This window comes from Gavia stellata, chromosome 18 (genome assembly GCF_030936135.1).
Source record: "Gavia stellata isolate bGavSte3 chromosome 18, bGavSte3.hap2, whole genome shotgun sequence".
Lineage (NCBI taxonomy): Eukaryota > Metazoa > Chordata > Aves > Gaviiformes > Gaviidae > Gavia > Gavia stellata.
The window spans coordinates 8,951,417-9,069,311 of NC_082611.1; the positions used below are offsets into that span (position 1 = coordinate 8,951,417).

The window sequence follows — 117,895 nt, forward strand, 5'->3', positions numbered from 1 at the left end:
ACATGTATAAAATAAAGAGAGGATTAAATGTTTCTGAAATTTTGTCAAAAAAACTTTATTTTATAAAAATCACAGGATCCATTTAAAAGTGTAACTGAAAAGATTTTGGTAAGAATTAATCAGAAATTAACTAACTTCAACTTGATTAGTCAGAAATTAACTTCAACTGTCAACACTTCAAATGAGTTTGCCAATGTAACACTACTAAGCAGAGTTTCATTCAGTAGGTGCGTGCTTAGATTTGTCTAGTGAACTGAACACTACTACATCCATATGCTATTGTTTTTCTTACCACAATGACATTTTGTATGAAGTACTAACAATATGGTACCTTCAAAATAATTTTCCCATTTAAAACCAGAAAACTGTATCTACCTACCACCAACTAGAGACATTGAGAAAGCCAGTGAGGACGTATGGAGCTTTTTCCATATCCAGCAACACTTTATTGAACAGCATTTTAATCTTTTTCTTCTTTAGCTTTACACAGACTTTTACGGGGGTAGTTAATTACTCTTGGCTCTTCCTGTGGTAGCTGTCATATTTGTCTTGATATTGGTCAGCTAGACACCATCTAAATTTTTCTATTCATCTCCCTGCCATCCAGAGGGATGTCCACCAGGCTCTTACAGATTAACTTCAGAGATCTGCCATTTTATCAGTATGGCAGAATTAAGCCACCATCTTTCAGTAAGCTTAAGAAAATACAGTTCCCTTGAATTCCAGGTGCTAGGTTGGGATTCCTTTTCCCAATCTGCCATATCCGTTCTTCAAAGGAGTTAACAATGACCAGTATATCCCAGAAATTACTTTATTTAGTAATTAAGGATAAAGCCCATGAAAGGCAAACAACTGAACTAGAAAACATTCTGTGTAGGCTCAGCATTAAGGCTGAATATGATCTGTGTTATAGTCTATATAGACTGAAGAATGTGACTTTATTGAAATGGCTCAAACTCTGTTTGGTCTAATAGTCCATTTAATGCAATTTTGCTTTTTCACATTTAAAACGTACTAACTCTTTTGTGGTACAGTTCAGCAGAAGATTTACTGACCAACTGTTAGATAGTTAGCGTACCGCTGTCATATGACTATTCTGGATTGAAAAAGGAGTCCACGTCAGGATCTGCATGACTGCAATGCAAAGTGGAACCAGACAGATCAGATAGAACATGGCATCATGAAGACCTAAAAACAAACTGGTGAAGAAGATGAAAACACGGCTTTCAAGATGAAGAAGATTAACTTTCATGGTCAATTTGTAACAGATTATTTTTAAAGCATTCACATTATATACACATATACAGCATAAACACATTACTGTGTACAATCAATTCTAAATAAACGAAATATAAATATCTCAGCTATCAAATATACTTCAATTATATTTTCTAATTCTACATACAAATATGTATTTTATGTTGTTTGCTCCTTTCATAATAGCTGGTAGGAAATTAGATAACTGGCACACAAAGAGTTAATACACTGTAGGCAACCTAAGAAATCCTGTTCACTACTTTAGTACACATCTTTATTATGTAATATAGAAATCAATTCAAGCAATATAATCCAATTATAGAACAGGAGCATCTGAAAAGGTTTAGTAAGTCTGAAAAATCTGGAAGAGAAAGAAAAGCAGAAGATGGAAGCAAACATTTTAATATGAAATTATTTTATTTAAGTTAAAATCTGTGCTACTAGCTATCCACATAGTGTGGTGTTACAGTTGCTGAGTGCTAGATGGAAGTCATGATTCATGCACAAAATTCAGGTATGGTGTAAAGAGCTGTTTGAAATATCAAGCCTTATTTCATTTTGTTTTAAGATCAATAATTACAAGGAAATATAAACCATACAAAGAATACATGTGAAATTAACACTCATTTATTCTCATGGATGCATGGTACTTTCTCACCTAAATCTTCTCTAAGGAATAAGAGATAAAAACAGCAGCAAATATGGATCATAAAAGAAAATATAGGCATTAAATTAGTTACCTTTTATGAACAATATGGTTTCTGACAGCTCAAAGCATACACTTAGGCATTCATCTAGTAGCTAGAACCATTATCTACTGGCATTCTGTTAATTATTGGATTCTAATTACTTAAATATCAGGAAAGTCAACTCAAGCTGAGAAACAGCCCCTAAATGAACTTTCTCTCCATGAGGCAGTTTATGTTATTTTCTGTTTTTTTTTCCTTAGCATTCAGGGATGAGATAGGAGACTCACAGAACAGCTATGGACATGATCCCAAAACCCCGAAATCTGTGAAAAAAACCTCTCATTAACTTGAGCAGGCTTTTGAATAAAACCTAAGAGTTTCTCTGAAACATAAAAGAATCAACTCATGTCTCACTGCATTTAACAGAAGAAATGCTTGCAACCTGCAACATAGCCCGGATTTATTCCTTAGTACATACACAGACTCATACAACGATCATAACTCATCTCAAGTCAGGTACATGCTAATGCTACATAAGAAAACAAAAAACCACAGGCTTACAAGTGAATTACTTAATCACTTGGGCAATTGCATTTAAGACTGGAAGTGTTCACTAGCAGGTCACTGGTCCATAGCCAATGTTTACTGGCAGTGACAATAATTTACCATTTGGACATTGTTTACTGGACTGTATTCAATTGCTTTTTCAGTCCACCTACAAGTAAACAAGGGCCCACATCATGCACACCACCTTCACAACTGCCAATAGTTAACTGTATGAGCAGTGTCAGCAGGGAGGCCACAGAGAAATTACTTACCTATCTAAAGATGAAAACAGGACTAAGACACAGTTAACAGGATGTTGGGGCTTGTACTTTGCCTGTTCTGCACACTAAAGACGATTGCAGTTTTCAGTACTAAAATTATTCCATATTTATACATGGACTTCAGGAAGGACAAAGAAAGAAAGAACATCTGCCAAATCATTCACACTGGTGCAATCCCGATTTGCTTTCATTGAAACAATATTGGATTAAGAAAATAACATTACCTATTGTACTGTAAAACCTTAAGTTACTGCAGGAATTATGAAAAGTATCTATAGTATACAGAACAAGGAATGGGGAAATATTTCATTAAGGCACAGGGATAAATCAAGAGCAGAGCTCATATTTCATCATAATAACAGCTGAACCAGTAACTTCAGAAATTTCCATGTCTACATTTCTTGCACACTCAAGAATAAAACATACAAACTTTCACTAAACAGCCCTAATATCACTCTCAATGGAATGTGATGTAGTCCAGTAATTCAGTATGAAATCATCAACAGTTTAAAGCGCCTCCAATAAATAATGAAGAGTTGCTGTCAAATAACTTCATTCTGAAGAACGAATTTGAAAAGCATACTTTTAAGAGAAGTTAGCTGTAGTTGCAGGGGCTCTCCAGAAGAGGGAGTTTTTAGGCTAGGTATCTTTTCCATAGCGGGAAAAAACCCCCAAGCTAAAACCAACCCAACCCAACCCAACCAAAACAAAGCAAACCCCATGACATATGAGGCAGGTAATGCTTTGTTGTGATGACAGACCAAAAGGAAAAAAAAACCCCAAACCATGACCACTCCATTCTGCAAGCTATTGCTCAAATTTTAAGGATATTAAAAAATACTTCTTAAGCTACCTTCCACTACCAAATGCTGAACTGATATGTAGTGACAACATTCCTTAAGAATGTGGTATAATGTGTATATTAATGTATACAGAATCACGTATAACACATATGGAATTGTGTACAATATATAGGCCAACCTCGTATGTGAAAAAGCTTACACCAAAAAGCAAAAAGACTTCTGGAAGAGATACACTATTCATAGCAGAAGTCATACTTCAGAGTTACGATACCAGAGGCAAAACCAAGAGATACTGGATAGCTCCTAAGGAAAAAGACATCACTGTGACTAAGAAGGTATTACCATTGAGGCAGTAGTAAATACTGGTACTGGTAAGTAGGAAGTCGATGATGTTAATGGTCAGTTCAAAGGCTTCACTACGGAGGAACAGAAAGACAGTCTAGGTCTTTGGAATGCCTGGTTTAATATAGTACTGGGATCACTGTTCAGCGATAAGCATTTTCTTATTTCTGATTAGTCTTAACCATCCACCTGGAAGTGTTATGATACCTCACAGATGAAAGAAAAAGGGGACTGAATTTTCCTTTCTTCTAGACTTTCACTCTCTGTATAACATCTCTTCACTATCTTACCAGCTTGGGTGCCCTGCAGAATACAACTGTAACAGAAACCACCAAGACGATGATGAACTATTGTCTCAAAAGGTCTTCTGGGATAAGAATTTCACTCATAACATGCCAGTTGTCCTAATAAGCTGCTCAGGAATGTGGTCTTTACTGAGGCAGAGAACATACCTGTGTGAATTGCTCAACAGCATGATGGCAACAAAAGACAGGCAAAGCTTAAAAACTGGCAACTTATAGTTGGTTGATACTCTTAACGGTGTTTTAGTACTCTCATGAAGCAATAATGAAATATCCTCATCATGGAGGATGTCAAGTAGTCAATAAGATCACATAGATGAAGAACAAAAATGTCATCACAGGAATGATGAGGAGGTGTACTTGAGGTAGTGTCATCTTACAGAATTTTTGCTGGAGGCATAAGAATTAGAAGATAATTTGTTCCAGCAGATAGCTTTTGATAGACAGTTTTTTTTTTTTTTTAATATAGTGTAAGATGAGCACCAAAGACAGAATATTTATGACGCCCACTTCTGAAGGCAGTATGCTATTAATAAAATGCTATCAAATGTATAAGATAAATGAAGTAGGGGAGAAAAAGACACACCATTCCCCTGTAAGCTACGAACTTTTTTTTTTAAATATATGCAAGTTGAAGTCATCCAGAAAGTTTGTGAGCTCAGGCATTCCATGTGGTCTTGAGTAACCAATATATCAAGAAAGGAAGAATGAGGAAACGAAATGACAATATTACACAAAAATCAGTGTGAACAAGAAAAGCTTCTTCCCATAATTTTCAGCTGTAAACTCATTGCTGGAAAATGTGTTTTACTACAGCAAAAGCCTGGAAAGTTGCTGAGAATACAAAAACCAATGTTCAAACTTTTGATGCTGGAGGGAAAGATAAGGGAGACATCTGGACATTACTGAAGAAGGAGACCACTGATGGTGTGCTAATACTTTTCTCCATTCACTCCACAGAACATTAACATACAAAACACACAAAAAAACCCCAAAACTAAACAGAGATAATAAGATACATCTTATTCTTTTGCTTTGTATGAGGATCTGTGAAATTACTGTAGAAGAAAACTAATGCAACAGAGAGTATCTGTATATAAAAAACTGCCTGTCTATAACTGTAACATAGCCATATTATCACTATCATTAAATATGGGAACTTTGTTCACAGAATCAGAATCACAGAATGGTTGAGGTAGGAAGGGACCTCTGGAGGTCATCTGCTCCAAAACCCTGCTGAAGCAGGGCCACATTGAGCCAGCTGCCCAGGACTGTGTCTAGATGGCTTTCAAATATTTCTAAGGATGGAGAGTCCACAACCTCCCTGAGCAACCTGTTCCACTGCTCAGTCGCCCTCACAGTAAAAAAGTGTTTCCTGATGTTCAGAGGGAACCCTCCTGTGTTTTAGTTTATGCCCATAGCCTCTGGTCCTGTCACTGGGCACCACTGGAAAGAGCCTGAATCCATTCTCTTTGCACCCTTCCTTAAGGTATTTATATACATTAAGATCCCCTGAGCCTTCTCTTTGCCAGGCTGAACAGTCCGAATTCTCTCAGCCTTTCCTCATAGAAGAGATGCTCCAGTCCCTTAATAACCTTTCTGGTCCTTTGTTGGGTTCTCTCCAGTATGTCCACGTTTCTCTTCTACTAAGGAGCCCAGAAATGGACACAGGTTTGGCCTCACCAGTACTGAGCAGAGGGGAAGGATCACCTCCTTTGATCTGCTGCCAATACTTTGTCTAATGCAGCCCAAGATACCATTCACCTTCTTTGCCGCAAGAGCACATTGCTGGCTCATGTTCAGTTTGGTGTCCACCAGGACCCCAGGTCTTTTTCTGCCAAGCTGCCTTCCAGCTGGGTGGCCCCCAGCATATACTGGTGCATGGGGCTCTTCCTCCTCAGGTGCAGGACTTTGCACTTCTCCTTGTTGAATTTCACGAAGTTCCTGTCAGCCCATTTCTCCAGCCTGTCAAGATCCATCTGGATGGCAGCATGACCCTCTGATGCATCAGCCACAACTCCCAGTTTTGTGTCATCACCAAACTTCCTGAGGGTACATCCTGCCCCATCATTCAGCTCAGTCAATGGCCTGAGTACATTGCCATGGGCAAACTGACTCCCTAGAAACAATCTTGAGTAGTCTGGTCTTTGTGGACTGTATGTCCACACTGTAGTCCATTTGCAAAGTGAAGGACACATTCACACAAATATATATAAAGAAAACACATGCAGACTGCTTCATATTTAAGAAATTATTTTTTAAGGGATAGGCAAGAGAAACACAGAGTATATTTCAGGTGCTCTTTGATTAACTGATCTCAGCTTTGTACCTTTATGCTGTTCCTTGCCCTAGTGAAATAAATCAAATTTCAGCACGACTCAAGTGAAAATACAGGGTTTAGAGATTGAGCATTCAAAGTATTTCAACTCTATATACAAGAAATTTATTGTTGCTATAGTCCAGAGGCTACTTACTGGGGGAAAAAAGATTTATAGCTACTGTGATTTAAAATCCATCCACAAAGGGATAATTTCTCTGACTGAAAGGGATCAGAACTGCAGTTTTTATGTTTCAAATATGAATTTCTCTGAATCATCAAGATTAATATATTCAGCCATCTCATATCCACATCCAGTTCAACCTACTGCTCTTCTGCAAAAATCACTCATCTGATTTGACATTATAATAAGGTTTACATCCTCTTCACATCATCTCAGTGGCTGGCTATCTACAGAATGCATTAAAATAAAATTAACTGTTCTCACACATAGCCTCAAACTTAAGCCTTCTTTGCTTGTGTCAAGATGCTTTTCTGAAGACCTGTTGTCCTTTTATGTCATGCTTTTCCTCGTGCATTTTTTAGAAAATTCCTCAAATACAAAACATTCTCCAAGCCTTAGGTGACACATAACCAGTCCTTTCTCCTTCAAGAGCTATCTCCAGAAAAGTTCATATACAATTGTCTTCTATGTATTTTTTAAGGTTTCTACTCAAAGTTTAGGAGAGCTATGTAGTTCTCAGGATATTCATGTTGTTCTCTCAAAAAAATCCTAATCAGGACTGCTTTTTGCTTTTTAGTCTTGACTTCAGTTATTCTTTATGTTGCCACTTCCTCTTGTTGGTCATAAATAAACAGCCTATGACCCTTTCAGTGTACTGACTCCCTGTTAATTTGTTTTTATAAAAGCCCATGCATTTCCAATGTGCTAACTAGCAACCACAGCTTTATGCTGTGTATTAAGGTCTCCAGGGACTGCAATGAAATCATTAGCATTAGAATGGTAAGTAGTATTGAAGCCGAAATTATACTCCTACTTGAGGCAAATTCCCTCCCTCCAGTGATTGTACTGCTTTCTGTCAAACAAAAATGTATCTTAAATGCAACCCTATGACAATTATATTTTTAAGGAAGTAGGTTTACGAGGTAAACAAAACACAGAAGCCAGGACAACATGTATCTTAATAAGAGGTATTAGGTGATCTCAAACACTTTTTTTTCCTTTTTTGCAACAGAACAGGAGATGGTCAACTACTGAAATGTATCCTTTGTTTTTCAAAATTAGGTAGATATCCTCATGTGTATTAATAAACGATTTATTCTTAAAAAAAATAAATCTATAAAACATTTATATGTCTATACAGATAAAAAACAACTGGAAAGTATTTTTAAAGTGCTCATATTTTTGAAGTGCAGTTGATGCAAACTAATTGCAGATTAATTTGCTTTTTAGATGACAGGATTATTTCATGTTAATTTCTATGATTTAAAGTATCCCTTTTGAACTCACCTTGGATCAGGTTGAGCAACTTCATTATTCAGGTTCTCATATCCAAATTGATTTAGTATTGTAACCACAAGCATTGGAGCCAAAGATTGGGCAGGCTTGGTAAATAAAGCATTGGTACCAAAAACCATAGAGGAAAGTGGTGATCTAAAATATTTAGGGAAAAAAACGAATGAATGCACAACAAAAACTTATTAGTATATTAATTACAATAGTGATTTTAAAAATCCTGTTAATATGCAAATGATACCTATAATGATACTTAGCTTTGTAATTCACACATTATAGCAAACAGATCAGCTATCATAATGAAATTTAATTTTCTTTGGAAATGAAAGGTAATAAACCTTTGAGGTATATATACAGCTTGGCCCCAATTCTGAGATGACTTGCACTCAAGTTCAACTTCGTGCACATTCAGTAATTACTGAAGTTAAGTTAGACTGAGCAGTGCATGGAGAATTAATTACAACTTAAGACTTTACATGCATGAGGCCAGAAAAGGAGGCATTTTTTTTTCTTCATGAAAGCAATAGCTCTCACCTTTGAGGGGCAAGTCCTTTAATACAGTGACCAGGACTGAATCTGCACTTAAATAAACATTGATGGAACCAAGAGGAAGTTACCTGCACTTTGATAAAAATCCAAAAGACCCATGAGTTGTAATATGCTATGTCACAACAGGTTTTATCAATTTTTATTTCAGAGAGATAACAGCAACCAGTTAGACTTTGAAATTTGCACTTTAAGTAGCACAGGCAAAGCTTTCTAAATGCTTTTGCCATGTTAGAAAGGCTTTATTCAGAAAATTCGGTAAGTGACAATAGATGTATATGGTTACAAAACAATTCAGCTGAAGCTAACAAAAATAAACACATAAAAAACTGAAGGACTTGACTAATTAAAACTAGAAATGACATAATTATTTAAATTACTCTGCCGAAGTAACTGCAGGAAACTTCGTTCAAGTTCTTATCTTTACTTATGCTAAATTGCTCTGACAAAAAGCACTTCTGTCTCAAAGATCCAAGATCACTTACTGTCTTTACTTTGACATAATCTAACTTACGAAAGAGTAACATGGCAAACAGATAGCATATTTAAAGAAAAACAGTTACGATTGACATACCTCCGCTTGTGCTTTATTAAATCGGCATCAACAATATCTGCCAAAGGCAAATTGAACAAACTAAATGAAGCTTGTACAATTACCCTAAAGAAAGACAAAATATTTAAGATGTTCATAGTTCTTATATACGCTTTCATAATGAAATCATAACTGACATTCTAACATATACACCCCAACACTGACATTTCCACAAACACACAAAGCTGAGACATTCTTTAAAACATAGCGATTTATCTGTTTAAACAGCATCTGTGAAAGCATTATTAGATCTGTTCTTAATTGAGAATTAGAAATTGATATGCAAACCTAAAAGGTGGGGTTTTTTTGCTTTTTTTCTTGGACACTGGTGCAAAAGGTCATAAATACTTGCTTAAGATTATCAGTAAATGTCATTTAAAATCACATAGAAAAAAGAAACACATTAGAAGAAAGAGAAACTGAAAATTTCCTCTTGAAATCTGAAAAGCACATCAGCATTACTAGAAAGACTACATGGAAGACAAACTTGAAAGTGGGAGAATTAGAATAGTAAAAAGATTTTATATGCATTCCTATATATGTATTTACATTATATATATATGCATTTAAACACACACACACACACAAAGCCGACTCTTAACAAACTGCTAAGTGAAACCATAAACTCAAATATTACGATTTCTGTCGTATTAAATTTTGGGTGTGACTAGCTTTTACTTACAAGAGGCTTTGAACAAATAGCACTTTAAATATACAGTCTTTAGGTACCTTAGAATTTTTTCCTGGGGAAATCAAAATATATCTTCATCATTTAAAGTATGCAGGTAATGAAATTCAATTTATTGTTCACACAATTCAGTGTTACAGTAGCCCGTGACTGAAATACTGAAAATAAGAATGAAAACGGGGAAAAAAAAGAAGATGAAGAAAAGGATTGTAGGAAAAAACATATAGAAAGAAAGCAATGAAACAGAAAATGAAGACATAAAAATGAACTACTGTAAGAATATTCTGATACAAACAGGTCTTATTTTTAAATAAAGTTTTCCATGTATCATAAGATACTTCTTTTGTGAAAATACTACTTCTTGGCATCATACTTACCCAGTACCAGTGAAAATGTGAGTCAGTATTGGTTACCTAGCAGATACCTGACTTACGGATATTTGTTTTGCAGTGCAACACACAAGTGTTCATGCAATACAAAATGATGTCTGAGCTTTCCAAGCGAACAGTTTCTGAAGCGTTCCTCCACTGAGATCTTCTGTGTCTATGTAGATGAGAAGAGGTTCTTCCCTTGAATCCCATGTTAAAGTTGCAAAGTTTGTGACTGCAAACCTTAATTACTGTTCATTTTTAAGGCTTTTTTGGGTTTTTTTAAGCAGAAACTAAAAACTGAAGCAGAATAAAATGAAAGCTGAAAAAAGTTGTAAGTGGAGTTTCAACCTCTCTGACAAGTGAAACAGAACAGAAAGAAAATCGTAAAAGCAGTGGCAAAATCTTCATGCTATTAAAAGGAAGTGTCCACTCTGTTAGAATTATTTAAGCTGTATCTATGAATAGGAAAGTGTATTTACTTACATGTTTGTTGTGAGATAAAATGCCAACAGATAATAGTGTTCTGGCCCTAGAACAAACATGACAGCAGCAGCTACTCCTTCAAAGTAAAAGGAAAACAAGATGATTCTGTAATAACCAAACTTCTTCAACGAAGCATGACTGAGAAGAACAAGGCACTGAAAAGAGAATATATACACATATATGATGAAAAGATATAGTACAATATCTCAGCATTAGGAGAGCTATAAAGCACAGAGCAGACAGAAGTTATTACTACCCATTAAAGAAAAAAAACAACCATCCCAACTCTTTCTAAAAAGTTCGATCCAAACAAAAAAATAGGAATTGAACAAAGAGAACTATCTACTGGCTCATTCTGTGCTACCTCTACCAGGTAAAAATGGTCTCCTTTCACTCAAAACTAGCCAGCTGAGAAATACTACATCCTGAGGAAAATACTGTTTCCCACATTGCCTATTATCTAACGCTCATGATCTTTATGTTTGATATCCCTTAAAGAATTAACTTTGCAGTATGTTACCTGTAAACCAAGCATCTTGCCATTTGAATTTTAACTGCTGGTCAAAAATATTTTCAATAATTGTTTTTTCATTCATATTACTATTTTCACTGACGTTTATTAACATTTATTATTAAATTAAGCACGATTTTCAAGTTGATAAAGCAAGCTCACCAAGACAGCTGATCTAAGCAAGTCAGAGACTTTACTAGCAAGTAGAGAAAGGCAGATGCCAGTAGACAACATGTATGGCTGCATTTTAATTCTGCCAGTCTTAGCAAACAGTAATCCACGCGAGAAGCTAGTGACAGGCAAACTCACAAAAATCACAGAATCACAGAATCAGTACGGTTGGAAAAGACCTGTAAGATCATCGAGTCCAACCTGGGGGGGGGGGGGGGGGGGGGGGGGAAACACAACACAACCACAAAACCCACGCCACACAACAACAATAACAAGCCACAACCCACCCAACACCACACAGCACCATGTCCATCAAGCTACATCCCACAATGCCACATCCACACGCTCCTTGAATACCTCCAGGGAGGGTGACTCTACCACCTCCCTGGGCAGCCAGGGTACAGTATGAGCAAAGTGTAAGCTCGTCTACATTGTTTCTCACTTTCCACTTTAAATAGGACATTTTATAATGTATTATGTTCTTTTTGTTATATAAGCCTATGTCACCATCTACATGTATGTGGTCCTCACTGCTGTCACAAAAAATACTCACAAACTCTATAAAGATACACATTTTGTCCTTCCTTCTGTGTTACAGAGATGAACAGTATAATATTCAGATGAAGAACAGGAAAGAAGTCTCCTTGTACATTTGTTCCCACATTTAAATGTTTTAACATAACAGATAAAACCAGGCCACTACAGTCAGACAAAGATTATTGTGGCAAATTCTATTTTAAAGAAGCTCAAGTTTTCTACTTAAACCAGTGATCACAGGGGTAAAACAAATCTGGAAAGTTGGTATAAGAAAAAAATCTGGCTGTAAGAAACTTAAACATACTCCTCCCCCTGGCTGTTTTCAGGCATTTTGTAGAAAAGTGCTTACACTAGAAATAGTAAGGGATTATGTAATGCCTGTTATTGTAAAAAACATGACCTTGTCTCCCTATAATTGAGAAATAACTGTCTCAGGAAGTACTTATGATTTAGAAAATTCCTTATTACCTGCATGTTTCTAAGGCTGCATATTTCTAAGAAAAATACTAACTTAATGTTGCAAATTTAAATTTGTTTGCCTATGTTTCAGCAACAAGGTTTCCCTTGTAGGCAGGTTTTATTCTTCACACCCACTACTAAAAGGAACCTAAGACAGAAGCTGAATTCTGGTTTAGTACAGGCCACTGAAGCACAGTTCATAAGAAGGGGCTTTATTTTACATGGGTTGGGTGCTTTTCCAGTAAGTGAAGTTCAGGACATTGCCACCAGAGAATTCTCTTATTATATCTTGAGCTCAGAGGGACAAAACCTGAGAAAAATAAGGTCACAGCAAACTCTCTATGGTTCAGTGACCTTCTAGACAAAGAGTCTCTGGGGAGCAGAGAGAGATGCATTTTCTGAAAGATTGTTCGTTTCACACTGTCACATTGATTTTATCAACAGTAGTGATTACTATATATTGAGTGTAAAATTATTTAAGCTTTCCTAACTTCTGCAGTTTCTGATTTATTTCCAAAGTTCATCAGCTAACAGTTTGAGTTACAGAAAAAAACCCCAAACTATTAAACCTGTGGTAAGGATAAAAGTTGAAATTATAGATATTTAGGAGTTATGGAACAGAGAAGGTATGTTTAGGATTTGTATGTTATATATGCAAAAAGCCAAAATGGTAGCTGAAATTGAGCTGTGAATTCCAGTTGCACTTTCATGTATCTTCTTTTAGATTTTACTTACTGAAAACATTACAACTTAATGAACATAACAGCCTGATTTTTAGAAATTCTGAACATCATCAGCACCTATGATGAAAGTCAGGATACTAAGTTTTTGAGCAATCCGACAAATAAACACAGTGAAAGTTTTAAAAGAACCAGTGAAAGAAGTTAGAAGGGAATGAACAGGAGAATTTTTTTATTCACTGCAGACAAGTATGTTTACATTCTGTGGGACATATTTTTGCTGATTTTCTTGTTCTCACACATTACTCATTTGGGTTCTCTTTCTCTTTTCTTTCCCAGTTCATTACTCCTCCCCTCATCCCTGATGGGGGTCTTGAAAGTATCTCCCCAGTAAATGTAGCTGACCAAGACAGCAAACAACAAAATAAATGGGAATGTATTATTCTCCAAAAGCAGCTATTTAGAGTTTTGTTTGGTTCCCATGACTGAGATACCACATATTTCAACAATGCTTTTAATACCTAATAATTTTTCTGGTCTTTTGTGTAGTTTATCTCAGAAACTTCCTGAATTAGAGATTATTCTTTCATCATGTATTACAAATCAAAACCAAAGAGAAAAGAATTCAGAATTCTGTAGATTTTGCTTTTAGAAACTTTTTATCTTGACCATGTTTTTCATTCCTTTATACTTAGGTATGATAAACCTTGTAGGATACAAAACATTCACTCCTTGCATAGTTGCATCTCACATTCTTGTAAACAGATACTCTACCAGCCTGCCTGCTTGTCCTTTCTCCCTACTCTTACATTGGTTAGCCTGTACATAGCGGTACTTTCTTCTTTCAGAGCACTGGTGAGCTAGATTTGTTTCTCAGTATGGCCAATGGCTTATGCCGGATACAGCATTTTTTCAACAAACAGTGTAAATAGATACCTTAAACTAATGTAAACTAGTAAAACACCATGTTTTCATAAATGAAATAAAAAAGTGTCACTGCCTACCTGAGGACAAATAAAGCCTGCTCCATACATGATACTTCTTATTGAGGAAGAAAGGACATCCTTAGGAATAAGATTATCCGCAAAGATCATCATAAAATTGTTGCAGAAGGCTAGGTGGAAGACTTGGAAGAAGTTCATTGTTACAAAAAATAAAAAGTTTTTCTCTGTCATAATCTGTTTGGTCAATGAAATTACAGAGGACCAGGAGAGAGCTCCATCGCTGTTCTCCAGATTAGCATTCTCCGTACAAACTTCTCTCTGCTCATATTGACTAGTACTATATTTGCCTGTGTAACACATACAAGCTGTTGCTAATGCTGCAACCAAAACAGCAAAAGCCTGAAAATAGGCAAAATTTTCCATATTATCTGATATAAGACCACAAAAGAGAATGCTCGTTGATCCAATTAATGTTGCTACTTGGTTGTATTTAATAAGCTGAAGCCTACTTTCATGTCTTGTTGAAATTTCTGCAAAGAGTGCACACTGTGCTAGAAGCACAAATGTAAGCAAACCATCAAAAGCACATAACGCAACAATGAGGTGAAGACCACTCAGCCAGTCACCTTCTTCATAATGTTTCCAAGGAAACCAAGGAAGCAAAAAGGCTAACGCATATAAAGGAGCTCCATATAAAATTGAAAACTGGCGTCTTGAGCAGCATGCAAATTTGGAGTTATCTTGAATATACCCAAAAAGAGGATCATTAATGGCATTCCATATCATAAATACAACCTGCGACAAACAAGTAAGAAACACAACAGAATTTACCGTTAGTGTGATTTTTCTGCAGAGGTTACACAAACACTGAAGTAATACACACCATATTTATTTAAAATAAATCTCTATTCAAAGAATAAAGAAAGATGAAAGCATCTCAGGTCAAAACAGACTCCAGACCAGATTCTTAAAGGTATTTAGAGGTTTATAGTAATTTTGAAAACAAGATGAATAAGTAGGCAGGTGCCCAACTACACGTGAAATAAAGCCCTGTCTGTTAGACTTCACTCCTTCAAAAGCTTATATATCTGGGCTTTCATCTTGCAAAGCCCAGATATTACTCTCACAGCAAGTAATTCAAAACATGAGCTGGCCCATTACTTTCAGGAGACCATTTATGACAAGAGCTGCTCACGTGGATAATGACTTGCAGAATAAAGGCAGTATTTAAGTACTTAAACAGTCCATAGGAAAGCACTAATGTCAAACATATCTATGGAGCTGAGGTGCAAGATTAGTTTAGAACATTACTTCAAGCTATCAAAGATAAAAATCTTTCCAGCAATTGAAGTCTGGAGATTTTTAGTCTAAAGACTGTAAATTATAGGCTTTATGTATACTTTCAATTGCTTATGGACTAACTAAATTTAAAATGAATATACTGTATAACTATTTGCAATGCATCAAAAATTAATTCGTAAGTAAAAAAATTTACTTTGTTGTGATAACACAGACATGTAGCACAACACGGTAACCAAAATATTCCATTGTACAATACCTGCGCTTGATGAAATGCAACTTCTGAAATTTTGTATTGGTTTAGGAAAAGCTTAACGTAGTAGAAATTAAAGATACTGTTCATCATTCCAGCACCTAACGTAGTCATGGAATATGCCAGTGCATTAGGATGAATTCCCCAAACAAACTTCATCTTCCACAAGTACAATTCTCTTCTTCCTCAAGTTACAAAAAAGAATTACAACAGTTGGTAGAATAATTTTCCAAATTAAAATTACATGGGAGATTTGCTTGTTTCAGAGGTGTAGAAACTTAGAGGAAAGTTTCTCCATTCTTACTTCCTTTTTTTTTAAATGAGAAACACATTTTACTGAGTTATAAGACACTGAGCCCAAAACTGAAGTCAGTGACATTTCTATGTTTAATCAGTGCTTAAAAATCAATGGAAGAAGTAGACAAAAATTTAAAAGAATCCCTTCCTAACTGGTGCACAGACTCAATATAAAAGTCTGCTATTGCAAACACTAATCTTGGTGTAGAGTTCAAAGTAATTGCATATATTTTAGATATTTCTTGCTAGCTATGTAGTTTTAAAATTATGGACTGTAAAGGAACGAAGTGACTCAATTCATATCGTTACGTATTCCATTGCTATAAATCAAATGCAGCATGCGCTTCAATGAATATTTCTTTCAAAACAAATACCAAGTTTTGTCCTTGTATTTTTAAATGTTAATTGTTAACAAGCCATGGAAGCAATACTTTCATGTAATAAACTAATGATATGAATAGAAAACATAAAACAATCAAAACACCTTTTAATAGTTTAAACATTTTCATGGCCTAGAAGACTGCACGTAAATAAAATCTAGCAAGTAACACATGTGCAGCATTTTAAGTATGTCCAAGTTAACAGACATTCAGCCCAAGAATATAGAATTCTTTATCAAACAGATCTTCAGCCAACAATTTTTTAAGATGCTGACTTCTTCCTTCTATCTAGCAATTAACTGAAGTATGTTTGGTATAAACTATTCCATGAAAACAGCTAGCTCCAGGGAACCTCTACCTTTTAAAGCAGAGTAATGACTGCCTTTATGGTTCCTTGACCAGATTTGATTCTATATGCCCAATACAAAAATACTTCTCTTAGGTGCCTGTTTTTAACTAAGACTTTATTAATCTTTACATCTATTTGAAGGAAGCTGTCTGCCATTAATTTGGAGATACTTCAGGTTCAAATTTCAGCCTTACTACACCCACTAACTCCAGAGCTTTAAAATCTGCCTTTTGTCAACAGTCCACACTTTGCTCCTCTGCATATTAACAATTTCATCCTAAATGCAATTTTCAAATATCCCTCAAAATAGTCAGCTTGAATATCTGCTTGTTCAGCTTGATAAGCAGGTCTATAAGCAGCTCCCTGAACTCCTCATAAAAATGGCCATGAAAGAAACAGGAAATGAAAACCAAGGCTGTTTCCAACCTTCCTGTGGTTTACAAAGTGGCTGAAGACAGGCTGCTGCGAGGGAAGATGGTAACTTCCTAATCGCCAGGCGAGGGCCAGGCAAAAGCTGCAGATCAGGTAGGAGCTGGAGAAGGGTCTATTCTGGCTAAGGCAGAGGATGGAACAACAGTTTTTCCATGCCCCAACACAGAAAATGAACTCTTGAAGAGCTAGTAAAATGTGGATGCCTTTTTGCATATATATTTAAGATGCTGTAATATGAAGAAAGATGCAAAGAGTAGGTAACTTCACAGGTAAGAAAAAAAGTCAAGCTGACAAACAACTTGGTTCAAGTTTTTTTTCTAAAGCCAATTTATTTGTAAGAATATGACTGAATTTTGAGATAATTGAGGATGATTGTGATGTATATTTTCAAGTTTATTTTTCACAGAGCTACAGCTGTAGAGGGACTTCCTTTTCAGGTGATGAAAGTTTGCATTTTTGTAACAAGTTTGGTTTCACAAACTTCTACTGAGAAACTTAAAATGAAGAATATAAGGTTATTGAAAAGATGCCCATTTGAAACATTTATTTTTAATAGTAAGTTTGATATTACTGTGAAAGTCATTGCAATAAGTATGTTATTAACAAGTGTCACTTTTTTTTAAAGAAGTGCATGTTCAAGCCTTCACAAATATACTTAATGAAGTGATTTATGTAGTAGGTATTAGGGCTTTTGGAAAGCTAGACACTTCATCTCTATTTCTCGCTGGAGCCCTCTGCATGGGTCTTCAAATGGAGAATTGGGAGACTCTCCTTTACCTCAAATTCCATGAGCACCAATGTGCTTCACACTAGCATTTCCAGCAGTCATTTCTCAAATCATATGTGACTCAGTTCCTTCCTACACACAAATAAAAAGGTCCCCTCAGCTTCACAAAATTTGAGAGTAAGAAAGAAGAAATTTGAAATTTCTTCAACAGCAACCTTCTAACAATGCACAAACAGGCCTCTAGTGCCATGACTAATTATAATACGCAGGATCTGACACAACTCTTTACACTAATTGGTACATCTGTACCTTGTTTATGAAATAGGTTCAATTAGAAGTTGAGGTACCACACTTCCTTTCCCAGATGTCCTCTTTAATTGTACTACAATGAAATCATGCATGAGTATCCCCTCCCTCTTCTTAATCGTCAGCCTTTATATTGAATAGGTTAACGCACAGGTGTTGACATTTTGTGACTCACAGAAGGCAAATCAGTTTCAGAAATTTCTAGTGGTTACAACTGTCTTAATACAGAGGAGCCAGAAGAACAGACTGTTTAAACCAGTGAGACACAGTACGACGTTACTTGCGTCTCTCCCAGAGCTGGATGACAGTCACCAAGAGAAACTAGAGCATGGGTCTAAAGAAGAAAAGTGGATTTTGACTGAAGCACGCTAGCTGACATCACGCTCTGCTGTACTGGGTCCCAAGCTGCAGTGTAATGCTCAGTCCTGACAAACTGGTTGGACACAAGTATTTTCCTCATCTTTCTTCCATGACTTGAACCACATTAAGACAGAACTAAGAACAAACGCTTTCCTAGTCCCCAGGGGTAATACTGAGGGGAAATGCTGCTGAAGCAGAGGGGAAATGCAAACAGAAAGCACTTGGAGTAGGAGGGCAAGTGAAACTCGTTGAGTGCCGCCACTCTTTCAAGGCCGCGATGCTATGGCTGCCCAAGCGCTGTAAAGCTGTGACTCCTGGAAGGCAGCGGGGCTGGAAACTTGCAGGACTGCAAGTTTGGAGGTGCTCGTCTGTTAAAACTGGGCAAATCAAGCTACTTTTTCCTCAGCAGATCCCCAGATACGGGACACGGCTCCCTCTTCCTTGTAAGGAGAAGCGAGAGCGCGCGGTGTCCGCCCGACCGACGTGCGAGGCGCGGGGATGGAGACGGCCGCCGCCAGACGTGACAGCAGCTGCCACGGCTGCACGCTCCGGCGGGGCCACGCTCTCCCCTCCCCTTCCGCACGCCGGCGCCAAGGCTGCCCCGGGAGGCGGCGGGAACGCGGCCCACACCTGGGCGCGACGCGGGTGAGGGGACGCGGCTGAGAGGAGCCGCGGTTCGGGGGCCGAGCTCCTCCTCACGGGCTCTTCCCTCAGCGCACCCCGGGAGCTCCCAACACGGGGCGACTAGGAGCCACGGATTTCCCTACGCCTAGTCACCGCTGCCCCACCCTGCGCTTGTGCCAGCTCTGCTCCGCCGCAGACCCACCGGAATACCCCCAGCAACCGCTCCCCGCCATTAACCCTTCAAAGCCCCAGCAACCACCACCCCCTTCCACGGGCACTAACCCACCTCCTCTGACTAGAGGCTGCGCAGCTGGCTGCTGGGGCGGGGTTGCCCGGGCCAACCTTCTCGTCGTTCTGATTGGTGGCTTGACATGAATACCCTTCGTGATTGGTTGAGGCTCCTTTCGATCTGTCCGGCGGACGGCTTCCCATTGGCTCCCCGCAGGGGAGGTGAGGGTGTTGTGTTTGAATCGCGGGGAGACGGTGGGCGGGTGGCTGTAGCTTGCCACGTTGCTGCCGGCAGCTTCGCGCAGCCCGACCAGAAGGGGGAGAGGTTCGGCAAAGTCCGGAAACGCTCGGCAATGGCCGGAGGCGGCTTTTAAGGAGCGGAGCGGTTGCCGGCTTGCCCTGCCCCGCCGTCGCTCGGCGTGAGGGGACTCGTTCGCCTGAGCGCTGCCGCCTCGTCCTCCCGCCGCGCCGTGAGGGGAAGGGGCGCGATGCTGGCCGACAGCCTGGTGGAGGAGTTCGAGATCCGTGAGGATGAGCCCTGGTACGACCAGCAGGACCTGCAGCAAGGTGAGCCGGGGCGGGGGAGAGGGAGCGGCCGCGGACGGCGGGGAGCTGCCGCCGCGGGGGGCGTGTGAGGGAAGGGGCTGTGGCGAGGAGGGCGTGTGAGGGAAGGGGCCGTGGGGAGCTGCCGCGGGGGGCGTGTGAGGGCAGGGGCTGCGGCGAGGAGGGTGTGTGAGGGAAGGGGCCGCGGGGGGCGGCAAGGAGGGCGTGGGCGGGCGCGGGGCACCGCCACAACGGCGGTGCGGAGCCCGGAGACGCCGGGCGCTCGGGTGGGGCGGCGGGAAGGGCGTGAGGGGGCCGAAGCCGCCGGCGAGGGTCGCGGGGCGGTGGTGGCGGGAGCAGGGCTTGTGCCGCCCCGCGACTGTCGCAGCCGGGAGCCCGGGCTCGCCTCACGGCCGTGCTTCCCACCGCCTTGGGCGCGTAGGCAGAGGGATCGCTGTTATCGATAAAGATTGCAGCTGTCTTTGTTTGACGGAAGGGGTTGCTGCAGCCGAGTTGAATTGTGCCTGGGTCCCTCTTCGCCCGGGAAAGAGGGAGGGAAGCGGCTCTCCGAAAAGTTGTACCTTGACGCGACGTCAAGTAGCTATTCAGGGTAGGCACGGGAAATAGCGGGCGCAGGAAGCATCGGGGTGGGCTGCTGTGTTGCACCCTGTTAAGCCTTTTTGTGAGGGCTTCCAGTCGATGAAGTTGTAAATGTAGCTGTGCTCGATTAGTTACAGGTCCATTACTATAAACTTTCTAAGTTTTCTTCTTAAAACATACGAATAACTCCACTATGCATTAGAATTATGCATATCTAGCTCCTGTATGTCATTCTGTCAATAGGTCTTAAAAAACCGCATGTAAGGGGTAAATGCTAGTCTCATTCCACAGGTGAGGAAGGAGTCACAGAAATACACTAAGTATAATCGCACTAAAAATCTTCTACAGACATGATATGGAAAGAATGTGCAATTTCTTTAAGAGCTTAGTGGTATTTACAACTGGTATTTACTTAGTTCTACTTTTTGTTATTAATCCTGAGTTCATTTTAAAAGGCCAGCTCAAGGCTGTAAAGTGGCTTCCTGAAAACCTGCTCCAGCCTTATGCTTTTAGCTTTTACATTGAAGTACGTTAATTCTTGGGATTGGTAGGTACTACTGTACTATAGACCATAAAGAAAGATACTTTTGAAAGCTCTTCCTTGCTAAGCAGTTTTCACACAGAGATCAGGCATCTGACAGCAGAAACTTTTTTTGAGACAGGAATAGGTCTCTCTAATTCTATGCTTTGACTATAAAATAGCTAACTCTTTGAAAGCTGTATTTAGGTACTCTTTGCTCAAAATAGATGTTTTCATGGCTCTAGGATATAAACCAATCAATTTAAATAAGATCCTGAAGCTGTAGTTTGCTGTCAAAGGGAAGGGAGTTGAAAATTTGAAGACATGATTTAGCAATGTTTTTACTGTATCAGTGTTTATGGGGTAGAAGACCTGCAAAGGGACTTCATATTGTGTAGCAATTGACTTCTTACCTTACTGATGTTTCTTTAATTTCATTTTTTAATGAAAACGAGTGAAATAATCACCATTTGGCTCTCTGCTGTGAGCTTTTAAGAAACAGTATTCCATTCTAGAGTTGAGGGTTGGTTAATGCTCTCTCAACATTTGAACAATCTTTTTCTGGGGATTATCTCTTTACAAGCCTAAACGGAAGTGACTAATAGCCTTGCTAAAAGGGAAAGGAGGAAAATAAACTGATGGGCAAGCTGAAATGCAAATAAGAAATTCCTTACAGGAGTGTTTTTTAAATGCTCTGTTATACTTTATTCCTGAAGTCTGAAAGATACTCTTCCTTCTCCTATGACTAAGCAATACCAATGTATGTAAACAGAGTTGTAAGATCGCTTATCAAAGTCTCTTTAAACTTTTCACAACCCAAACAATCAGCGCACATTTAAAAACTGAGGAGTAGGTTTATGGGAGAACCTAGGTTGTAAAACATTAGGAAGCACCCTGAAAGAAGCTTGTAGTCCTTGCCAGCCAGTCTTTGAAACTTGAAATTAGGGTAGGGTTTTGGAAAAACTTTGACAGCGTTTATATGCACCAAAAGCTTTTGCCTTGACAATGGAGGTGGGCTCTTCTAGCATGATGTTCATGAAAACAGAATGCTCATGGAATTCTTTTAAGGATGGGAACAGCCATGCTTCCTTCTGCAACATCCATGTGCTGCAGTACGCTGACCTTTGAAAAAGAATTCTTCTATATGACTGCTCTTTTTACATCTTGCTGTTACTCACTTTAACAGAACAGAGGGCAATCTGAATATGGAGTAAGAAACATGAAGCCAAGTGAAAAAGTTAAGGGTTTAATTTTACAGTTAAGTAAACTTCAACCAGGCTTTCTTCTATGTCTTGCACCTCTAATGCCTTTTGCTGTTGAAAAGAACAGGCTTATTTTAGATCGAGAATTCTCTGAATCATTTTGATAGGTGGGTTATAAAAAAGTAGAAGAGAAGGATTTGGTACTGTTTTTTTTCCTCAATTATAGTAACACTGTCAGAAGAGATTCTGGAGAAGTGCTGGTAAATAAGGGCTGTTTAACATCACAGAAGACCCATCATTGAAGTCTTGTTTTGGTTTAAGAGATTTCTGATGGAGCTGTTTAACACCAGTACAATTGATCAGATTTACTAAAATGAAGATCTTAAGATCTGCACGTATACAGTTTGCATTATTAAAAAAACTCTCTGCTTACATCTTCATGGCGAAAAGGAAAAATGTGTCTGCGGCAGAACTTAGCTGTTACTTCACATAAATTTACAATAGAAAATGCAGTGTGCTTCTAGTATTGTAGAGTAACTCTCTAACAGAAGGAAAAGTTAATTTACATTTCTCTATCTGGAGAACACAGGTATGTGGTGCATCTCACTCTTAAAGTTTGCTCTTCATAGGGCTTATAGGTACTTAAAACAATGTAGAAAAATGGATGCAAAGCAAATTCGTAATTTTAGAAGAGGTCAAATTGTTTCAGTTCTTGCTTTCTCTAGGGGTAGAAGTTAGGGTTTTATTGCATGTTCCTGAGCTCTTCCACTTGTCTTTTCCCCCTGAGAAACAAATCGCCTTAATTATAAAATAGCATGCTTCTTCCATAGTAACTCCTTTGTGCTTCCGCCATTCTAATGAACAGAATGAGTGTGTAACTGTAATGACATGAATTCTATTATTCACATTGAATTCAAAGTACTGTGTGGTATGTGCTACTTGATTTAGTAGATGAGGGGGCATTTAAGAATGAAACTATCAACTCCTAGATGTACTTAAACATCAGAACAAACTTTCACTTTGGGAAAGGAAATGGCAGCAAGTAATTCCATTATGCATTACATCTTTAACATAATCCTAAATCCTCTCTAAAGCTCTTACTCTATTAAAATAAAAGAATGGTCTATTTAGTCTTTGCCTTGAATGATGCCAGTATTGCTGACTAGCTTTAAAGATTGTGGCTCCTAGTAAAGATTTGTGTAGTATGAGAACTTGTGAATCGGGACTCCCTTTTATATGGGATGATAGATTCACTGGATTTGAAGACTACAGTGTTCTGTAATGTGATGGAACAAACAGCTTGGTGTTTGACTGGGAGTTATTCTGTCCATGGGTAAACAATGTACAGTCTCTATTTAAAAATGGGAAAAACCCAACTAGGACGCCTTAAAGTTTCCTTATCCAAATACTTTAAATCCCAGCTCTAGAGTAAGCTGCGTTTCTTAATAAGTGGTGTTACAATGAAAAGCCATGTGAGGATAAGCTCCTAAGTATAGATCAGTATGCCGTGTGGCTCCTAGTCAAACATCTTTTGAAACTGTGAAGAACTCCTATGCAGTGTGGTTTTTTTTGTTTTTTTCAAGTAATTTTTGTGGCATTTATTCTAAGAATCTGACCTTAAGGTAGGAAACAATGCACTGCAGCTGTAAAGAATGTGTAAAGAATACCACAGCTGTTGTTTTGCCAGAATTGGACATCTACAGCTTAAATGCTCCTACTCACTTGTCCTTGTGAGGCTGAGTTTGGTCTTTGGCTTATGTATGTAGATGGAGTAATCATTTTGGACAGGCTGCCAAACTGAAGGTTAGCACAAAACAATCTTGGAACAGTGTTCTATCTGTTACAATGACTAGCTGATAAGATTATTGGGAAAGGGCAGGAAAGAGGTAAGATAACATGTTAAAACAAGGGCATCTTAATTAAATGAAAACGGAATGTGTTTTCTTGACTAGCTACAACTACTGATGATGCAATACGTGTCTCTTGTATATTAAGTCTTCTTGAAGTAAATCTTAAGTTTTTCTTGACTTTTCTTGTCTCTTTCCCATTAGTGATGCTAGTTCTATGTGAAAACTAACAATATTGTATTGCACGCATGCAGGAGATAACCTGGTCGTGGCCCAGGTGATGGGAAGGAGGTGGAAACTCAGAGATTTTTAGAAATTTGTTGGATTCTTAACATGTAATTGCAATTTTAGCAATAACACCAAGATCGATTTCTTTGTCGCATTGTTAGCTTTTAAATTACATGTGTCTTTAAACATAATATAGAATATCTAGCACTACTGATGCTGTTGACCAAATATCAAGCTTCCCTCTAGAAAGGAACTGAGTGTTCAGATGACTTATTTCTTAATTTGAAACAACTACAGTCACTGCACCCTGGAGGTGATTGAAGATGACTGAAGTGAAATTGAGATTAAGTGCCTGAGAACAAATGACACTTAAAATGATGTTTTGGAGCACATAAAGCAATTCTTGTCTCCTAGGTTTATGAGCTTGAAAAGCAGTGTAGCTACATTTCTTTATCAGTTTTATGTCTTTTGATATTATTGTTTCACCATAAAAAGCACTTGAAACTTTCATTTAGCACTTCGATCCTGTATGACCTGAGCTCGTTGGTGAAGGGGTAATGGGGAAGAACAGCGAAGTAAATAAGAGTGCAGTCAGGTTTGCCCTGGGTCTAGCATGATGAAGATTTACAGGGTCTTTTATGCTTATTCTTCTAAAAGATGAGTGCTGTAAACATGGTGAAGTGTAGCTTACAGACACCTTGGGTAGAGATGCTGGTGCAGTACTAGGCAGATGGTGGGAAGTGAAGAGAAAATGGCTGGATGTGTCTGACCTGTGGCTGAAGGACCAAAAGAGGAACTAAGGAAGCTTCATGAAACAAGAGTATCTTCTAGGTTTCAGGACTGACTTAAACTTGCATTGTAGACGGTATATGAATGTTTTACTTAAGTATAAGCTAACTTTCTTTTTGGGTACTGGAAATAACTTAGAGCAGTTACAACAGCAATAAAAACCACCTGAAGTATTTGATTAAAATGCTTTAAAATTAGATTATTATTATTGGCTGTATAACTTAAGTGCAAACATGATTTCTTTGTTTAGATCTTCACCTTGCTGCTGAGCTTGGGAAGACACTACTGGACCGTAACACTGAACTGGAAGAATCTTTACAGCAGATGTATGCAACAAATCAAGAGCAACTGCAGGAGATAGAGGTAAACATTTAAGGGATCCATGTGTTAAAGCATCTAGACCTGCAACATAATAGCACATAAGTTGAGTTGTGAATTTCTTGACATCTGAGGGACACTTTGGAGAAAAATACCAAACAATCTTTAACCACTTCTGCTAGTTTGAGAATCTGAGAACCTGTATACGCTTGATCATAGTTAGAACTATTTGTCTGATTACTGGAAGCTTTGTGCCATTAAACTTCACATTGGATTTGGCTTGTTTAACGACAAATGACTGGTACTTTTATTTTTGTACTAAAAAGTTACTTCAGTTATTTTATTGCTAAACTTTGCTGATCTGGCCAGGTAAAATAACATGAAATTGTATGACAAATTAATAATTTAAATTATTATATGAAAATGTTAGTTGTTACGGCACTGAAATTTAAATGCTGATAAGTGCAGGAGAGATACTTAAGTAAAATCTGAGGATATGTATTTCCACTAAACTGAGCTGTGGTAAAGGGAGATAAAGTCTACTTCAATTTAAAAAAAAACACCAACAAACATCCAACCAGCAAAGCCAAACACTTAAATAGTATTTAAATACAGGACATAGTGGATATATTATTCTGTATTTTTTTTTGGGGGGGGGGGGGGGGGAGGAAGGTGGGGTGTGAATCATAACCAGCCTTTCAAAAGCACTCATCTTTGTGTTACTTGGTGGAAAAACCTGGCTGGTTTTGGCAATTTTTTTTTTCTTTTTAATATTGCTTGTGTTCTTGCAGACCCAGCATTTGTCAGCATAATGAATCTTTTTCAGCTATTAGAAGGCAATGCGTGGTCACTATTAATTAAATTATTAAATATTCAGTACTTTGCTGACTGACAATGTATTGGAAACTTAGTCAGCACTTCAGTTTGGTTCTGGTACGAATCACAGGGAACAGGCTGTGACTGATATACGCTAGATGTTTACGCAATCTGAGTTCCTTTGTGCAAGCAGTACATACCCAGTTATGGATGGTGTATGGATTTTGTACAGCTGTAACTTAAGACTTCAAACATTTATCATTGTAGTGGTAACAGGTAACTTAAAGAATCCTAGGCTTAATACTTACAGATATATAGGTGTCTTTATAGTAGTCATGTTAACACAAATGCAGTATTTTTATTAGGTCATGCACACTTTCTGGGTGCAGGTTTTTTTTTTTAAAGATACCTCTGTTTTATACATCATACCAGCTCTTTCTTTTATTATTTGCTAAATGTCATCTTTTATTCTATTCATTCTGTGATACAATGGTTAGAATGGCTGATATTTCTATTAGTGCCACAGCATTACAAAAAATGTATTTATTTATGCAGAGACTTAAAACTCATTGCCATGAATGATCTTTATAAGAAAATTAATTCTTAAGATCTAGAAAGGACAAACACTTCAAGGTGCTGTACAAATACTGTTTTACTAAGGTTCAATGCCTGTGTGAACAACCATGTTTAAGGAAGTGTTTAACCCAGATACAACACACCTTTTGAAATAACACAGCATAACTTTGTGATAGATAACTAACCTGGCTCATTGAGTGTAGCTACTTAATAAGCAGCTCTATTTCAACTCTATCTTGAAATATGGAAAATACATTATTGCTAAGCCGCATTCGTTTACAGAAATAGGCTAGTGCCATTAAGGACGTAGTATCTTCTTGGTTTAAGCCAGTTTATTTGATTAAGACTTTTTTGGTGGGTTAGTGTTTATTGACTACATGAGAGAGCTTCAGCACCAGGAAGTGGTCACAAGTGTCCTTCCAGCAGTGATCTATAGTTGGTGTGTGGCAGGGTTAAGTACTTGTATCTTCAGACAACCTCAGACAGTGACAGACTAATTTATTCTCTCAATATCTGGCTTTGCTTAGCTAATAAAAAAAACAAATCAAGACTTGTGCAATACTGCTTTTTGAAGGCTTTATCTGATAGCTATTTCTTCTCTTTCCTCCTCTCCCCCAACATGGGTAGGAGTGTATATTGGGTTGTCCTATTAGCTCCCTCCAAGAGGAGAGGGGAGAGGTGGGAGAACAGTTTTTGTGATGCTTCTGACATACAAGTAGTGCCTGCACCTTTATTTGCCCAACTTGCTGTGTTGAGTCAAAGAACCTGTAGACTGTATTCATATCTGCCTGTATTCATAACAACATGCTGTCTTCTCTGTTTCACCACCTGTCTTAATCTTCTGTCTTTTCCCAGTGCAGTTTAAAATTGTATTAGCAACTCAAAACATTTGTTTCTCCAAAGAAGTCTCTCTTGCATGTGGATTTCCGGTAGAAAAGGGAAAATCAAATGAACCCCTTCTTCAAATACCCAGAGAGAACCTCAAGATGGAAGAGCTGAATGTATTAGCTTACTGGCACAAGGGATTGTTACAGGAATTCACTGAAAAAAATGGCAATAAAGTTAGCATGTGCAAGGTGCAGTACTTTTTAGCTGGTAAAAGCAGCTCAGTCAGTTATTTTCATACCTGTATTTCTGTCTTTTGTGGGAATGCAGGATACCCCACTGCACAGGACACACGTGCAAGTGGCATATCCAGTCTCTATGCTTGGTATTTTTTTCTCCTAATTTTCAAGTGCTTGTCTCTGTAGCCTAAAGGTGATCTTTCAGCTGTTCCTGTAGCTACTCTGCTGCAGTTTTGATTAACTTCTTCAGTGCAGTATATCTGTGTAAATCTTTAGGGTTTTTTTCCCTATTAATTCACATCTTATGGCTTGCGAAGTCTAGAACTGGCTAAGAAGTCATTCTGAAATACAGTACTACCTTGTCTGCACTGAAAGGGAAGGGTCAAAGGCTTTGGGATGCTTAAGATTACATCTAACGTATTAAACGCTAACACATAAGCGTTTTACAGCCTGGGATCATTATATCTGACCTCTGTGCTGACACGTGTGCCACTAACTAATCATTGTAGATGTAATAAACACTGGATTGAAGGGGCAACTTTATTCCTGTCTGAATCTGTTCTCAGCACTCTGACTTCAGAAACACTGACACTCTCCTTTTATCATGTGGTAGAATGCAAGAAATCTCAACTGCTGCTTCACGTTAGGTGCTCAGTTGCAGGGGAGGTGGAATAAATGTGAACTTGTAAAGTATTGATTACCACATCTATACTTTGTTTTGGTGGCCTGGTTATACCAGGCCAACTTGACACCAGCACTGAAGATATGGGAGACGCAAGGTGGAGAAAATGGTGCTTCACCTCTTCTATTCATCTAAAACTTCTGCGAAAGGCCATTGTACTAAGTGGTAACATCTAATTCTGGCACCAAAGCCTTTGTTTCTGTGCTTAGCTACACTTGTATTGCTGAAGAAAATGTGAAGATCTCTAGCTCCTTCTGAGAATAACCAATAGGGAAAGTTAATCTGAAATGGGTCACATTGAGATTCTGCTGCTAATCCATGTACTATTTTTGTGTAAATCCTCTGTCATGTGCGCACAGGCTACGAAAGGATCCAGCCAACTGCTATCATGTTGATCTTCTAGAAGTCTGTATGTAGCAGTTACTAGTCTGAGATTAACTTATTATCTGTTCTTAAATTGCCTAAAATGTAAACCCATCAATCTTTTAATGAGGTAAAAGGTTAAGTAGAATATTCAAGTTTTGAGTATGTACCTAGGCCTATGTAGAGAAGTAATTCTGCCTAGAAGTCTGCTGGATGTTCCTACTTGAAGTTCACCTTCCAGTAACTAGCACATAGTAATATATTGCAAGAAATACATTCTACGTAAGAACAAAGTATTTCCCATTTAAAGGGTTAGGTTTTTTTGTTCAAGTCTGTTTGATGCAAACTCTCGTGTGGATTTTTTTAAATTGGATCGGTCCTGTCCTGGGTGGGACAATATGAGACACTTGTATTAGGAGCCTTAGGTGATTGTTAACTGCTCTTACACTGAGAATTCCAAGCTTTCTGACATTATTCAAGAAACTTAACGATCTATGTTGTTAATTGTAAAACTAAAGAGGATTAAAATGAGAATACTTCATGTGGAGTTTTATTTGTTTTAAAAAAAACAGGAGACCTTTATTTGGGATTACAGTAACTGGAATAGCTCCCTGTGGGTAATGAAAGATTACATTCAATAATTTGATTATACTTGCTGACACACAGTAGCCCACATACTGTCTTAACTGTGACCACAACCTCAATTCTGTTCTGCTGAACCTAATGCTGCTTCAGACTGGAAAAACTTAAGTCAGCTGAAAAGAAATTTAATTATGGATGGTGCCACCCAATATTTCAGTTTCAATGCTAAGAAAATTGTTGGGTCAACACTGTTAGAAAATTTCTGTTGGAGCCCACTGCAGCTTTTAGAAGGGCTCAATGGATAGTTAAGGGCTGTGTGGAACTCTGGATTCATGGCTGTATCAGTGATGACTGCAGTGCAGACAAACCCAATCCAGAAGGCTTGGGTACTGGCAAAAGCTTAGCTGCAGCAAGGATAGAGGAGCAGACCTTGCACAACCAAACCCAGCTCCTCTGGATAAAAGGCTGGTTGATCAGCCTGGGTTAACCTCCGTGACTAAGGCAAGCTGCCTAGCTGAGTTACTGATAGTGCCTTTTCAACTGGACGCTTACCAAACTGCATTTCTGAAACTTAGTAGTTTCTCTATGAATGTGAAAAAAAATAATGGAGCATAGTAGTCCTATCTTTGTGCTTCACATATAAACTAGTAACAGCAACGCTGTCTTGCAGTACCTCACAAAGCAAGTGGAGCTCTTGCGTCAGATGAATGATCAGCATGCAAAAGTCTATGAACAGCTGGATGTGACAGCAAGAGAACTAGAAGACACTAATCAAAAACTAGTTGCGGAGAGTAGAGCTTCACAACAAAAGATACTAAGGTAACAAACTTTATATATACCAGATCTCCTTCCCCCCCTACTCCATTTGATAATACGAAAAAGAGCAGTCCAAGTGTATTTGTGTAGTTATTGGGTGGCTGTCTCTGTCTAGTCTTGTTCCACAATACTGTTAAATTGAAAGAATAGTTTTATTTAAAGGTCTTTTGGGACCGAAGAGCAGTCTTCAGAGAAGAAACTACACTATGACAGGATGGGAAATTCCCATGTCCTTGACTAAACACTCAAATGTTTTAACAGCAGTCCTTCACCTTCTAGCTTGACAGAGACTATTGAAAATCTGCAAACACACATAGATGACCTGCAGCGACAAGTAGAAGAATTGAAAAAGTCTGGACGAGGCCGGATGAGCCATGAGAGATCTGACCAGCCAAGATCAATGCATAGTTTCTCATGCTTGAAGGAGCTGTATGACCTTCGCCAGTAAGACTTTTTAACCTTGCATAGCAAAGAGAAGACTGAAATTATTTTAAGCAAAGCTTTAAAAATTAAAACACAAGCACAGATGTCAAACAAGCTAGCAGAAAAACATCTAATGTTCACAACTAGCAAAATACCTGCACAGTCATGCACCTTGTGTGTTGCCACTGCTTCTGGCATACTTCTAGACTGCACTAGTCTTTGTGTTAGAGGAACTGCAGGTTCCATGTTCTGTCTTGAAAGGTTTTCTCCCAAAGTCTCCAACTGTATCAAACTGTAGCCTAGAAAGCTTACAGCAATTTGCACCCCACTTTTTTCAGGCAGATAAAAGCATACACAGATAATCTGAAAAACAAACATCCTAAATGCAAAGTATTTTCTGTAACTTACCCTTTCCTTGGATGTCTGTGGGTATTTTCTTTTCAAGGAAGGCATGATTCCTGCAATAGCTTTCCTGAACTTAAGCTGGTTAAAATGAGGCTTAAGATGGTAAAATAGAGCCTGGAGCTCTGGGCTGCTTTTTTAATTTAGAGCAGTTTTACCCAGCTGAACTGCATTTGTATGCCCATCAGGACAATCACCTGGGGTAAAAGCTCAGACTAGCTTCAATCCTACACAGTAATTTCATAAGTGAAGCACCTCCACAGGCAGGCAGAACAGGCTTTTGTGTCTGGGCTTCAGCACTACATGGAGGTAGGACTGTAGAATAACCGTACATGCAAAAAGTTATTTCTTGACAATCCAAAAGAGAAGCGAGTTCCTTCAAACTGCCAAAGACTTGTGGAAATACCAGCCTACAGAATTGCCTCGTCAATTCTGAAGCTTGTTTCCGCAATCAAGAGTGACAAAAGTTACAAGAGTGGAGTGCTGTGGAAAAAAAATCTGTCAAAGTATTGTGTGATACGTGAAGGCAATGTTTATTTAAATTTCAATTGTAGGTCTAGTTATTTGATAAGCTTGTCTGTAACCTGAAACTACTAATGAGCTGCCATTGTGCTTGAGTGGGAAGGCTTGATTTGATGGCATATAAGTATTTACAAACTCTTCTGATTGGTTAGTAAAATGACCACTATGTATACTTTGAGGTGTGTTAGCACACAGTTTACATCTGTTGTTAGTTACACAGGACAGGAAAACTTCAGGAGGTGTAGTGAGGTGTAGTCAGTTGTACTTCCTACATTTGATAATATTTACTTTATTTCTGCAGGTATTTTGTTTATGATCATGTGTTTGCAGAAAAGATTACTTCGATGGATAGTCAGCTAAGTCCTCTAGAAGAAGAAAACGAGAACTTAAAAAAGGCAGTTACAGTTCTGCAAGCCCAACTTAACGTAGAAAAAGAGAAGAGGGTAACAATGGAAGAGGAATATAGCCTTATGGTAAAAGAAAACTGTGACCTTGAACAGAGGCTTGTTGATACAGACTTGTATCGGGCTCGTGCAGAGGAGTTGGAAGTGGAAGTAGCTGAAATGCGACAAATACTTCAGTCTGAAAACACATTCCATAATGCAGAGAAATTGGTGCCGGAATCCTTTTTCATTTCATTCAAGGAATCTTTAGAAAGGGAGCTTGGTCAGAGCCTGGCAGATGATGGACTTCTGACTGCATCGGAGCTTGAGAAGAAGGCACTGAAACGGAGCAGCAGCGAAACTTTCTTAAGCAGTGCTGCAGGGGGAGACATTCTAAGGGGCCATGAAGAAACATGTATTAGGAGAGCTGAAGCTGTGAAACAGCGAGGAATCTCTGTACTTAATGAAGTTGATGCTCAGTATAATGCTCTGAAAGTGAAGTATGAGGAACTTTTGAAAAAGTGTCAAATGGATGAAGATTCTTTGAAACACAAGGCGGTACAAACACTGAAGCAGTATTCCAGAGACCTAAACGTGGGGAATACCCAGTATGATCTTTCAGCTGGCAATCAAGAATGCATAAATGTGGAGCTAAGTGACTCTCCCACAAATGCTCTTCCTGAATATAAAGCACTCTTCAAGGAAATTTTTAGCTGTATCAGAAAAACAAAGGAAGAAATAGATGAACACAGAGCTAAGTACAAGGCCCTCTCCTCTCAGCCATAACACTGGACATGCTGATGACCCATTTTCTGTTGATGACTGATCTGTTAGTCAAGAAGGAGAGAAACTTTATACGAATGTCAAAGACCCCTTATACTGATGTATTTCTTGAGCACTCAAAATGAATGTTTTGAATTGGCTTGTAGACCTGTAGTTAACAAGCTAGTTAGTTAACAGCTAGTCTGCTTGTACCTATGTAGCAATAGATTTAATGTTGTTTAGCACTGTCACAAAAACTAGTGGTTGTAAAGCAAACATCATACTTAATACTACACTACTACTTCATACCACACTTAATCTCTGGCCAGAGCAGTAACTGACACTAGTTTCCTTAGTCCACTTCAAAAATAACAGAGCTAAGCACTCTGTACTGTATTTCTCACAAGGAACCAGACTAAAGCTTTCTTTTGGTTCGCAGTGATGATCTAGCCCTTTAAGTATGTCTGTGTAGAAAATTAACAAAAACGAGGCCCCTGACCAGTATCATGGGCTGCCTCTCCTTGTGAGAATGAAGTTAGCAGTCTAGCTGAACGTGCTTTGGCGAGGGGGGAGAGCTGGCACAGCAGCTGGCATTGTGCTTGGTTTAAGCTAATACCACGCTTTCACATGCACTAAGCTCTCCCACAGATTAGTGTAAATGTCTTCCTACTAAGAAAGGATTTGCTGTAAAGTTCGCGTGGCTTTTTAGGTATGGTTTCTTATGTAGGGCACTTTGTCTTAAGGCAAGATACTGTGAATTGATGATGTTATTTGGGACCTACTGTTCTGTGGTGGAATGTCTGCAAAGTACATTTTTATGTGTATTTGGTAAGATAGAAAGTTGCAATTTAGCTATTTAACTTTAGTAGTAGCATTGACATAGTGGAGTAGCTTTTAATCTTTCGTACCACAAACTCCAAGTGCTTGAAGGAGACAGGCCAGGTAAAACCTTATCACACTGTTTTGTCTATTGCTTCCTGTGTCTGTGGACCTCTTCCATGCTGCCTGGGGGGGTGGGAGGATGGACACAACAGTGCCAGAACATATCCCACTGAAGGTGGGGGGCCATGCTCTTGTTCTTCCTCTCCCTCTCCACTCCCTAGTAATAATTCATATGTATTCAAATTCTGAAAAGCAAAGAACATGGAAAAGTATGTTCTTTAAATCTGCTTCAACATGTGAAGAAAACAAAGGCTAAGAGATGAAGGGGGTGGAAAGGCACAATGAAAGGTGGCATCCTTTTCCTTATAAAGGGTCTCAGCTTGATTTGATCAGCTGTTCTGGGGAGTTAACGCACTGCCTGTCTGAGGTGCAGCCAAACAGTTGACACAGAATGTTGACAATTTCTCAGCTTTAGTTCAACTGCTGCTGTTGCAGTTCTGTCTGCCTTATGTTGTACCCTGTTAAGCTTGTGTGTAGCTGTCTCTCAGTTGCAGTATTAAGACTTCATATTGTGGGAGTTTCTCTAAAACATGTATTGCATTCTGAAAATTGTTTAAAAAGGGGACTCTGAATCTTGTATTTTTCTAAGCAAATAAATAATCCACTCAAGCTACAGGTGTAACTAGTAATTACACCCATCTGTGCCCATCAGGAAACAGTAAACTTGGTGTGGATGGCACCTGCATTGTCTAGTCTTGCCATCTTTTCTACATAGCTGTCATGGGGTTCCCATTAAACTTGTTTTTAAAAAGGTTAAGCTACATGGAAAAGGATGGGCCTGTCTGGGAAAGAAATCCAGAGGGAACTAAGTAGTTTCTCCTCATTCATTGTTGTGGTGTTTGTCAGTGCTGTTCAAAAAGGAGGGGGGGGAAAAATAAGGTGGAAAAGCTGCTGTTCTGGCATCAGGTTAACTGTATTGTCACTGCTTCCCTAACACTTAGATCCTCATCATCTGAGGTCTGCCCCAATTCAGATACTGGAAGGCAGTAACCTTAAATGAGAAAGGCATGACACCGTTAGTCACAACTGATTTACTACTAATATTCCTCACCACTTCAGGGCAAGGGGATCCACAGCTGCTGGGCCAGAAAACATGTAAAAGCAATACAGAATTTCTGGTTAAATAGGTGATCTTCAGTGGTTTATTACTGTTGGCTAAGTCAGAGCACTTTCATATATACAATTTTTATGCTTTAAAATTATCATGTATGTTCTCAGATTTCCACAGAACTACTTGATTCTCCTGTAATGTAACTTCCCCTTGGCTACCTGTGCCATTGCTAAGCTCTGGCTGTACTGTGCTTTAACAGTTAACTGTACATACTGTGCAATAAAAACCTCCAAGACTGGGTTCTTCTTTCCTGACTTCTCTCAGACTGTGGCTTTCCCAGAGAGCAGCTTTACAGAAGCAGTTGTGGGTAACGCTGTGGCAACAGGACTGTACTAGGAAGTGCTGGCCATGGGTGCACGCAACAGACCAACACAAAGGCTGCAAAAGCTGCCTGAATTTAAAACACCTCCCAATTATATTGGTGTAGTTAATAAACTACACTAGTGTATTAATTAAGGTAGAGTTTCAGCAGTTTAAATAGGCATTTTCCACAGAAATGTGAAATGGCGTAAGGATGGAAACATTATTCTTAGGCAATCTTACCTGGATTAGCTACCTTAATCTGCTTATTTTAGTCAACAACTCAACTCAGCCTTTCAGATGAAATTAATAGAAGCTCCTTGAGCTTCTCATGTGATAGAAATTACAGCAAAGAACACGGACAGCAAAGTAACCACATTCTACAGTGCCTACAGGGGGATATTCCTTACCTTACTGCAGTTAGGCTCCCATGACAAGCCTGCAACAAAAAGATTGGTTACTGTACCTTGTGCAACAGGCCCTTAGCTTGACAGCCACCTCTGGCTACCCCCTAAAGAACACGTTGCCACCAGAATGATGTAAAGCAGTTTACTATCTACTAAACATTCCTGACCTTTCCTTCTGCTGTAAGCCTTCAGGCTATAAAAGGAGCAGATGCAGCTTCCATTTCTTCTTGGACAAATACAAGGCAGGGTAGAATTGACCTTCGAGATAAAATTTTATTAGAAAAATTACACAAAATAGAGGTTTTACATTGTTGCCGTGTGATAACTACAGCCAGATGCCTTCCAGAGGATGCACTCGGTTACTTACCTTGCTGTATTTGCATACAGTGGTGCAAAAGATCCCTCAGACAAACCCCACACCAATGAAAGCAATCCAGTAGTTCCACATCTGTTTCAAATGTAGGTACATTTCCAAATAACTCATTTCACAGACAACAGGAGAGAACAATTGCTATGTAGTACAGAGTTCAAAGACGGTGACTGTGTTCCCCCCTCCCTGGCCTGACGTTTCCATGAACGTGACTATCTTCTCTTTTTAAAGAGGGCTGCAAGGGCTATCACAATGCTCAGACTAAAGTATGAGCATCTAGGTATTTAACAAAAACTGGGATGTTTGTAAACAAATTTAATTTATTGGCATTACTTACAAAATAAAGTATTAGACCATGATTTTCCATCATGTCTGTGTCAGTATATGGTTTTATTTTTTTATAACGGAACAGAACAAGAATTAAGTACATTAGAAATCCCAGATTAATCAAGCTGCAGACAGGGTCCCACATTGTCTTCCTAGTTGCTCTTGTGCCTAGGTGGCCATGCAAACACGTGTGTGAGCGTGTTGGGATGTCAGTGACTGTCTGTCTGCAATGCCCACGTGCCCCAAAGTAGGTCAGATCCTGCCCCACACTCCCGAGGCCATGGCATTACTCTGTCTGTGCCACCTGCTGCAGGTTTCCTCTTTCGTCCTGGAGATCGCTTGAAACCGCTACCACCGCTGTCAAGACTGCACCGTCCCCTTAAGATACCACATTCCGCCATAGCTCACACAGCAGTCCTGGGGAGAAAGGGAAAGTCCGTAAGGTCTTTGGAACCGCTGTCTGGCTTTGGGACAATAAATGTGATCAATAACAGAAGTCTCCTCTCCAGTGCACGAGAGAGAGCACGAATCCAGAGCAGCGGGTTATCTCCACCCTGAAGACCATATAGCTTAAATGAAGATGACCAACACAAGAGGGGGAAGGTTGAGAGGCCACAAGGAGGAGAAACAATGCAACGGCTGCAAGAAACCGGGCTTTTTGGGGGAGAAGATGGGGACTGTGCAGAAGCCAGCTTAGGAAGGGTGGTGGGAAGAGGTGAGGACAAGGGGAACTGAGGGGTGAACACAGGCTGAAGCTCAGGCGGAGAGACTGAAGGGAGCGGCGGGAACAGGCTGAAAGCAGTCGCCAGACCTGAAGCCTTTTAAGAACCAACATTCTATGATAATGAACTGTCAAACCTCAAGAACCGTGCTTTGGTATTCTGACAACACGTCTGCTAAGCCTACAGCGCGGAAGCACCACAGCAAAGGAGTTCAGTAAGTGGGTTTTCTTGTGGCTCATTTTGTTATTTCTATTAGATGAGCACCAAGTCTCTCAAGTTCTAAGCTAACGGCCTCTCCTTTTGCTCCCACCCTCCCATTTACGTAATTCAACACAGGCTTGAGTACGGCAACAGAACTGATGCTGTGGAGCTTGAAGGGAAAAAAGTATCTTTTTTTCTGAAGTCTTGGGACTTGCACATCACAAAAGCAAATAAGAAATTAAGTGTGGAGGCTAGAAAGAGGGTTTGCAGACCTGATCTGCAGAGGCAAAATACAAACCCTGTCAGTCTGTTCCTCTGTGTATAAAAAAGGAGCACAGGCAGATGGGGAAATAGGAGTCAACAAATCTAATCTCATTCAAAGAGGAATCCAATCTCTGGTGGCTTAAAGAAGCCAGAGAATCTTCCTATTTCATTAAATCATACTTTTCAATTTTATTTCAGAAACAAAGATAATTTCTGTGACAAATGTATTCAAGGCAAAGACACAACACAAGGCTGATCGTACGATGACTTAGTGACTTACATAAGAAGAATACCCAGTTTTTTAGGGGAAGGTATTTTTTCCTAGGAATAGGTCATCTGTTAAATAGCAACAGCATCATGAAAAACTAATGCCAGTGCATTGTCTAGATGTTCCAGGAGAGCTGATACTTGAGCTCACCTAGTCGCCTGACAAATCTCCCAGCAGAGGCAAGCCACATGAAATACTGTCTAGCAGGCAGAAATGTCTGAGCTTATTCTAATGCTGAGAAGACCGGGTTCTTTCAAGTGAGACCAGTTTGCTTATTATCACAGCAACAGATCTGTAATTTTTCAAATACGCTATTATTCCTTTTGCAGATCCCAATGTAATAAAGTACTTAAGCACTTGTCTTATTGAAGTGGGTGACAGTGAGCAAAGGCCCAGCAACAATGACTAAAGTATTACATTAGTTGGCAACTTTCTACTTAGCCATCCCGCATCGCTTTTAAAGCTTGTCAATCATGGCCTGCGTGATCCCTACTTTATACCTTAAACTTCTTTAACAAGTAAATGGTGCACCTTCAAAGACAGAGATGAAAGGATTCAAATAAACATTCACAATGAAGTATGTTAACTACTACTTTGCCTGCTTGTTTTGGCTAGGGTTTTGCTCCGTACACTGCTGCACGTCCTACTATAGGATGAAATATGTGGCACTTGTGCTCTTCAGCATTAACCAACAGTAGTCAGCTGGTAAACTCAGCACTGTGCAGAACCCTCCCACCTCCTTAATGTTTAACTCCACATTATTTAAAAATAACTCTGAAGTATCACATTTACTACACTCTATACTCTGCTGGTCCAAGATGAGAAATAAAGATTTGTTGCAATAACACAAAATAACGCGTAAGTCAAAATCACTACTCCTTGGAGGGAAAGACAGTACAGAGAGACAAGTGTATTTTTAGGAAAACAAGCTGAAAACCGGGCTTTGAACACATTCCAACAACAATTGTTCTAGCATCCTTATCATTTGTCAGTTCAAGGTAAAATACAATCCTTTGCTCAAACCCAGAACTAAAAATTGATGTATAATTAGATCAAACCCGCAATTGAACAGAAACTTACCTTTAACACTCTATCCACCTCCTGCTTGTTTAAATCTTCTCCACACTCCTGACTCAACTGATTCTGGATGACATTCCTGCGCACTCGATAATTTTTCGAAAAGATTTCAAGCAAAACTTGGCGATGCTTTAAAAGAAAAAGTATCATAAATACAAAAAGAAGAACAATTATTCCTATCTTTCTATGTATCAAAACTGCATGTGCCTTAGTCTCTGTAAAACATTCACTGAACTGCATTAGAGGATTCTTGCTTCGTAATCCTGAAACTGTCCCACAGACATCCGCTCTCTAGCAGTGCCCTAGCCTCTGAGCTCTACAGGGATCCCTCCATACCCCGTGGCTCGAACCTGCACCTGTCCTGTGACCTGGGGACCTCCAAAGGTACAAGAACATGCTGAAGACAGGGCTGCAACGTATTCCTCGCAAATGCTTCCACAGGAGTTCATGTGGTCCACTACTGCTCGAGTCTTTCCTATAAAAATTTATTTAGATCATGGACACAGGAGTTACATTGTCCATCCACATTTTCTAAGCCACCTTCCCTTTCATTTACTCTGATAGCAATTAAAACTCAGGAGATGCTCACATATGCTGTAATCATTTCCTATTCTAAGTATAAACATATACATCAGGTAACATCATCATTTCATCTCCGGTTAATGTTGCGTTACCATCAAAAGACAAAAAAAATTGGACTGGATCCTGGCATGAGGCCGGCATCAGAGAATCCTTTCTCCTCACAGGTTCAAAATTACTTGTATTCCACTGAGCTCGTTACTGACATGTGTTACCAACATATTATGATGTTTCTGTCCACAACACCTTGTCTTGACACAGCAATGACACCTGCCGAGCTAAGAGCTTCCTCTCAGCTGGAAATAGGTTGGTATTGAAAACTGGACATTTCAATAGGGAAAGAAGAAAACTACCTGCTGTACCAGTTCCAGAAACACAAATTCAAACAATGCCAAATGCTCTATAAACATATACTTAGGAATGCCACTTATTTTTATCATTACCTGATCATAAGTGTCACCAGCTTCCCAAAGTGCATAGACTTTTAGTTCATCTGGTGAAGCAGCAGTCTGTGGAGGAAACTGAGAACAACAGGCTGTTAAAAATAACCATCTATTTAGTGAGTTCTGCTTAATGATTCTATGATGGACTATTCCTGGACACCTCTTACTAAATCAAAAATGTCGTTTGCATGTAATGAGAATTGCTGACACAACATAAGCTCCTCTCCCATTCCACACTCGAAGGAGTAACTGCTCTGGCAGCCCCTGTGCCTGCTCAGGCATGGCCCATCCTGCAGCCATGGGGCAGACACTTTCTCGCAGGCCCCGATGACTTCAACAGAAACAGGATCTGTATCAAGCCTGTCCTGCTGGGTGATCCTGTGGCACACAAACCTCGAATTAACGAGGGGCTAACTACAGCCTAGGGGGACGAGCACCATGGCACCCCAATTTATACCTTGATAAGCCCAAGCCATGTTTGACTGATGCTTCTGGTTACGGTGGGGTAATCCACACCAGTGCCATGAGCCCCACCTGGCACACCACCAACCATTTCAGAGCTTTAAAAGGGAACTGCTGGGCATACTGGAATCCCATGCATTCTGCATGGGGACAGCTCCCACTGGTGGAGGGTCAACCACCACATACCAGAACAATCCCAGGGCTTAGACCTTAGCCAGCATTTCAAGGCAAGACGTCTAGATTTTTCCTATCAGCAGTGTTTGCTTCCAGACCATCCAAAGCAGTATTCAACTGAGCACCAAGTGCACTACAGGGTCTTTCTGGAGGTTTTTACATTTACAGTGGCAGGTTTTAAGAGATTCAGACTCTATCCCGTATTTATCTGCTTCACTAATCCCAAATCAGTGTTACTGACAAGCACTGTGCTTCTGCTGTATTTGTCATCTCTGTTTTGGGGCAGACCACAGGACTCCAGAAGACTGAATGCTGATGGACAGTGAACCATGCACTTGCTCATTTCAGGCTCCAAAAATGAAGTGGTTTTGTTTGTTTTTTTTTTCTTCCATGTGTCAAGCTAGAGAAATACATTTCTTTTTTCAGAGGCAGAGGCCTCACACCCCTGCACACAGGAAGGAACACAACTGCCCCCCCTCCATGCCCCAAACTCCTAAAAAACCCCCCAGCATCCATTTGCCTTAACATTTCCCCTTGGAGCAGTGACTAATGAGCAATGCTGGAATATGCCTTCACTCCTGACATGTCTCTTCCTGTCTGTCACTAACAATTTATTCCTTGCTAACCACCCAGACGACCTAAATCAATCATCTATGAAAAGCTAACAAGCCAGTCCTGATTGTTCCAGCATCCCTCAATTCTGGCTGCTGGTATCAACAAAACCTTTCTTCCCAGCCTCCCTCACACCACGCCAAAAGACTTGTGCATCGCAGAGAGAAAGATCAGACTTTCCTTTCACGCTTTGCCTCTCATCTGATTACAAAGGAGAAGAGTTTTGTCCAGAGGGAACTGCCTGGTGGGATTAGCAGCTTTGGCTCTCATGTTGGTCCAAATGGTTGGAATATAACAAGGTTTTACACTTGGTTTAGAGCCAGGATTCAGGTTTATTAGGCTTGCAACACCTGATGTAGTTCTCTTCTCGTAAGGATGCTCGCTTTTGAGGAATCATCTCTCTTGTATGCTTTCAGCACAGATAAAATCAAATACTTAAGCTTCCCTCCAGAAAAAAGCTGAAGCAGGAAAGGCAAAACACAGGGCACCGGAAGCACCCAGCCACAAGCTGCCTCGCTCTGAGAAAGTCACTCAGCACAGACCCGGAGTGCAAACTCCTCTCGCCTCAGCCACATGTCTGAAATGCAGCTGTGTTTATCTGGCCATTCTGTGAGGAAACAGCTTCCAAACCAACACAACACTTATTAGGGAAGAAAAGCCCACAGATCTCTTCCTCTCGTCCAGCTTTACTCTGCAAGCTGATGCAAACACTGCTGCCAACAGCACCCTGCTCGCCTGCTGCTGTCATACACAGTCCACAGGAGCAGGAAACACCATCAGCAACTCTTCAGAGAGACATGTTGCTCTGTCCAAATAGCTTTACTGTCTTGCCATCCGCTGTCCCTTTGCCATTTTATGTTCATTATCTTAATCTCTCCTCACCTTGGAACAGCTCTCCAGTGCCTTAAAATCCTTCTTTAAAATATTTGCCCTGTGCCCCTTCCTGCTCCAAGCCCCCAGAGCTAGTGCAGGGCTTTTAGGAGATAAACTGCTGCCCTGGGTCCCCAGGGCTGCCACGTTAGAACGGAAGCTCTTAAGGAGGAGCCCCTGGCTTTGGGATGTATGTGTCTCAAGCACTGAGCATGCCCTAAAAATAGCCACTGCCAGGCAGCCTCACATTACAGCTAAACCAGACTGAAAGGGGCTGAGTCTGCCAGAAAAAACTTATCAGCTGGAATAATCCTAGAGGTAAACTGTTGAGCTTACCTCTCCAGGAGCCTGGCGCTGGCACTAGCCCAAAAGGGTCACCGTAAGCGCAGGGCTGCATTCCTCTCCTGTTACCCTAGCCAGGCAGGATGCCGGCAACAGTTACATCATTTCCTGATGCCTCAAAAATATCCTCAAGATTTGGGCAGAATCTTACCACTCCACAAACCATGGGAAGGGAGACGGCAGGAGACGGCCACCCCTGTGCACCCCCACCAGTCTGCAGGAAATGGGTGCAGATACTCAGGAGCCAGATTCCTGTGCAAACGTTTCCCGTTTCCCGTGAGGCTGGACAGAGGATCAGCCTGCGCCAGCTCTGGACACATGCGCAGCGCCAGTGTCTGCCAAGGGTGCCTCTACTCGCTCTCTCTCCGACGGCGGCAGCAGCAGCCCACTGCACTTGGATGCATCTGCCCAGGATTCGCTATTTCTTTGTGTGTGCTTTTCCCTCCCACTTGAGGATGCTACAAAGCACCGGCAAGCACAGCACCCTGCAGGCATCCCCACGGCCTCATCTGCAGCTGGAGTGGCATCTCTTCTGGCTCCCCACAAATACTATTTATCTCATACCCTGGGTGCAGTCGGTCAGCTTTATAATAAATCCTGCATTCCCATGGTAAGGTTTCAATTGCCATTTTCAGCAACATGTTTTCTATAATAGGACAGCATGCAAGCCAAGAGTGTCTTCACCCCCCACAGAACATTTTAATTACCTCAGATCATTGATTTTTATCACCAAAGCACTTTCAATTACAGAAAACTAATGAGCAACTATGAAATCCCACGCTAAACAACCCTCCAGGCTTTCCCTGAGCTCAGGCGCCCTCGTCGGGTTCTGACAAAATTGTCTAGGGGAACAACCAAGAAATACCAAAGCACATGAGCCCATGCAAAGAGTAAAACCGGCCCCGGCACCTTTGCCATCTGCACAGAGCATCAAGGGAAGGCTTGGGGGTAACGATTTACACTGCTGGTAACAGTACAGGCTTACACAGGCTCCTGTACAAGACCTCAAGTTTTGCAGTAAATTCTGGGTCAGCAGAACTAAAATTTACAGCAGACCTCCAGCAAGAGACGTTCCAGTCACCACTTCTACACCTCTGCAGGTCTCTTGTGACAGGGTTTTCCAGACAGAAGAAAGTTCCCAACCACCTCTCTTCAGGAGGATTTTATTTTCGTTCTATTTTGAAAAAGGAAACTATCCCACTTTCACACCTCACAGCCTTTAAGCAAAGAGTGGATGGAATAATTTCCAAAACCCCCACATTTCCAAGGCAAACAAGTCCCAGGCCCAGGTACTAGAGCAGCAATGACCTCAGCTATTTACCATCAGCATGGCAAATGCATACATTACACCACGTACAAAGCAGAGCCTAGCCAGCACTAAGAAGCAGTTCCAGGCAAACATTACCCCAGGACTTGGAAGCTGTCAAGAGAAAGCAGAAAGTACCAAAATTGGTGGTCTCCCTAGTGGCATTTCAAGTCTGTTACTCAGTTCCCAGGTGCCACAACACGTACTTTGCACATGACTGAACATGTTATTTCTGCCCCCCTGTAGCAACCCTTATTCCTTAGGTGGGTTTCAACTCCCATGCTCCAGGCTCTCTCTCGTCAGCTTGCCTGCTTCCTCCTCTTTCTGCCTTGTCTGCTCTTTCAAGCAGTTCACACAACTCTTTTTCTCTCTCCCCAAAGGCAGCTGACTCCCAAGCTCTTTCTGGTTGCAACCCAATCAGCACTGCCAGATGTCTTGTAAAATTAATTTCCTTTTAGGCTCTTTCCCATGATGCCAAATTCCTTCTCCCTTCCTAAGCAATACACTGTCACACAAATCTGGCTCTGTCTCACGCAATCACACATGTCATTTCCATAAAGACAAAGAAACAAAGACACCTCTGCACAGTCTGGGAGGAAAAGGACTGACCGAAGAAACCTGCTGCAGATATGGTTTGTCGCTTCCCAGAGGGCTCTGCTGGGTGTGCCTTGCCACTCCCAGGCAGTCAGTGTCACCTTTCCTCCCACAACTGTGTCCCTGTCCCTGAGAGAAGGAGCTTGTGCAACTCCAGGAGAGCTGATGGGAATCTGGGACTGCCTTAGATCATGTTAACAGGAGCAAGTTGGGACAGTGAGTCACTGCAGCCCAACAGCTTCAACATGGAAGCAGAGCCCCAAAGACAACTAAGCTATGCAGCGTACCACAGAGCAAAGAAAGCAGAGTGCAGGGCCTGCCAGAAGCAGGGCGCCAGACAAACCTCCACAGCTTCAACATATCCAATATTGGACAGTTACTCAGAGCACATCTGTTCTTCGGGTCCATCAGCACAGGACACAAACATTCCATAGCTCAGACCTTTAACTGCCCCCCCCCCCCCCCCCCCCCCCGCCCCCCAATCCCTCCTCCCCAAAGCACACCAAGGGAAAAATATACTTACAGGCACCAAAATCTGTTTGCAGCCAGTGTCCAACACCATGTCCTGTAACATTTTGTCCGAAATGCCACTAAACAACGTATGTCCTGGAGGCAGGCTGGCTAAGTGAAGGTTAAATAACCGTTTAAGCTCACTCAGGGTGAGTACAAATTGTTTCTTAAATGTTGAGGACACAAACGCCTTCAGTTCTTGGGCTACCCGGTCAATGCAGCCTCCAGGCAAGTGGCCGTTTAAAGAGTCCGTGGAGACCTCCTCCGCATGGAGGCCATTGACAATGCCATTGTTCATGCCCTCATAAGCCGAGGTATCCATTGGCTCCTCGTCACTCACAGGCTCCTCTTTGATGCGGATATTGGAAACATCCATCTTGGCTGAGGTGTCATTTGATTTCATCTCTGCCTTTTGCTTCTGGAAGTCCTTCTCCAGCTGCCCATAGTTCTGCTTGACTTTTGCTTTAGCCATGTTGACCCTTTGCTCCCCAGAAACCAGCAACAGATGAGCTAGCAAGAAACAAAAGATACTATAAATCTCACCATAACTATGGCTCCAGGCTCGCAGAACGTTTCTGCGAGTAAAACCAGGAAACACCATCTGCTTGTGAAATCTAAGGCATAAACCCAGTCTGTTAATTAGATTTTACTTTAGTTTTCAGTTTTTGTGGTGTTTTGCTGGGGAGGGTAGGGTGGGTGTTGTTTGTTTTTTTCAAGATAAACATGTTGACAATTGTAAGCCAGATGCCTGGGGAAGGGTGTTCCTGTCAAGGAACCTGAAGCAAAGACAAAGTGCCCTTGTTGAATCACTACAGCCTTTTCTGCAAATCAGGAAACCAGCATACAGAGCGCTTACACATCTCTACTTGTGACCCAAATGCTTCTTTGCCCAACTTTTTTTTTTTTTTTTTTAAGAGTATCTAGTGGCTGGTGGGGCCTGCTGCAGCAACTGCCAGAGCCAGCACAAGGATGTCCTATAGATACAGCAAGGAGATTGAAGCGGTTAACAGCAAACCTGAACACCCTTTTAGCATGAGGTGCATAGTGTAAGAGTCTGAGACCCTCTTCTTAATATTATTACCCAGTGATGGGGAGAAAGGGACAGGAGGGAGTCCTCTCCCATGCAATCCTGCACTTCTTGCCCTCCACACCCAGCTATCCAAAAGTGAAAGGAGGGGGCAGAGGAAGCCAGTCTCAATTGCCAAAGGAAGGAGTGCTGTGTTTAAGGCAAAAGCATGCACAGCACACATGCTGTTACCTTCTCTGCTGTTAGGCTCGCTAATCCTCTCCAAATAACACCTAATCCTTCCAAGCAGATCAGAAACAGAGTACTGGAATGGATTCATATGCTCATTTGTCAGTTCTGCTTATACTCTTCATTGGCTCCAGTGTCTGGCAATGAGCCAAATGCCTAGTTAAAACTCTCTGGAATCTCAAGTTTTCACAATCTTTTAGGATTATGGAGCAGCTACTTTAATATTCTCACTGGCATCCATAGTGAAGGATGTCAAAAAAAGACAGCTTCACATCTCCTACAGCCCCCTACCAAACACATTCTTCATTAATTGCTCAGCCCTCAACCACACCACAGAGAGCCCGGTGCCAGTCGGGGGAAATAAAAAAATCACCTCATGCACATTAGCTTGCAAACTGAGAGGTGAGAATTACTTGTGCACTGGCCCTGTCCTCTCTTCAGGAGCTGCTTACACCCTTACACCATACAAGCTGTCTTAAATGAGGAAGTGAGTAACAGAACCAGCTGATTTTACACTATCAAACAGCAAGTCCCCAGTGCCAAGGAACCCACCCTGCTCTGCTACAAGGATGCTACAGTAAGTTTGTGTCACCCCGACATCAGTGATGCTAGTACAGACCAAGATCTGTCTCAAATAATCCAGAGGAAATAACAAGAAAGGAAAAATATTAAACAAAACAAGGCCAGTCCCCACCACATTCAAAACCAGAGAGGAACTCCAAAACATCACCCAGGAACATGGAAGGATGCATATGCTTCAGGATGATCCAAGCACAATTCCTTTTACCTGATTGTGCCTCTTGTTTCTTTGGTGTCAAGTGCTCCTTTAAGAGATTATAAACCTTTTCTAATCTGAAAGACAAAGATAAAATATACCAGGACAGTTTCAGTTGTTATGCCTGCATGCAGCCATGCCAGTTTTAGCCATTAGCTAGAACACTCAATTTCTCCAGGGAGCCAAGGAACAGGAATGACTTGAATGATGCAGTGATACCCCCTGCCACACCACTGCCTCGTTACTGCAAGGGGAAACCTTCGAGGCAACACAGCCCAAATTATCTACTAATGTCTACACAAACTTTGTACTAGGTAGTTCTCTGGTTTTAGCTTATTCCCCAAAATAAAACAAGTCATTTACTTGGCCTGAATGCCCATCCACAGCATATGTTGCCTCTGAACTATATCTGGATGCTTCTTAACAAAGTCTTCATCGTAAGGGAGCATGAACTCCCAACCTTTGTTTATTCTTGCCACAGACATGTGCTCTAGGAAGTCTTTCACATCTTCTGGACAAAGCTAAAAGAAAAAGAAAAAGCATAACTAATACGGAAGTCAATTTACATAGGACATATGCAGCCATACAGCAATGAGCATTGTTCCATGAGACAGGAAGAGTTAGGCTGATTTGGTATACATGGGGCACCTCCATGAATACACACCCAGCTAAGTCAGAGATACTCATCCTTCTCTACAGCACCAACACTTTCACACAATGTTAAAAGCAAAGGACTTCAGAGAGCAGTGGTGATTAATCATTTAGGAGTCAAATAGCTCATGGCATGTTTTGTGAAGAAAAGGGAGTTTCCAAACTGAGATGAAAAGGCTCTATTGTGAATAGAAGCATATTCTACAATGTTCATCTTATTTTAGAGCTGCAGGTCAGACATGCTGCACCTACACATGCACAGCTTTTAAGCAGCACTGGATCTTACATTCCAAAAATAGATGGCCTGTGCATAAACTGACTCGTGTTTTATCATTTTACTGCATTTTAAGGAAGTTATTTTTCATCCTCTTACTTAATGTTTCTCATTCATTTGCCAGTTTTATCAGAATATTCAGGTGCCTGAGTTCCTTTAAAGCTATTATTCAACACTGACAACTGGCAAATGCCAACAGAAGAGTTGCTCTTTTGTAACACACCCAAAGCAGAGTAGTTAGCGTGGACTGCACAAGCACTCATCTGCCTTGGTGCACGATCAGTCAGCTTAATTCAAACTGTGTCTGGCTTTCCACTGAAACAGATGAGAGGACAAGACACATTCTAGCGGCTCAGCTACAAGCCCAGTCATATCCTGTGGGGCGGTGGTAACTGGGAGCTGCTCAAAACATTTCTATAAAGAGTATGTTCCAAAGTGAAGGCATGCCTAGTGAGCAACACTGCAAGTCAGCAGTAACGCAGATGCTGTGAACCTGAGAAAAGGCTTGCAGCAGCATCCACTACCAACCTACAGACAATGCCCAACACATATCACCAACTTCTGATTTAGGAAGAAAAAAATTCACTCACTTTTGTAACTGCTGCTACTTCCTTTCTCACAACCCAGCGGTCCTGTGTGAACTTCCACATCTGGGAAGGGAACAAAGGAGAAAAACCTAGTAACTGTATTTAGCAGCTGCTTTACTGAAGTTGTCGTAATGACCCTGTTCAAGGATGTTACCAGAAAAATGGAACCCCCCATTCCTTTCAAAAATGTGGAAGTAGTTATTCTCAGTCAGGTAGTGGGAAAACACTTTCTGGCCTCTCCTGTCCTCAAACGGCCACATGAACACAGTATCAAAACCTTTGAGAGTCCATGGTTTGCCATGGTGAACTTGTGACTACAAAAGTTATGAACAATCTCCTGAACTCAAACTCCATTTAGCTTCCAAAAAAAAAAAAAAAAAATCCACTGCAGTGGTGCTGGGACTCCAGGTGTCACACCTGAGGCCCAGCTTCTCACACACTTAATCATCAACCTGAAGAAATTCTTCATCCACTTGTGTTAATGTAGGGCCTGTAGAGGCTGATGACTGTTGCCTTTCTGCAGCACAGCCTCCTAGAAAGCGCCCGTTCCCTTCTTCTATGCCCATCACAGCCACTTACAGTTATGCCGAGACAGCCTGTCACTCGCATACTTGTCCCCAGTTAATGGAAAAGCTAGGTGCTCTGCAGAGCTGCTCCTAAGGTCTAACAACCTGAAAGGCAGCTGCTGAGAGTGGGCTAACAGGATACATGAGGACTTGGGCAGAACACTGTCTGAACATGACCTTTGATTTCTTCTTGTCTCCATTTAAATAGACTACAATCTCTTTTAGTCTGTGTGTATTAATAATGTTGTGAAGAATTCAAAATCTCATTACTGCCAATTTCTTCCTACCCTCTGACGTCATCTATACACCCTTCTCTCTGATTCAGCTTCTCTCTGCCCACAAAAACACAAAACCACCGTGCTCACTTTAGGGCACAGGGCATTTCTGTTTTAAAGCAGAAGAAGCTGCTGCCCAACTGAAGTAGATCTATCAGCTCTCCTTGCACACAACTCTGAGGCAGCCATTTCTCATTAGGCCCTTTACCCTCAACTAGAGCCAATGGCACTCATGTCCTCTGCATTTATTATATGAGAATCTGGGGAAAAAACCAGCAGCTTTCAGAAAAGACACAAATTACTTTTCCTCCTCCACAAAGTACAGCATAGAACAGGTGGACACTAAAAGTCACTATTGACCATAAATATTTTTTAACCTTACTAATTACTTTACACAAATACACACAGGGAAATAAAGTTCACTTTTTAAGCTAGAACACATTTTCTCCACAGATGCAATACAGCATTAGATACTATTTCTGAGCCTTATGACCAGACATTTCACTTTGTCTGAAAGCCAGAAATATCGATGCTTTCTATTTTCTAACATTTTAACTTCTTCCCTGTTGTAGAGCTAATCAGCAATTACTCGCCTTTAAGATCCACACAGATCCATTTCTCATGCAAGGTATATTTGACATAATTCAAATGAAAGTAATTTATCTTTACATCTTAATCGCTAAAACACTACCACTTACTTAACTAAGCATAATAATTTCTGGTCACTGGAACTTTACGCACGATGTGTCACCTAATCTGCTGTGTCCTAAAGACTTATGTTGCTTGGTCACACCTGAATCCAGGTCTCCATATGGCAGTGTCTTGGGCAGACATCAAGACACAATAAAAAGTCAGTTTCAATCGCCATCAGTTTTATCTTACGCTACTACTGTAATATCCCTGAAGTCTTTTGCACAGCATGCTCCTATTCAGAACTAAATCTCACAAACAAACTTGGCAAACAAGGGGAACAGTCAGGTCTAACTGAAAAAAAATGAGAGCAATGCACTCGTCAGCTTCTCTTTGATGGGGTGGAAGCCATAAACTGAGTATGAACTTAGGAACCACTTAGGAACTTAATTCTTTCCATGGTTAGCAAAAACAAACACAATGCAGAGGTTGTTCCTTTTTGGTGTGGTTACGTGTGTGTTTACAAGACCTGTATTCATTTCAGCTTCCATGTGCAGCTACTGGTCACAAAAGGTGCCTGGGAACAAAGTCCTTTCACTGATTAGCAGCTCCGGGGAATAAAGTCCTTTTTACAGATCAACAGTGCATGCTCAGGGAGCACAAGGCTCACCCACACTGCCCTCCTGAGACCTCATGGTCCTGAGCCCACGGAAATATATCTGGAGAAACAAGCACTTTATTATCCAGTCCTGGCTTTTCTGTAAGACCCACATTGTGCGGGCTATGTGATAGTGGCTCTACAGCATGTATTAGAAAGGGATGAATACTGTTAATGACAGATGATCTGAACCTGCCAGCCAGCCACCGTGTCAGTCTACACCAACACTCCCAGGACAGACTTGAAACAACATCTTCAGGATTAAAGTACAAATAATGTCTTTGGAGGAAACACCGTACTGCAGTAGAGTTTTGCAATGCCGTGGCCTCTCAGGCAAACTTCACCTGCGTTTTCCTTTAAAAACAAGAAACACTTTCATACTTACAACAAAGTCTCTCCCTCTACAGAGCACTTCTGCAGGGACTCCACTATGTGGACTAGAAGTATCTTTGGGGTAGAGGACATCACTGTTAATTAAAAAGGAAGACAGATTAGTTGCTAGGTACTCCAGAAAAATAGCACTGGTGAAGATTAACATAACAAACGTCCTCCCTGTTCTGCAGTTAAATTATACCTTTATCCAAAGCATGGTTTTCATTAAAGGAATTAATATTGGTGTAATTACACCACTGCAATTACACTGGTGCTAAAAGGCTTACACCAGCAAGGCGTAGCCTTGTGGCTAGCAGATGTATGCAACACAGGTACAAGCTCTGCTTTGTTCTTGCAAAGCCTATCCTTCCTTGGATCGGTGTAAACAAGACCAGAATGATCCTCAGAAAAGCTTAGGCTAACCTGGTACGCAGCCTTGAAGGCAGCATTTAGCCAAAATGCTGATGTAGGGGCATAAGGGTTTTTTATTTCCTTCCCAGCAATCAAGGGCTTAAGAGAACAATACTACAAAATGTCCTGCTCGAACCAAACAGCCCCGAGACCAACACCACCCTGTGTCCTTGTCTGCTTGCAAGATCAACTGGATGACATTTGTTAGCATGCTCTCCAAAGCCTCAAGGCAAGCCAGGTTCAGGATCTTGATCCTACCCAGGCCAAAGAAATGGGTCACCTCTCCATTTAAAGCTCTGATGTGTGCATGTGCTGCTCTGTGCCCAACCATCCCAAATATGCCACATCTACTAGAGATATACACATCCTCCTCGGACTAGTAGCAAAGAATCAGCTACAACATAAAAACAATCTGAATGCTAATACACTGTCTTTTAACTTGCTTACAGCTTCCTTCTGGAATGGCTGGAGGGACAGCATGGAATTGCTGTAAAAACTGTTCACATTACTAATACAGGCCTGGATCACAACAGCTGAAACACATCCTGCTAACAGACTTGGACTGGTAGCTGGTGCCACTCATCTTAACACAGAGAGCTATTTCAGAGACTGTAATTCTCTGCATGCAGTGCTCCACCCAGGTGAAAAAAAAAAATCATACTGCACTTTAGACTCCAATTCCCAGTGGGATGCTTTATTCTAATAAAGAGGAGGATGATACAGAATCCATTTCATGTGGTACACTCAGTACACCACACTTGATTTATTAAGTGGGTAATGCCTTCTAGAGGGTAGCTTTCAGCTGACAAGAGCAGCATCCACTGATGAACAGCAAGGTGACTGCACAAAGATCTTTCTTTGACTGAATTTAGCTAAGAAATACTATAGCTGACATTGGTTTAATTTTCTGTGTTTGTATTTGACACTAATCTCTGGAAGAATTTGGGACAGTCTTCTCACAAAAGAACACGAGAGAAGACAACATCAAAAACCTGACATAACTCAAATGCAAATACAGATTACATCACTGCTTAGCAATAATTTTAGCTGGGGTAGGTACTAAGGTATTATCCTTTAACATCAGCCCTTTGAATTTTGAATATCTGACTGCACTAAAAAGCACCAAACATTAAATCAAGATTTTACATGCTGTGAGTTAAGAACATGGCTACTTTGGGACACAAGGAAGATGAGTATATAAAATCTATTGTTCTGATCCTCTCCTTAAAGCAGAAAACCATGTCCCAGTAACAAAGACAAGCCATACCTCTTCACCACCCAGTTTCCCTGGACCAGCATTGCCACCTGCTGTATGCAGCGGAGAACTGCCGTAGAGTCAGTCCCAGAGCCTAGCAAACTCATCAGATTTGCAAATGGCATGACCTTCACTGAAAGGCAAAATACACACCAGGTTAAGGGTTTCTTCAATGTACATGATACAGAAATAGATTTATAAATATAGGATACTATTTCGAAGTTCATTGTCAAAGCTGTATCTTAGAAAAAACCCCAAACCTAAGTACTACTAAGTGTCGCCCTGCCCCACCACTACAGTCAGCATCTGCTCTAAAAAAATCTGCTGGTGTTGCAAAGTTGATTAGCTTAACTGGTCCCAAATTAATGCATTGATAAAATAAAAAAAACTATCCCTTTGGTAATGTTTGGAACCAGAGACACCTGACAAGACAGGAAGCTCCTGAGGTAAAGTCACAATTCGCTCTCATCAGATAGTAACTCTGAAGAGACAAAATAAAATTCCCAGATGACACTCATGAAGTGCGTATTACTGAAAACTTCCCAGAAGATGCCGAAGCGCAGCTTGTTTCATTAACCTCCAACTTATAATTCACTCTCAGACCCCACATTCCAGGAGATACCTGCTGAAACAGATGTATCCAGAAAGCTATAATCAGATTAGAAATTATTCTAAGAGTAAACTGACTCCAAACGTACAGAGCAGCAGTCAGATCTTCTGTTACTGCTCTCCTCTGCACAGCAGGTCTTCTTAAAGAAATGCTTGGGATTTGGATTCTTCACAGAATCAAGAGCGCCAGACTCTGTCTGGTGGGGTGACAGAACTGGTAGTACTAAGAAAGGTACCTTATCTGAGGCAATTAGAAGTTACAAAGTAAAGTGCAAATGCATTACAAAAGCTACAAACCGTTCTTCATCAGGATCTTAATCTGATCAGCAAGGGGTAAAGTTCTCAGCTGGGCCATAGAAAGCACATTGCTTGGAGCCATTGGTTTGTCACTGCAGATAAACAAGGAGAGTTGCAGCCCATGAAAAAGAGCATCCAGCCAATATGGACTTCGAACATTCTGTACAAACACTTACTTCTCTTCCTCTACGCTTGGAGGCATCAGCATCATTAAATATTCACTAGAAGAAAAGAAAACACATCCTTAAAATGCTTGTCTTGGGATTTCCCATGTTTAAGTACAGTTATTTCTTACTTAGAGCAGTCCTACTTGTGTGAATCTACAAAACAAACATTAGCCTGAAAAGAAGGCTCTCCCCTTTCCTCTCCCACCTTCCTCTGTAAATTCAGCACTAGTAAAAGCTATTGACATTCACCTGCCCAAAGAGAAGGTATGAAATAAATGGAAGTCAGAATCTCAGCTCTTCTGTACAGAAGAGGTGTCCAAACAGAGGAACTGCAAGAGTAAATACATTAAACACAGGTGCTCTGACACAGCAGTAAGAGGAGTCACATGAAGTCCTGTAGACAGAGAGAATCAAGCAAAAAGTCTTTTCCAGTCATGTAATTACCAGTGTCTGTGAGGAAAGAATCGGATCAAAAAGACTTCTCAGAACACCTAGCACTGTTCCACTGAGATGTTAAATGTTAAGAAAAACAGACCCAAACCATTAAAGAGAGAGAGTGTCTGCCACTTTCCTACTACTTGGGCCACAGCTGTATCAGACTACAGAGAAGCATTAGTATTGACTGCATCATGGGAAGATTCCTGTGCAGCTGCAGTCACCAAGAAACAAAACCAAACAAGTTTCAAGTAGTTTCAGGCGTCTCTCACAAATCACAAAAGAAAGTTTTGTAAGATTTGCTAACAATGGAAGTTATTGGCTTCAGAGTTTTAATTTATTTTAACCAGAAGGAGCTTTTGTTTTACTTTTCCTTTACAGTATTGGCAGTCCCAATAATGCAGGGTTGTGATAATGTACGAGAGGCTACAATCTCAAGTGAAAACAACTACTTTTAATCTCAGAGTACAGGGAAGCAAAGAAAGCAACCTGAATGAAGTTTGTTTCTGTATTTTTTAAACAATTCAATTTTTATTGTGCATAGAATTATCAAAGACTTTTAAAGAATGTACCTGCTTATTACTCTGAAAACAATGCCAATAAATTACTGCAATTTCTGTAGAAAACCATCAAACCATTACCTGGGAGATTTAATTAATTCCATGTTTTCAGCAAGGCCATGACCTTGACTAAATAAATACTGGCGCTCGTGTTCAGAACGGCTATCCTGGAGATATGGAGAAAAACAAGAGTCACTACCACATACTGAAAACATACAAAATGCCAGAGAGCTGGATTCCTCATTCCAAACTGTGACCACCCTGTCATTACTGCACCATTCAAGTGTTCCACAACGCTAACTGGCATTCTTGAACGATGCTCACATGATGTGGGAACATTTCTGTTGCTATGACTTTGAACTCTCCTGACAGACATGCATGTGGGTCAGACAAACAGGATTTCTGACACCCAGCTGACTGGGTTCCCCAAGTCTTTCACAAAGTCCAGTTCATAATTCAAGACCTGAGTGATTCTTGTACTCAGACCCCCATTTATGTTTGTCCAACTCTCAGTTTTAAACCTTTTTCAGCGTGGAGACCCCAAAGCATTATCCAGCGGAGGAGGTACAGAGCACTGCAGGGTCTTTTCAAGCCTACCGACCTACTTTTCTTCATTATCTTTTGATGATTCCCCGATTCCCATGGGCCCTGATTTAAAAACAGTTCTAGACTTGGCTAAGCCTTCAGGCCCAGGCGGCCTCCTCAGCAGCCAGCACACACCTACCTTCAAGCCATAATAATGTAGATGAACCCAGTGCTCTTCTGCTTGTCTCTTCTGCAGGAACTCATAGGACTGAACACGTCGTTGACGAGCTTGTTCGGTCTCAGGGCGGGAGAATCGTACCTAGAAGATTTGGGCATCATTAAATACAGCCCCAAAACCTTTGAAACAAAACACCTGCATTATTTATTTGGTATATAAGTAACAGAAGCTATGGGCCCTAGCTCAAATGAATCACCCCTTGCTGTCAGTGACATCTTTATGCTTGTGCAACAAGTGCAAGTCCATCTTAGTTCTCCCCTCTCAAGCCCAGTGTCACCAGGACTAGCTGAGGCTTCCTGTCCTTTTATTTGGGTGTGAATCGTCATGCTTTCTTGTGAACTTTTGCCTGAACTATCACAAAAAGGAAATCTGGACATACAGTAATTTGCTTAACATCATCTTCGGCTTCATCCTGGGATGAATCACCACCTGCCAAAAAAATACAACAGAATGAACACACCACTGCAGTAGAAGAGCCAAAGCCAATCTGTATCTGTTTGGGGGGCCATGCAGGATGAAAGCTTGGAACTACCTAACTATGGGTTCAATCCCAGCTTGTCAAACTATGCAATGTATGACAGCACCACATTGCTCCCATGATAGGAGACACTGCTCCCATGAGCTTTGCAGTGCAACTTTTCAGTGGCAGTGGTGACACACTCCTTACTGCTGCCCTTTGACACTACCCACCACCTTCCATCCCTCTGCCAACCCCCCACACTGTGCCCACAAAAGCATTTGCAGCAACACTGAAAATAGATCAGCGGAACAATCTGAAAAATGGTGTTATAATCAGTATGCTGTTACAATAAACACCTTCAGAATATAATGACTCTTATCAGTAAAATTATAGAGAGAACTTGTATCTGACCTCCCAAAAGAAAACAAAACTCATGGAGCATTTACCTTCATTAGCAGCTTCTCTTTCTCGGTGTTTTGCATCAGCTTTGTCCAAGTAGGTGAAGCTTGGCCTCAGCTGAAGAATTCCATGTAGTGGAGTCAGGTGAAGTTCACCTGAAAAAGAGAACTAACGTTGGTTAAATTTTTTTTTTTTCCACTACACAAGGACAGCACTTTTCATTATGTCCCTATCTCTGTAAAGGCACAGCTTCAATTGAACATAAATATTTAATACAGTAAAACGTAAAAAGGGATTGAAGTGAAAAATTCATCCAGTGCTCAGGATTTCAAAGGAGTACGAAAGACCAAGACCTATTTGTGTTACTTTCCTTTTTGTGGTGAAACCAGATCTTGTAGAGGACCACGTTCTGGCTCAGACCTGACCTATTGTTCAGGAGACTCATAGTAAAATAGTCATCACTGAAGACAATCTACATATTTTCATCTCAAAGGATCCTCAGATCAAAACTCTGTAATGGCATTAGGAGACAAGAGAGGTGCAAAAAGTGTTGAACAAGAAAATGAGACGGACACAATTAGATGGAGATAGTAATATAAATAACAATGATAAATTTATGCTACAAATGTGTATTACTTCAGGCCATCACGCACTGTTAAGATCCCGGAGGTATCTACAAACCCACAGTGTCCTGACATAATATTTACAATTTTGCTAGACCTTCTCAAGGACTCTGGGGACATTGATAAGGAAAAATTTTCCTTTCTTTAAAGAAGCATCAGTCAATCAAAACCTAGGCTGAAAAAAAAGAACAAACAGGTCTTACTTTAACCCTGAAGTGAGCATGTTTCACTGATGTGAGGGGTACGCAAAAGAAACTTACCTTTTTTATAAACAGCAGCTGCATAGCGGGAAACATTACTCGCAGCTTGCGAAGAGCAGAAAGTTTGCTTGTCCATCAGCTTCCTGTAGACAGATGAATGCTGTCAGATCGTATTCTACAGGCAATATGGCATACAAATGCTAAAGGTCTGAAATCACAAATTCTCAAAATGGAGTATCAACAACTGCAGCAAATATATATACTCATCTTTCTGTTTGCAATTCAGAATTCATGAAGCACACCAAAAACATAGGTTACTTCCAAGAATTCTCGCTATATAACAATGCCCACAGCACCCCCCCGAGTCTGTACAGCCACTTGTTGTCACCTTTCCCTGAGGCCCTGGTGGACATACATATATCTATGCTCACCACAAAAAGGAAATGAAGGCAAAGAGGACACCTACGAGGAATAGGTACTTGTTTCATCTGTACACGTGCCATCTACATTGAGAGCAATCTGTTCTCCTTTGCTGCGACAGTAGTTAGGATTCAAAGTATCAATGGCCATTTCAAGTTCAACCTAAATAATATGAAAGGAAAGACAGCTAATTACTGTGGCAGTACCCCAAATATACCAATTAAAATTCAATCGCACATTTGTTAACATTTCCACAGGTTTACAGCAAATTTAAATACATAAGCAGCATCATTCAAATCCACGGAGCAAATCTGATGCATAAAGTTGAGCATATATATGGGGTTTTGTAGGATGGGGACATTTTAACAATAGGCAAGAGATATATAAACTCCCATGTAAACGAACAGAAGCGGAGAAACCAAAGTTCTTTAGGCAGCCTTGAAAAACAGCTTCACTTTGTTGGATACCTTCCACTACATTATCAGTCTAGTTTACTTATCAGTACAGATCAAGTGCACAAGCAATATCCTTCAAGCCTCCCCATCACTGAGGATCCATTCAGAATCTCTCAAACTTAAGGTATGTTTCCTTCTAGCTTGGGTAACAAACAGTATAAAGTAATTATGTCCTCTTCAGAGGCAAACGCCTCGATTCTGGTAAGTTTGAGACTGCAGCACTTACCACTGACTTCATAGTTATTCCTGATTTACCCTGTTTGAAGTACAGAAACAAGTTCCAAGCTTTTAGTTACAAGGAGAACTATTCCCCCCCCTCAAACTTTAAACTTCACACAAACGTTCAAAAATAAGCATTTTCCTGCAGAGTATTTCTCTTTGTATACAATACAGCACATATTCTTCCTCAGGGTGTGCCAAATCCCTTAGAAACTCATGTATCACAGCTATCGCCTCATTTTTTCTTCCCCTTTATATTACTCGTAAACTGAACTAGTTACAAGACCCTGCATGAGACAACAGATTTGCAAGTCTGCACAGTGCTTACAATGCAAATGTTTGCTAATTTTAATAGAAGACTTCCTGAACACAACATGCATCCGAACTCCAAAGTTCACACAAGCAGTCTCCTTAACCATTTCCCAGAACAAAATCCTAGTATCACAGATACCTATTTCTGCATTTTTTACAGAAGGCATTTTTAAAATCGCAGCCATAGGTTTGGGATACATTTGCAAGCAAGTGCAATCTTTCTGGCTTTGGCTATACTCCCACTACCTATACAACCCCACTGATTTCAAAAGGACTGCTGACGATTCACAGCCAGGCAAGAGAGAAATCAAAACCCACGCTGACACTGAAAGAATATCGTAAAGACCTTTTAAATCAAGCTGTTTTAGGACAAGCACCTACAGACTGAATTAGCATTAGTAACTACATTTCCCTGAGTGACTCTATTTTATATTAAAAGAGTGGCTTTTCCATCATGACTTTAATTCCTCTCTTTATAAACTACTCTTATTGTAAACTCTACTTTACAGACACAATGAAAGACTCCCCCATACCTCCAAGCACAGAGATGTGGTCCTGCAAGTAGTTGCACAGTTGTAACAGCTTAATAGCACAGTGTGCTTTTCTTAAGTACGTTCCGCACAACATGAAACAACTTTTACAGACTGGACTCAAATGATGACTAACCTTTTGCTGCTTTGGTTTTATCTTCGCTGATAAATGCGTAACATCATCGTACGTCATGGAAGCTGGACGAATAGGATACTGGAAAACAAATCCATTTCATAAAACCCTCTTCATTTAAAGATCAAAGAACTTCACAGAAATTAACTCAATCTTCCCTGTCCCTTCACATCCACTTGCCAGATGGATACAAGACATCAAGAAAAGAAATTACTTGACTGATTTGTGAGTCATCAGGGCATTTGGGAGTATGACCTACAAAGCCTGTTGCTTTCCCCCCAGTCCTCTGCTTTCGTCAATACACAACTCCATTCCTGTCCCTCACACGCCACAAAAAAATGTAACACAGGAAAATGGTACCACACATTAGTCCAGCAGGAAAAGGAAGTGTTAGAAGCAATTAAAAACCCACCCCTCAGCATTAACTCTCTGGAGAGTTATTACCTAAAATATTTGTGGGTTTACACAAGTAGTGTTAGCTTACAGGACACCAGACCCAAGTTTAGCCACATGGGTGTCTGTTCTGAATCGTTTGGAAATGCTGAGAGGACCATGTGGTATCCAAACGAAATCTTCCAGCCACAGCAGCATCCTGCTCAGAGCTGCCATTCCTCCAAAACACCCACAGGCCCCATCACTAACCAGTGCCCACCCCCAAGATGGAGCAACTGTGGGTATCCCAGAGGTAAAGCTGCATGGCCTGGTCCAGCGTGCCTGGCTGTCTCCAGCCGCGCTCTGCTGGCACATGCCATGCAGAGGATCTGTACAGGAGGCAGTAAGCAACACTGGTTTATATTGAACATTTCATCCAACAGCCTCAGAAGACTTCCCATTTCGCACATGGGAAAAGTGAATCACAAGGATAAAACGATTAGAGAAATGCAGTGGCAGAATGGAAAACAGACCTCTACCTTCCTAACATATTTCCACCTTCAACCACTGGTTAGTTTTACCTCCACAACATAAGGGGGCTCTTCTGATGACTTGCACTAATTTATGAATACTGATGATGTCTTAAATAGGACCAGTCCTAAATAAATATTTGTTTAGTAAAGACAGCAGAAATCAGCGATGACAGAAGATGGCTAAGAGATTGCAGATTTATCCAAACCATGATAAAAAGACATCATCTACTAAAAACACTGCCTTAGGGTGGTTAAAGGGAGTGATTTAATGACAAGTCTGTGCCATAAATGACCACTCCTCTCTTGGCAATGATTTAATACTAAATGTTTCAACTGACTGAGACCCAAACAGGCTTGCCTATGTCCAAGATCTTGGCAGGCTGAAGCAGTAAGGAAAGTTACTGCTCTTTGAATTTATTTTGAACAAACTATCACTGAATAAAAGTTAACTGAAATACCTGAAACAGATACAGCTTCTCCAGTAGACTTCTGGCCAGGAACACATCAATCTAAAAAGCAAAACAAACAACTTTCATCAGATGCCAGCTGTAACTGATGGAGCCTCAGATAAAAGTACAATCCCTAGAGCTCAAATACTGACAATTTTAGCTTTTCCTTACAAACTCTAACATAAAACACATTCATGACTCTCCTGTCAAAGGTCTCCTCTCTGCTGATTTTGACATGAAATTTTTTACAGCTCTTGGAGACATGCAATACAGTTACTGGAAACACACAGTGGTAGAAACAAGTTCCCCACCTGTGTTCCTCTTCTGACATGGAAAGATTACAAAGGGTGAAAAACCTGAGCTGATTCTGCCAATACAGACACCACTATTTTGGCAAAATAGGTATCAGAAGACATATACTTGGCCCACACAACGTATTTCCTTGCACAGAGCAAGCCATTGGTTATAAGACAACCACTGATATTGATGACACATTGTTTCAGCAATGTAAGAACATTGGGAACTAGAATAATAATAAAAAAAGCCTCATGTACAATCCCTGCTGCCACAATGCACTTTTACCTCTTGTATAATTGGATCATCTTCTTCATTTGCCATGCTAGGATACAAAAAGCTTTTTCTTGGCTTACTCCTTGGCACAACCTGAGAGAAAACAGAAATGTCATATGAGTCATTACATCTGTGCCACGTACCACATGTAACATGGAGTATTTGTTCAAGTTAATTTGGTTCCTTTCAGTGGTAATCTGTTTAGTCTGTTTTTCAAAGGAATGTATGTGTTTGCACAATCAGGTCCCTAACAATCCACAATCCTGACCGACTGCCACCAAATTTAAGAGACAAGCAAATGTTATCAAAAATATGTAAGTTCTTGTAACTTTTCTGAAAGCCAGCAATTATGTAGGAAAGAGAGCACTGAATTAGTGCTCTACAGAGAGAAAGATAGGCCTTTTGTACTTGCTTAAAGCATCTCTTTTATATACTGTGTAACTATAACACACAGGTAGCAGCTGGTTTTCCAGCCAGCACATTTACAGCGCAGTGGCTGGTCAGTCAGCATGTGTGAGCTCTGAAACTGCCACTGCAGTCGTCACTGTCACTAAGGACAGTGCCATATGGTTCACTAGCTTCCCTTCTCAGAAAAATTCCTGGAAAGCAGATCATTGAGAAAGCTCCCAGCTAACGAGCTGTGAGAAGAAAAAAGCCTGTGCTTGGGACCAGACAATATTCCCATCTGTGAACGTGCTGACCTTGATTTCATCTACCTGACATGTTGCAGCCTTGTCTCCTGACCCACCACTCCTGAGACTGTATTGCTAAATGAGAGCTTCAAAATACACTCCTCGGCCTCTCTTGGAGTCCTTTGAAATCATCAGAACAACAGATTTTACTTCATAACTACACCAACTCCAAAGAAAACAAGACTCTGATATTAATTGGGGACCGGGTGCTCCATAACAGAGAGTCATCACATTCAAACCAGTGCCTGGAGTCAGTGTCATGCCTGGTTCAGACCTTTGAATAAAAAGTGATCCCTCAGCTAAAGCAACAATAGTTGTTCCCTGCTGAAATCAAACAAAAGGATTTACAAATTATTTGGGATGCCACTGCAACAATGTTAATTGGTCCAGATAATTTAGGACACTGTTAATCAGACAGTACTGCTCAAGATAGGCATAAAAAAATAACACCTCTCACAAACTGACCAAGTAAAGTTTTAACACCAAAGATGATTAGGTAAAGAAATAAGATCTATGTTCAGGAAGAACTGTCTTCTACTCCCCGATGCCAGCTTGCTTCTACAGAGGAAGAGAAAGAGGCCGCATGCAGGATCAGCTGGCAATAGAGAGGTTGCGAGAGAAGCCAGCATCCATGTTACATCCAAGACGGTGGCATTTTTTTCAAATACACAAGCCACCACACAATTTAACCACCTCAGCATATTTCAACAGATGTGCAGGCTTCTCAAAACATCATGTTAATATACACGCAGTGATCTAACAAACCGTTCAGAGAGGGTGGATAGGCATTCTGGATATGAGTGTTACTAACATCACTACACGGGCAAATTTCCATTCAGGCAACACCTCTGGTTTATTTACCCTGTTCTGCCATTCCACCTGGAAATACGATTCCATATTTTTCACTTACAGGTTCTCCACTACCAAAAAAGTGCTTCTCCCAGCACTGAACTGGAATTTTCCATTTCTTTATGCACCAGCATATCCCTGGTTCTTCCCACCATACATCTGTGTTTAAAAATGTACCACTTAATAATATTTCAGATTCATATTTGAAACAGTGTTGTAGAAATGCGAAACCTTCACAGCAAAAAGCTAGTATCTTCAGTTAACTACAGGCTGGGGCTGTTACTGCCAACTGTGAGTATGTGATATTGGATTAATATCAGAGTGTTTTCTGCGATCAGGCACTCAGTTCTTCCCAAAAATACATGCACAAATACATTGTTTTAAAGAAATGAGATTTGTCAGTTCCAGTTTTGCTTTCCCCACTCCTGTCCCCTGGGTGGCCTGATACAGCAGGCTCACGTAAAGTCAGCCTGATAACTCTGCACAACATGGAACAACTGCAGTTTTCATTCAGAACAGAGCTGATGATGGGAGGATGCCCAAGGTGTGCAAGAACACATGATAACACCCAGAAGGTGGGAGACTTGGGTCCAAACCCTCCTTCCTCACCCCTCTGAGAGGACTGGGGACCACCCTTCCCTTCTTGACAGCCTGAGTGCCAAGTATGCGCTAGCTTGTTCTCTCTCTCCTGAGAAAGTTATTCCACTTTCCAGAAGAGAAATTAAGACTCCCTGGGCTAAGGAGAGAAAGGGAAGCTTAGCCTGAAGGACCTGGACTCTGGTCCCTCCTCTAACGCTGCTTATGCAATTATACACGAAATCTCTTTGTGAATCCAGCTGTCAGTACTCAAGCAAAAATTTGTGTTACAGAGATTACATTTTTTCTTATTCACTTAAGGATAAAGAATGACTACAGTTCCTTTTATTGGAGTATCAGAATGACAGGTCTATAAGTAGGAAGCAGTGTGTCCCAGCACAATTTATTACACTCATGCAACTTGAAGGAATCTTCTGAATCAGAATGAAGCTTTCACTGAAGGCATGCAGATGCAATTCTACATCTACAGGACATATATATATATACATGGTGGTGTTTTTTTCTACATTTGTCATATATATATATATGTATATGAAACCACAAGAGTTATAGAATGGAATTAAGCACCAGGAGATAGCAAACATCATCAGCAGTTTCAAATTTCCTTTTGGCAGAATTGTTTTCTTTTAAAAGGGACTTTCCTTTAAGGTGCAAATCAAAATATAATGCAAGGTATTAGTATGAATCATTAAACTTTAGAACAGCTTGGAGGAGGGCAAGACATATAAATCTCGTTTCTCCTGCAATGTGACCAACACTAGGACCAATGAAACTGCTCATCAGCCGCCCGTAACATCATCAATTTAGAACCAATGAAAAAAAAAAATACTGTGGTTGAAAAACTGTAAAGATCAGTGATGAAGCATCTGAATCCTACCTCTAAGTTTGAGCTTAGAAGGGCATTTGGGTACTAAAACAATCCTTTTTTATTTTTATTACCAAAAACTTTAATGTAACTGTAGGAAGGAAAATTGCAAACCTGCATGTCATCTGACACACACAGACTTTTAGCCAGGCCTGCAGGAAATGCTCTAGCATTTCATTAATACCTAAATTTGTCAGTAATAATGGACCACCAAAGTGCCAACACTGAAATCTGAAATATTCCTCATGTACAATTATGCAGTGCAGGAAAAGCCAGGAACTCCTGCCGCATCAGTGCCTTAAAGTACAGATAATGAACCAGCGAAGTGGGAAAAGTGCCATCTCCTGAATCACTACCATAATTTCCCCTGGCACCTGGACTTTCTTCTGTAGGGGGTCTCTCAGCCCAGCTCTAGCAGCGATCCTCTAGCTCAGGGTGGCCCATGGCATACAGTAAAATGGAAGCTGCAAAAAAAGCTGAAGCACCTTCCCAACATTTATGGTAATTACAATTTTGACCCAATTATTTGCTTAATCTTTCTCCTTGCTTCGCTCATCTGCAAGCAGCTTTGCACAGTCATCTTCTGGTAGTGAACCCAAAGAGGGCTCCTCTGCACCAGGACCTCTCCTTGGAGGTGATGTCACTGAAGCACATCGTCAGGATGTAAGCGATTATGCATTAATCGTGAATCTTTCTTTAACACTTCAACATTTATGTAGCAAAGCGCTAGGCCTGTTCTGCCAGGTGCAGGGATTAAGCTGTTGGCTGCCGTGTGCTAACTCCCGCAGGGGCAGCCCCGGACCGTGGCCGGTCGCAGTGCCAAGCCCCATCTTCCACGCAGGCAGCGCTCCACCTCGCAGAGGCTCAGCCGCGGGCCCTGCGCACCCCAACGCTCCCCGCTGACAACGGCTTCGGCATTTCTGGCAACTTCCGAGCCTACTTTCTCCTGACACAGCAGCCTGGCAGCAGAGGGGGAGCGCAGGGATGGGAGAAGGAGGGACCGGGGGAGGGAGGCCGCGGCCAGCTGCCCAAACGCGCACGTAACGCGGGGATGAAGCAAACCCTCCCCGGGGCGGGAGGGACCGGGCGCCTCGTCCCCCGGGGCGGCGCGGCTCTGCTACAGTCCCCGCAGAGCCGATGCTCGGGCAGGGGCAGCCGGCTGCATTTTTTGGCGTGTGAGCTGTGCCTTCCAGGGCGGGAGGCGCAGAGCTGCCAGCCCTGGGTGCGAGGGCCCCGGGCCGGCCGGTGCCGCCGCTTTACAGCCCCGGTAGGACCGGCCGGTACCCCCCGGCCCGCCGGTGAGGGGAACGGAGGGGCCGCGGCCTGTGACCGGACCCCCGCCCGCTCCCTTCGAGGGCCCGGCCGCGGTGGCCCCGACTCCCGCCGGTTACTGTCAGAGTCCCGCAGGGACGGCCGCGGCCCCGCGCCCCCAGCACTCGCCGCGGCGTCAGGTCCTCAGAGAGTCTCGCCTCCGCCGCCCTCCCCGGACAGGCAAAGCCCACCTCAGCCCAGGCCGCGCTCCTCCCCCTCCGCCGCCCGCAGGGCCCTCCTCGCCCAGGCGGCCCCGGGAGGAGCAAAAGCGGCGCCGCAATCGCCTACCTAGCGGAGGGCCGCCGCGGGCAGCGGGGCTGCCGGCTCCCCGGTGGCGGTGCGCGGTGCGGCGGGCGGCTCTCAGGCAGCGGCCATGTTGGTGTCACTCCGGCCGGCACGTGGGGACGCGGCCCTCCTCCTACCCACAATGCTCTCCCAGGCGGCTGGCGGCCCGGCCGCCAGGGGGCGCTGCAGCGGCGGCGACCCGCAGCAGAAAAAATACTTGCTGGCAGCGGTGGGATTCGAACCCACGCCCCCGAAGAGACTGGAGCCTTAATCCAGCGCCTTAGACCGCTCGGCCACGCTACCGCCGAGAAAACGCTGCCCTCCCCACCGCTTTTAGTCTAGACCAGCCCCCCCCCAACTTCTTTTTCTTTTTCCTTCAGCAGCTCCCCCCGCCCCTGTCCCGGCAGCCGCTCTCACTACACACCCCTTCCACTTTGAAAATGAAATACCGCGGGGCTTTTTAATCCCCGGCTCCAAGCAGGTGCAACTGCAGCGGTGCAACGCGGCCAGGGGCGGACAGGAAGGCAGCAGCGCCCCGCGCGTCCCCACGCCGCGGGGGACCCGGGGGGACAGCGCGGCAGAGGGCAGGGCTGGGCGGGGGCGGGGGCCGGGGCCGAGCCCTCCGCGCCGCCCCGCTGCCACGTGGATGCCACGGCGCAGCACACTCGGCTTTGCCGTACGTGGGGCATCGCCTGTGCACCCCCGCTGAAAGCCTAAAAAAAAGTATCTAAAAACTATGCATTTTAATTTTCTACTGCAAAGCTACAACTCACTGAATTTGCAAAGTGAAAAGCCAGCAGACTTTATGGCTGGGGGGTGGTTTTTTGCTTGCAGCACAGGGACCAGCATGGCAGGCCGTAGTAGCAGCAGTAATCAGTACAACTCTGAAAAGGGGTAGTAGCACACCTCAGCTGCCCGGTGGCCCATGAAGGTGCCTTGGGAGTCTTTGTCCGCGTTTTGCCTGAAATTCTGTTAAGTTTTCTTGGGGAATTGATGTTACTCTCACCCCTTAATTAGAGCTGAATGGTTGTGTTTGAGAAAAATTCCAGCTTTTCTAAGGGTAAGGCCATGAAGTCTTAATGCAGCTTGATTCAATTCTGTAGTTGTGGCAGTCCGTTTGAACAGGACAGTGAAAATAAACCTGCTGCAGCCCTCCTGGCAGCCTCAGTTCACCCACCTCCCCTGGCACCCCCCGCAGCCTGCCTGTCCCTGCAGCAACCCGGCGGTGCCAGCTCTCTTCCAGGGGAGCTGCTGGACATGATTCTGCCAAGAGGCTGCAGCTTTGCACAGTCTTGCTAAAAATTTTCATTCACTGCCTACAAGTACTGAGGAATACCAGCACACACGTGTAAGCGTGGATGGGATCCTTCCCCTTCAGCACTGCTGCAGTTTCACACCCTCAGTTCAGTGCCTTTTCAGAAGGATGCAGGCTTTTTTGAGAACAGAGGCAGCCGACACTCCTCCCACAGCCCTGGCTTTGCAGAAAAGCAGGAAAGGTTCAGGGAGGAGAGAAGGTGGGCAGAGCTGAATTGGCTTCACAGAGCAGATCCCCTATAATCTGTTCAGACAGGAAAGTTAAGGGCAAGTGTCTGACTAAGCAGTCTCCAAGCACTTGTCCATGCAGCAGCAGACACAGGGTACCATCCACAGCACTACACCTTCGGGAGGGGGGGGGAAGAAGATGCGGTGTGTGAGAGGCTGCACAGAGCACATTTTGCAAGTGGTTTTCTCATTGCAAGGGCTGCTCAGTGCCACAGGTCCTTTTGCCCAAGCAGTGAGAGGTACCAACACCCTCCCAGGGAAGTGCTTTTCCACCCTGCCGTGAGCGACCTCAGCCTCTGTCCCTGAAATTCCCTGAAATGTTCGTGTGCCTGGCCACAGAGACACTTCTGCACACTGAAGGAAGCCTGCGTACCCGAGATTATTCACATCAGCCATGTGTGACACTTACAGGGGTAAGAGTGCAGGTAACCTTTTGGGGCTGGCAGTTGGGACACCAGGTTTCTCATTTTACCAGTGTGAGGTAAGATGATAATTACTGGATCTTTAAAATATAACACAAGCTGCCAGCCTCATTATATTGCCTTTCTGGCACAGGAGTTGGCCAGAGAAGAGCAAGGACCCAACACATATCAATTACGTCCAGACTAAGGACCAGGCCTGATGGCTACAAACCCATGAACTGTTCAGGTCCCCAGCAGTAGGAGGCACAAGAGAGATGCCCCTGAACTTAAACATGAAAACAGCCTGACTCACCAGCAGAAGCACTGGCCCTGAAATCAACCTGAGGTTCAAGCGAAATCCTCCCTTTTAAAAGTCAGATGAGAAGTCCTGATTTGGCCCACCTAAACTACACCTCTGTCAGCAGTCATTCTACTCTCAGCAGTGAAATTATACCTGTGGGGAAGAGAGTGAGATTCAAATCAGTCCCACAGACTTAATTAAGAAACAGGCAATATTCTATTTACACTTTATAAGCTGTCAGTGTTGGCTGTCTCCATGCTTTCTGATAGATGCTATCCCCACTTCCTTTGTTATGCTTGCCAAACACTCCAGCTCTCAGTGACAGCAGCTAAAGACAAGACTTGCAGTCCCTTCACCACTTTCAACTTAGTGACACTATGGTGGAGCGAAGAGGCCCTGCTGGGGTTTTTTTGTTAGGAGATTCTGCTATTTCAAAGTGCCTTTGCTAGACAACAGTTTCATATTGTTCAAACTATACAGGTATAATAAATTATACCTGCCTAAATAAAGCAATAGAAAAGCAACAGTAAAAACTCCATTTTTAACAGTTTAAAAGGGCTAGTATCAGAGTTTATTCTTGAACAGAAAGGGGAATAAATCATACTGAAGATGACAGTCTATCATTAGATAGTGTAGCCATGACAAAACACTCTCCCACCTCAAATCACAGAGGCCAAGTATTTCCATTCTTTTCTCAGGACTAAGCAAAGACTGAAGGCGTGAGGATGCCTCCGTAGCAGTCCTGCAAACGAGTGCTTCAGTCCTTACATCTTACCCCATATTAGTTACAGACATTGCATGCGTAATTGAATGCAAATAAAACAGCACATCAACCATTCAGTTTTCTTGAGGAAAACAGATTTTATTGGTACGTACCTAGTTACTTCCTCCCAGTTAGTTACTTCTGATTGTTGAAAGTGAATGAAATCGGGGATGGAATAATAAAAACAACACAAAGGATTTCTGGAAGCTTGCAATAGTAGGATCCCATTTTGGCAAATTATAAAGAAAAAAAACAAAAGCAAACCCCCACATGCAGTGACTGTAACTCTACTGAGAAAAGTGGGAAAAAGAACAACTTTACTGACCAGCCAGAATGAAACCAGACAACGTGAATGAGAGGACTAAGTGATGCAGACAATCATTATTTGCGTGTTTGACATACAAAGGCTTCCGCCTCGCTGTCCTTACCCAAGCAATATTCCCACTGACGTCTGGAAACACTGAACCCAGGTAAGTTCTGGCAGGCTGAGCCTCAGATTTATTTTCACATTTTTTAAAAATACAGATTTTTATTTATTCATTGTGAATAGATTAAAAATACAGCATATAGCAGTATCATTCCAAAAGTCTGTCAAATATATACTTTTTCTCTTCAAAAGGATGTCGTAAGTTGTGCATATTTTTGTAAACAATTTCCATTTTCAAATTATTGACAGTCCTATTTATTGTATAGCTAAAAAAATATGATACCACCTTAGGACAGAAGGTAGTCTACATCACTAAAAAAGCAGTATTTGCAAACAAAGAATTAATCGTAATAATTTTTTCACTGAGCTGTTTGCACATTTACATACCAGATCTACAGAGAACTGTCAGGAACTTTAGCAACTACTGAATTTAGCACATTAAACCACACCAAAAAGTGTCAATAATTACGTTCTTTATGTACACATTTTGGACGGGCACGTTCAATCTCCTCTCCTCCCTACATGGTCCGTGGTGTTGTTACACATGCTTCCTTCTCGAGGAAAATCTCAAAGACTTGGCACCAACGCCTTATGAGGAAAACAAATCCTTTTGTCTGAATTTGTTATCGTGCCTACACTGTATTGGTTCTGCTCAAAACACTCCGACTATTCAACTGTCTTCAGAGGTGAATGGCACATTCACCTTTCATTGAAAGCTGGTATTTTAATGCTATGAACTGAAAGAGCAAAAAGGCCGCATCCAAAAGAAGCTTTAGGCATCTAAAGCAGAACTTTGGATATGCACTTAAAACATCCACCTGACTTATGCTCCTACAAACTCTGGTTCTATTTCAGCTTATTAGGTCCAAAAAATATTAGGTCCAAAAATTTGGTTATATTAGGACCTAGCTTGATATCTACCTAAGCCCAACTGAGATCTAGAAATTAGACATTCCTCAATTAATGCGTTAAGAGTTTCACTTTCACTCTCAAAACAAAAAACAAAATAAAAAGGCCATGAGCACTACCTTTCCACACACTCTGCATTATACAGCCAGGAGATGCGGCCATGTGTTGCAAGGCTACTCATGGCTACAACTGCCTGGTGGTTACAGCACCCACCCAGAAGTACGACAACCTAGGATAACTTTTCCTTCTCTCCTAAAAAGGATTCAAATCTTCCCATCTCACTTCCTTAAGTACCAGGACATCACCTCTTTCAGACAGTGGCAGTTGTTACTAACATCATGCCTGGATACTGTTTAAACAATAACTCAAGATCCACTTGCCAGAAAGAGAGTAAATGGGGAGCACAACTTCGGAGCCCAGTGACGGGTGCTCGCACAGGAAAGGAAGAACTGATTTCTGTTCCTTGAATGGTTTCTACATTTTACAAGAAATTAATATTACTTGGCTATGCGTGCAAGAAGTCCCAATGAAATCAACTGCATCATCTAGCAGCCTGCTTAGTTTTAAGCATGCTTTTAAAAGCTTGGCTAAAGTGAGGCTGGTGGGCATTATAGGTCATTCAGCACTTCACAGGGGCTGCCCCTTATTTATATCAATTTATACCCTCAGGAGACTGTAAGGTCAGGAAGGCAAAAGCTTCCATCTTAATCTCCTGCAAAACGACTGTTAACCACCACCAAGAAATACGAACAGCTTCTATACTATCCATATAGATGGCACAGCAGCTATGGAATAAAATACTGGATTTGGAAGAAACTTATCCCTATGCAATAATGGTAATTCAACCACCACCATGTATTCGTCCTCCCATTACTGGTTAGGATTATGCAAACAGGACACAAATTCAAGTGTTTGGGGATAATACTGTTTTCTCTTTTTAACCAGCAATTTTCTCTAACTGGCTTTTGAAACCATTCACAGATAAAACACTATTTTAAAAGCTATTTAAACCAGATAAATTATTTTCTATACATAGAAATAGGTGAATCAACATCTTCTAACCTTTTCAAACATCCATCTGGAAATGGTGGAAAGTGTATTCTCATTTTAAGTGAGATGATCTAGCTTCACTGAGAATTGAGATGTCACTGTAAAAATAACTTCAAATTACTCACATATTACAGATCTTGCTACTGTACATCATTGGACAAATATCATATAAGATCAGTAGAATTGTATACAACTAGGTTATCATATGGTGCAAAACATGAAAATGAGAGAGGTAGCTGGATGCCTCACCTCATCAGGAACATCACTGATTTTTCTGATGGTAAAATATGCAAATGTTGGTAATGAATAAAATATATTCTACCCTGAATATCCTCACTGCCAATGTGAAGCATCTTCCCTGCCCCTCCCCAAAATGTAAGGATTCTATCTGGAATTTGTTTGAGAAGAACAACAGAAGTGCCCAATGACACCAGCATAACAGAATGGGACTACTTATTAAAATGAGTGGCTGCATGCTTAAATTGAAAATTTACATTAACGTGCAAATTTGGTGAGATACACCAAAAATGATATGTTTTTCTGTATGTGTGGAGGAGAAGAAAAACGCAAACACACTGATCATTTGCTGCGTAAAAACCAGGCATGTGAAACCTAAACAAACATCAGCTTTGTTTTTCGTAAAAAAACCTAGGCCCCTCAGTTCTAACAGTTAAAAAAAATACAAAAGGTCAAGTATGCCTGTATTACAGCTTTCAAACACTAGCAGAAGTAGACTACGGCACCCTATATACCACTTACATTTGGATTTCTCCCCTCAAAAAAATCAGAAAACTAAAACAAAAAAAGAAAATGGTAACTCCACATAAAAATATATCTTTTTAGCTGCAAATGCAGCAAGTCTATAAAAAAAAATTATATACAAGAACTGCTTAATTGTGGTGTCATTCTTCCATCATCGCCCAAGCCTCTTCTGCTTTTTCGTAGTACTGATTTGCCAGTCTGCCTTTCATGGCTTCCATTGCTGCTTCTGCTGCTTCTGTGTACAGCTCACCTAGAGGAGGAAATAGTATCAGTTATGTTGACAGGGTGAAGAAAAAACATCTCTTTATCCTGAAGCAATTAAAGGACAAAAAGAGAAACTGAGGTCAAAGTACAGGGCTGGATGTATGGGTGTATTTTAATAGTATCAGCAGAGTTACATCAGCTGGGAATCTGGCTTTCGCTCTTCAAGTTGAAAGTTATGTGACTGGCTGCTGATGGCTCTTCAATGTATTTGGAAGGACTGGAAATATGACCAGCCTGTAGGATCCCCCAAGTTGACTCTAAGACTTAGACGCTTGACATGTGTATTACACAACAATTAAGACAGTGTTGTGTAGGGCCTGGGAGTCATGGCTGTAACTCAAATCACAAGCAGCAACCTGCAGTTCAGTGGCCTCACAGGGAGTGAAGGTTGCTTGCTAGTGACTCAGTGTGTCACAGGATTGGACCTGGCACCACCCACTATCCCCACCATCGGCAAGATCTCTTATTTCACTGTTTCCAGCCTTGTATCACCCAGCATCATTACAGCCTCATCCACAAATCTGAGGGTACTTACCCTCTGTATGTTTGATAATGGCTGAAGCAGGAAATGTGTTTTTGGGGTGCATGCTGGGGGAAAAGGGAAGGAAAAGCAGGATTACCAATTACAGAAACAAAATGAGGCCTCACCTGATCTCTGTGGATCCTTATTCAGGTGAAACCCTCCCGTCATTAACATCTCTGCTTCCCTGGCCAGGAGCAGATACCGGGGCTCATCCTGAGTGCCATCATATTCACCTCCCTCATCATAGTCGGTCATGTTCAGTGCAGCATTGTACCAGTACAGCGCCTCCTTCCAATCCTGTGCTCTGAATTTAAAAATAATTTTTGAAGAGGGTTACCATAGGAAACAAATGTACTTTGCAGAATTCAATTTTGCACTAGCTTCTCAGAGCCTTGACGCTCTCCAAGAAAGCAAATGTTCTCATGGAGGCTCACTAACTCTGCACTGCAGCATCAGGTCACTGTATCAAAATGAGGCTGGGGTCACTTTATGCAGTAATTACAGAGGATAAAGTATCAGACTGAAGTGTCTTGCTGAACTCCAGCGTCTCAGCTTCATTACTAGTTGTATGCTTTTGGTTCTGGCATTTGTATTTGTGAAGATAACTGATTTCGAAACAGTCTGAAGTTGCAGAAAGTCTTGTTTCATAAATACTTTAAAACCAGCAATTTTCATACTGAGAATGCTCAGTGCACTTCAATGAGAAGTTTAATATTATTTTAAATTTCACCACTGCCAAGAGTTTCACTGTTGTGAAAAACAGAAAACTCATGTAAATAACAAAGACATGCTACAATACAAAAGCAGAAAAATCACTATCATCACCTGTTATTATTTGGTACTTAAGGAAATTAGTATTTGTTCACTTTTAAAAACTCATCTAAAATGCTTAAAAAAAAAATCAAACCAATATACTGTGTAGTCTTTTGGCAAATCATAATCTAGTTCTTAGTCACAATGCTGCTCCTATCCCTCCTATCAAGATAGAAGTGCTGGCCAAATTAAGAGAGACTTACTGAGGTAAAAACATTTTTAAACTTAAAATCATCTTAATTAAAAGTAACATCCTCAGCATTAAGACTATGTTCCTGTGAAATTTCCATTCCTACTTCTATTATGAGGAGCACTGAAAAGACTACAGCTGTGACAAATACTTTGTTCATCTGACTGCATCTTGTCTATAGTCACTTTACAACTTCACCTATTTCTCCTATTCTACAGCTTCTTTCACAGCTTTATTAGAAAAACAACCCCACTTTTTAAAAAAAAACTGTGCTTTCAAAAAAATAACTAAGGAAGAGACATGGCAGTTGTAAATGCTTTCCACTTATTTTTAGGTACTACATCTCCGAAAGAACTCCTGTTCATATTTTCCCCACTGATCCCAGGATTTTCAAGTATGCAACTCCCAGTGAAGTCAAGGGGAGTTTTATCACGAACTTCAGAGCAAAAAAGACTTGGCTATCATAGGGTAACATCGGTATGAGGGCTAAACTCAAACATGCAGGTGGATCCAACACACATGCAGGTATCCAACAGCAGAAATGATCTCTGATTTTCTTTCTGTGTTGATATATCATAGCCTAAACCCTGCTTTTATTCACACCTGGGTAAGGTTGAAGTAGCTCCGAAACACTACTTCATAGCATTACTTATGACATAACAGCTCTTTATGTGAATGAAAGACATGCAGCAAGTGCTTCTCCCCCTGCCTGCCCCCCCCGCCCCAGTGGAGTACCACCAACTTAAGTTACTCAGTCATGCACCGTACCTGTCTGAACCAAGATTTACACCTGTATCATATGCTCTTGCTACCAGAATCATGGAAGGCCGGTCTCCAGCTTCTGCTGCTCTCAGCAAGTAATCAAATCCTTTATTTCTGTTCTCCTTTGTGTCCTAGTAAAACAAACAAAACCTTTACAACACATGTTTCTAAGTAAAACCATCCCTTCCTTTCTTCCCCTAACACTAAATGCAGTTTTTCCCAAGTCAGTAATGGCTGCAAGTGTTTAGTATGTCTGAGAAACAGGCCCAGCCACAAGAAACTAAGAAGCTGAATAGTAAAGATCCCTTCAAAAACTTCCCAAAGGTATGCAGTAATTTGCTGGCAAAACCAGGAACAGGCAGCATTTTTTGCTGCTTTGTCCAAGTCCTTAATTACAAAGTCATCTATATTCTCTGAAGAAGCTACAGAACACCTAACTATGGTTATTGTTTTGTCTCCATTTCCTGCTCTTCTCATGTTATTTTTACAATGGACCACAATTCTGTATTTTGTCATTTTTTTTGATCTTTCTGTTTACCTCCAGAGTGAGCTCAGAAAGAATGTGATGTGGCAGCTGAGAGCACATGAGTCCTAACCCAACGATGGCTTCCAGCTCCCCACAGTCTGCAGCATGCTCCAGGTGAAACAGGGCTGATTCCTGATCCCATTCCTTGTCTTTCTCACAGAAACGCCCAGCTTCGTGATAGCGAACCATGGCCAAATGAACCTAGAACACAATTGTACAGGAAGGAGACACAAGTATTAAGTATCGATCCGATTCTTCAAAAGCCCCGTGCCCATACTTTACTTAGGCAGAAAAACACCTCTCTGAGGCGACTACTTAAAATTAATTGTGTACCTCTGTGACTGAGGAGAGGACTAGTTTGATAACACACAGACTTGGAGCCTGACTTGTGCCCTGAACAGACTAAACAGGCAAAAAGTGATGATTATACGCAGTGCAGCTGCTTCTCCCCAGTTCTGTTAGACACATACAGCTTTATGAACTTGACTACTAGAGATAAAAGACCTAATTCAGCAAGACAGTAGCGGCCACAACATCTTCCCACATCAGTGTGCCCTAAGCAGTATCCCAGCGGGTTGCCACACCAGAGCACCAGGTCTTAGGGGCACATCCCAGCATATCTGCTAGGGCCTTGGAGACCTTTAGGAGAGAGTCACGGTTACAGGTACCCAGCCAGCAACTACCCAACACACCAGCCAACAGGGCAAACAGCAGTGACCATGGGTCAGACTTCTATGTACAGCAAGGGCCCTCACAGGAAAGGAATTAACCTGAGGCATAGAAAATCAAGAAGGTTATCCAGGGTAAAATCCTCATACCACTGAAGCCTTTATTGTCAGTGGGGGCAGGATTTCATTCCAAGCATGTAATAGAATTTTGAGGGGGTTTTTTCCTACCCTCCCCCCAAGGGAAAGGCAGGTTTCTTCTCAAACGGAAATGTTTGAGAACATCTGAAGCTCTCAGGATGTTCAGGAAGATCTACGCTGTGTGTTTTGAGTGTGGGCTTAAGCCCATACATAAACCGAAATTTAATTCGCATTTGCATTGTCTGGGATAGTCTGGAATAAAAAGAGCTGGTCCATGATAGCATTTTTAAGGAGCCCAACCTCGTCTATTTGCAAGGTATGTGAGCCAGGCACACCATGTCTACCCCACTGTATCTTCTCTGCGTGGTGCCTCTGGAAAAGGCAGACAAACCAACATCAGGGTCCTTTCCAAAGGAGCCCAGATGTTGCAAGTCCGAAAGCAGATCGAGTTCATGGGTTCCTGAGCTTAGACATCCCTTATAAAGTATGATTAGGTGACAGAGAGCTATAGACATGTTATTTATTTTCACCTGCACAAATAACTTATGCAGGGCAACACCTCTACATAAGTAATAAATACAAGATGTTTCTTTCCAGTTGGAAAGAAGAGGATTACTAGACCCATCCTACCTTCCCAAGGACTGACTTCCCAATTTTCTTTTCAAGTTCTAGTGCATTGAGCCTCTGAATTTCTTGGGCAACACAGGATGGTCTGTGGATGTGGACTCTGGAAGAGTTGTAGAGATTCCATTTCTCCACACTGATCTGAAATAGGGAATATACTATTATTTCTATCCAAAATTAAAATTTCCATACTATTCATACAGATTACTATTCAGAAATCAAAGCCTTCATTAATATTATTACTTATTAGTAAATACTGTAATTTAGGAAACGGCTTTCAAAAGTCATGTTAGTAGCTGAATATATGGTTATTATTCTTCATCAAAAGAAACAGAGTGAAACCCTCTATTTCTAATCCCAACATCAAATATCTTCCATAAATGACAGCAGCAAAGCAAAGCATTATCTTTAAGCATTATCAGAAAAAAGGTACTTACAAAAATAAGCTCCTGAATAGTCACACTGCAAGCACTGAGGTTATCCATGCACAAAAAAATTAAACCCATACTTTTCTGGTCAGAATTTCAGTTCAAAACATTTTAAATTCTGCTTGCATTCTACAGCTCTAGAAAAATGGTAAGTAACAGTGCAGAAGATGATAGGCAGATACATGCATTGGTGTTTCTCAGGATGTCCAACACAAAAGAGAACAAACAACTTTTCAACATAATGGGCGGATGGGAAGCAGTAGCCAAAACCAATCCTATCAAAATGAAAACCGTTGGAGGTGCACAGGGGAAACACAAGAGGGGAGGTTACTGGCACAGAACCTCAGTCTGTTAAAGCTGTTTCAGTTTCCTGAAACAGCAATATATAATCATTACAAGGAAATTTTGAAAGGCATAACCAATTATATTATTCATTGTTGTCAAAGCTCTGTTTTTTCTTTCCTTGCAGAATACAGTTATTTAAGTTTATAGCCACAGAAACTAATTATCAGTGAAGCTATATTTTGTAAAAACATGCAAGAAGGTCTGGTCTTCCCTAGCTCAGTTAGATACAGAGTGGAGAGAGCTACTGTCACATATTTCACACACTGAATGTTTTAAAAAAAAAAAAAGTCATCCAACCACATATGGGACAAAATTCAAAAAATAAAATGCAGAAAGGAAATATAATCTAGTTAGGCAGAAAAAAATCCATAGAACTATAATTATTTTTTTAAGGTGAGAAACCCATGCATAATCACTAATTTATGTCAGGGATCAGTTACAGATGTGACTATTTGTTTATAACAGTACTACTTTAACTGGAAAATAAAGACAAAAAAAGGAAACAACACAGAGTGGTAAGTTAATATTAATAAACATATTCTGTAGCTGAAAAGGAAGGAAAACTGACATCTGATTTAGTGATGTGAAGTTAGACGGCAGATGAGTGGAACAAAGGACAAGCAGAGTGGCAAACTCATCGCCTATGAACATTTTTGCTTTATTTACCCTTGCAGAGCTTCCCAAACTGTCTTCATCAGATTCATGTCTTCGGTTGTTGTTTGAATGGCCCTACGTTAATGTAAATACTTGCATTATTTTTCTGCAGCAACTGATGTGTGCCAGTTATCCCTCTAGACTATTCCTACCCAGCAAAATTAATAGTGAGAATGACCAGAATAGTTTCCACTGGATTCTTTTCTCTCAGTGATACTGCAATATAAAAAGAAACATACTGAAATGGTAAAGAATACAGAACACCCAGGCCTTAATCCTGGAAACTGGATATCCGATGACAAATACCTTGCCACTTCAAAGGTAACAAAAGGAGTGGAATCTTTAGAAGCAGTATTCTCTTTCCTATCTTCTAATTAAATACCTAGTTAAGATCTTCAGGTCAAAACACACTTATTTAAAAGTTTATATTTTAAAGAAGTAATGAGCTAACCCACAAAAAGTCTAAAGCTGCATATTATTAACTGACAACAACATTAAGTTCTGTGGTATCTCAAGCCGTATAAAGTCACAGGAAGTAGAGAGGGTAGAACAGTCTGAAAGTAGATCATATTCATGGATTCCATATGACAAGAAGCTGGCTACATTTCTCAAATGCAATACAGAATACTTAAACCCCCACAACAATACGCAATCAAATGTAATGTTTGAAATTAAGCTCCTTGTTACAAATAGTCTTTTTCCTGTAAAAGTATCATTAACATTCCCAAGATGACTAAGTAATTTTGCAACATGTAGGAGTTTCTTTCCAGCTGTTTCCTCTGTTTACAAAGTCTAGATCAAGAGGGATAAAAAATAAGATTCTTCTATGGAAACAGTTCAAGTATGAACAGGCCCAACTCTTCTAAACCCAGAGTCAGGTTCTTACCCTCTCTCTATGATCCAGATCTTCTAGCTCACTTCTCTTTTCACTGGGATATCCACTGTCTCCACCATTTTCAAAATCCTACAGAAGATAAGAACAAAACATCACAGCATTAGCACTACCCTTTGTAAGGATCTCAGCTTGACATTTCCCACAGATAAAACCTTCTGCTGGTTCAATGAGATATGTTGGATGGATAAACTGGATGAAAACGATTGTATGTTGTGCTACCTCTGGCAGACAGAACAGGACTTAATGCCCCAGAAGGTACTTTCCAAACTTGTGTTCTCTCTTCGATACATAAAAAAAATAATCAAGGACTCACATACTTTATCAAACCAAGAATCCACTTAATATAGTTTTCAGTCTTCAGTGGTAGCCAGTTAAAAGATAAAACAGTAATTGACAGCCCCGGGTACTAAGGCCCTAGTGTTGGAAAACTCCCATTGCAAACTTGTTGCAGTATCCTCAGGTGAGGTTGTCTAACATCCCACAGCACCAGTATTTGCAGACACCTAATCAGTGGGGATTCTGTTTAGCTTTCATACCACGGCAGTTGGCACAAGTGCCAAAGACTCAACATGCAGGCAGGGGAACAGACACACACACTTTAATTATCTGTCAAAATACACCAGATGCAAATAAATTTCTGGAGGGAAAAAAATAATGAATAATATTTTAAAATAAAATGTTCTTCCTTTATTAGAAACAGCAAATGCATGCAGGTAATGTGACCTGCAGCAATGAAAGCACCTTTATGTGCTTCTACTGAACAAAGCTTCAGGCAGTCCTTTAAAAGGCACATTCATTAAGGAACTGCAATCTCATTTTCTGTTGGAAGGATACTCACCCTTTGGTTATCAAGCTGATCATAGTCTTTGTGAACCAAGTTATCTACCTCATTGAACACAGGCCAACCTAGGAAGAAAAATATTTGCTTCTTATTGTAAGGATAACATCCTTGAGGAGAAAGCTCTAGATACCATCATTTCACCGCAGTTTTTTCACAGAAGCATCTGTGCATTAATTATCTACATAGAAGTACTTCTAGTTTTATTTCTGCTCAAAAAGGAATGCTAGAGACAAGTATTCTGGACTAAATACAACATGCCGTTGCGTTTAAAACCAACAAAATAAAACAAGTCACTGCTAAATGTTCAGGTACGCTCCAAGGAAGTTATGTATGAGGCTCACTCACTAAGCATGTCCATCTTCTGGCTGTGAGGGGTTGCTGAGGAAGGAGAGCAGGGTAGAGAGTCAAATGCTACATCGCTCATGCTTTCATCTCCAGAGTTTTCAGACAGGCGGAAGAGCAGAGGAGGCCGACTACCAGAGACTGTTCTCACCCGGCTGCTGCCACATTTTTCCTCTGTGCCACGGAGAATTGTTTGAGCAGATTCCTTGGCAAATTAACAAGAAAGTCCCATGAATAATGCTTCTCTGTATTCTAAGCATGCTACAGAAGCCAAAATGAATGTTTATTAGGAGTCCTCTACAAAAGGGGGGGTATAAATACGTGCATGTATACATAACTACTTGCTTTGAAAAATTCTACACCTCAAAAAAATATCAAGTCCCGGCATTGCTACAGTCAGAGAGAGTTCTGTTTAGGACTGAATTTCATTCAAAGTGTTTCATCAAGTCCCATTCCCACTAATACCCGTTGAAACTGAGATCAGCTAAAGACGAGCAGATCTATTCTTTTTTTCTCCCCAAATTAGGTTTGTGAGATACAAAACTTACTAATGATTTCAACATTCAAAGATATACTTGGTCCTAAATATACATATGTTATACAAGGCTCCCTATTAATTAAAGCTACAGCATTAATTCAGAGACAAGTAGGGATAAGTCAACTTTAAAGTGCTGTATTTTAAACTGCAACATTAGTAATTAAGGTGGTTTTATTTGCCATGTAAATACTGTATTTCAGTTTTCTTTACAGGGCTTTTAAAGTTAAAATTAACCAGCTATACTGCTTAGTTACACTTTTTTCATCAAGTACTTACAAGCAATTTTTTATTACAATCCAAGGCATCTTTCTCTTTGGATGAAAGATCAAATGGTGCAAGCCCCATGCTTTTGCATATCTTGTTGCAGAAATGAGAATGAAAGAACAAGGCCATACCTCGAACACCTATGGCATTAAAAAAATAGAGTGAAGAAAGGGTTTACTCAAAGCTTATATGATGGTTTACTTATTAAAATCTGTAAGTCCCAAAGCATTTTCTGAAAAGTCAGAAGAGAAAGAAAGTGCTTTGTAGCACACACAGCTCAACCCACTTCCATTTTATTTAACACCTGCAAGGGCTTTTCACTCTCTCTGCAAGAGAGAGTGAAAGGAAGTCTGCAAAATCTTCAAAAGCTATGTATGCACAGGATACAATAAAAAATTCATTTGGCTGCATCACTGAGAAACATGCCTTAATTTGATCCTGCTTACAAAACTTGCTGTGTCCTATGAACAACTTCATGTATGGACACTTGGAGCTTTAAAGATATGCAAGGCATATCTCTCCACCTTTAGCTGTATCCATTCCTGCAATGTGGCAAGGAAATTAAAGGCCATGATTATTGCTCTCACACTGTAGGAAGCTACTTAATTTAATTACTTGTTTGGTTTCAGAGTAGACCAGGAGACATGAGCCAATATCACCTCTCATTTTAAATCTGCCCATGCATGACAGCTGCCCTGTTCAGGGACTCCTTACAACAGAACTTCCACAGCTTTTTGCAAGACCCTAAGAAATGTGCCTGCTCACTCAGCCATGTAGCAGCTACTCAGCAGATAGCTGGGAAAAGAAAATAAGCATCCATTAGCATGTGAAACACGATCATTGATTTTACCTAGGTTGCCATCTCCAAAATCTGTACCATTCTCTGTATGGATCTGAGGGTCTGTGTAAAGATCTCCAACTCCCTGGATATCAACAATAATGAGTTGGTGCCCTGAGCGCTCAAAGGTGAAGTGACTAAAGGCCTAGGAAAAAACATAAAATATGTTTGAGAAAACTCTCCCTTGATCTACATATTCACCTCATAAATGGGCAAAGAAGTCTGATAACCCTATTGGTGAAATATAACTGGTATAAACACCATGATGAAAGCAATGAGAGACTAAAAGCATGTAGTAGATTGCTTCTCCAACCTGCCCCCACTCAGAGATGGGCTAAAAGAGGTAAGGTGAAAAGCAGCAGTGGGAACACGCAGGGGAGAGGAGATTGCTTTATTCCTCCTTCCTGTACTGGAGATTCTGTTTTCCACTACAGTCTTCACCTTAAGAAGTGGTGAGCTGCCTGGCAGAGGGAACAACAGTGGGCTCTGAAGCCAGTGCATGGTAAGTTCTGCATAAACATCCTGGCTGTGCCTGTGGATCTCCAAGCTCTGCAGCCCTGGGACACTGCTTCCTTCTGCCAACAGGCAAAGGTCTGCCACATTTTGAAGGAGGAAAAAAAAAAAAGTGAGCATCACCACAAATTCTCCTTCCCCTACTATGCCCTCTGGGAGGTCCCCCTGCACAGCTGATGTGGCTCTACATTCATGTACCAGATAATGAAATGTACGCTTGTACTCTTTAAATGCAGCATTTCAAGAATCAGGTATAAAAAGCCCTTCTCTTTGGCATAAAGCTGAGACATTAGGAATCTTCTGGGAAGGCCTCCAAAAAGGCACTGCCAGGCCTGGGGGAGGTGACTGGTGATGATAGACAAACATTTTAAATGCAGCAAATCTCATGGAACATTTTGTTCCCAACCTGTGAAAGCATAGCACTGATTCAGTATAAAAAAAGACAGCCCAGAACATAAACTCTCTGCTTACATTAAGCATCATGACAAATACCTTAAAAATAGGGGGGAAAAAATGAAGAGAACAAAACCCTCAAGCCCCAGTAAAACGCTCCTTTGCTACACTGACGACTTTGCATTTTTCGCCAGTATTTTAAAGTTCTTTTATGAGATCTAAGAATTAGTTGAAATCTGTACTTGTATTTCTATATGCAATCTCACATTCACCTATTCAGAGATTGTACCTGAAAAAAAGATTCTTATATGCAAATGGACTAGGTGTTTAGTTACATGAGTTGGGTACTTGTCACCTCCTTTTGTATATTACATGAGGCACCAGAAGACTACTTAGTACATAGTACATGAGAGGTCTCTCTCCCTGCCTTAATTTGAAGAGAGTTTGAAATATGTCAATGCCTGCAATTATAATTAGAGTCAAAGGGCTTAAGGTTTCCAAAGATTATTAACCATGTTCAACTCAACTAAAACCAACTCACACTGAAATGCAATAAATAAGCACTCAGTGCTCGAAAGAGCAGGCCCCAAATAAGAGGCAGACATACTGCAAAAAGAAAAATTAATTTGGCATTGTACTGGAAAGCCTGCAGTTTCCTTTCTTGGCAGTAATGCAAGATCTCTGGACAGAGCCAAGAAATTCCCTGCAGCAGACTCCCCAGAAAGCATTAAATGAAGCCTCACTTGTGGAGTAAGACGAATGTTGTCATCTCGCACAAATCCAGAATTTGAGTTGTATTTGATGTATTTGCCCTCAATGTAATGCTCCAGATGAAAGAGAGGCTTTCCAGGTCTGTTCTTCATTTCAATGATACAGGTCTGTACTATATCCACCTGGGGAGGGAAAGAAAACAATGACTAACAGAATACTATCTTCAGATCAAAGTGTGTGTGAATCTTCCAGCTGTGAAAACTTTCCCAATGAAAGAAGCTGAACAATTGCAAAGATCTGTCCGTTTAACAAGGGGGTGGGGTTAAGAGTCACATGCTTCTTAGGTTATTGGAGGAATTCCATAAATTAAAAGCAGTCACTTCAAAACAACTCACTTCTGCAACAAATCCCTCCAAAAAATTCTTAGTAAGTGTTGGCTTTCTGTTTTATTTTTGTGGGTACCTTAATAGTACACTGCAAAGAGTCTGTTCCCAGAGAGCAAAACATAGAGTAACCATGGCACAACTTGAAGAAATGCCTCTTCAGAGAAGGGCTGAAGACTTCTACCAGTCACATATTTCCGCATCCTGCCTCACCTCTTTCTGTCCCAGACACATTCCTAAAGAAGAAACTATCACAACCCTCATTTTGCTTTACATCTTTTCGCTCACAGGGCATTTAAGACTTCTAGATTTCTAAATTCCTCTCTGTGCACTTCACTCTATACCTCACCTTGCTTTTGTGAGACAGGTAGTTATTAACTAACCCTCATATAGGAGGCAATGTACATAGTCTACATATTCAAAAGCACTCATTTTGGCTATTAAATTGTCAAGGCCCCCACACTGAGGCATACTTCTTGACCCAAGCATCTTGTCACATGTCACACACAGTCTGTAGTACAGCCAAGAGCAGGAACCAAGATACCACAGTGCATGTACAGAACCCTTCCTACAAGCTGCCTCTTCCACCCATTTGAAGTCATAGTTACACTCAAGCATTCAGTACCAGCTGCAGATTAAAGGGACTTGACAGCTTAATTGATACATACCATGGACATAACAAAGAGGAGCTACTGGATGGGGGTGAATGACAGTTGCAGTCCTTCATCCCTGCACTTTAGTCTCCTGTCTTTTAGCAAACTGATTGCTGCTGGAGGTGTTTTTGTCCAGGACACAGTGGCCAGCTTTGACCAGCAGCTATCCAACTTACCATCATGGAAAAGCACAAAGCTATGCTGGCTGTACAAAATGTTTAGCATGAACTAGAAATACAGCCAGCAAAGCAGCAGAATCACCTCTTCCTGAATCCTGTGTGTTTATGCACATCCCTAGCATAAAGGATGGGAACTTTCTTGATACTCTGAGCCCAGTCTGACACTCCAACCACCTGGGAGCTTTGTACATCTAATGCTTTGCACTTAACACAATGTGCTAGTATTGTCACTGAGACACCTAAAGGAAACAAAGCCACAGTATCTTAATTTTTTGGAAAATTCCTGATTGCTCCTCAGAAATCTGTGTTTGAATAGCTTCATAAAGTTATTCAGGTTTCCAGCTCTTCTTAAAAATCAATGCTAGTTAGGCATTTAGATAGGTTTACAAGATTTAAGCATCTACCTTCCTGGAGCACTAACAGTTAAGTGCTTGCTGAGACTGCTGCTGGCAATAAATTCCGTGACATCTTTGGTTATCTCAAAAGCAGCTGGGCAAATATCAAAAAGAGCAATACAAACACCGTTTTATTTTGGTCTTCAGTCAACAGCTGAGAACAGTCAGACATGCACAAATACACAGCCCCCAATTCTGGAAATATAAAGCAATTTCTGCATTTATTTTGTTAAAAATCAGCTACCCTTTAATGGAAAACACAGCAGGGCAGAAGAATCGATGTAAGCAATTAAATTTAATGGAATGTGGACCAGTAATTGCCTCTAAATCCATTTGAAAACTAATCTAATAGGAAGGCAAGACTGCATTTTTGCTTAGCAAGATCTCTGAATGTACCTGTTTTGGTGGCTTGTGCCGGTTGTACTCTTCTCCCCAGAGTTTTGCTTCCATCTGAAGTCGGACATCCTCAAAATACACATCCCTGCCCACACTCTCTATGTATTGCTTGGCAACATAGTTATAGGCACCTTTCCAGTTCTGCGTGTGTAAGAAGTTGGACAGCTTTTTCCTGAAAGACAAATCAATCATTGATGAAGAGAAAACCAAGAATTTTAATTCCATCTTCCCCATTTCTTTGCCTGCATGGACAGAGCCAGGCCCCAAGATCAGCATTACCCTCAGTCATTTACCAGATATTCTAGCTGAAAAGCGAAGGACAGGTTGAGGGCAAGGGAAAAAGCAACATCCCATATGAATGGCTGGGACGTGCCAAGGTGCCTGTTTGGTTTGACTGCAGCTACTTCTATTCTGAACTTCCTCCCCTTCTCATTTCCTTTCCTTCCCCACTCCCCTCAAATCCAAACTATGAAGGGTTGGTGCCACCTCAATGCCCTGTTCTAATGTCAACAATTATTTTCTGCAGAAATTAACAGGGAGTAGCCTTTCAAACATGAACTGAGAGGAGAAAACCCACTCCTATGGTAAGGGCGAACTGCTCCCTTCTCAACACGCAGGGGTGACTACTTAGTATCCCCCATGACCCCAGAAGGAAAACTGCACATGAAAGTCCTTCTCATGATGTAGCTTTTAACTTTTGTTGATGTGCAAATCTTTAATTCACAGATCTCTCAAGAGTTGGGGAAAAAGGAAAAAAAAAAGACTTTAGGACTTTGACAACAGAGAATCTGCTGGCTGTCAACAAATGGATTAAGCAGGTACCCAGTGGTTGCAGAAGATGCCAACATTCAAGTGAAATGGGGAAAAAAACCCCACTGTTATCAAGAATTTCAAAGTAGACACAGTCTTCTTTCCTAGAGCAACCTCATCCATTTGTATGGGACAAGGAGGAAAGCACTCCTCTCCATCATGTTGTGTCGTGTCATCCCCCCCAAGAACTTAATTCAACAGCGAAGATGACAGAAAGGTATAAAAACCCTCTACTGTGGCAGCAGTGGTATTGCTGGAGACCCCAGCCAACGCCCAGCCAGTCTAAAAGGGGAGGAGGAGTATGGAGTATCTAGAGTAAGGCATGGCTGGCTACCGAGCAGTTCTCATATTCCGCTCAGTAACAAACAAATGGTTCTCTGAGCCTTTCTTGGTGCCATGGCAAATTGTACATTTGGAGAACCAAGTTGCAGTACTCAAAGTTTCAGCCCTCCCCCTCCTTCCTTTCCTCTCTCCCTCTCAAGACCTTGGTGCAGAGGTAGAAGTACAGGGACGCTCTAAAGGCAAAGCAACTTCAGATTGTCCGTCCCCCTGCAGGGATAGGCAGACAGTTGCTATAACACAGGCCTTGGAAAGAAGGAATGAGCAAGTGAGATAAGAATTTCAGCCAGGATTTGAAACCTTTCCAGTTCTCTGAAGAAACAAATTTCTCTGCATAAAACAAGCCAGCTCATGTGCTCTTCCAAAGCCAACATTCTCTGAAGTTCATTGAGCCAAGTGCAGCTAATGCTGTCACTGTAATGAATAAAGACTTGCAGAGCTGCAAAAATCTAGGAGAGCACGCTCCATATGGGAAATATCAGTGCACCACTGAGAGTTATGGAAAATCCAGGAGTAGGAAGCTGACATATGAGTTATGTTTTCTTTGAACAAGAGGTTAAGGCAAAGCTGCAAAGACAAATTTCTGTTTATGGCACTACTCAAGATATTCTATAAAAGGAAATTTGGTCATTCAGAAACAAGAGCTAAAAGCAATGTCAGCAGGCTAAGATTTGTTACTTCCTAGGCGTCATTCGCTGCTGTATCTATCTGGCTTTGCAAGAACAGAGCCACCACCATGAACTGATACTGAAACAATGCCAAACTGGAGGACCAAGGGGTTACTCTTCCCCCTTTTTCCTCAAGTTCAAAACATCACTTTTTGTCATTCAGGAGTTTCTCTCTTTCTAGAAGTGAAACCAGACGTGAAATGCAATTTCTCTGGATTCTGCAGTTGGAAAGAGGGGGGAGTGGCCTTAAACACACACAGGTACATCTTCCAGGAAACATTCATTTCCAGAGCCTGGAAAGGGTGGGGTACTCTTCTAGCACGAACAGATTTATAGCTAGATGCTGATGCCCGCAACCGTATTTGCTAACGAAAGAAAATTTCCTCCTCTGTCTTCTCCCACACTCTACCCTTCTGGAAAGAATAACTGTTAGTATTCAAGCTCTGCCTTACTCAGAATAAGATTATTCTGGTACACGTGATCCGTGGTAAACGCTGGGAGGATAACCTTCTTTACTGAGGGAGGCTTTCTGAGTTGAGATTGCACCATCCAGCTATTCTTTTGCCTTTTCCCTGCCTAACTACAGGCCTCAAGTTGGCCTTCAGGCTGCACACACCTACAGCCTCATATAAAATTCAAAGATATTTTAGCACACTAGGAGCATAGAAACAAAAGTAGCTGCTTCTGTACTTTTATGAATATTTTGCCTCCAAGAGATGGTGGAAATAACATAAATTTATGAATTGCTAATTGGTGGGCTGGAATTGGACACGATTGCATGATATCCATTCCACTGCAGTTCCAGTACAGGCAATGGCTTGACTTTCCAAAGCAAGCTCACTGGATGCCTGCATCACGCTTGCTTGTGCTTCCCTTAAGAGAACGTTATCCTTTCTGAACCCCACTCCCCGTGCTACAGCTGGAGTCACACAAACAGGAATAAACCTCTCAGCTATGCCTTTTAGAAAGGCACAGCAGGGAGCTAATGGGGAGCCGCACTTTACACAATTTCCACCACACCTAAGCGAAATTCCAGTCACCACAGAAGAAAATACTGCATGGAGGCCAACAAAGACAAAGCCAGCAGATACTTACGTTCTGAAACACTCTCGCATTGCTCCACGGCCAAAAGGCTAGAGAAAAGAAGAAGAAAAAACAAAAACCCAGCATTGTCATTTCCACAAAGTTAATTCCTAACCAGTAAGAGACACAACCATGTCTTCCCCCTTTATATCCTGCAGAAAGCAGTTCTCAAACAGGCTCTATGCAATATCTGCCTCTTCAAAGAAAAGTGAAAACCCACTGCCAGTTTAAGTAGGAATCTGGGGAAAGACACTGGGAATAAGCCCCCCTCAACATCCCATGGAGCAGACATGATATGTCTTAAAGAAGCCATTTAAATTCTCTCTCCAGTTTGGAGTCTGCTCTGTTGTGACTGCCTAGAGAAGCTGGCTTCACAGACCTCATGCTCTCCGTGTTTAGGCTTCCATACAGGATGTGCCAAACAGAGCATTATCTCCTGAGATGCCAGATATTATGTCAGTAGCACAGAGCAAGGCGATTTCAACGCACCACCAACCCCATGATTTAATCGGGAAGAGACAGTAACTCCTACCCTCACATACCGAAAATTCAGTCTGTTTTCATCCTAAGAGCAGAAATTATTTGAAAGCACACAAAATAGTAGGACTCTTGCCAGGCAGGGAGATGAGGCCAGCAGGAAATGGGAGGACTGAAATGGGAGGGAGATCACTGGGAAAGAACAAATGCCTCACGTTGCTGATGGGGAAGGGCTGACTCCATGTTCTACTCTACGCTAGGGAGAAAAGGCTGTTGGGACACCAAAACATAATGGATGAGCTGAGGAAAAAGAGAGGTAGGAGAAAAGAATGACATCGAGACTTCAGAACTTCTGTATCAGGAAAACATCTTGCTGACACTATTCAGTAACAGGAAGGAAATGACAAATTTGGCTGCTAATAAACACGAAGGACAGTGTGATCTTACTTGTGAAGCCATCTTGATGAGGACTTCATCTTCAACCCAGTCCCCAGTAACTGCATTGTACCTGCAAAATCAGAAGATGTGCCTCTTAGAAAAATGCAGGGGGAACCCAAATCCTCCCATCCCCAGCACCTATCCTTCCTTATTTCTAGCTGACTGCTAAAAAGTGCTGCTGCCACTCCAACACAAAAACTTCTAATCTTCCCACCACACTCCTGCCCTCCTTGCTTCGGTCGGGAAAGAAGAAATATGTATAGCTCTTTGAAGAGACACTGAATCCTATTGACAATGAACAGATTCCGCTCCAGAAACTAAACTTTTGTAACTACAAATTAGGCTTTATCTGCTTTGACATTGAATCTCCTCTGTGATGCCTAGGCAGTACACTGGGGGCAGAAAGAGCCTTACCAAGCCCTACACACTGGACAGGTTGCCTGCCCCAACCGTGAGCTTGCATAAACATGGGTCTGGCTGGGGATCTGCCACAGGACTGTGGAGGGTGCGAGCAGAACGCAGCACCAGCTGTGGCTGTGAAAAACAGAGGGGCCAAGAACTGCCCAACACTGCCCCAAGAGAGGAGCAAGTCTCTGCACAACCCTATGATAATACAAAGAGTATGACTGTGGTTTCTCCCCACCCCCTTAACTCCCAACACAGTAAAAGCCAAATTGAGAAACACAGCGGTTGAATTACCAACGCATGATTGTTTCCAGCCTGATTCCCCCAACCTGTACCAAGTACTTCATGCATGCAGACACCCCAGATACCCCCTTATATATTCTCTATCACCCCACTTTGCAGCAGACAAAAGAGGTAGAAACAGGAATATCAGAGCCATCTCTTTTTAATAGGGTATTCGAGTAGCCCTAAACCAGTATTATCACTTATTTGTATTTTAAAATATGCAAACTATTTCAGGACTGTGTGGCTGACCAGGGGCAGATGCAGTCTATGCGAAAGAAGAGCACTGCGTGACAGTGTTACTAGATTGGAAGGGAGGCCTCCCCAAACGCTGATGCTAAGTGGTAATTAACTGGCCTCTAACTCCTACCCCTTCCACCCAGAAACCTGTGTCAGTAGGGTAAACGTTTTGGCAAAGCCTGTGCTAAAGCACTAAGAATAGTTTAAGGGCCAAACTCTGTTTCAGCACGTACACCATGCTGAACTATTCTGGTCTTTATAAGGATTTAAATTCCAGCCACATGCAGCAATACTGCATGGACAACAGTGAAACTACTATTTTGGGAAAGGCACAGAGTGTTATGTTGCTTTTTTTCTAAACTATTTAAACTAAGTATGCTGCCTCTTTATTGGGATTCATTTCCTTATTAGATTAAGTTTACAGCATTAATAAATCAACTAGAAAACACTTTTCAGCCTTGTTTCCTGTCTACATGGTGAAACTCATAGATACTACTTAGGTAGGAGGGAGAGAAAGAGTGTAACACTGGTTTGCTGACAGATTTATTTTTTGATGATGTGCAGTATTTACGTATTCCTGGGAGATTCAGTTAAGACACACTCACTTTGGGCATTATTGAAAGTTCTTCAGCCATGTAATTACACATATTCTGCACTACACAAACACAGCCCTTGCCTAAAACAGCACATTCTGTTTAATAGCAGCATTAAAAGCAGAAAGACCTACGGACCTGTAACGAGTGGCATGTTCTGTCTCAATGTCCTCAAGATGAAATTCTGCCCATGGATCAGGCATGTGCTTAGCTTTCTCAATAGCATGCTTCCAGGTTTCCTGAAGAAGTTACAAATTGGCAGGTTATTTATAATCAGCAGTGACTTACAACAACAGTATTTTCTAGAGCTCATCAGAATCCCAATGCTACGAAGACGTGCAACTACACAAACCCCCAAAGCACTATTCAGAGCAGGGACCAAGCAGTACAGAAGACCAATCTGATGTTTTATAGCTTCAAGTATAATGAAACACAGTTTGGAAATATAAAGCATCAGGTTTCAGTTCAATTTCCACCATTGCAAAGTTACTGAGAACATAATCTGGTCTAGTACATACCAAATATAATTCGCAAAACCTGTTCTAATTTGCAAATATCTCTAACATACACTGCAAATAGTGATAAGCCACACCTAGATGATATTAATTCACTGTTACTGTTTTAACTTTTGTAACTAACAGCACATGCTGGCAGTGTAAGCATAGAAAAATTCCATTAGGAATAGAGCAATATGGACGAAGAAAAAAAATTCTGTAAACCCCAAGGCCTCCAAACTGTGCTCATCAGAAGAAAGAAGAAATTGGAATGTTGTAAAAATGGATTATTATAACAATTCCAGACAAGTAGTTATTTCGATCTCCACCAAGTCAACAGTAAAAAAATCAATGGAGTTTTCTGGCTTATAAACAGTCTTTCTCTACCAGCCAATTTGAGTGCTTTTCTCTCAACATTTTGATCTCCTTCTTTTTACATTATACTATTCCAAGAGAACTGGATATAAGATCCTGTGATGTACCAAATGCCTTCTGCAAGGTGAGCAGGACAAAAGGCCACTCTGCACACCTGCCAGTAAAGAAATAGTGAGCTCTGAGGTTTTGTTACTGCCTCTCTGACTGAATTTCAAGTATGCAGAAACAGTAACTTTTAAAATATTGGGGTTTTTTTTCCCCTTTGGAATTTAAATCTCAAAACTTTTTAAAAATACAGTATAAATTGGTATCAGCAATGACATCAAGGAAGTTTTTGAAGCAGCTGAGCTTTTAAATTCTTCATGTTTATTTTTATTTCAGCTGTAACTCTGCATACCTTGCAAACAATTTAAATGCCCCCCCTTCTGACAATAAGACCACAAAATAAACACAATTCTACAATAAATAAAACAAGTCCAAAAGACATACTGAGAAAGATTTCCTACATGTTTCATAAGAAAATGAAGTTGCCCCAGATCATGCAGTGATACACATTTCATATGGACCTGGGAACTTCCATACTTTAATATATATGAAAGAAATAGGGAGAGACAGAAACAAGTAGAATTGCTTGGACAATTATCTATCTCAAATCATTCTTGAGTAGTTTGCGTATTTTAAAATATAAATCATTCACCCTCTCCAAAAGGGGGCCTGTGTCCATGCTAGGTAATTATTTAAATAAATTAATTACTTGTGCTTGATCTTGTGAAGTGCTTTGTACAAAAGCTGTATTCTAATCTTCAAACAAGCAGAAGTTGAACTTCATGGAAACAGTGCTAACAGTGCAATTTTTCTTCTGCTGTAGGCATATGGCTGCCATACAGACTAAGTAGATGTCTTGCATCCATTCTATTCTTGTCCACAGTAAGAAATACTGTGAAGAGACAACTACAGATATGCACTTTAAATGAAGTGGTATTTCAGGGTAGAGAACAGAAGATGGGTATTAGTTCATTTAACAGGTATCTTTTTAGTTTTGACTCGATGATTTTCATGGGCTGAGGCAAGCAGTTCCCCCAGACTACAAAATCATGAAAAAACCCAACCCAAACCAAAAAAAAATTCATAATGCATCTATTAGATATGGTGCTCACAATTTCTTTTTAACCTACCCGACTATGGTCAACCACAGAGCCGTGCTTAGAACGATGCTGTGTGTCATTCTAAAGGATGCATGAGAAACATAAAAGTAGGAAAATACATGTGGTAAGACAAATGATTGACAAAGAGTCTTTGTTCTCTTCGTTAATTTAAAAAAAAAAATAATTTTCCACTTAAAAGACACTCTTCAATTTATATTCCTAATTTAAGTTCATTCTTAGAATGTCTGTGAACGAACCCATTGAGGTAAGTTGGCAATGTTTTTTATCGTAAAACATGCATTAAAAAGGTCTTGCCTATTAACTAGCTAATTAAACATTGCTGAGTCCTGTTTAAAGGCAGAAAGTTAATAGCAACTCTTCTATCTGTCTCTGCATTTAATTATCAATGGCCCACACTGCCATTAGCTTTGGGGTCGACAGGTAGACTCTGAACAGACCAGGCTGTGGTGGTTTAAGATGTTATCAGTCCTGGCTGTCTGTTTCACTGTGTCGGAAGTCACCATTTCTGCAGCTTAAGCAGCAGATGGAGACTTGCTTGCTCCACATCTCAACCCAATGCATTTATCTGTGATAGGAGCTAAAATGCCAAACTAGACATTGTGGAACCCAAAGTATGGGCACATATATTCTGCAGAAGCAACATGACAGCTTAGGAAGGAGGAAATAATTGCAATTTCTTAAGTCCTTATCAGTTTTATCTCAGGCCATGTGACTCAGAACTCACACTGCAAACCCAGGGGCAAGTGTTTAGTACATGCTAAAACGTACACACAAATGAACAGTAAGCTCCCTACCAGGTCTTAACTTGCTTAGCATAGCATACACTAAAACCTGTCCCCTTGTCTATACTAAACTTTTACTCGTCACCTTCCTTAGGAATATGTACCTTTTAATGTTTCTATTAACTAGCCTTCATAAAAATCTTACTGCAGACAAGACAGTTCCACTTTTAACGTGTCACTTAATACGTTAGCTAACTGAAAGAAACCCTCTGATATCTCTCCAGGAATAAAGCATGCATTAGGCATAACCAAGATCTTAGAGTATCTATTAAATAAATAGGATGTTAATATTTATAACAAGAAATGTGTTAACAAAACACATTAAATCCTAGTCTAGACAAAATCTAAGAGACATGCCAGTTTACCACAAATGGTGCGTATTTGGAACGACTAACCTATAGAGTGAATGTCACTTGCATTCTTGAGGCTCCACTGCCTGTGAGGTGGTCTCCCTTGGCCTGGCCTGATCTGCGCAAAGGGAGCCAAGTGGAACAAGACACACTGCCAAGGAAGCACCAACTACGGCCCCTTTGACCTCTCTGCAATGCTGTGATTGCCATTCATTTCAAAAAGGTCAGACACTGCTCAAGTACACTGTCAGGAACTAATGCCAGTGTGACACTTCATGCCCAAGCACAAGAGTCAATGTGTTAAAAGCTGTCTAAGAAGGAACTATAACATAAAAACCTATCATTACAATTATCATTTACAATTTTATTTGCCCAAATAAAAATATTATGGATTAACTCTCCTTGGCAAAATCCATAATAAAAATATCTTCTGCCAGCCCCCATTTAGCTTACAACAAGTATCATCTTTTAAATCTCCCAATCAATGTATTGCTTTGTAAATGGTTTGATCATAATGGTAGGGAATTGTTCACCTCGATTCTGCTACTTTTGTAGATGAAGATCTCCCACTGAACTAAAAGGGACAGTAAGCAATTCAATGGCAGTGCCAGACTATTGGCTTAATGGAATTAACTGCAGGTCTGGAAAAGACAGAAGTATTTTTTCATTGAAAAGTGTTAGTTAAAAGAGATGAAGCAGTTAGAGAATCTCTCATGCCAACTAAGTAAACCCAAAACCTTATTGATGGCTGGAGCCAATACTTACCTTAAAGCTAAACGAGTTTCTCGGAGAAGAGCTTGAACTGTACTGTTCAGTTTTTGCTAAATTGCTATAATAATTGTCAACTTTGATACTGGCAGACTTGTTAGAAACTGGATCATCAGTTATTGGACAGATAAAATAATTGTCTTCATCATCACTATCAGCGTCAAGATAATTTCCAGAGTTTGCTGTAGTCGATCTAGCATTATCAATCCCTTCCATACGAAAAATAAGGTCCTCATCTGCCATGTTTGTGGGAGGTTGGTTTAACTCCTGCAATGATTAAAATAGCCACTATTCCAACGCACATGCAAATGGAGGGAAGAAGCTGGGTGGGAGAGAAAAAAAAACCACAGTTGTTATTAAAAGAACAAATGATGCATAAACTGATGTCAGCACACTGGCAGAAAAAAAATCATTTGCACATGACCCTATAAAAATGATCCCCAAGTACCTACATGCGGTTTTGAACACTTCAGTGCTAGATCTGGGTTTCCAGAAGGCACTCAGTTTTTAAATTGCTACAGGATTGAGAAAAGAAGATAACCAAGTATAGAATAATACTATAAAATCTGAGGGACTGGGAACACCACCTACTGCCTATGGCTGACATTTGTTAATGCTCCTATCTCCTCCTGTGAATGTTTTTCTTCTTCCTTACGAGTTTCACAACACTGGTCTTAGAAATTTGAGGGAGTTTTATCTCAAATACCACAGTCAGGTTTTCATATTTTTTCAGGACAAGTCTTCTCAAGGATACTGCATAAAATTAATAGCCAAAGGAGTTAGAGAGTATTATTAGGACAACATAGAAAATTGTCCCACCACTGCCAAAATTTAAGTTGGCTTTTAGCTCACATACAGCCAATGGTCCACAGTGGAAAGCATGCTGCTGAAAGTGCAGCACATTGCCCAGGCTACCCAGGACATCCTTGGAAGGACAAAGTACAAAAGAGGCCAAGAAATGAGGCCTGCCATGCCACTGCTGCTGCCCAAGAGCACTCACTAGTCGACTACAGAGACAAGACAAGGTATGTGTAAGGAGTACCTCAACCCTTCTGTCTTTTACACTCTGTGAAAGGATTTCACTTTGGTCCAGTCTTGTGTGATCTAAACAATCCTCTTCCAACTCCAAAGACAGCAGATATGGCAGCCTGCTCAACAGCATCAACCCTCTGAGCTGTGGCTGCTTTAAGCATAGAGCTTAAAGGAAAAAACATTCTGCCTTGTTAATAGTTCTTATCCGAAGAGGTTAGAAAGCTTGATTTTGTGACTGGTTATTTCAACTTGTTACTAGCTTCCTGGGTCCTAAGATAACAGAATAGGTAGGGTTTGGCTTCTCCCGGGTGCTAGCTCGGAAGTAAACTAAGCAAATTGAAAGTAAAAGCAACAGTGCAAGGCAGACAGGTCATGGGTTTTTATTAAAATCTGCTCAACTATTTCTAAGCCCAGAAGGTGACATTCTAGGTAAATATTTCACTGAGGCCTTCTGACACATTAAACAATGTTAGAGTAAACAATACGGGGATTTCCATATGGGTATCAAAACTGCAGCTCTGCAAAGTCTCCCATCCTACCATAGCTTTTCCAAGTTAGTGACACCAGTTTCAGAGAGGCAGAGCACAGACACTGCACAGCCCGACTGCTGCAACAGACATACATTATAAAAAAAGATAGGTGAATCATGTAAGTACTTTTCCTGACACTCGGGTTCCACCCCTGGAGATACTACAGCGGGAATGTGCCCAGCAGCCTCCACCCAAGAAACAGTTTGTGATTCAGCAGAACTCAAAAGGAAATAAAATCCTACAGTCCCAAGCTACAGAAGGTATTGCGTCTTCCACACATTACCAGCCATACAGATGCAAACAGCTTCTATTCTTCCACATTTCACAGTCCAGAGCCACTGCCGGCAGACACCAACACTTACTTTCAGAGAGAAGAGTTTGCCAGTTTGTAGACCTATAAAGTCTCCCCCTTCCACTCCACAACACAGCTTCAGCAAAGAGGCCTCTGAAACACAAGGGCGCAGGTGGCCGTGACACCCCTGGAGTGACACTGCACCTTCTGTGCAAGGGCTCATTTCAGTCCATCGTATATAACATATGCTGCCAAGCAGAAGGCTAGAGATACATGCTTAAGTAGGAAATCGATGTTACCTGCAAGCATCCCGGCCTCTCATTCAGTGTGGTGCCTTTGCTTCACACTGCTTCTCTAAGAGCTCCAGTTCCTTTTCCACACTGCCAGGCTATTTCCCAAATAGTCTTGTATAGGACAGTCCCAGATAGGACAGTTGCTTTAGAAGCACTTTTCTGATCAGAACAAAAAGCCAGCGTAGGCTCACCCAGGGGAAGGCTGGAAAGGGACTGACACACAAGGGACTGGGCTACTGCTTGATTTTACTGTACATTTTTCTCCTTAAGAGTAATAAAGCAGATTTACAAACCACACCATGGCTTTTAAACCACTATCAGCACTTAAGGGTATTTGCTTTGAAGCAATCAGAAACCAGGAGCACAAGCACAAACTTCCAGGCCCACTCAAATTAATGGGAATATTTTCTCGTTTTAGCTTTGATTATTCACATTGCTTTGCTGCGTGAAAAACAGGAAGGGGTTAGCTGAATGCAAAATAATCATCTAAATCTTCACAGAGATTTAGCTGAGTTTAAACAAATATTTTCTGTCAAGTCTGCCACAGTGAATTTTGCTGGCTGTTCAGGTGGGTACTGTGAGTGTATTACAGTCAGGTCTGTTTTGTTTTCAATTAGAGGACAGAAGTAAACTACACAAAGCAGCATATCTTGATTTGTTTCACACAACATATAGCTTAAAATCCTTTTGGTCCTGGAGCCCTGAAAACAACAATTTGAGCTTACAGAATACTACACTTAATTTGTTCTCAATATTATATAAGTATCACCCTTCCTTCCAACATCCATCTAATATCATCTGTTTTACAAGCTAGAAAAATGAGATGTAGGAATGATCAAAGCCCTTGGAAGAGGTGGAAGTCTACACAGATACTCTGGAAATACCTGCACCTATGAAATAGAGGATTAGTTAGAATTTTCAAAATTTGGCCCTGATGCGGGCTGTGCAACAGCACGCAACTTAAAGCAGACACTTCTAAGTGTCCCATCATTGCTTAGTTCTAGAGCAATGTCACCCAACCAGCTAAATCAGGGATTTTCACACAACTAGCGTAAAAAGGCAACTATAAAACAAGGTTTTCAGCTTTGTTTCACTGTTATTCTTCAGCTCTGTGCATATTCAACCTTCTTTTTCCATGAAATAGTACCAGATAAATACACTCCTACAGCAGTATTCATAGATGCAGACCTTACACCACAGCTACTGAGAAGATGGTCACCACAGAAACAGTGCCTTAACAGCAGCTTTCACCAGCAACATTGTGCTGTTGGTTATTGCCTTTCTGACAGAGGTAGTATTCCCACAGGTCAGCTAGCAACCCAGGTAACACCAGAACTCCACCTGCATCAGGCAGCATCAGCTACAGTAAACCACTGCTGAAGGAGGTCTGAGCCAACTCATCTGACTTTGCACTGAAGCAGCTTTGGAGCATTCATATAATCTGCTCTTCTAGCAAAGACCATGTGAGAGCCAACATTTTTGGAAAGAGGCAGTAGCGTGTAACTGGAAGGGGAAGGTATTCTCAGTTGCCACTACCATTTTTACTGCGATCGTCTTACTAGAGTCTAACGAGTATTTGAGAATGTTAACTTCTACCGCTTGCCAGCACAAAGAAAAAGCAGATGTAAAATGATGCTTCAAGTACGGGACTAACTCCAGGATATACCGCAGCACTGGACTAGCCTCATTACCCACAGCTGCTGTCCTGCACTCATTTCTACTACTGCAGTTAAATACACATCAGCAGATCCACCAGGCCTGAGAAGAAGCAGCAACAGGAATGCAGGTTTATGCCGCAGTGATTGCAAACATTCATGATTTGAGAGACCTGCTGTGTAAATGGAACATCATCACACCAATCAGTTTGAATTTAAACCTAATGGTGTTTATAAAACTCTGTCAGTTTTCCTTGGAACTATACTTCCTGTAAAGGACTTGTGGTGTTTACGCTGGAAGTGTATTTACTAAAAACCACCCCCACATAACATGCCTTTTAAAACAGAATTCAATAACCAAACTTTAAACTCCACAAACACTGATCTAAACCTCACAGTTTGAACAAAAGCCCTATGAAAAAACCTGAGCTTCATCCCAAGGCTTATATTCTGTGCTTCTTCTGTCTTAGTAAAGCCATACTATCTAGGAACCCCCGCTTCTATTGCTGCTATGTTTTGAACATTTAGTCTTTAATATCCATTACAGAAGCTTTCCTAGGGCTAAGCAGCAAAGAGAGTCAGACTGCATGGAACCTAGCCAGCAAGCCTGCACTATCACACACAACCTGTAATTTAAACTACCCACTCCAATCTACTTTGAAAATTTTTTCCATTTTTTTAATCGACCTTGTACTATGTGATTCAAAATGAAGATAATCTAAAATACAGTCAGTTATTAAATCTGCTCAAGTCTTCTATTATTTTTGGGGCTTTTCCAATGCCTGTCTGAAGTATTTTTCTTTCTCTTGCATTATATTCAATCTGCTCAAGTCTTCTATTATTTTTTGGGCTTTTCCAATGCCTGTCTGAAGTATTTTTCTTTCTCTTGCATTATATTCAATCTGCTCAAGTCTTCTATTATTTTTTGGGCTTTTCCAATGCCTGTCTGAAGTATTTTTCTTTCTCTTGCATTATATTCAAGAGCCACACCACCAGGAGGGGCAGGTGAGTTGCAAGGACAATCCGCTGTGTTGCCGAGCACAATGTATACGCAAACACAGATAAACAGAGGGGAAAATGCACACCACAGTGCTGGTAAAACACGTCTTGTTTCTTGTAGGGTGTCTGTTGTTAGGAAACACTCCTGGTTTGGCAGGACCCTTGAGCACAAGCCCACGGCTGCCTCAGCATTGAAACCTGCCTCAGTTCATCTCAAAGAGCTGAGCAATAGGAATGCTCTACTCTAGTCAGCAAAAGAAGGGACAACTGGAGCATCTCCAGCTACTTCTCAGTGGCTGTTTCAGCTCAGACAGAGCCCTCTGCAGCACTTTAGCACAGGACAGGGGAACAGGAACTGCCCTAGAACAGAGGAAGTCCAAACTTCTCTTGTAGAGAAGCATTAAAGCAAGAATGACCCCCCTCTCCCCAGTATAAATCCCTTTTCATTTAATACTGCATCAGCTAAAGCCATCTAGCATTATACCTGTAACAGTAACAAGCAGTTTTTTTCTTTTAAGAGAGAAATTGCTTTATTCAGATTAACATTCTTCTAAAATACAAATTTGAAATTTAACCTAAGCAACTATACGGGCTGTGCACCTTACAATATATTGTTATTATCTTTATGAACTACAGACACAAAGCAACATAACGTGGTCCAGAACAACCCCACAGCTACGTTAACGTCCTGTAGCACGTTACAGAACTACTGCGCTTTCCAAACACCCAACCCACTCTTGTGAAGCAAACATCTATTCTCATCTGCACTGCACATTGGCAAGAAAACAGGTTTAGTGAGTCAAGGTAACAGCTCTGATAAAAAATAAGATTAAAAAAACTCAGAAATGTCTCAACTCACTGGATACCTTTGACAAACCTGGTCTTACTAAGTATAGATCTTCTAATGAGAAGCCTTTACTTCAGGTCCCTTCCAGTGCCTCACTACTGCAAACACTGTGGCACAAATCGCATCCAGTTTGTCTGCAAGCACAGCTGGGATAATGCATTGCGTTAGCCAGAGAGTGTTAGAGAGCAACGATGCAAAATTCATGAAGCGAATGGGAGAGCTCGTCTGCCCCAGCTCAGAGTACACAGCATTTGAGACTCAAACCCCTGTGCAAGGAAACACACTGCGGCTTCAAACACAGAAATGGCTTTTAGAGTTACAAGCAGTGAAGCACAGAAACGACCCTTCTGAGTCAAGTCCACCCTTCTGCCAAACACGCAAATGAATACTACGCTAGCGGTGGCCAAAACATGAGGGCATAAAAGAACATAAAAAGAACTTCCGAGATAACTTTAAAATATCCTTCCATTGCCATTAATAACTCTGTTATTTCAACTGGCTTTAAATACACTGAACAAATAACTATCTGACTTTTTGTGAGCATTTGCTCAGCACTCCGCATTGTTAATCAACTCCATGCCTTATGCATATTGAGGCGTTTGAAAAATTATCCAAATACGAGCAGTCCCAGGGGCCATTACAGGCCCTCACCGTGTGCTCAGCTCGTCCTTCGCCCGCCTGCGCCCCACAGGCCGGCGGCTTCTCCCCCACCAGCACCGCTCTGCTCTTGGGCTGTTCTACAGTTAGAAACAGGATTTCGGGACTTCTAAACTGGGCGTGCCCTAAAATTAACTGCACTGTCCTGGAAACATATATGGGTGACACTATTACCTCCAGGCGTAAGTGCAGGAGTGTTGCCCAATACAAAAATATTAGGTTATTTTTAGGTCACCGCAGAAGCCCACGGCTTGGCCGCCGGCCTTCTGCAGGCTCTAAGCGCCAAGCTGGTCACCACTGCCTGCAATTAAAAACGCCCATTCCGCACTTCACGCCGCGAGCAGCCGGCCGACAGCTTTCTCCAGCCCGACCCCCCCGCCGGCGTCGGCCCCGCACGGCGAAGGCACCTACCGCGTTACTGCAGCCCCGACGCGCCGCCCAGGCCGGTGCAGAGCGATCCCGCTGCCCCCGCCGCCCGGCCCACGGCAGGCGGGCGCGCAGCCGCCGTGCTGAGGGGAGGCGGGCAGCGGAGCCGCCCCTCACCGCCCGCGCGGCCGCCGGGCACCGCCTTCCCGCCCACCGCGCGGGCAGGCGGCGGCCGCGCGGGCACAGCGGGAGCCGCTCGTAGGCTCACACCAGGGTGGCGCGGGGACACCACCACCCCCCCCGACACTTTATTTCTGTGAGAAAACAGACCAAAATTTGAGGAGAAAACCCCCGATTAGCACCGTTAGGTGTTAGGGATGGGGGAATCCCGGGGCGAGAGGGAGCAGGCGGGAAAGCGGGTGTGCTGGAAACCCACGCGAAGCCCGATCTCCTGAGCGCTGCTCACAGGAGCAGCATCCGAGTTCTTCCTTCGGGTTTGGAGCTGAAAGGTGGGTTTCCCGGGGCAGGTGCTCCCATGGGAAGGGCCCACCACATGGCAGCCCCCCAAGGACCGCAGCCCTGGGGGAAGGCAGGGAGCAGACATGACCGTGGGGCCCGTGGGGGCTCTGTGCCCTTCAGGTTCGCCTTTCCAGCTAAATTAAATGGCACAGCACTCCATTTCCCCATGAGAAATGGCAGAAATATGCACCAGATTTCAAGTTCCAAAGGCTTCAGATTTCCTCAAATCACCCACATTTGCTTTCTTCCTAAAACATTGGCTTTCTGGATTGAAAACACCCATGTTTAAGCTTTTCCTCAAGCTAGAATTTGTGGAAAATCTAAACAAAACTCCTTATCCTTTCATGGGTTACATGGAAATCAGTGTAAATAGGTTCTGGCTTAATTGTATTACTTGGCAGCCTACAAAGAGTCTGCCACTTTTAGCGTTGTTGGATTTGTTATTCATGTAAATAATCCTCATTAGTGCTTTTTACCGTGAGTAGGGGTTACAAAACCGAGACTGGAAGATGTGAGCGCATCCTTCGTGACAGTCGGATGGTCTCTTGCGGCATCACAGACAGAAGAATGCACAATCCCTGTGCTCTCCAAAGAGGGAGGCAACACAGAGAGAAACACTGCTGCAATGCTAGTGCCGAGATAATCTTCAGGAGGAAGATTACTAATATTTAATTAAAAACACACAAAGCAGATGCTCTGACTCTCTGCCAGGAACAGCCGCCTGCCACCACTATTACTTACATAAATTAAACTGTGTCTTAGCTTGGGGACTGGAGGGAGCAGCATCTGCATGCAGGAACGCTGCCCGCGATTTGAGGATACCTGTGATTTTGGCAGCAATTTCCAGCACTATGCTGAGGGTGCAGCCCTCGTTTGAGAATGTGAAGTGTTTAATACTGCTTCCTACAGGCACATTTCTGGGTAGCCTCAAATTCCTGCAGAGTTTAAGCTCAGATTAAACACATTTACAACATTTGTGGGTTGTGCAGAAAACCTCTGAGGTCCCATTCATCTCCCAGCTGCAAATCACTGTTATAAATATTAACAACTATCAAAAACTGAGTGCCTTTGCCCTGTCAGCACCGGAATGCGCGTCTCCCCATTTCTCATTTTGCAGGCAGCCCATCTGAGCACCCTGGGGAGAGCAGCACCCAGCACGGCTGCCATCGGCATGCCTCACAGCAGGGCCTGGGAAGAGGGCAGACTCGTCAAATTAATCCTGAAGGCCTGGTGGAAGCCAGATGCCCAGTTCCCACTGTATGAAAATGTGTTGATAATGATTAAAAAAAAATCACCATCTGCTGTGGTAGGGTACTGATAACAGTGCAATACTGTTACCAGTGTGATATATGAGCACAACTGAACAAGTGACAAGAGTAACTGGCTTTAAACTCATGTAAACACACAGCATTGTTTTGGACTAAGAGGGACCCAGTGGCATCAGCTGTATCATGCTATATATCCTCGTGGAGAGTGTTCTGCTATATTAGGAATGTAGTTCGGTTATACCATGTCAAGCTATAGATTTCTCATGCTTTTAAATAAGCCAGCTCTGGTACCCTGATGCAAGGGTGTACTTATTTTCAGGTTTAAGCCTGGGGCTTCTCTTCTCTGTAACATTTTCTTAAAAGAACAATCAGTGATGATGAAAAAGTGTTTGATGAAATACTAGAGACATATATTGAAATTAGATATTAGCCCAGACATGCTGTATCTTCTAGTTTTAGTCTTCTATTTGGATGTTACCTATTATATCCTTAACACTTGAGGAGTTTGATTCACATTTATTTTTTGTTTGAAAATATTAATAATTAAATTTAAAATGGCAACCTAGGAAATCAGTGACCTGCAAGTCTAATATGTTATTCTTTCATTTACTATGCTCAGAAATGCATATATACTTTTTCCAAGAGCACCGAAGCTTGCAAAGTTCCAGTATGCTCCTGTTAAATGAGGTTCTGTTTAGAAATTGCTGTTCTAGGGAGCTGCGGTTTTTTAAAGGAAAAAGGGAAGCATACCCCAGATGATACAACTTTCAGAGCAATTTTGTTCTGCATTCATTGGAAAATCCAGATGAAAAAATTCCTGTAAATCAATTCATCCTATCAACAATTTGTGCCTACATACTCCTATGACAGTCCTTTCTTATAAGGTAAATCCAGTTGATCATAAACCTCACTTCAGCCATATGGTAGGTGCATATAATATACATAAATAAAACTTCCTGGAGCACCAGCGCATGACTTCCTACAGGAAGAAGTGCAATGGTAGACATAATTTCTCTGTATCGTTTTAATTGCACAGCATTTAGTCCTGATGTTTTTAGCTCTGTCCACAAAGTAATTATACAAATTCTTCCTACAGGCCTCCCAGAATAAGAGAATGCATCTTTCTACTCACCAGTGACAGCCTGAATCTGGTTCTGGTTGCCAAACCCAGCTCCCTCATTGAGGTGGACAGGAAAAGCACCTGCTTACACCATGCCCGAGCTCAGCAGCAGCAGGTAAGCGAGGCACCAACACGGCAGGACAACAAGCCGTGTGTGAACAGCCCTGGCCACCAGCTGCACTTTCTACCAGCCTCCGCAGCGCCATGCTGAGCAGCACCAAGATAAAGGCAGCCAGGGGCCTCCCATTTTGGGTGGGAACAGTTCAGCTGAAGACACACTGTGATGCCAAGTCAGCAACTGGCTGGGAAGGTCACTAGCCCCGCAGCATGCTGGCAGCCCTGGGGCGTGCAGCTCTGCAGGCCACACTTGTGCTGCAGTGGGCCGGGAGGCTACCATCTCTGGGAGACAAGGCAGGGGGGCTCCTGCTTGTGGGGCAGGGGGCAGACCGGACCCTCTTCCTGGCAGGGAGGTGCGCGCAGACCTGCTCTTGCGGCTGCCAAGGCATCGGTGAAGGCCTGCCCTCACCCCTGCGTGCCCACGGCAAGGACACCCCTGGGGTGGGGGATCCGCGCTGCCGGGCAAAGCCCTCCCGAGGACAAGCTGGCGCTCCACCGCTGCTGCTGTGGGGAACGGGCCCGCGGAGCAGCACCTGGCCGAGGTGCCAGCCTGTGCCTGCCGCGGCCAACGTGCCCCCCAGGCGCAGGCCGACAGCCGGGCCCCGGGGCTGAGGGGGCGGAGGCCAGGGGCCGGCCGGGCCCTGCGGGAGGCAGAGAGGGCCGCGCTTCGGGGGTCAGGGGTCAGCGCGGGCGGCACCCAGGCCACGTGTGTAGCCGGCGCCGGGCGCGCGGCAGCGGCGCCACCTGTCGGGCGCGCGCCGGCCGCGGGGAGCCCGCGGGGCCTGGGGCGGGCGACGCGCCCCGGCAGCGCCCCCGGCAGCCCCGACCGTGGAGCCCTCCGCCGGAGAGCGAGGAGGCCGCGCCCGCTGCAGTAGTTGCGTTTCCCGGGCAGGGAGGGCGCCGGTCGGCCGCGGCGGGAGGCGTTGTGGTAGCGCAGACACAGGTGGGCAAGGTGCGGGGGTGGGTGGGGAGAGCGGCGGCGCCGCCCCCCTGAAAGAGGCCTGGCGGGCGGCTTAGCAGGCAGGCGGTAGCGTGGCCGAGTGGTCTAAGGCGCTGGATTTAGGCTCCAGTCATTTCGATGGCGTGGGTTCGAATCCCACCGCTGCCAAGCTGTTTTGTCCCCGCCGCGGCGGCGGCTCCTTTTCGCCGCCCGGCCAGCGAGGCCGCGTTGGCGGCGAGCGGGGACGGCGCGGAGACAGTACGGCCTTCGCGGGCCGGGCCGGGCCGAGCCGGGCCCGGCGCCCCGCGGCCGCTCGGGGTGGGTGCGTGTTGGGGGTTGCCGGTCACGCTCGTTAAAATTGAATTGTAGAAAGTTGCGGTATGTACTGAGGAAAGGGGCTTTTCCTCCTTCCGTGCCTTTTGGCTTAAAAATAAAATCAGAAATACTAATTTCGGCAATTCTGCCTTCCTGTGCTGCCTGCCCTGGGCTGAGGCAACTGAGGTGGGGTCTAAGTGCTCCCACCTTCTCCAGAATTCTTAACTCCATCTATGATTCCTCCCCCCCCCCCTTCATTCCATTAGATCTCCTGTCTCACCCCTGTCTTCCAAGCTCACTCTTTCTGCCTGCATACTGCTCCGGATTGTTCCCTCCCCATGTTACAGACTGGAAAAGGTGCGGATGGGAAGGAGATCTCTGTGATAAATCACCAGCACGAGTGCAGATAGGAGGGAGTGGGGCCTTCCAGACCCCCTGTTACGTAGGCCCATTTTAGCTGAATGGTAATTAAAAAAGCACATTTTTCACTTTAGCTGCTGCAGGGACTTGCTCAGTACAACTGCTATACTTTAGAAATTAGGTGCAAAAACGTAGTTGTACCTAAAGTTCAGCTGATAAGCAACTAAACTTTGTTATTTGTTGTCCTCAATAAATTTACAGGAGGTAAAGAAAGCATTACAAAGATTAGTACAACCCATACTGGCAGATTCCTCTACTGTGACATAAATGCACTTAACTAATGCAGCTTAGTGAATAACTTCCAATTTAACTAAAATACGCAGTTTTGATTTGTGAAAACCCATACCTGCATGTACCCCCTAGGCCGCCAAACTGCCATGAGGTGCTGTCACAGCTGGCTCTGCACACCAGAGGTAGGGCGGGGAGCAGTTCTGGAAGTCTGCACAGAGGCACAGGACGGACTTCAGGAAAGTTTCAAGTACACTTTTATTTATTTTCCCTCATATGCAGTGGTACAGCTAATTCACAAAAGAAATTCACACAGTGTGAACTCTCTGTATGGCTGGTATGTGTTATTTACAATAGCCTGTTCTGTCCGTCTCTTTGGTTGTTCCTCAGTTCCCCAAGGCAGTGAGCCGTGGCAGCAGCTGTGGTCAATCTTTCTCCTCCGTTTAGCCATTTTTCATCACTGGTGAAGGCTGTGCAGGCTGGTAGCTGCCAGTGCAGGCTGGCTGTAGCTCTTGTTCTTTCTGCAGGTTCTCATTTACTTCACCAATCAATTTGGAAAGTTGTTTTTTTTTGTGTGAAACAGATGCAACAATCTTGACTCCAGTGTGTTTCAGTGATTTGGCCATAATTGTTTACTGTATTTTAACTTCTCAAGTACAGCTACTGATATGTTACAATTTTGTTTTTAAATCTAAAAATAACTGCCTGTTTATTAGATTTGGGCCAGTAACTATTGAGAAGATGAGAATGATCCAGGTAGCAGTACTGTGACTGAGTACATAGAGTTTATGCAAGTCAGTGTTGTGTTTCTTTAAAAAAGTGCAAAACTGAAAGGCCATCAAATCTTAAAGAAAGAAATATCAAACTTAAACTAACAATTAAAGAAATCAAAACTTTGAGAAAGATGTGATGATTCTGGGCTTCTGGTCTTGTTTTAATGTAATGGTCCACAGAATCAGCAAACGCAAACTTCTCTGGGCTGTACCCTAGCTGAATCCGTGCCTTGTCTATTCGAAATGTATGAGTTACAGAAATGTTCTGTACCTACAGGGCGAAAGAGTCAACATACAAAGATATGAATACATAGGAAATTGGAACAAAGTCTGTACATGGTAGCAAAGACACGGTTAAAGGAAATGTAAAATAAAAAAAACCCAAAACCCAACATTATTTCAATATCCTATTGACGTATGTCACAATATCTTTAAAATTGTTCACTCAAAAGGAGAACCTTGAAAGCCCAAAGAGGCAGTAAAAGCTGCAAAGCAGAATCTTCTGGTCTTGAAAACATCCATAAAAAACGCTCTTCACTCTTATGTACCTAAGGAGGCAGATAAAACCTATCTCTTTGGTGCCTAAATATCTTCAGAAATTAGGGCCCAGCTGACCAGCCAAAGCCATACAGGATACTCGGCCTTGCAAGGAGGGAGCTGAAGCAGCCTCTCCCAGATGGCAAGCACAAGCTTTTATCTTTTCAAAGATGATGGTAACGAGCATCATATATTGCCTAAAATGTATGATGCATACATTTGCCCCAGAAACTGGAGGCTGAAGTAGTACTGGGTGGATTTTACTTTCTACTGACTTAATCTTAAATTGTACCTCAGTATTAACATGTATGTAAGCATGCTGTGAGAATTAAGGGGAGTTTACAAACACAGACTTTACCTCGTTTCTGGTCAGCAGTGGGGTCAGTTCAACAAATGGCTTCAGCATCAGATGAAGGTATTCCATTATCATGGCTGCATAACAAAAGATTTCTACCTGAGGTAAGAATGGTAAATTGCTATGCCATTATGATTTTGGCATATCTCGCACTGTATTTGATAGTGAAGGATAATCACATGCCTAAGAGCTCAGGGCGCCGTTACTAATATCAGCAGGACTACTTGCTCACAAGGGGTTGGATTTAATCCTAATACTTGAGTCAGCCTGATTTAGGGTGCTTGTGTGAAAAGGGTTTGGAGGGTCGGTGACAGGTCTAGTGAAAAGATCATGAGACCTCATAAAAATGTGGTAACAACAAAATACTCAAAGTTGGATTCTGTCTTAGCTGCACATTGGGGTTGATTCTGGAGAGAGCATGGCATACAGGAGAACAAGAAGTTTACCCATGCAGCAAAGCAGATACTCTTCAGCATATTTCATGGTCATGGATTTTTACATTTAACTTTTTATATTTATACCATTAACTCCACAAAATTATACATCTGTTAAGTCCTACGTAAACCCTGTTTTTGTGAGACTTAACAGATCATTCTGGTTTCAACACACTGCATAGAGCTGAACTTCACCCCTAACTGCTGCACACTACATGAGCCCACAGCATATTATGTTTATACATGAAACTGAAAATTGTGGGCAAATTAAAAAAACCCAAAACATTATATTACAGTTAGGAATGAGGGTAGTGTGGACAGGAAAGAGAAATGTTCATAAATTTTTTTTTACCTGATGCATAAACTAAGGAAGTAGGAACACGTATCCGTGGTTTACTGCAACCTAATCTTTCAAACTGAAAGAAATTTAAGAATCAGTGAAAAAACCAGAAACCTCAAACAAGTTTTGAAGTTTCAATACAGAAGGTATTTGTGGAAATATTTACTGATAAAACAGAAAAATTCATCATTGCTGTTACTATTTGAGTTTTCAGTTTTCAGGGCATTCCAGTTAAATGTCACATGCAGACAAGTGGCAATCTTAAAAAAAGGCAAAAAATAGTTTATAATAATCAGTCAAAATGTCATGGTGTGCTGATACCTGTTTTAACATTGTGACATATTTATGGTTTTGAGCTCATCATTAACAATGAAATGATCTTTTGGAAAGAATGTATGTTCCAGATTAATAATTAGGGTTTATATTTTTTGTCCACCCAAAATAGCCACCGTTAACAGATGCATGCCCAAGAAATGAAGGTAATGGCAACTCAAAAGAGGATACTGGTTTAGATGGTCCTTTGGTCTCAGTGAAGACTGTTGCTTTTATGTAGTATTTTAGCTAGGCCTTGTTACAGCGCTAATCACGCTGAACTTCAAAGCAGGAATTAAACCCACATTTAGAACGGAACTCTTACACCCAAAGCAAACATACCAAATGTAACATGCACACAAAAGCTGGAATTGCATACAGTCAAAGAAATAAATGTATTTGGAGATAAAGTATATATTGTACGTACAAGTGGAGTTAACCATTCAAAAAGGTTGAATTTTTCGCCATCATTAATGAAATACACCTGGCCACTCTGTTAAAGGGGTAGGGAAGAGATAAGTTAGTAAAAATAATACTGCTTATATAGTGACTTCTTTTTCTTTATCTCACTCCTTATGAATAGCTTAAAAATAATACAGCAATATAAAATATGCATGGATGTACATACAAGCCAAAAAACTACCCACATGTGTTTCAATCAGTTGCACTAACGTGTGCAGTGAAATTGGTAGACAAGCAGTTTATATGATTAATATGCCTTAGTATAATTTATTTATTACAGATGTGCCTATACAGAATGGCTATACTGACTATGCAGAGATTACCAAATGCATTGCAAGTGGTACCATATCTAACTGATGCTGTTAACACACACTCAGCAAACGGTGGGACATGTTCTGCTCTCAGTCTAGTTAGGACTCATTGAAATCCGTAAGACTCCATCTGTGTAACCAAGGCGTAAGTTACCCCTTTCCCTTTTGCTTTTAGGGGTTTAGAAAAAGTAGTTTAATCTACTTTGAAAATCTTTGTAATATACTTTAAGGGTAGCGCGTCTAGGTCAAATAGAAAAGTGTGTTTACAAGGAGGAAAACAGTTGCAACTATTTTTGAAATCAATGAACCCAAATAAAATGTGCTTTTATTTGCATATAGTATGGGAAGAACTGATTATCACTGTTCAGAACATTAAGTCTGGATTTATATACAGGGGAAAAGGGGACAAATCTGCCTGAACATCCAGTTTAATTTCTGACATAGCAAACATTCTTTGCTCATCTTGCACATATTATATGACAAAAATGCAAAGATGGAGATATTCTCAAAGAACTGAATATTCCAACTCTTTAACACACTGCACAGCCAATGCTGCCAGGTCCCACACCGTTCATAGCACATTTATCAACTAAAACCAGAGACAACAACATAAGCTAAAGGACCATAACACATACATTAATTACTGCTACTAGAGTAGTTACTGTAGTACAGGATACAGTGGCAGGATCCACTGTCAAATGAAAACTGTGGTGCTTTTATTGTTTACTTACAGCTATGTAGTTCTTTTCAGGGGTGAGAGCTTCAGCGGCTAGAATTTGAGCTTGTACAAGATTCTCTGCATGCACCCAGTTCATTTTAGCAGAAGGATCCCCAAACTTGAAGTTAAGTAGCCCTCTCTCAATATTCTTCTGTACACATAAACAAACATGAAACCAAAGCAAAATGGGTTTTAAAATGAGGTACAGTGCACTTTCTTGTTCAGTTAAATGTAGGTTTGTCTCTACTTTAAAACAATACATGAATCAATTAAAAAGAATCAAGAGAAGTGCAGAGAGCTCTAAAAGTACTGCTCATGAGGAAGGATCAAAGAAAGTATTGAACACAATATGTCCTGAATTTATAAAAAATACAAGTCTACTCTAAGGATAAGTAAAATATTGTATGGAAAGGTAAGGTACAGTTCTGGATGGATCAAAAGTATTCACAAAATTGGATCAAATTTAAGAAATAGCTTTGGGAAAAAATGGGAAGCAATGCTAGGTATCACATTTTTCATTTAACAGGTACATTTTAGAAACTGCAAAATCTGACAGTTGCGTGATGCCTTAAAATGGGCTCATAATAAATAAGCTTAAAATCTTAAATAGAAATTTAAAAATACTATATTTTTTGGGGTGGGCTAAAGAAAACATCTCAGGTTTAACTAAAATTGTATTTGCCATTCTTAAAAATTACTGTATTTAGAAGATGATGAAGTGTATTTTGGCTGACTTTCCCTATATATAATTCCCTACCTCAGCCACAGAACAAAAATATTTATTATGTGGTACTGATGCTTTTAAAGTAACTGACTCTTATAATTCTACAGGGATCATTGTCTACACACTGTACTAGCCCTACAGTTTAAAAGACAGCAAGTGAGAAAGTAAAGCGTGAGCACCTCAGCTGTTTGCCCTGTAGTAACCTATTGTACCAGAAGGTGCTTCCAGCTCCTTAAGTTGTCTCATTAGATAGTGAAAGCTGTTAATAGCTGAGCCTGGAAATAAGATATTTTGCCGTATCTCTTTTCATTAATATTTAAGCCATTTGGTGTAAGTTGCATGCAAACAGACATTTGAAATATCATAGATTGGCCTGAATCTTATAGTCAGCATTAAATTATAAAGCTGGACTTACATGTGTTTGTATTTCAAAAAAAGGCTTTTTTATTGTACTATACATTCTTTACAGATATAATATAGTGCCTGTTAACAAGAGTTATAATATCCTCAGCAGACAATTGAATTATTGAATTGCTGCCCAATAAGAAGGTCAGTCAATTTATAACACAAATAAGTGATGCTGTTGTATATCATAAAAAATTCTGCTGATTAAACAATTAAAATACATACTGCTAGCCTTGGCAAGTGTCTTTGCTCTTCTGGTCCATAGATTCCTGGTGGGCGAAGAACACATGTATAGAGTACTCCACCTCCTAGAAGAATTGATAAGACCATTCTTAAGTGACTTTCACATGACTACGTTACAGCTGTGTTTGTATGAACCAAGGACTGTGGTAGCAGAACTTGCTCTGAAAGAAATTAACTTCACCGTCTTATAAAATAATGCACAGCAAAAGGTGTTGAATGGTAGCTGGATGTGAAGTTGGCAGAATCAGAACATGCAAAATAGCAAGGTAAGATTCAGAGAAGTCCTGCCAGCATAGTCTGATTCCTAGAAACTGCCAGATATTTTAAAACCTCTTTCTAACCACTCCTTTGTCTCTGTGCCAAAGCAGTGAATGAATGTGTCAACTGTGGTGATGAGTTTGCTGAAGTGAGCAAGTTATTGGTAGGGAAGTGGAGTGAAACCAACTAATCTCATACAAAATTATTGATGGGAAACAGTGACTCACTAGCAGTACAAGATAGAGCTGAAAGGTTCTCAACAGTAGGCACAGCCAGCTCCCACTAGAACTGCTGTAGAAGCTCGTGATTTCAGTGGGAGAAAGTAAGGACCATAATAAAAATCTAATCACATCAGCTGGCTGTTTCATTATCTGCTAATAACTGTTCTTAATAGTACTTGAAAATATGCAAACTACTCAATCCTGCTATGGCACAGGATCAAAATGGGATGTTTGGAACACTAACTGGTTCTAATTTCATTGACAAATGCAGAACTGTGTATTGCTCCTAAAATTAAGAGGGTCTTCAATGTGAAGAGCTGCTGAGGAAATAAGGAGAAAACCCTTTATTTTTTAAACAAAATAATTCTATTGGCATGGAATGCCCATCAATGACTTTATATCTCTTTATAGCCCTCTGCAAATATCAAGTGAAGAGAGTCTTTTCTGTAAGTTGTCTACAGCTAAATTTAGCTCCGTATCACTTGGTCACATAGAATCATATTGCACTTTACATTAATTTGTTTTGCACTGGCAGTTACAGTATCTCACAGGTGAGCTTAAGTATTCAAATGTATAACTGGCTTCCTGAACGTGGAAAACTTTGGGAAGCACTAATAAATAATTCCAAGCTGTAGTATCGGGTGGCTTCTTCAGATTTTAATATATAACTCAGGGCGCGGGCTAACAATTTAATCAGCATTCATGTTTTACTTACGTTGCATAATACAGTGACATTAAATGCTTGGTTTTGTTTAATTTATAGCTGTCTTCATCTTTTCCATTAACATACTGAACTCACTGCTACCATGCTAAAACCTTTTACGGACACTGTGGGAACTTAAAAAAAATTAAAAGTGATTTTTAAGTGAAAATCTTTTAGTTTGTGAGAGGGGGTAGATAACTTGATTTCATAATTGCTGGGCAATCTTGTCTACTAAGGATTGATACAGGATACAGGATGTTAGTGAGGAACAAGAAGAGGAGGAGTAAATTCTACTGTGGATTCATGCTAAGACAAAAGTACCTGCTAGTGGAGTTCCATTAGCTGCTAGTACCATTTGTTCTGCAATTGATTTGGTTCTGGAATAATGATCAACATGCTACAGAGAAAAAGCAAATAAGTTTTTATCTATTCTTGAAATGACAGGGCAGAGGGGCATTTCTCCACTAGTTTTTACTTAGCAGACAGCAATAAATACTTCAAAATACAGAAGCCGTGGGGTATTAGTTTAGGATAAAACACAAGCATATAGCGAAGTTACTCAAGCATTTTTGTTTATGCAAATCCAGTTAATTAATTTCAGCACATTTGAGAAGCAATAAATATATGTATGCTCTGAATGCTGCCAGGAATGTAATTGATCAGTACTTTGTAATCTGGATTTCTTTTTCAGGTAACGGAAAAGTTAAAAGCCAAGTTTTGAAGACATTACAATTAGTCTGAGTTATCCTGTTCATTTTCTTGTGGCACTGTCCCAGAGAAAATATTATTTGATATATTATTGAAAATATTATTCAATATTTTCTCTATCCATCTCTACTTCTTCAAAGACTGTAAAATACTGAATAGAGAGAGGAGGGACACACAACCCAACTGTGTATGCAAAGCAAGCAGAAGTACTTTCTCCATTTTAAGGGCATAAAACCATCTAAAAATAGGCTGCTTTTCCATATCAGCTCTACATTGAATATATGTCATCTTCAATAAGGGAGAAACTGAAAAATAATATAAATAATAAATGGTAAAGAGTCACCAAGCCATATAACAATCCCTGTGTCCAGGTGGAATTTCATTAATGTTAACGGGACAGCGTATGAGTTATTTTCCAAAATCAAGGCTGTGACAGGAAAGAAAATACATACTGCAATGTACATAAGATTGATGTGTCAAGGTTGCGAATAGCACCTACAAAGAGTGTAAAGAGTTTTCTTCTTTCTTGGCACTGGATTCTGGCATCAGGCAAAACATGGTCATGAAAACTCCAGACGTTTTAGAAACAAGAAAGTAAACAAAAAGGAAACATGGAAATACAACTCAACCAAAATACCTTTTCAATTGGAATGTATGGCACAGTTTCCTCATCACCATCTTCAATAGGAAGCCCTCCAAACACCACATTTACTGTACTGGTGTATATCAGCCTAGCGATGTTCCTTTGTTTGCAGGCTGCAGCAACGTATAAAGTAAATTGGTTTAGTGGAAAATGAAACAATATGGAAAAAAAGTTAGTATGACCGATTTCTGAGAAACTGTCAAATCTTAAAAGAGCAAATCCTTCCATTTTATGATTGGGTGGTTTAAAATGCCAAGCATATTTAAAGGGAAAGACATCAGTGTAGAACCAAGTGCTTTATAATCTGGCACATCCTAATTTGGATGCTGTAGGCTAACACTGTGCCTTTGGGAGGGCTGCTACCAGCCTTCTGAGATGGGCTTCAGCTCTAGCCAGGCTGGTGGCTAGAAGGCCATTTGCTTCCAGCGCTGCCCACTACCTGTGCACAAGCTATTAGATAGCAATGAGGTTTACTGCTACAAAATACACGTGGAAATCGTTAACTCCTTATATGGATATGGATTCTGACATCAGGTCAAACATGGTAACGAGAAGCTAAAGTAGTTGAACTACAGCGCTGGCCCTCAGATCACATCCCATAACAGAATCGAGCATAAAAAACCCCAATGACATGTTTCCACATCTTCTGCCAAAAATGCAAAGTATTTGGTAAAAAATAGTGTGTGCCAAAAAAGCCAACTGGCTTTTTCTAAGTGGTATAATATTTTAATACGCTATACCAACACCCAATGGCAAGGTTAGATATGTACCATCAATGATGAATCTTGTTCCATGAATGTTTACAGTTTCAATCTCTTCTCTGTGCAACTAGGAAAATAAAGAAATTGTGCATTTTTGAATAATAATACATTTTAAATTCAATAGGGGGATGTTATAGATGTCCCCAAATAAAGGTAATGAGTTTAGTGCTTTGATTACTAAAAAGATCATTTAGACTGCTGTTTCAGACTTCAAGAAGGCAAATCATTATTTTTAAACTGTGCCTGTATTTTTCTTGTGTTTTTACAGACTAGCCTGCTTGAAGCAAAGAGAATTGCAGTGCTTCTAAACGTACATTTCCAGTTATTGTACGTCCTGCAGCAATATGTTAAATATCCGTGTTTCAGTAGCACTTCAGTGACCAGTTGCCTCTACCCTACTATGCATTGCTCAATTGCAAACATCTTTGAATGAGCTGTTCTATCCAACTAAGGCAATGAATGAAGTTCCTTTTATTAAGTAACGTAAGAAAGGGCGCGTGTGTGTTTGTAACTCTAATCATAAAAGTCCTATATCAAGTACATCCTTACAGCTTTTTACCCAATGGCAAACAATTAAGCTTTGAAATATAGCTGTTATTATAATTCAGTTGTATAAAAAAAATTATAATTTAGTTCTGGTTTTATTCCTCCCAGTTACCTTACACCTAGGAGTTCCATGTGAAAGGTTTAGAGAAGGATCAGGGTTTTGGAGGGAACCTGCCTCCCTTGTCTTTCCTCTTGTCCTTGCACTATTTCAGAACTCTTCAATGCCATTTCCAACTCAAAAGCCCTCCCAGGCTGCTGGTGGAGCCTCTAATGGGGAGGAGATCATTTCACAACTAGGAAAACGGTTCTGTAAGTAGACTGCTTGCAGCTAGCACACCAGTTTGCGCAGAGCAGTTTACCAAAACAGAATGGACGTGGATTCAGGCTCTCAGGATAATCTGAAGAGGTAAAATCTAATAGCAGTGTTACAGCATCAAGTCTCTCACCCTCAGTGTGGGTAGTCACACAGAAAAATACAAAACTATTTGGACTCACTTGCTCTCTTCCTGACATTCCATATGAAGCTACATGAAACACACAGTCAGCCCCTTCACAGGCTGCAAATACGGCATCATAATCCCTGACATCTGCCTGTAATACATAAGAAAGGATATTTGGACTTGAAATCAAAGCCGCAGGTCAGCATTTGTCATATAGTGGGTTCGCACAGAAGGAATGCATATATATAATTGTACATAGTGTACATCCTGGGACTGAAAACTAGGCCCATTTCAGTACTTGCTGATAATCATACTTTTCTTACATAGAACTCAAAGGACTTTAAAAACATTCGTTAAGCCCCATAACACCCCTGTGTTCATCCTACAGGTGATTACACTAAGGCACAGATGAGGGCAGTGACTGGGTCCCGAGGAATACTTCCAGAGTCAGGAGGTGGAGCGGGTACTCTGTGCTACACATTACAGGTTTCATTGTTTTCCTTATTTCAGATACACTAACATCAGTTGACAAAAATTCATGTGGGATATTCTCACAGTTAAAACAGTTATTGAAATTTGCAGTAATTTGCAATTAGATACTTGGATTCTGTGAAAACTAGTAAGACATGATGGAAAAGGCAAATGAACTAACTTTGACAGTTGTGAAAATATAATTTATCATACCTGGATACACACTACTCCATTGGGAATTTCCCAGATAGGCTTGTGTATGTCATACAGAACAACAGAAGCTCCTGCGTTGGCAAGAGCACATCCCAGCTTGTATCCAAAATAGCCTCCACCTCCTGTCACCACTGCTCTCATACTTTTTTTATTCAGTGCTGCAGCATTTCCATTCACTTTGGAGTAAGAGGTTTGGCGCCAGGGTGTTGCTGCCCCACTCAGTATAAGTTTTCTGTCAGTGAAATACTGTCTTCTATTACCAGGCACACGTAACAATTTCTCCTCCATGTTGAAAATTGCTCCATAGCGCTCCTGGATGTAGACGATTCCAGTGAGTTTCATGTTAACAAGCTCTAATTACAGCAGCAAAGTTGTACTTTAATGCAACCTGTTTAAGAGAGAGAAAGGCAAAAGCAAAAGACTAGCTATAAAATTTCCAGATATCAAAGTTTTATTTTAAAAGACCCATTTAAGTTTTCTGCTTGGATTGTTTACGAGTTTGTTTAATCGTAGTTTTCACGTTTCACAAACATTTAAAGTGTCTGTATACTCTATTAAAGACAGCATCCTGAAAACAAATAACAAAGGTTGCATGTTTTGGACTCAATATTTATTTGCACACAGTATTCAGAATAATAAAAGAAAAACTAAAAAAAAAAAATATTTCCCTAATGCAGAGAACATTAATTCAAATGTTTTCCACAAATGGGTCAAGATTATTATGATGGTACAGACCATAGTTTTTTATTAGCAGAAGAGAAATTGCTGCCTATGTGAAATGCATCTCCTCGTCTTAGTTCAAATCGTTCTGGTCTGTGTCACAAGCTCAAAGATGGCCTTTGGGGGTCACTTGTGACGTAGGGCCATACCTGAATTTGAAATCTTGAACTGTCAGGAAAAATCTAAAGACGAACAAATTGCTTTTAAGTTTCTGTGCTTAAAAAACAAGCCAGCAGGGCCAAGCAGAACAGCGGCAGAACAAAACGTCCCCTAGAGCAAAAGAAATCTTTAAGGCTTCTTCCACTTGTCCCCAGTTTGTCACGAAGACAGACATCTGAGAAAAGTGGTGTTTTCAACTCCTTTCTAAGTAGCAGCAACTGAACGTAAGTTAAGAATACACCGTGTTTTTATCATTGGCAGTGATGGAGTTGAGATAGACGATGACTTCAGAAGGGAAGAGGAATGCCTGATACTTCCTTTCTCTCTTTAGAAGGTGTATCAGAGAACAAGGCTATCAAACCCGCACTTCCCACGGGAACTAGAATAAAATGATTCCTATGGGACAGAAGGGGTCAATGAGTATATTAAGAGAACAGTAATAGTGAATCATTTATTGCTTAAACAGGGAGGTTCTTTCCCATCCACACAACAACGGCCAAGGGTTCACGACAGCCAGACAAGGCATTGTAGAGGCTGCACCACCGAATTCCGTGGTTACCCCCAGCCCTTCCCCGTGCCGCCGTAGAAGTCTAGAAGTCACCCGAGCTCCTGCGGGCATTCTCTGCGTCGCCCTGGCGAATGTGCCCGGGGAAGCACGCTGCCGGGGGAACTCTGCTGCGGTCAGCGGCCTCAGGGCTCCTCACTGCCGGCGCGGCCGCCACGTCCCGGCCCGGGTCCCCCGGCGGGAGCGGCCG

General features: G+C 41.4%; 5 protein-coding genes and 2 non-coding genes across 12 annotated transcripts; 2 read left to right on the top strand and 5 right to left on the bottom strand.

Annotated features, from left to right (window-relative positions):
- Nucleotides 1-852: 852 nt before the first annotated feature.
- LOC104250870 (transmembrane protein 180) lies at nt 853-15,707 on the bottom strand. The gene is made up of 6 exons (XM_009809386.2): nt 15,555-15,707; nt 14,057-14,791; nt 10,695-10,849; nt 9,135-9,218; nt 8,009-8,152; nt 853-1,199 (listed from the first exon to the last, which is right to left on the bottom strand). The coding sequence occupies exons 1-6, from the start codon at nt 15,705-15,707 to the stop codon at nt 1,070-1,072; spliced, it is 1,401 nt and encodes a 466-aa protein (XP_009807688.1). The 3' UTR covers nt 853-1,069.
- A 4,032-nt stretch (nt 15,708-19,739) lies between these two features.
- CDR2 (cerebellar degeneration related protein 2) lies at nt 19,740-32,713 on the top strand. The gene is made up of 5 exons (XM_059826510.1): nt 19,740-19,818; nt 25,231-25,343; nt 30,052-30,200; nt 30,477-30,641; nt 31,846-32,713. Exons 1-5 carry the CDS (start codon nt 19,740-19,742, stop codon nt 32,711-32,713), a joined length of 1,374 nt encoding a protein of 457 aa, XP_059682493.1.
- Nucleotides 32,714-36,190: 3,477 nt separating this feature from the next.
- POLR3E (RNA polymerase III subunit E) lies at nt 36,191-60,840 on the bottom strand. Of its 4 annotated transcripts, none has more exons than XM_059826201.1 (20): nt 60,798-60,840; nt 60,225-60,275; nt 58,865-58,942; nt 57,259-57,374; nt 56,853-56,935; nt 56,017-56,124; nt 55,490-55,539; nt 55,072-55,191; nt 54,429-54,514; nt 53,362-53,406; nt 53,186-53,277; nt 52,292-52,412; nt 50,627-50,708; nt 48,116-48,175; nt 46,964-47,121; nt 46,613-46,677; nt 44,584-45,080; nt 39,701-39,778; nt 38,682-38,744; nt 36,191-36,563 (listed from the first exon to the last, which is right to left on the bottom strand). In XM_059826201.1, the coding sequence occupies exons 1-20, from the start codon at nt 60,831-60,833 to the stop codon at nt 36,507-36,509; spliced, it is 2,046 nt and encodes a 681-aa protein (XP_059682184.1). In that variant the 5' UTR covers nt 60,834-60,840; the 3' UTR covers nt 36,191-36,506. The 4 variants fall into 4 exon arrangements, with proteins under 4 accessions (XP_059682184.1, XP_059682183.1, XP_059682185.1 ...); XM_059826200.1 differs by having other exon boundaries at nt 38,682-38,807; XM_059826202.1 differs by lacking the exon at nt 60,225-60,275 and having other exon boundaries at nt 38,682-38,807; nt 58,865-58,885.
- A 4,765-nt stretch (nt 60,841-65,605) lies between these two features.
- TRNAL-AAG (transfer RNA leucine (anticodon AAG)) lies at nt 65,606-65,687 on the bottom strand. The gene has a single exon. It is a non-coding gene; the product is annotated as a tRNA-Leu (tRNA).
- A 4,878-nt stretch (nt 65,688-70,565) lies between these two features.
- EEF2K (eukaryotic elongation factor 2 kinase) lies at nt 70,566-100,836 on the bottom strand. 3 transcript variants are annotated; one of them, XM_059826303.1, is made up of 19 exons: nt 100,802-100,836; nt 94,083-94,407; nt 92,195-92,245; nt 90,289-90,389; nt 88,640-88,700; nt 87,728-87,765; nt 84,816-84,987; nt 82,842-82,991; nt 81,205-81,337; nt 80,367-80,494; nt 79,556-79,757; nt 79,208-79,275; nt 78,361-78,438; nt 77,487-77,549; nt 76,054-76,188; nt 74,630-74,818; nt 74,098-74,222; nt 72,452-72,630; nt 70,566-71,789 (listed from the first exon to the last, which is right to left on the bottom strand). In XM_059826303.1, exons 2-19 carry the CDS (start codon nt 94,326-94,328, stop codon nt 71,680-71,682), a joined length of 2,229 nt encoding a protein of 742 aa, XP_059682286.1. In that variant the 5' UTR covers nt 94,329-94,407; nt 100,802-100,836; the 3' UTR covers nt 70,566-71,679. The 3 variants fall into 3 exon arrangements, with proteins under 3 accessions (XP_059682286.1, XP_059682287.1, XP_059682288.1); XM_059826304.1 differs by having other exon boundaries at nt 94,083-94,352; nt 100,802-100,833; XM_059826305.1 differs by lacking the exon at nt 92,195-92,245.
- Nucleotides 100,837-104,806: 3,970 nt separating this feature from the next.
- Nucleotides 104,807-104,888, top strand: TRNAL-UAG (transfer RNA leucine (anticodon UAG)). Its single transcript has one exon. It is a non-coding gene; the product is annotated as a tRNA-Leu (tRNA).
- A 1,590-nt stretch (nt 104,889-106,478) lies between these two features.
- Nucleotides 106,479-116,603, bottom strand: LOC104256858 (putative short-chain dehydrogenase/reductase family 42E member 2). Its single transcript, XM_009811423.2, has 11 exons — nt 116,262-116,603; nt 115,633-115,728; nt 114,601-114,658; nt 113,825-113,943; nt 112,801-112,876; nt 111,280-111,362; nt 109,939-110,076; nt 108,862-108,927; nt 108,135-108,198; nt 107,352-107,425; nt 106,479-106,727 (listed from the first exon to the last, which is right to left on the bottom strand). Exons 1-11 carry the CDS (start codon nt 116,601-116,603, stop codon nt 106,479-106,481), a joined length of 1,365 nt encoding a protein of 454 aa, XP_009809725.2.
- Between the last annotated feature and the right edge of the window lie 1,292 nt (nt 116,604-117,895).

Coding starts and splice junctions, on each gene's coding strand:
- LOC104250870 (XM_009809386.2), bottom strand. CDS start 15,707: ATGAAGTTTGTTTGGGGAATTCATCCTAATGCACTGGCATATTCCATG. Junction 8,153..9,134: donor TTAATAAAGCACAAGCGGAG/GTATGTCAATCG, acceptor TAAATATTTTAG/ATCACCACTTTCCTCTATGG. Junction 1,200..8,008: donor GTTGCTCAACCTGATCCAAG/GTGAGTTCAAAA, acceptor CTTCTTCACCAG/TTTGTTTTTAGGTCTTCATG.
- CDR2 (XM_059826510.1), top strand. CDS start 19,740: ATGCTGGCCGACAGCCTGGTGGAGGAGTTCGAGATCCGTGAGGATGAG. Junction 25,344..30,051: donor AGCAACTGCAGGAGATAGAG/GTAAACATTTAA, acceptor GCTGTCTTGCAG/TACCTCACAAAGCAAGTGGA. Junction 30,642..31,845: donor GAGCTGTATGACCTTCGCCA/GTAAGACTTTTT, acceptor TTATTTCTGCAG/GTATTTTGTTTATGATCATG.
- POLR3E (XM_059826200.1), bottom strand. CDS start 60,833: ATGGCAAATGAAGAAGATGATCCAATTATACAAGAG. Junction 55,192..55,489: donor ATGATGTTAAGCAAATTACT/GTATGTCCAGAT, acceptor CAAATCTTCTAG/GTACGATTCTCCCGCCCTGA. Junction 46,678..46,963: donor TGGATGGGCATTCAGGCCAA/GTAAATGACTTG, acceptor TTTGTCTTTCAG/ATTAGAAAAGGTTTATAATC.
- EEF2K (XM_059826303.1), bottom strand. CDS start 94,328: ATGGCAGATGAGGACCTTATTTTTCGTATGGAAGGGATTGATAATGCT. Junction 84,988..87,727: donor ATGCGAGAGTGTTTCAGAAC/GTAAGTATCTGC, acceptor TTTGTCTTTCAG/GAAAAAGCTGTCCAACTTCT. Junction 79,758..80,366: donor ATTGTAATAAAAAATTGCTT/GTAAGTACTTGA, acceptor TAATTTGCCAAG/GAATCTGCTCAAACAATTCT.
- LOC104256858 (XM_009811423.2), bottom strand. CDS start 116,603: ATGAAACTCACTGGAATCGTCTACATCCAGGAGCGCTATGGAGCAATT. Junction 111,363..112,800: donor TAATGGAACTCCACTAGCAG/GTACTTTTGTCT, acceptor CAATTCTTCTAG/GAGGTGGAGTACTCTATACA. Junction 106,728..107,351: donor CACTGCTGACCAGAAACGAG/GTAAAGTCTGTG, acceptor TTCGCCCTGTAG/GTACAGAACATTTCTGTAAC.